General features: G+C 44.6%; 1 protein-coding gene across 2 annotated transcripts; it reads left to right on the plus strand.

Annotated features, from left to right (window-relative positions):
- The first annotated feature begins 8762 nt into the window (after nucleotides 1-8762).
- Nucleotides 8763-105833, plus strand: ZBTB43 (zinc finger and BTB domain containing 43). 2 transcript variants are annotated; one of them, XM_086924711.1, is made up of 3 exons: nucleotides 8763-8880; nucleotides 69639-69757; nucleotides 100189-105833. In XM_086924711.1, exon 3 carries the CDS (start codon nucleotides 100212-100214, stop codon nucleotides 101619-101621), a length of 1410 nt encoding a protein of 469 aa, XP_086780837.1. In that variant the 5' UTR covers nucleotides 8763-8880; nucleotides 69639-69757; nucleotides 100189-100211; the 3' UTR covers nucleotides 101622-105833. The 2 variants fall into 2 exon arrangements, with proteins under 2 accessions (XP_086780837.1, XP_086780838.1); XM_086924712.1 differs by lacking the exon at nucleotides 69639-69757.
- Nucleotides 105834-144179: the final 38346 nt, after the last annotated feature.

A 144179-nucleotide genomic window follows, 5' to 3' on the forward strand; every position in this document is an offset into this window, starting at 1 on the left:
CTTTTTACTCTAAGTTTTCTGCCTGGTGTTCCAACACTCCCTTTTTACAACTAGTTGGATTTCACTGTAGCCCTCCGTTCCTTGGATCTGTTGCTTCTTCTTGACTCTTTTCTCCCTCCTGGTGTTCAAGAAGAGTTTGGTGCCTTCGTGTTATCAAAAACACTATTTACATTCCCAATCAAGCATCACAAGATTACCAAAGAAGATATCCACCATGTGTCCCTTCCCTCCAAGTGTGTCCTGACAAAGGAGACACCTGTTACCTTTTCACATACATTATTTTATGTAGGGTGGGACTGAGGCTCCTGGAAGGAGTCACTCTTTCAATGGGCCCTACAAATGCGTTCATGACAGACCAACTTTATATTCAGTCCTGTACAACAAGCCAACAATGTTGTAGAGCATACTGTTGGCTAAGAAACATTATACAGCACCTAATCGAGTCAGGTTCGACTTTTCACAATAATGAAATGTGAATTTCTCAAAGACTGTATAAACTTTTTTCAATATGATGTTTCCACCCAAGGAATTTGCATGGACGTAGGAAAGCTGAGGGCATCTGCCAAGCATTGTGATCCCAAAATGTGTATTAAGTAATTTGGGAATGGTACACTACTAGTGACGCTTTATAACAAATTGGGTGTACACTGATGCATCCGATTTGTAACATCACTAGTACAAAGACAACCTTCAGTGCTCTGACACACATGACGTGTATTCCAGAGTAACAGGCTGGCCATCGTAAGAGGGACCACAATGCAGGACATCAACCTGAACTCAGACACAGAATTGAACTGATCTCTGATGCTCGCTCTGCAGTCATGGGCAATGTACTGATACGAAAGCATTCCAAGGACCAGTGGGGTCCTATAGCTTTTGCAAGTAGGGCACTGAAGAATGCTGAAAAACACTAGAATGAGGCATCATCCATAAAGTTCACATTCACTTATACCGATCTAGCCACAAATTCAGGGTAGTTACTGAGCACAAGCCTCTTGTTCTGCTGTTCTGTGAAATTTCTCAATAATCACTGCACAGACTAAGAAGTTAAAGACACACAAGTGATGGACGGAATGCGTAACAAACCAAACATTCCCCCCCCCCCCCCCCCGGTCAAGAGATCTAGGTTAAATCCATCTTTCCTTTGCTCACCAGGCCACTGCAGTTTAGAGCAAACAAAGAGATGATGAAAGGAGCACTGAAACTTTTCAGACACACATCCCCAATCACAGATCTGGGTTGAATCCGTCATCATTCATTAGCTCACTTTTCCACCCCAGTTAAGACATGGCCATATGCAAATCAGTCTTGACCCTGTGCCTCATAGGAACAGTCCAGCCCGAACTGCCAAGCCAGGTCTTCCCTGGACCGGAAACAAGAATCCTGGGACTGGTTTTGTGGTAACACCCCTCATCAGCCAGGCTAGCTTGAATCCAGTGACACAGCGAGCAAGGGACTCATGTCTGGGAATACCCGGCATACTTAGGGCAAGAAAGCAAAAGGCACACAAATGATGGATGGAATGCGGAACAAATTAAATACTCACCCCCAGTCAAGAGATCAAGAAGTTGGCCCTTCAATCTCAAAACTATAACCTTTCAATAGTATACTGACTGGGCTCTGACAATCCAGCTGACTATCCCTCGTGCTAACTAGAAGCCTGTAGTACCCACAATCAAGAGCAATCAGTAGGCACCAACAATTGTGTATCCCAGGTATCAAGAAGTGTGTGCCCAAAGGAAACCATGACAAAGAAACCTGCACAATCGTTAGCAGAGAAGGACTGTCTACAGTTGGTAGTGGCTGTAATAAAATTCAGTGGCTGTTAAAACCAAACTCATAGAAGACATTTCTATTCGGTATTTGTAACGAAGATGCTGAGACTGCGCTGTGGAGTGGGCATCGAGCTGATGATTCTCAGAGTCGGACCACTGCTGTGGTACTGGTACGATGATATAGTTGCTCTATTAGGTTCATGAGAACCTCGAGAAAACAAAAGCATGTCTCCATCAAAATGTGTGGTTACGCAGAAGTACGCATTAGTGGATGTGACCATGAGATGCTGCCACGTCTGCGAAGAGATTGAGGCAGGAACAAACCAACCCTCTGTGATAACAGAAGGTGGTTGCGTAATACCATTCTATAGAGTGAGGGAAGATTTTTGATGTCTGCCTGATGGCAGCAGCTGATAGAGTTCATAGGATGCCTGTTTGAAATATACTGTGGCAAAAACAGCCTCAACTACAGCAGTTGAACATATAAAGCCCAGGGTAGAGCAAGTGCTCTCTGCACACCAGTGGCCAACCATCCTCAGAACAGATAATGCCCCTCTGTTCCAGGCAACTGAGATTCAGGAATCCCTGAAGACATTAATGCTTTGATGTCTATAATATCACTCTGCTTAGATGGCCTCAGGCCAGGTTGGAGTCTATATGTAAACATTAAATAAGACACTCTGAATAGAAGAAGAACACGGTGAAAATGTAGATTGCACAATTCACAATCTTCTGAAGGTGTGGAAATACACCCAAAAGTGAGCACACTGGTGCAGGGTCACCCCCTCGTCCACGGGTCCGAAGACTAGCAAAAAGAGATCTGCACTGGAGTTGAAATAAATCAAGAAGTTTATTAATCACTCATGAGCGGGACCAAGTCAAGTCAAGTCAAGTCATAAAATTTATATAGCGCACTACATACCCAGAGGGTTTCAAGGCGCTTAGGAAGGGGAGGAGGATTATTTGTCAAAAATCCACGTTTTAAGCTGTTTTCTGAACGCTAGGTGATTCTGGGTGAGGCGAAGGTAAGCGGGGAGTGAGTTCCATGTTCTGGCAGCCAGGTATGAAAAGGATCTGCCTCCCATGGTGGTCTTGTTGATGCGAGGTACAGTGGCGAGGGCTTGGCTGGAAGAGCGAAGTTGGCGGGAGGGGGTGTAGAAGGACAGTCGAGAGTTGAGGCAATCTGGTCCGATGTCGTAGAGTGATTTGTGTGCGTGGGTAAGCAGACGGAAAGTAATCCTCTTATTGACGGGTAGCCAGTGGAGGTCTTTAAGGTGACCAGAGATGTGTTCGTTGCGTGGGATGTCTAATATGAGCCTGGCTGAGGCGTTTTGGATTCGTTGTAGTTTCTTCTGGAGTTTAGCGGTGGTACCTGCGTAGAGGGTGTTTCCGTAGTCCAGTCGGCTCGTGACCAGGGCATGGGTGACTGTTTTCCTTGTTTCGGTGGGGATCCAGCGAAATGTTTTTCTGAGCATGCGAAGAATGTTAAAGCAGGAAGAGGATACGGCGCTGACTTGTCTGTTCATAGAGAGTGAAGAATCCAGGATGACGCCAAGGTTCCGTGCGTGGTCTGTCGGGATGGGTGCATTTCCGAGGGCTTCCGGCCACCAGGAACACTCTCAAGTGTTGCAGGAGGAGGTATATTGAACTCACAAACCATCGTGGAGAAGTGTGGCTCAATGGTTAGAGCGGCAGACCATGTGCAGAGGTCTAGCCTGGGACCAGGGTTCAATTCCCCACCTCGGCGGGTCTTGGGCTCAAAATTCCACGGACCTGATAATTCTCGCCTCGGTGCCTATTCTAATCATAGAGCCCCACTCTGCAACTCTTGCTTAATCTCCACAACGCTAAGGATGCCTGGCCTTCACCCTGGGGGTGCCCAGGAGTGGACGCCTCACAGGGAAAGCCAGGACGGGTTCCACAGCTGTATTCGTACAAGCGCCTTGAGACACTTGCGGGTGAGTAGTGCGCTATACAAGTATCAATTTACATCGTCCTTATATGCAGCTTTGTTGCTATGTAAGCATATGGATAGAAATGGAAAGAACAAGTTTAGAAATAGCTATCAGCAAACAAGGGCAGATGGATGACCACTTGGTGAGCCGCTCATGGTGTGCTGCTAGAGGGGAGAACGACGTGGGATCCCAGCGCTCTGTAAGCGCTTTCTGAACTCTGTGGGTTGCTTTGCGGGGAACCAACTGCACTACACGCCGAGGGACTGCGAGGTCCTGCAGGCTCTGTGCCTCCCAGCTGCTGCCTCTTCCCTCGGCGTTCCCGCCCCCCTGCCTCCAGCGATTTAATCTCGCTTCTATTACCGCGGCGCGGGACATAGCCCGGGGCTAAGCCCGGGCAAAGGGTGGGACCTCTCGGCTCTCAAAGGCCGGATAAGGACGGGACGGGCCACTCCCTTTGGTTGTCACATTGTAGGCCTACCGTCAAGAAGGTAAATAACCCCCCTCAATCGCTCCGTCTCCCTACCTGTGGTCCTGTTCATATATCTCTTCCCTATATCCCTTATCCACCATGACCTCCAAGGGGGACCAGTCTGGTAGCGTAGTGGATTTTAGGCAAATGCCCTCCCTGTTAGATGAGTTAAATCTCTTATGTAAATCCAATTATGTTTCTTTGGAAACTCCCCCTTTGCCCAAAAACGCTAGTACACTACCAGACAAGCTTACACTTCTAGATGCCCCCATATTTTTTACCCAAACCGGCAGCCCGAACACCGTAAGTGTTGAACCCCCTCCCCCCCCAGGTCCCATCGATGAAATGTAAACATAACGGTGTCATTCAAGGTGGAAACAACCCCAAAACTCAAAAACTGTGCTTAAACACACCCTCCGCCAATTCCCCAGTGATCCCTACGACTGTTGAGAATTTAGAGGCTCTAACACCTCCTCCCCACTCCCATATACTACCCCTTATCGAACAATTGGTAAGCTCTATGATAGCACCGCTGCTTGAAAAAATTAACATGTTAGGGGATAGTCTCTCTAGAATAGAGAAAGCCATCAAATCAAACCCGCGGGTTGATATATGCAGTGACATATTTAACCACCCTAGGTCACCTCCTACTCACCCAGTCTCTAAACCCCCTGCGCAGGACAAAAGGCGTCAAACACAACCTGCTGACCTTAGTGTATCAGGGCAAAAAATAGCTAAATACCCCGCCAAAGTCTCCCTCCCCCAGACGACCGCACCTGGAGCAGGTCACAACAAAGTTAATTCTATCCACTTACCTCCGGAAGCGGCCCCATACGTGTGCATCCTTGCGGGTGTACCTGCTCTCCCACCTGGAAAAACTGAGAGACAATTTGATTTACTTAATAAAACCAAATTCTGGCTGTCCAAAAACAGGCCACTCCCTCGTAACTTATACGGAGCAATAAGGAGTGTCAGAAGGGTGGGATGGATGGGCTCCCTTCACAAAGATGTTGCTGGGGACTTGATACTTGTGAGATTCAGAGACAGAAATATTGTCCCTTACTTGAAAACTTGGCCGCCTCAAGTTAGAGACGGCCCAATATCCATATGGGACTTACACGACTTCTACCCCAAATTCCCCAGTTTTCCTCCTCTTCCGAAATCATACTCCATGTGGTAGGATTCATAAATCCGCATATGAACTCAATTGTTACTGTCTAAATCTTGGAGTGGAAAATTCTCTTATGATTGAGTCCCTATTTTACTGTATTTTGGTCACTTAAAGTGTTCTTATTATAATCATGGATTGTTAATTGTATGTTTTATGAACTTTTATGGTTTTGTATCGCAAAAACCGAATAAAGTATTTGAAAAAAAAAAAAAAAGACCACTTGGTCAGCAAATAGGGAGGGGGAGCAGGAATGCTTATGGCGGCAGACAACAGTCAACAGATAACATCTAAGACCAGGTGCACCAGCAGCTACAAACCCCCAGCACGTATATTGCTGAGCCATGTCGAAAGAGGTCAACTAAAATAAATGACACACGCAGGGTCAAAAGGCAAACAGCAGAGGACGAAAGAATTACGAAGGAAACTAAATGGACACCACAGTCAAAATGGCTGTTGCTTATGCTAATGTAAAATATTACGTTTTCAAAAGGTGCAGAGAAGTACACCACCCAATACCACATAGTGCTCGCCGCCCTCTGTAGTGATTGATCACACCATCCGGGGTGGGGCACCACACCAGTGCCATCTCCTTGCGTTCCTCTGAGTTTGGATCCAAAGATGAGCCAGTACAGAAGACAGAGAAACAAAGATATGGACAACCAGGGAGCTGGACATGAGTGATGGAGATGAAGTTCTGGTCAGGGAACTGTACCCCGGTGGAAGATGTTGAATATCATGCATCTGCTCTTCGTGGAACGTGACAGCAGTTAAAGGAACAATCATAGCTGGAGTTAAAGGACACAAACAAGTTGCAAACCATAGTTCAATGTTCAAATAGGGATCTATGTCCTCTGCAAGCCCTGAGCCAGAGGCAGGCTCGTAATGGGAATAATAATAATAATAATAATAATCCTGTATTTGTAAAGCGCACAGCTACCCGTAGTAGGTTTCCCCGGCGCTGGAGGCCGTCGGAAAGATTAAGCAAGCTATTGCCCAGAGTCACATGGTGACCCCTGCCGCCGGTGATCGAACCGTGATCCCCAGCGTCCGGCGTCAGTCGCCCTGGCCGCTGCGCCACACCTCTTCCATCTGGCAATGACCATTGGGAGCAAAGGACCTCTGTGCCAATAAGAGCATCACGACTGCCAGAAGGCAGGGTGGTAACACGGAGGCACCCGCCTCAGTGCCAACCCTGCCGCTGGAGCTGTAGAGAAGAGAAAAAGCAAGATGTCTTTGAGGCCACAGTCACACGGAAGACTGGAGAGTTTTCTCTATTTCACACTTTTAAGTGTGAACAGTCGTGAACCTTTTGATCACTTAGGGGTTTTCGTTACTACACACACACATATTCATTGGCATTCGGCTGAATGAGGATGGTGGCCTGAAGGGTTGGGGCCTACCCTGCACCGCAGGGTGGGCCTGCGTTACTCCCCTGACACAGTCTTTATCACAGTCTTTATCAGAAAGCAATCTGATTAATAGAGATGAAGTTGTATGTAATCCCCCTTTAGTGCCTCATTGTCTGCTTTGGTCTGTGCTGCCAAGTCAACTATTCTGTGCCTCTCGGTGTACGTAAAACCACAGCCCTTCTTCTAAATTCGTGCAATATCCCAGAATTTGGTTTTTTAAAAATCTAGGCACCACTCCCATTAAAACTCTCAAACGTTGAGAGTTTCGGACCAAATGGGGCTGTTATACAAATAGACTCAATCTTCTCTGTCTCTGAGATTTTCTTTTAAATTGTCATTTTAAGATTTTTTGCTTACGCCTGCCGTTGAATGCGACTAGATTTCACATTAGAAACATGTTACTAAATTCACATTTTGGAGGCAGGACTACGGATGAAAGGTTGTACCTGTTTAGCATGATATGCTAGTGATTCGCCACCATGGTCCCTGGTAAATTGCTAGTGATTCTTCCTAGTCCCTGCACCCTGATGAAATGCTAGTGATTTGCCACAGTGCCTGGTGAACTGCTAGTGATTCACCCCAGTCCCTGGTGAAATGCTAGTGATTCCCCTAGTCCCTGTGAAATTCGCCTCAATCCCTGGTGAAATGCTAGTGACTACCCTAATCCCTGGTGAAATGCTAGTGATTCACCATAGGCTCTGTTGAAATGTTACTGATTCGCCCAAGACGCTGGTGAAATGCTGCTGATTCCCCTAGTCCCTGATGAAATGCTAGTGATTCATCCAAGTCCCTGGTAAATGCTAGTTCTTTGCCCCAGTACCTGGTGAACTGCTGGTGATTCACCCCAGTCCTTGGTGAAATGCTATTGATTCCCGAGTCTCTGGTGAAATTCATCCTAATCCCTGATGAAATGCTAGTGAAACCCCTAGTCCCTGGAGAAATGCTAGTGAGTCACCATAGTCTCTGTTTAAATGGTACTGATTTGCCCCAGTCGCTGGTGAAATGTTAGTGATTCCCCCTTATTCCTAGTGAAATGCTAGTGATTCGCCCTAGTTCCTTGTGAAATGTTACTAATTCACCCTAGTTCCTAGTGAAAGGCTGGTGATTCATCATAGTATTTGGTGACATGCTAGTGATTCTCCCTAGTTCCTTGTGAAATGTTACTAATTTGCCTTAGGACCTAGTGAAATGCTAGTGATTCGCCCTAGTCCCTGGTGAAATGTTACTATTTCGCCCTAGTGAAATATTGGTGATTCGCCCTAGTGAAATGCTGGTGATTAACCATAGTCTCTGGTGAAATGCTAGTGATTTGCCCTAGTCCCTGGTGAAATGTTACTAATTCGCCCTAGTGAAATATTGGTGATTCACCCTAGTGAAATATTGGTGATTCGCCCTAGTGAAATGCTGGTGATTAACCATAGTCTCTGGTGAAATGCTAGTGATTCGCCCTAGTCCCTGGTGAAATGTTACTAATTCGCCCTAGTGAAATATTGGTAATTCGCCCTAGTGAAATATTGGTGATTCGCCCTAGTGAAAATATTGGTGATTCGCCCTAGTGAAATGCTAGTGATTCACCATTGTCTCTGTTAAGATGCTAGTGAGTCACCCCTGTTCCTGGTGAAATGCTAGTGATTTCCCAATCCCTGGTGAAATGCTAGTGACTCCCATAGTCTGTTGAAATGCTAGTGATTCACCATATTCCCATGTGAAATGCTAGTGATTCGCCCCAGTCCCTGGTGAAATATTGGTGATTCGTCCTAGTGCAATGGTAGTGATTCGCCCTGGTTCCTAATGAAATGCTAGTGATTCCCCGTAGGCTCTGGTGAAACGCTAGTGATTCGCCCCAGTCGCTGGTGATTCCCCTCAGCCCCCGCGCCTACCGGCCTCGCGCACCTGGGCCCGGGCTCTGCGCCTCCCTCGGGGGCGGGCGGGGGCCGGGCCGGAGAGCCGCCGCCGCGCAGGCCCGGAAGCTGGCACGGGAGCCGGGCAGCCGTCGCTTCCGGCAGCGGCGGGGCGGAGCGGGAGCGGGGCTGGCAGCGGCGGGCAGCAGACGGCGTCGGCGCCCAGCCGCGGCGGGCACGGGGAGCACGCGAGGCCGCAGGTGAGCGGGGAGGACCAGGCCCGGGGCACGGGGAGGGGGGCTGAGACCCGGGGAGGGGGCACCGGGGACAGGGGGGGCCCAGCCGGGGCTGAGCTGCAGGCTCCGGGGGCGGAGGCTCCGAGCGGGGGAGACGTGAGCAGGAGGAGGGCACAGTGGTCCCAGGGGAGGGCACAGGGGGTGATTGTGCCACGAAGCGCGGGGTGATGATGATGGTGGCAGTCAGGGGTGTGCGCTGTGAAGAGCGGGGTGGTGATGGCAGTGACAGTGAGAGGCAGGTAGTTGTGCCTGGGTGTGCACATAGAGGGTCCCAGGGGGAGACCAAGGTGGAGGCGCCAGGGGAGAGCTCAGGGGGGTGATGATGATGATGATGGTGGCAGTCAGGGGTGTGTGCAGTGAAGAGTGGGATGGTGACAGGCAGATTGTGGTCCCTGGGGGTGTGCACAGTGAAGGTCCCAGGGGGAGGCCAGCGGTGTGATGATGATGGTGGCAGTGAGGGGCGTGTGCAGTGAAGAGTGGAATGGTGATGGTAGTGACAGGGAGAGACCGGTAGTAGTGCCTGGGTGTGCACAGTGAGGGTCCCAGGGGGAGAGACCAAGGTGGGGGCGCCAGGGGAGAGCAGAGGGGGGGGTGATTATGCTAAGAGGGGGATGGTGGAAGCAGAGAGGGGTGATTGAGTGAGTGAGTGAGTTTGCTGTGACGAGTTGGATGCTGATGGTGACAGGGAGAGACAGGTAGTGGTACCTGGATGTGCACAGTGAGGGTCCCAGGGGGGGGGGGGGGGAGACCAAGGTGGAGGCGCCAGGGGAGAGGCGGGGGCTGTGAAGAGTGGGAAGATGATAGTGACAAGTAGAAGTAGCTAGTGATGCCTGCCTGGGTGTGCACGTGAGGGCACCAGGGGACAGCACAGGTGGGTGAGTGTGCTGTGAAAAGCGAGACGATGGTGACAGGTAATGGTGCCTGGGTGTGCACACTGGTGGCACCAGGGTAGAGTCAATGTCAGTAGACCGGTAACTCCGAGTATTGCGTCAGTGCAGGGGGGGGGGGGTGACGTTGTAGAGTGGAGCAGTCTTGGGTGGTGATGGTGTCAGGGGAGGGCCACGGCGGGAGAGCCAGAAAGTCGTGCATGGTCATAGAGTCAGGGGAGAGCCATGGAGCGTAGAGCCAGTCACTGGTGTTTGGGTGAGGATGGAGCTAGGGTAGAACCGACAATAATGATGAGGGAAGGTCGTGTGATGACGCCGGTGCAAAACCATGACCTGGTGCTTGGGAGCGTTTGGTGATGCCAAGGGAGAGTCCGATGAAGATGCCAGTGCAGAGTATTGTGATAGGGAGAGCTGCGAAGTGGTGCTTGTGAGTGCACCTTGATTCTTCCAGTGAAGAGCCTCAAAGAGTCATGGGAAGAGTCTGGGTATAGTGCCAATGCAGAGAAGGACTATTTCAAACACCAATGAAGGCGCTATAGAGGAGCTGTGTGCTGGTGCTAGGAACAGCTCCGTGATGGTGGCAGGTGCAAGCATGTGGCTGGCATGGCGGCAGGAAGCGTCACCAGGGACTCCACCGGGGAGGGCTGGGTAGTTTTAGGGATGCTAAACTAGCAAGCCCCAGGGGTAAAGGTGTCAGGGAGACACAACAAGAAGCCTGGGCAGTACCAATGGAAGTCTGCGATGGGATGGGAGCTCGGATGAATGGTTGTATTGTGGTGTGGTGAAGGCTGGGTAAGTGAGCAGATAGTACCCAGGGCCAGGTGACGCTCATTGCTGAGAGAGTCCAGAGTATGTACCAGGTTATTTATTCGAGCATGAATTATGGGCCACCAGTGCACAGGGATGACATTCGAGTGCCACTGAAGCAGTGGCTGTAAGCGTACCAGGATATCTTGTCTCATGGTGAACCACTAACTTTGGTGTTGGGACCACCTGCTTTATATAAACATCCTAGTGCTTGTGAATGTAACCCGTGATCTCAGAGCCTGTCAGACCCGTGCTGTGGTAATAGGAGCGGGTACCTGTGAGGCTGGGTCACCTCTGTGGTCTGGGCAGCCATATAGCCCAAACTATGGGAATCTGCGTAGCCCGAGCTGTTGGGTACCTCTGATATGAATTCTGGGTTTCTTGGTGGCCAGAGGTTTGGGATACAGTCTATTGAAGTCAAAGCTATGTATTTGTATGTGGTCTGTGCCATGGGTCATTTGCGTGAACTCAGGTGTGAATTCCTTTGTGTTTTGATCTGTAGATCTTTCTGGCTCTGGATTTGGTTACCTGCATGGTCAAACAAGGGGTATGTAGTGTGCTGTACCTATCTAAGAGTCTCTGACTGTGTTTACCCCTTTACAGCCTTTTCTCACGGTTTTGTGGCAATCCGTTGTTTAACATTGGCGTCCCGTGGCCTCCGGCAATACTGCGCTCCAGTGACATAGCCAGGGGTGTACTGTACAAAACTATTTTAGGGTTGCAATCAATGTGTTTAACACAATCACAGCATTTGCAACTGCAAAAGAGTGTTTTGGGATGTAGAAACCTCCTTGTGCATGTCAGAAAATGGTTTATGCGACTCATTTCCAATCACAATTAGGAGGGCAGCTGAAGGCGTCATTCACTGCTGGTTATAAGCTTCCCTTGCAGAAATCAGTGGGTTCAACTGCGGTCACAAACCATTGCTTAGACACCAAGACCTTAGACTGGGTGGTTTGTGGTTCTCAAAGGGAAAACTGCCTCTGTGGGAAGGGTTCCCCTTTCATGAATTGTGTTGGGTGACCTCAAGCGAGTAGGCTGTCGTCCAAGGAACCTCTGCATATTTCCACCCCTTTTCCCCAGAAGTCCTTCAAATCAAAAACTTTTTTGAAAAAGGAAGCACCTGTCCCTTTAAGCTGTTGTGTTTTTTAAAAAAAAAATTATTATAAAGGTTTTAGTTTGGGAATAAAGATCTTCTGTCCCCTGTGGATCCCCACTTCGTAATTGGCAGAAAATTTCAGGGAGTTGCAAATAGCGACCTTCATAATTAATATTTAATAGGCGGGTGATTTTTTTTTTACCTCTTCTGTGTACACAGTTTACATCTCTGTTTGGAAGTGAGTTGCTGTGCATTTTGCCCATCGGGCCCCTGGTTACTTCTTTACGGTGTTTTTAGTCTCCAATGAGTGATACGCTGGGTAATGAAGGCTTAAACCAAGAGATGGTAGAGGGTCGTGAATTCTATTTGAGTGTTACACAGTGCTCCTGTAACCAGATATACTTCTGTTTGTATACAGGAAATACAGGGCAGGTACAATGACGAATATCAAACCAAATGAGAAGTTTTTAACAATTTCTAAGTCCGAGATACCACTCCACGGGTGGTACCATCCGGGTAACAGTGAGGCCAAGTAATGGAGTTAAACTAAAGAGAAAGATCATAGGTTCTGGGCTGGCTTTGGAAACTTTAGTTTTTCCATGATGCTGTGTATTCGGACCACATTATTACATATTGTAATTCTGCTGTAACACTTTGATTTATGTCATAGGTTCTTAGCAGTCCTGTGTGCAAGGAGGCACAACACAGTGGTTTGTAAATACTCAAAAACTCACCATTGAAATTGAACTAGGATTCACAACCTCCAAACTGTTCTGGTTTTAAGATGCCAAAGAGCTAGATTTAAAGTCAGATTCAGTGTTCAGTTACAGACAACCAGTTTATTCCTGTATTTGGAATACAGACAGGTGTATGTACTCCAAAGGGGACAGTATACACTTCCTGAGTTGAGTCTCTGAGACCTCCTCATAGAGAACCCCATCCACACAACACAAGGGCTTCCAGCCATCTGTGTCCTTCATGTTCCTTTCCACCATCTGCGCCACCCTTGCCCGGCATGTTGTCCCCCCTCCCTCATGCTTTGGGATACTTCCCTCCTCTAGCCGCACCCTCTGAGGTGCTCCTACCACATGGTATCAAAAAAATATATATATTGATATTGCACGACTTTATTTTCTTTTAATCACTGATCCACAAACTCGGTAAATGGCGAAATAAAATACTGTGTCATTTTGTAGGCACCTACAGGCACGGCTTCATGGGACTTTAAGCAAGTCCCATTGCAGAAGATGTTGAACCATGCTGCTTGTTGTTAGAGCCCACTTGGAAAAAGGCCTTCTTTACCTTGTGACTATGAAAACAAATTTATTTGGAGGTGGGACGGCGGGATTTTTGATCTCTTATCTGATTACGCTAGATCTAAATCCCCACTTAGGTCGACTGAACCTTTGTTGCCTGTCATAGAGTAAAAGCAATCCACTACCAGGTTAAACAAACCAATAATTGGCACGACTCTGAAGAACCACTTACCACGAATAAGTTTAAAGTTTTATTATAAAGCCAAAGATAACTGGAGATACAAACATCTCAAAATAAGGTTCAAGAGATACACTGGCACCAATACAAACATGAATTCTCTAAACGATCTTAGGCGACAGAAGAATATCACCAAGACTAATTCAAAGATCAGCAAGTTTGCAAGAATAGACACAAGTTGTAACTTAAGCGTCATTTACAAAAGAAGAGAAATCCAGGTTAGACTGTCCCTACACTAGACTAAGTGACATCCCTACTTAGCAGAATCTTAACCTAAAAAGGTGTCAGCCGTGGTGACTTCCAAAGAAGTGCACTCACTTTCCCTTAGTCTCTGTTGTAAATCTGTGCATCGCAGTTGTGCCCTCTCTGCCTACCCATCCGCTCTCTGAGGGTCCTCAGGCCATCTGCTCTAACTCCACCCCAGGGTGCTGTCCCTAATACAAAATCACAATTACAGTTGAAAACGCCCCTCAGAGACGCCCCTCACGTACACTTCTCACGTGGTGTCGGTTCTGGCTTTTTCCATACTGATACTCCTCTGGGCTTCTTGTTAGCGTTGACCTTGCTTCTCAGGCTTCTTCTCGGCACGCCGGTACCCCCCAGGAAATTCCTGAAGCCTCCTCCAGGCCTGTGCCTGTCTCCCAGAACAGAGCTCTATTCATCACTCTCTTGATTGGAACCCCCTCACACCTGCAAACAGACACCCATGAATTGGGCCCCAAATTCCGACCTCCAGCTTATCTTCCAAGTCGTAAAACTTCGAACGTGGTCTGCAATTTATGCTTAACGAGACCCGATTTTAACTAGCACATGCAGATCAAAGAAACAACTTTATCTTTCCAGGCCTACTAAATTACTTGCAACAGGCCTGCACTCTGTGAACCTTTATTTCTTAGCCTAAAACAATTCTAACCTATTACACTCTGATTATATGAAACACTTCTATAAAACATAACTTTAAGGTATGATCAATAATATTCTGAATAATAGTAATCCATATTATGTGAAACTGTAAAGGCACGTTTTCGTTCTTCATACATTGCCATGAGGCCTGCACATTTCTACGTTTGGCAGCATTACATTCTCTTCTGCAACAGCCACATAACATGGAGTCTAACAGCATTCTAACTTCTCTAAACATTACTACATTAGCTTCACACTCTAAAATATGCATTCTATATTGATTAAACACTCGTGAGTATGTGCATTCTATATTTTCGACACTCTTATGTGCTTTAACTAAATTCGTGCATCTTACATGTAAATATGGTGTACTTATACATTTTACTCAAATTGCGCTCTCTCAGTTCCCCCCTTTGATGACCTTTAGGGGTCATCACCATCACAACACCATCATTGAAGGAATGATTTGAATCAAACAGAACTCGTTGCAATGCTCCCTCGCATTGTCCCCCTTTTTACCAGCAGTAGTAGGTTTCGGTGTTACCACAACCGTTGCTTCTTCTGTTGCTTTCGCTTCATTTTCATGTCCCACTATGTATGATACAGTAACTACTAAAACTATAAGAAAAATGACTCCCGCTAAAAGTGTACCTATTATGCATTTTGCTTTACGGTTCGGGTTGCCGGCCTCCATGATCTCAAGACAGTGTAGTTTTAGTTCCTTTTCCAACACAAAGTCTTATCTCTTTGTACCTTCAACAGTCTCTCTTTGCTTGTTCAGTCTTTTCGAACTACACCTGGAAGCTGACAATCCTTTTTGAAAATCAGTCCTTTGAACTATAGCAACAGACAACCCTAGCCCTTCTCCGTCAACTAAATGGAAGAGTCCCTAAATTTCTTCTTCTTCCACTTGGCGCTAGGTTATCTTCTCAATCTTGTTTATTTACAAAAGTCTTTAGGTGTCTACAATCACCCGGGTTCCAGCAGCTCTAATCACGTATTCTAACAGTTCTAAGCGAAGGATGGTCTCTTCGAGCCCTGATACCGTTGTGCCAAAAGTCGGAAATTCCACTCTGTTCAAAACCAGTTCTCTTATTTTGCTCAGATAAGGAGGATTGGGAATAGTGAGTGTCAGCAACCCTTCGGCTTCAACTCCAGGTACCAACAACGCCACTTCCAACGTTATGATTGGATCAGTGCTGGTCACTGTCACTTCCCTCACCCTCCCGGATCTCCGTGCACAAGACATCTGCTGCCAAGTAGGTCCACTCAGGAGTGGCGTATCTTCTGCAGGGCACACGCACCCTCCTTGATCTTCTTGGACCCTCCGCTTCTTGATTCTGTGCACCTTCGTCCAGGTCTGAGTCTTTGGATATAGGAGCAAGGGTTCTTCCTGGAGTTGACTTCAAGCTCGGCCTCTTCTTCCTTTCAGGCCAACTAGCCTCTCCACGCCTTGTTCTCCTATTTCTTGTCCTCACACTCGACTCTTGATCACTTGCGGCTTGATCAGTGTCTGATCCGTACTCACAGCAACTTTCTCCTTCTGTGGCCACGTCAGTTTCACTGTCGTCCTGTCCTTCTTCCACTTGGTCTGACACGCTCCCAGCTTCCTCCGAGACCCCCACAGCTTGGCTGGTCCCCTCTATTGATTCTTCGTCCACAGCTGGATTTTCATCCGAGAGAGGAGCTGTTTCTTCCAGGGGTGCTGGAACTCTTAGTGTATGGGAGGCGTGTATCCAGTTGGGCAGCCCTCCACACTTAACGGCAGTATTCTTGGTTAAGATTATCTGGTAGGGTCCGCGCCAACGCACGTCCAAGCAATTCTTCCTGACGTGCTTCTTGACCACGACCCAATCACCAGGGCACAGGTCGTGGCACAGGTCTTTGGACGATGGGATTTCAGCAGACCGCACCTGAAGAGACACAGAATGAATGACATCAGAAAGTCCCTTGCAATAATCCAGGATCAGATCATCTGTGATATTCAACAAAGCTGCAGTTGGAACTGATGGCAGTCTCATTGCCCTCCCCATTAGAACCTCATGTGGAGAGAGACCTGTTCTCCTGTCTGGTGTGCTACGTATACTCATGAGTACCAATGGCAGGGCATCAGGCCAGCTTAAGGATGTCGATGAACACACTTTGGCAATTCGGGATTTTATCGTCCCATTAATCTGCTCCACAATTCCCGAAGCCTCGGGTCGATAGCTACAGTGTAACTTCTGATCAATATTCAATGCAGAGCAAAGCATCTTCACAACTTCGCTGTTGAAATGTGTTCCCCTATCTGATTCCAAAGAGGCCGGCACCCCGAAGCGTGGTATTAACTCTCTAAGCAACAACTTTGCTACTGTGAGTGTGTCGCACCTGCGTGTAGGGTATGCTTCGACCCATCTGGAAAATATACAGACAACCACCAGAACATACCTGAGGCGGTTGCATTTTGGCATCTCAATAAAGTCTAGTTGCATCCGGTTGAAAGGACCACCAGACCTCCCAATGTGACTCAATGTAACTGGTGTCCTTTTCCCTACATTCAATTGTTGACATGTTACGCATCGCTGACACACTGCTTCTGCGGCTACTCTAAACTTGGGATTATACCAAGTCTGCCTAAATACCCGCAACATGGCATCTCTTCCTAGGTGTACTGGGCCGTGTATCTGTCTTGCCATTGGACTCACTAATTCATTTGGTAACACTGCCCTTCCATCTGCTGAAATCCACAAATCCATTTCACTTTTTACACAACCTGCAGTTTCCCATGTCTTTTTCTCAAAATCTGTTGCATTCTCTTGTATGCCTTTTAAATCATCCCAGGTGTCTACAGTTTCTAGCATCATTGTTAACTCTGTCTTTTCCTGTGTCCCACCCACTTCCACTTCCGTGAAAGAGTATCCTTGTTCTGCACAGTGACGTGCGACCTCGTCTGCGTATCTGTTTCCCTGGGATACAAAATCAGTACCTTTTGGTATGGGCTACACATTTAACAACGGCAATTGCTGCCGGGCCTTGTAATGCTTCTAACAATAGTCGTACAAATTCCCCATTTCGAATCGGTGAACCTGAGGAGGTCATGTAACCTCTTTGAGACCACAATTGCCCATAGTCATTAACTACCCCGAAACCATATTGGCTGTCGGTGTAAATGGTGACTCGAATTTTGCTACCTGCTAAACAGGCACGCGTCAATGCAATAATTTCAGCTATCTGAGCGGAGTGTACTCCTTCCAGGCAAGCGGCTTCCACAACTCCAGTAATGGTGCAAACAGCATAAGCTGCTCTCAACTGACCGATATTGTCTCTTACACATGAGCCATCAACAAAGAAAATTTCATCAGGGCCAGTCAACGGCTCATCCACAATATCTGGTCTCGGTTTGGTGCATAGTTCAGTCACATCAAGGCAATCGTGATCTTCACATTCCTCGTCTTCTATATCATTAGGGAGTGGCATCAAAGTAGCAGGATTCAAAACAGAGCACCTCTTAAGGGTCACGTTCTCCGCAGCAAGAATGACTTGCTCGTAGCGCGTGAGCCTATTATTAGTCAAGTGCTGTGTCTTGGTCCTGGTCATTAACAATTCAACAAAATGAGGTACATACACCACTAATTGGTGTCCCATCACTATGCTCTAACACCTCTCAATGCTGACACCTGTTGCAGCAACTGATTTGAGACATCCGGGCAACGCTGCGGCTACTGGGTCTAAGGTAGCCGAGAAATATGCTACTGGTCTACGGGCATTTCCATGAATTTGGGCTAGAACTGACAAAGCACAACCTTCTCTTTCGCAACAGTAAAGTAAGAATGGTTTTTCGTAATCCGGCATCCCCAAAGCAGGAGCACGACACAAGTCCTCTCTCAGCTGTAAAAATGCCATCAAACAATCCTTGTCCCATGGTACCGGATCACTCACCTCCTTGTGTGTCAGTTTTTGCAAGGGTTTTGCTTTCAGGGAAAAGTTAGCTATCCACTGTCGGCAATAACCAACCATACCTAAGAAGATCCTGACCTCTCTTTGTGTCGTGGGCGAATTTATTTTCATGATCGCCTCTATCCTGTCTGGTGACACCTTCGGTTTCCCTTTTTCAATTCGGTGACCCAAGTACTGTACTTCTGTCAGACAGTACTGTAATTTGCTCGGAGACACCTTGTGTCCATTCTCAGCTAAATGGTTCAGCAAGGTGATGGTGTCTATTTTACAAGCTTCCTCTGTTTCTGATGCAACAAGTAGGTCGTCTATGTACTGAACCAGAACCGAGTTCTGTGGTAGTACTAGACTTTCAAGATTTTTCTTCAGCAGCTGGTTAAAAATCGATGGGCTTTCTGTATACCCCTGTGGGATACGACACCATGTTAATACGCGATTTTCCAGCTTAAATGCGAAAAGAAACTGGCTCTCCTCATCTAATGGAATTGAAAAGAAGGCCTGGCAAAGGTCGATCACTGTGAACCACTCAGCTTGGAATGGTATCTGAAACAATATCACTGATGGATTCGGTACCACTGGACAACATGAAACAACTATGTTATTAATCTTTCGGAGGTCCTGAACTATTCTGAATTTCCCACTAGGTTTCTGCAAACCCATAATCGGGGAGTTGCATGGACTACCCACGATTTCCTTCAGTATTCCCTGCTTAATCATGGAGTCGATCACGGGCTTTATTCCTGCAATCGTCTCCGGAGTCAATTTGTATTGAGGCGCTCTTGGATATTCAACGTTTGGTTTTATCATGATTTTCACTGGTTCCACTCCTTTAATCAGTCCTATCTCTTCCCCAGTGAAATCCCACACTTCAGATGACACCGTATCTCTTAAGTCCCAAGGGAGCTCTTCCACCGTCAAGGTAAGATACAGTTCTATGCATACTTTTGAATTTGCAACCTTAAAGGTGGCATCATCGTCGTTAGTCTGTACCTCTACTCCCTGAGGCGTGCAGTATATTGTGCAATTTAATTTGCACAATAAGTCTCTTCCTAACAGACACACAGAGCTAGAATTGCATACTACAAACTGATGTTCATCACTGTATTTCCCTATTCTAACTAGTACTGGTTCTGTCAAAGGGCTAGTCATTCTCCTATTTGCGACTCCTACCACTTGAATGGTTTCTCCCGACATTGGTAGGTCCGGAACCACTGCTGAGTTGATCGAGTGGCCCCAGTATCCACCAAGAAGGTCGTAGGACACCCTGCCACTTCGGCCTCCACAAACGGTCCCCTTTGGTCCACCTCTAGAACTGCCCCGAGGGTACAGTCCTCCTCTCTACTCACCCGCTGTCCAGTTAAAGGATCAACATAGTAACACTCTTCTCCTCCTACAAAAAGAGGCATCTGTCTATAGGTCTTTCCCCCTGTCGCAATCTTGGGTGGTTGAGGGAACTGGGCTTGAGGAGCCAAGGTCCCCCCTTTGACCACCTTACCCTTGGGTATTGTCATCCCCTTTACTGGAATGGTCTGAACTTCTTCCTCCTCTATTTCCAGTTCTCCATTTTCAGGATTATAGGGACACTCGTGTTTCCAATGTCCCACCTGGTGACACTGGTGACACTTTTTCGTCTTTTTCACGGTAGCCAGGTCTACTCTAGGTCTCGGATTTTCCTCGTTGTCCCTATTCTGATTATTTGGTCTCCTTCCCATGGTCCCTGTTCCCTGTTGCTGCTGTCCACCCTTTCCAGCCGACTGCATCTGAACCAACATCAGCTTCTCCTTAAGTTTTTTTGCTTTTGAATCTATTTCATCACTGCAATACCTTGCATATCTCAAAATTTCATCTAATGGTTTGTTTTGCTAGCAAATTAAATGTTGCTGAATCATCAAACCAATATCGGGTCTCAATCCCAAAACGAATTTCGACACAAACTGTCCTATGTCTTTGGGATCCATTACGTCTAGTCCACTGTATTGTTTGAATGTTTTCAGCAACCGCTCATAATATTCATGGACTGTCTCCTTGGGTTCCTGCCTAGTTCGGTCTATTTTCACCCAATCTATATCCTGCGGTGGCACCTTCTCTTTCAGCCATGTCATTACCCTTTCATATTTCTCCATTACTCTTTCTGACGGTCCATTAGTATGAGCATCTCTCTCTGGTTCTGATGTGGGCCATTCGACACTTACCTTACATGCTGTCCACAAGTCTCCTGGGACTACAATATCAAATAGGGTGTTCAAATCAATCCACAGTACTTTAGAGATTTTTACAAACCTCTCTACCTGTTTGTACCACTCCACTGGATTTTCTCTCAGCTTAGGAAAGGAATTGGTAAATGCAGCTAAATCTCCCCTACTCCAGGGCACATGCACATAGCTCCCATTCGCTATTTCTCGTAAAGGGTATGCTTCCATCCTTTGTAGCCCTCCCTCCGGGGACATCACAATTGTGCTTCGCCTGGCAGTCCCTTTCTTGGACCACCTTTCTTCCCATTTATCCAGATCCCTCCATGTCCTTATTCCTGTGATCAGTTCCCTTATGTGTGTGTGTTTTTAATCCGATTGTCCTCCTCTCATCCAGGTCCTGATCTGAATAATGCAACCTATGGTTACCCTGTAATGCCTTTGTTCTCGACAAGTCTACCATATACTTGTCTGCCAATTCAGATAATTTCTCGTGTACTGCTCTCGCCTTCCGAGTAATATCCTTTGCTATAAACAGCACCTCGTCTTGCTCGTACATGTCAATCCTTTCCAAAGGCAACATGCCATCTATTATCTCATCCAAATCAGATTTTAAACTGGTTACATCGAGTCTTCTTGCCTTTATCTCAGCGTTCAGTGTGTTATCCCTAGAGAGTCCATTGACATCTCTCCCATCCCAGCTCCGAGCCCTACGCCTGGGCTCAGGCGAGTTATGGGGAGTCCTTCCATGTTCCCATCTCTCCATATCCCACGCAGTTCCATCCCCTCTTGGTGTGTGGTGAAACAATGCTCTATTCCCCACGGTCCCACTCTGTCCATTCTGCTTGGTCTCTCTAACTGCATGATAAGACCCTCCATTGTTCCCCATGCTTTCGCAATTCCCTTGCTGTCTAGTATCACTCAACACATGGTAAGACCCTTCGCAACTCCCCATGTTCCCGCGATCCCAGTGTTGTCTACTATCGCCAGGTGCATGGTGAGTGCACTTAAAGCTGTCTCTGTATTCTTGCGTCCTTCAGTCTCCCTCACTGTGAATGAGACGAGACGCCCTTCCACACTCTGCACTTCTATCTTCTTGCTCCTGTCCATTTCCATTATGGAAATGACGTGTAGCTCCTCTACTCTCCTGACTTTTGTCATCGCACTCCTGACCGCTTTCACTAGCCCCACAGTGAGACAATGTTCCATCACCTCGACTTCCCCATTCAGCTTCCGCTCCTGACCTGTTACTCTGAGTTCCCGTGTTAGCATCCCACTCTCTCAGGTCAGCCCTCAACTCCTTAAAGGACTTCGGCCGTGGTCCCCTTAGATCCATCGGTCCTCTCGGACCCCCCTGATCTATTATGGGATCCACTGCTGAATTTAATGGGGTGCTCCGATCTCTTGGTCCTGGCAACTGCCTTCGGGCATTGGTCATATTGTTCCTTCTTTCCATTTCTGCTCTCTCTCTGTCTAGTCCTACCTGTTCCTCCTCTCGTGCTTTCTCTGGGTCATAAATCGATACTATAGGGCCTATGGTAACAGGTACTTGAAGAGCGTCTGGCAATTGATAGGACTTAGCACGCTCCGTTTCTGGCACCTTTTGTACCACGAACCTTCCGACTACTCTCTGTACTGGACTAGGTTGAGGTGTTTCCTCACATTTGGTGGGTTCCCAGTCTGTTATAGGGAGTGGTCTATACTCCCCTATGCCAACCCTATTTTCCCTTGGGAGCTCAGCACCTTCCATCTCTCTATTGTACGGAGGCGGTCTATCCATTAGCAACCTATTTACCAGGCTATCCTCTGTCTCGCTCTCATCATCCTCTTCTGGTGTTCTTTTATCTCCTGTAACTTCTATCACTGGGTACAATTTATCTACTTCAATAGTCTGCACTCTCCATTTCTTGGCTTCCTCGTCCCATTTTGCATCCTGCACTGCTCTTACCGATCGTCTCACTCTTTCTTGACGCCTGTTCTGGTTCCTGTCATGCGCCGCCCTAATCCACGCATTAAGGGCTTCGAACTGTGTTGGTCTGGGCAGAGGTCTCATCGAGGACATAACTGCTTTTAACTGGTGCAACACTTCTAATCTAAACGTTCCGTATTTCGGAAAAGTCAGTTCCTCGTTCCCTTCTGTAATCTTACTCCAATTAGAAATCCACAGTATGGTATGCAACCCAACATTCGTAGCCATATAATGAGCTGGTGTACCCTCTGGCGGGGCCTCTTCACCGTCATAAGATTCTCTCCTTTCTCTCTTAAAGATCGCTCTCAAGCATTTCAAACACTTCATGATCAAAATCTACAATTTTCCTTAATTCCCTGCGTTTGTTTACTTCCTGATGACAATCCACCAATCCCAGCGCGATTCTTGCTGACTGGCCTATCACAGCGCGGCTTCACACCAACCGGCGTATCCCAGCGCGGCTCTCTCTGACGTCACTCGTCTCCCTCTCGCAGCAGTTCCCCTCCTTTCTCAGCTCGTCTCCCGGTCATGCATGCGTCCCATTCATACTCTGAAAAATGATTACTTCCGACCAAGCGATCACTTTTCTTGACTGTACGTCCACAGTCTAACTGTAATTGTCACCTTAACTGACGAAATGTCTTTCCGCGAACGTCCAGACAGTCGTCTTAACTGATAGGTTACTTACACATGATAACTTCCGACCAGCGTCCGTTACCCATACACTCACTCTTGCGTTCCCCCTATCTCGGTCCTGCGGGCGATCAATGGTACCTCATGACCCCCTTCACAATGGTCGACAATTACTCTGGATGTCCGATACACCCGAACCACTTAAGCTCTTCTCTGAACTTAAGATTTTCACCAGGTTGCGCGCGCTCACAACCCTGCCTCAATCACACTACAGGCATTCAACTCCGCATGACATTACAACACAAATACAACACAAAACACCTCAATCTAACAACGCATGACCCTTATTATACTCACTCTCGACCGACTCTGCTGCTTTCTCTCGCACCATCAGCACCTTCTTCGGCAGGTGATTCTTCTTCTGGTCATCTCTCGATCTCTAGGGGCCTCGGGATAATCTTAACCTCGTCTAGATCACCTTCCTCTAGAAGGCAACCATCCTAAACTGCTACCAACTGGGACGGCGGGATTTTTGATCTCTTATCTGATTACGCTAGATCTAAATCCCCACTTAGGTCGACTGAACCTTTGTTGCCTGTCATAGAGTAAAAGCAATCCACTACCAGGTTAAACAAATCAATAATTGGCACGACTCTGAAGAACCACTTACCACGAATAAGTTTAAAGTTTTATTATAAAGCCAAAGATAACTGGAGATACAAACATCTCAAAATAAGGTTCAAGAGATACACTGGCACCAATACAAACATGAATTCTCTAAGCGATCTTAGGCGACAGAAGAATATCACCAAGACTAATTCAAAGATCAGCAAGTTTGCAAGAATAGACACAAGTTGTAACTTAAGCGTCATTTACAAAAGAAGAGAAATCCAGGTTAGACTGTCCCTACACTAGACTAAGTGACATCCCTACTTAGCAGAATCTTAACCTAAAAAGGTGTCAGCCGTGGTGACTTCCAAAGAAGTGCACTCACTTTCCCTTAGTCCCTGTTGTAAATCTGTGCATCGCAGTTGTGCCCTCTCTGCCTACCCATCCGCTCTCTGAGGGTCCTCAGGCCATCTGCTCTAACTCCACCCCAGGGTGCTGTCCCTAATACAAAATCACAATTACAGTTGAAAACGCCCCTCAGAGACGCCCCTCACGTACACTTCTCACGTGGTGTTGGTTCTGGCTTTTTCCATGCTGATACTCCTCTGGGCTTCTTGTTAGCGTTGACCTTGCTTCTCAGGCTTCTTCTCGGCACGCCGGTAACCCCCAGGAAATTCCTGAAGCCTCCTCCAGGCCTGTGCCTGTCTCCCAGAACAGAGCTCTATTCATCACTCTCTTGATTGGAACCCCCTCACACCTGCAAACAGACACCCATGAATTGGGCCTCAAATTCCGACCTCCAGCTTATCTTCCAAGTCGTAAAACTTCGAACGTGGTCTGCAATTTATGCTTAACGAGACCCGATTTTAACTAGCACATGCAGATCAAAGAAACAACTTTATCTTTCCAGGCCTACTAAATTACTTGCAACAGGCCTGCACTCTGTGAACCTTTATTTCTTAGCCTAAAACAATTCTAACCTATTACACTCTGATTATATGAAACACTTCTATAAAACATAACTTTAAGGTATGATCAATAATATTCTGAATAATAGTAATCCATATTATGTGAAACTGTAAAGGCACGTTTTCGTTCTTCATACATTGCCATGAGGCCTGCACATTTCTACGTTTGGCAGCATTACATTCTCTTCTGCAACAGCCACATAACATGGAGTCTAACAGCATTCTAACTTTTCTAAACATTACTACATTAGCTTCACACTCTAAAATATGCATTCTATATTGATTAAACACTCGTGAGTATGTGCATTCTATATTTTCGACACTCTTATGTGCTTTAACTAAATTCATGCATCTTACATGTAAATATGGTGTACTTATACATTTTACTCAAATTGCGCTCTCTCAGAGGCATTACAACAAAGTGTAATGGCGCGGCTGTCATCACATAGTCCAAGTTGCCGCTCTGCGGAGGAGTACAAACACTTGATTTGATTCAAAATTATAACCAGCGTGACGATGCACACCCATACCTGTTATCGAGGACAGACAGTCATTTCTTCACCTCCCTTCCTCCAGATTTCGGGCCCTTTTAAATAGAAGAAAACAAGTTGAGGTCTTGCTCAACTTGTTCCATATTTATGGAATCCTCAAGAGGCCTCTGCAGTGCTAGAAATTCTGAAATCCCAGTGGGAACCAGTCTTGACTAAAACAAACCTAAATATGTAAAAGATCCTTTGTAACCCTGAAAACCAGACTTTGGTGCTAAAGCCTTTTCCACTCTGAAACCTACACTCTTAACCACCATTCTCTTTATCCTTAAGCAAATACATCAATTTATCTTGACTTGGGAAGACTGTCAAACTCTGACCTTTTTGTGCTGTAGTTACAGTCTGTGTGTAGGCAAGGCTTTGCCCATTCGCTTCCCAGCACTGAGAAACTCTGAGTAGACTCTAACATAACACATTGGAAGCAATTGCTCCTCTCTGCTCTTTCTGCCTTGGCTGCTATGTTATTAATGGAACAGGCCATACCAAGAGTGTGCAGTCTCTGCCACTTCCCTGGCTCAAATTAGTCCAAACTGATACTTATTAGATCTGCTGAGTTCAGCCAGACAGAATCACCCAACACTGACTGTCCTGGAAACCAAGCCACCTCACCAACACCCTTCTTTCATCTTTCATGCCATTGGTGATGCGGCTTCAATCCTTTCAGCATGGAGGGCACTCTTGGCTCAAATCTCAATGCTTACCAATCGACGTTCGCCCCTTGTAAAACACTCTGCTTTTCAAAAACTGCCAAACAAGTATTTTAAGGGTTTATTGTACTTATCCTATGTTTTAAGTTGGGTTGTGAGTTCAGTAACAGGTTTGATTAGGTTGTAGCTTAGCTTGGGTTTTTTGATATTTTCAGATTCAACTTCTGTCATCAGTGTATCCATGTAACACCTTGGTTACTTCATACCCATCTTAGATTTATGGAAGCCTTGGCTGTCTAAAGATTTTCACTGAAAATACCAAGTTGTCAGTAGCACGCCTTGTCGGAATTGGCCAAATAGAGAAAGATCCCGGGACGCCTTTGAATTAAAATCTTCTCTCAAATCCCTCCCTTTGTGTCGCAGTGCTGTCATATGTCCCGGTTAGGCCTTGAAGGAAACATGGCCATTTTATAAGAGCACAGGGCTTTCCTAAATTTGCCTTCACCTTTTACATCGTCGTTTGACACACATTTGCATTTGTGACACTTTGTGACACTTTGGGTCAGTTTCTTGGAAACACCGCCCTTGCTTATAAGGTCAACATCACAAGAACACTTTAGCATTGTCCTGACACTATGCACAAGGAAGGCGAGCACGTACGTTGTGCAAATGTGTTTATTATTTTATCTGTAGCACACAAACAATGGCAGCCTGATCACAATCTCAGCCCAAGGCAAGGATGCCTTTTTCAATAAATAAACATGTGTTTCTGGGTATAGTCAGAGGAGGGATCTTCTGCTGACATTGAGAGGTCTCTACAGGCTGACGCGTTTACTCAGCAGCTGACTAACCTCTCCCTGAGGGATGTCTAGCTCGTGACCAAGACTGGGTCCTACATTCTTACCCACCAGGTAATGCGCTTAGATCATCCACTGAGGGGATTCTTGGCAGAACATAACATACACCCTAGACACGCAGGTTAGTGTCCTCTTAGTAGGAGTATGCCAGAAGCAATAATTGTTATGTTATTTCATATGCTTGCATATATGCCTTGTTTCAGCACAATGGTGGACCGTTTGGTATTGTTCACTGTCTTGATACTTCTTGTAACTTCCATCTGCTTCTGTCTATTGATCATTGCAGCTCATGTATTCTATACAAGAATCACGTTGGTTCAATAACATTTGAAAACGTCCCTTTGTGTCATCTTTGTATCTTCCTCTGCACAAAAGAGAGCATGAGTGAAAGTTCCTGGGTCTGGCACCACGGTTCCCGAGGGAACAGGGTTGCCATGTTCCATAGTTTGCAAAAGTGTTTGCTCTCTGTCTAGGTTTAGGGAGGCTAACGGTGGCACTGTGAGCAAGCTGATCTATGCGATAAAGTATCCTGCGGGTTGCACAAAATCAGTCTGGCACCGTCCCAAATTTTATTCTGTGCACAATTGCGCAGTTCTTACTGATTATTGGAAACTACACAACTGTGCTGGTCCAGTAGAGAGTTGTGTAAGATGTGATGCTCCACATTGAACCAGCACAAGAATCACAAAAGTGATAAAGGATGAAGGAGTTCAGAACCACTTCATATCCCATTTTTACATGTACGCGTAAGAAAGAGTGCCTTAAACCATACCACCCTTGTACTTCAGTCAGATCAGTGGTGTCCTGGCACTTTTCTGTATTTGTGTTTACATAGAGAAAACCTTGCTGGCAAGTATCGGAGTGCAGAACATTAAGTGGCTGGGTGACAATACAAAATTGTTCGGATCAAGTGAGATTTTTACATCTAAAGCACATAATTAGATGTAATGAAGGTACAGATTTTAAGCCCAAGATGATTTAAGTGATCTGTTAAGAAAAGTTTTGGCCAATTTCCGATCCTGCAATAAAAAACAGGTTATTGTATTCCAGAATTATCGGCTTAGCCAATAGACCACATCTCTTATCATAGGAACTGAAAGATACATTCTTCTTCACAATTTATTTCTTCATTTCCTCCTAAATGTTTCTAGGCCCATCTCTCTTATAATGCCACTTTCACACTGTACACTTCTTTTCTTACTTTATACTTTTTATTTATTCCAATCACCTGTCTAAATGCAACCTGCAGTAATCATTCAAAATGTAAGAACACAAACATACCAGCTTCTCTTTAAAGCGCTCTACGGTCCTAATAGATTATGTCCATGCTATGGGAAATAAAGAGTTCTATACATTTAATAAGTATATATGGTGAATACTGTAGCTGGAAATCAGTGCCATGTAAGATAACTCAGCATGGGTTAATTTGGGGGGAATGGCTATGGGCCAGAAATAAAATATATAATTCTATACAAGAAGGCAAACAGGAAGTTTGAGTGTACAGCTATCACTAAAAACAAATCAAGTGATTTATTCAAAACAATAGCCAAACTGAACACTCCTAAGACACTACAGTTGGGTAAACCCTCGCTCCAAATTCATTAGATCTAGCTAACTGTTTTTCAGAAAATGTTGCTAAAGTCTGAACCACCACCCCAGAGGAAAACATGAACTCCTTTGATTTTTCAAAGTTAAAGAAAGGTGATGGAGCAGTACCATTCTTGAAGAATATATTGTATTTGGGCTCCTTTGAGTATCTATTCACTTGTAGTCATCTTCCTCTTCTACATATGACCACTGCCCAGCTTCTCAAATATGCTTCCTTCTTCAGTTAGGATAGACATGTGATTTTAAATCAACTGTAATCACCTCTCGTTTAAGGTAGGTGTTGGACCCCGAGGATACAGGAAAGTGATCCTCGTGTGACACCTGACCTTTCCAATAGAGTCAACGATAGCAAGTTAACCATTGGCTTAAGTGGAACAAATTGTTTGCCCGCCATGCCTCCTCAGAGTAGATTGGATCTAGTAGGAATGGTGCAGCCCAAGCTGCTAGGCCAGGTCCTCTCGGAACCGCAACAAAAGCAACTCAAGACTGGTTTTGCGTCTTGGGATCTCTTCAGTACGGTGCAGCTTGGTTCCAGTGGCACAATCAGCACGAGACGTAAGTCTGGCATACTGTTCACAGTTATGGCATCAAAATGAGATGGGTGAAAAATGATGGACTGCAATGGGGTTTGAGTAGTTATCAGTGGCTGAGTTGTATTCAAGCATTTCATCCATCACCTTGTGATTTTTATGGCTGGGGAAGGCCCTTGAGTTGTGCCCATAATGCTATGTTCAGTCTGTTAATGTGCATTTCTGGGGCTCCTACCCAGTGCACAAAGGGCAAGGAAGTGTGGCTCAATGGTTAGAGCAGGCAGACCTCGATGCAGAGCTCTGGCCAGGGACCAGGGTTCGATTCCCGCCTCGGCGGGTCTCGGGCTCATTAACCGGATATTCTCGCCTCAGTGCCTATTCTGATCATGGGTCCCACGCTGCAACTCTGGGCAATAGCTTGCTTAGTCTCCACAACGGCCCCCAGAACGCGAGGGATGCCTGGTCTGCACCACGGGGGTGCCCAGGAGTGGACACTTCACAGGGAAAGCCAGGAAGTGTTCCCTTGCGGTATTCGTACAAGCGCCGGGAAACCCACTGCGGGTAGCTGTGCGCTATACAAGTACAAAAACATTTACATTTACATTCTTCAGAGTGGAGTCAGTCAACTAAAAAAAGTATTTTTCATTTCTCACAGTCCCTCTCTTCTCTAAACACTGGAAAGAAATCACTCCACACTGCAAATACAACTCACCTGCCCTACGTAAAGAGAAGCATATGCAACAATCTTTGGAAACTGTTCTTTGAACGTCCTAGTTTGTAGCCCCCTCAGCCACTTGAGATCTGTAATTTTTCTAAAGTAGCAAGAGTCACCCAAATGACCCCTGTGTAACTGTTGCATCAGGTCAAAGAATGAGGAACTCTTGGGAGAAGCTCTCCCTAACCCAGACCTGAAAAGACTATTAGGATGATGTCTCATGATCTGCTCATAAGAATGATAATAAAATAATGCAATAAAGTTTAAACCCTGCATTTGCTTCATCGGAAGAGAGTTCACTCGGACTAGTTGAGGCTGCCTGGAGTTTTGCTGTAAGAATGTAAATCAGTCACTGTCCGTGTGCATGGGCACACCCATCTAAATGTGCATGTGGAATGTGCCCATTGCTCGTCCTGCAGTGACACATTGAGCAATGTGTGATCCTACGCAACTTTGTTTTGGATACACACTGCAACAATCCATCAGGGAAGATATTTGACTAACACCTACTACTACCGGAAATAGTTATTTATAGAGCTGGAATATTTCAGCAATAATCACTGTAGGCCTAAATTCAATCAATTCCTTGTGCACTTAAAAGTTACATGGATGCATGTTAGCAAGTTGTGAATCCTAAGTCACAGAATGTTTTTGAAGATTTGTATGACCCTGCTTGCGGTCCCTCGCTCCCACTCTCTGCTCAGCAAATTGTGGTTTAAGTGGTTAATCTCTGGACTTGATGATGTCCGTTGTCTCTCTCGATCTCCTTGCTTCTGTTCTTGGGAGGTTGGCAAAGGTTCAGAACCCAGCATCAAGGCGGCCAACGTCCACCTCATTCTCATTTTACTCTTCGGTATACCTCCTTCACTTGCCTCCCCTGTCCCCAGCAGAATTAGGTTCAAGGCTCTCTGCCTGGTCCAGCACACCTCTCAGTGCTGTAGTTCAGACAATCTTTAATCCCGATTTCTTCACTTTAGGGTTGCCTCATCAAAGATTGCTCGTCATGCCTAAAATCTGTCTTGCTTGTGTTGCAGGTTTCTCTTTTTCTTTCCTGATCACCAACGCATGGAAATCTCTTTCCACTTCCGCTCTATTTGACTAGTGACCATCTTGCTTGTTGCAAGCTTTTAAAACCTACCTTTTCTCTGTCTGATTCTGTTACAATCACTGCTAGGGTGCCCTTATTTGTTGCCCGTGCTCGCTATACGTGTTTTTTCATCATAATTATCATGCCAACAGAGTCTATTACTCCGATGAGGGACTTGAGACACTACTCTCCTACACAGGAAGAGACACTGGGTCAGTCAGAAGGAGAAAATGAAGGACAGGATGCACCGGGAACTTCTACCCTACTCCTGGCTCTGGTTCAGTCATCCATACGGCTTCTACTTTGGAAACGCTCTTTTTCACTGCAGTATTTTGAAATATTGAGCAGATACCAATGACTGTCATATTTTTTTTCACCTTTTCAAATGATCTGAAAAGTAATTTTCCAGACTGCACACTTCACTGGCTAGAGCACTGGTGTGTTCTCTAGAGCTCCTCGAGGCCCAGGACTTCTAGCTTCTACTTATTGATTTACATCTCTAGATGACCCACTCTGGTGCTTGATGTCTCTCAGTCACAGAGCAGAGACATCTGAGCCCACGGTGTTACTGTGCTTTGAGTACATCTTACCCTTATAGCATGACATATAGCAGCTCTGAATGGGCAATGCACTGGAAAATTCTGAAACGTATTAGATAAGGTACCCCCACGGCCAGCCCCCTTCCCCCAGGCTCATGGCACGCTGTCCTAGAAGAATAGCCACTTATAATTACAATCCAGTGCAAACAGATGTTTGTGTTGGGATCAGGTCTCTTGTAATCAGCCCCCTAGCCCTCAGAACAGTTATTCATTGATTCTGCAGATTGCTCTGTATTAAGCAGACACTTCCAGTTTGCTGAGCAGGCCTGTGGACTACTTCTGAGGGGTTCGTCAGCCCTATGCAGAAACATCTGCTGAGCTGAATTGTAAGTTGATGTTGAATGTTGTTCTTTATTGCTGGTGGTGAATTTCGTTCCTAAAGTCAACTCTTGATTGAATCATATACCATCTACAATGAGAAAGAGATATAACATCTACAATGAGAAACAGATATACCATCTACAATGAGAAAGAGATATAACATCTACAATGAGAAACAGATATAACATCTACAATGAGAAACAGATATAACATCTACAATGAGAAACAGATATAACATCTACAATGAGAAAAAGATATATAACATTAAAGTGAATCTTGATTGTAATAGCTCCCTGTATTAATATTCCCTATGTATCAGAATGTAGATGTGTCTTTTGTTGATGTTTTGGACATGTTGGTAACACCCAGTGTATTCATTTTGACTTGTGGAAGGAGTTGGGCACCCATACCTTTGATGAATATTCCCCAAATCTGTAGTACACACACAAACCATACACAAAGTATAGAGCACTAATTAGCATCTGCACAAACGCAGCATCATTGAGATGTCTTTCAACAACCAGCACAACACAGTTCGATGCACCCCGCTTGCACACAAAGGACTCAGGAAGTCGAGCAAGACTAAAGTATTTGGAATTTATGTAGAGTAAGTACAGTGATTCAATTCAATCCAGAGAGTGTGTAAATTTAGCCCTATGTCTTAATCCAAAAATGCTTCTTTGGGAATTGTTCAAAGATTTCAACATGAAGGCTTGGCTGTCTCCAAATTTAGACTTTCCATAATTAATGTTTCCATTTACATGTATGTTGTACTGATCTGAGCTTTGGGTCCACTTTAGACACTTGAAGGACCTAGAAAACTGGCAGAGATGTGGCTCATTCCAGTGCAGCGGCACTTCAGAATCCCTTCTTTTGAATTCACAACTCAGTTCAGCAGACTACGACTCTCTGTGTCCATGCATATCAGCCCACAACATCATTTTATAAGTGTTATGTTATCAATTTTTAGTACTGAAGCATACAACATACTTAAAAAAATAAGCACTGGCGAAGCTAGTAGGTCTGGTCGAGACAGGCTGATGTGATGGTTATTATTATAAAAATAAATTGCAGGCATATGTCACAAAAAGAAAAAAAATATATCATAGCCAAGCAAGTACAAGATCTACAATCTTACAATATCACGTAAACACTTTATAACTAGAACTTTAAAAAGCAGACGCAAAATAAATCCCATATAACCATGCAGCTGAAATGCAGGCTAAATAAATAGCCGGTATTTAATGTTAAAATTAGCAATAAATAAAGAGCACATTTTGAGCCAGTTTTGTCACTGTAGAAAAAGGAACTATTTTTAAGCAGATGTGCGCAAGGTTTGTGCTGTCACTGAAAGCAAAGAGTATAAGGGCCCTATGTATCAAAGTCCTCTAAATGTTGCGAATCCTACATATTCCTTAATTGCGAATCTCAAATTGTGATTCACAATTAAGGAATACCTCCCCATTCATTCCTATAGGCCATAGTAATGAATGGGAAGACATTTTCAATTTGCGATTCGCAATTAGCGAATCGCAAATTGAGAATGCAATTTCAAGGGTGCAGGGGTGTCAAAAGGAGACCCTGTGCACCCCTGAAATAAGCATGGGTGCACATGTGACGCACATACATGCCCTAAGGCTCCACATTGTACTTTGAAAAATACAAAAAAGTGCATTTTTCAAAGGAATCCCAAATTACCACCAACTTGAAGTTGGTGGTAATTTGCGATTCCTTAAGGCCAAATTGCACTTTTTTGGTGCTTCTTACATTGCATTTAAGGAATCGCAAATTTTGCAATTCCTTAAATGCAATGGCAAAATAAGGAATCGCAAATTTTGTGATTCCTTATTTTGCACGCAGATTTGTGTCATACATACCATTTAGCAAAATTGCAATCACAAACGCCGAAAGTCTGCGAATTTTGCCGTTTGCGACCACATTTCCGCTTGATTCATATGGCCCTAACGTTCCAGTGGTCATCAAAATTAGGTATTATCTTTTTAGAAAAACAATCTGGCGAGACAGTTAAAACTGTGAGAAAGGCCAGTCCTAAATATACCCCAATTTGCTTAAAAGGACTAAAGTAACAACATTACAATAAAAAGTCAGCCATGTTATGCCTTGTGCAGTAATTTGTCTGCTAAAAAACCTCCACGGATTCTTACCTTTCCATTGACTTAATCAGTTCAGTAATGATGTATCTTGTCTAAAGTTTCAGTTAATTAAAATAACAAACCAACTCCTTCCTTTCCTGCCAAGTGAGGATTAATTTCACATATTAGGCCTGGTACCCAAATGGTAAATAGAGGTGATTACAGTTTATTATTACATAACCTACACTTCTATTTAGATTTTAAGATACCAACGCATGCCCCTGTATATAAAGATTTATGCTTTCTAAGTTTGAACTCATTTCATCACTGTCCTTAATTTAGCTTTGTTACCCCAGTAAAAGGCTGAAAAAACGTGGCGACTGCACAGTATAGTGGTGGAACTTCAGATCTCCCAGGCTTGGAAGCCTGTTTAGAGAATGCTGCATGCATGTCAAAGCACTGTGCGTAAAATGATCTCAAATGGAGACACGCCCTCATCTGCCAATCCAATAGTTGGTCCCGAATAACTATGGGAAAATCTTTTCACATGGTGAGATCTATGCCAATCAGTGATAGGTCATTGCATCCATTCTACCATCAAAGCAAACCACATACAGTACTAATTTAGCGCTAAATTAGACCATCCATGCAATCCGATCTTGCTAGAGCACAGCTGTCATTGTTTTGATCATTGGGAAGCATCACCAGATTTTCCTATACATTTTTAGGTTTCTCCTGCATAGCACTTGTGCTGTGCTTGTGGAATCTAGTGTATTTAATATATCTTAAAAGGGGCTTACATCCCGCCCTTACTTTTCATTTGTTTCTGTGCTTGCCACTTACTTTGCCTCCGTTTCTATTTGGTGGGGCTGTTCTTTCCTTGTGTTTCTCCTATCTGTTTCCCTTGGCCCAAGTACTCTTTTTCACCCGCTCTGGTGGATGGAGCCTCTTTTATTAGGTTTGCCTGCACAGCTTATACTGTTTATCTTTTCCAAATCTTTTTTTTTTTTGAGGGGGGTTATCCGATGTCTTTTATTTAATGTCCTTGTGTCAGCACGCATTTCAAGCGTGCTTGTTTTTTTTTGTTTCTCCAACACCTTTAACTAATCTTCTCGTGGCAGCACACATTTTAAGCGTGTTTGTTGGCTTCATGTTTTTGGTTTGTCTGATGTCTTTTATTTAATGTCCTTTTGGCAGCACACATTTCAAGCTTGCTTGTTATAGCTGTATGCTTTCTTGTATTTCTCTGACACCTTTTAACTAATCTTCTTGTGGCAGCACACATTATAAGCATGTTTGTTGGCTTCATGTTTTTGGTTTATCCTCTTCCCTTTATATAATGATCCAATGGTTAGATGCATTTACTGTATTTTGGTCACAAAACTCCAGAATGTTGGATTTTATATTTTCAAGTATGAATGCGTGTGATTATACCAACTCACATTTGCGCTATGTTGCCCCATCAACTCAAGGACACCTCGGATGTTTAGTTATGGCTGCTTATGCATTGCCTAAATGTATTAAAGGGTTAAGATATGCTTCTTGATCGTTGTCTGCTGCATTTGAGTTTATTTATAACCTCCAACCTTTCGCTTATATTCCTGTGTTCGCCCTACTGAATATACGTATTTACTGTATGTTGCACGTCGTCAAAGGAGATTTTTATTTATGGTTGCAAATGTTTCTGGCAACACACATTTAGTCTATGTTGCCCGTTAAACTTACAGGCATAGCAGGTGTTTATTTATAGCTGCATATGCTTTGCTTAAAAGTATTAAATGTTTACGACATGGCCACTCTTTAAATCACCACCACAGCAAAACAGGCTTGTCTTATTTTTATTTATGGCTAGGCATGTAACAAAATTCCTGTCCTCTGCACTTAACCTAATCTCCCCATGCCTGCATCACTTACTGTATGTTTACCGTCTCCCTTCCACAAAGGTTTTAGCCTTTGAACGTATGTGCCAACAACTATTGATGGCCCAGTTGTTTTATATTATACTTGTAGACAACATTTACTCAACTTTATAACTTGCTTTATTTCGCCATTTGTATCCCATTTCCTAACAATTCGTAAACGTTATCCAAAATAAAACAATGTGGCTAAAACTACACAGCAAAATAAACTTTATGGAAAAAAACTATTTTATTACCAACAATATATCTGTATTATTATTGCTGAGAGCAGCAGTGGGAATTGTTTAACTTTTACAGCTGCACTGTTTACTATTGCATAAGTACCACCCGCACAAAACTGCTTACATCCGCAAAATTATCATTAAAAAAATTACATATGCCTCCATAATTAACTCCATCCACCAATTACCGCTGCACACAAGACTATTTTTACCAAGTTTACATTGCATGCTATTTCATATAGCGCCAACGCCACCTAGAAGTCTTTGAGCGCATTACATTACCACCAGTTACTACACCATTAGCTCAACATAAAATAATATAACAGGGAATGCCCCCATTTGGTGTAATTTGCCCAAATACATCCTGCCTGTCACTAATTTTTGAATGAAATTTTGTAAATGCCCAGGTTCTGTGGGACATGGGGCGACCCTATTACAGTTCACGTGTCACTACTTATTGTCATACCTGCTGCCTTCCACATAGTTGGCCCAACGTGGTAAGGAATCGACTGGAAGGAAGCTGCTTGTCGTTCTAGTTGTTTGTGAACTGCAGTCTCATGCCGTTGCATCACCCACCTTCTGCTTCTGAGTTCTCCTCGCTGTTCTCGGCATCCTTCACGGGCTCCTCACACTGGGTGGGTTCTCGTCTTGCTTCATCGGTGGCTGCTTCGGAGGATAACCTTCTTCTGATCCATGATGTTTCTTCGACGCTCCTGTAAAAACTAAGACAAAGAAACAAAGCATCAATTCACGCAAAATTCGAGTGGTAACGCGCTAGCCCGCTAGCATAGTTTAAACCCTGATTCCTGTTATTTACAACTTGATACTTATCTGACTTTGTAGTATGGCTGATCTGCCTTGGATGTTATCAAATTCTTCTGCTTCTGATCCTAAAAAGAAAACACTAAATACGAACTGTGTTTCCTTCATGACCTGCATATACGCCACTTTGAACTCTCTCAAGCTCACCTGATTTTGATTGGGCTTATTTTTGGTTTATAGATTTTTACCCTGATGATATGGCTAACCTATTGAGTGCACGAAGTAATGTACCATACATATATATATATATATATATATATATATATATATATATATATATATATATATATATATATATATATATATATATATATATATATATATTATTCAAATGTTCTTTTTATGTACTCTCTCCAGCCATGCTGTAAAGATTACATTTAGAGTACATAATTAATGCTTGAGGTATGATGTGATAATCCTTTTGTAAAGCGCTTTGATATCCTTTGGGATCTTGTTTGCGCTATATAAAACTTTATAAATAAATAAATAAATAACTGTTCATGAGATAGGTCAGGATGTGTCATTAGTAGTGTTTAACTCCTACAAATATGTATCTCCTTGTTTTTGTTAGATAAGTGGTATGACCAGTTGACCTCATTGTCTTCTACATTAGACAGAAGAAGGGGATTCACATGATATATTTATCAGCTTGAAATAAACCGCAATTACCTGATAGGGGTTATTTCTGATAAACCCTTTGTTCCTTCACACTGGGAGAGTCCAGACACTACTCCTGCAGTACAGTCATCCACGGACGTCTTCTCCTTTCTCTTCCCTTCATCCCTTTCGGTCGAGATTGACTTTAACCTCTGTTGGGTTGTCTTGAATGATATGGAAGTTGGGACCTAGCATCGTAACCTCCTCCCGCGGCAAAATCTAGGTGAGATTTCCAACACTTTCCCACATAAACTCACATTGCACAAATCCCATCCACACACAACATCCACTTCACCCAATGCCGCATTAAACATTTTTGATATTTTGTACACTAATTACAATACTGGGTGATGCTACCAAATCCGTCAATCAAACTCCTACACATCCCACCCATAAATGCTTCCTCCATAGCATATACAACATCAACCCTAAATCAGGTCTTAATGCTTTAACACATTTCACTTCTTAATACTTCAAAAACTATTTGCAAAGCCTTTCTCCTGCACATTACATAGTCAGAAAACGTTTGCGGCGGCATCTGGTTTTTGTGTGTCCTTACGCCTTTACTTAATCTCCCCGTTCCTATTCCATTTGATGAAATGTTCACCATCTTCCATCCGCATACGTCCCTTCCACCCCATGGGTAGGCATAACTTTTTAACACATTCCCAAGTTTACAGGTTTAATACACCTGGGAATGCATCAAAAAACATTTGATTTGCATTTTTAAAAAAAACACTTTAACGCCCAGTAAACACCTCCCTTGCGCTGATTATTGCACATCAACGATTTGCACTCCGTTGCATTAGCATACTTTTAAAGCCATTCAAAGCCACGCAAAGTGTCTTTGCAAGGCTTTGTGAATATAACTTCAAAATTTGCGTCATGCATTCACCACGTTGCGTAATACAAAAATAACAGTTTGAACAAGGGTTTTCCAATGTCGGTCCTGGAGAGCCAGATTCATGCCAGATTTTTAGCATATCCACATTTGGAGAAATGTAGTTATCTTGGCATGCATCCTGCTGTCCAGGACTGACACTGGAGAACCCTGGTCTAAACATCTGTGAAAACGTTGCAAACTTTATGTAATCCTTAACAAAACAGCTCATAACTTCTTCAGCAGGAAAATGTGTAATAAAAAACCCCATTATATATATATACTGCACAAGAAGTACACACAAGCAGCCTTTGAAAAAGAGGTTTTCCCTTGAAACGCGTCAGGCTCACAAATTGGAACATTGCTGCAGGCTGAATTTTAATCCTGGATGGGAGGTGAACCGAGTGTGCTCCTCTAAGCTCGTGGGCAATTGGTATGAAATATATATATATATATATATATATATATATATATATATATATATATATATATATATATATATATATATATATATATTCGGCAGAAGGACATCTCGGCAGCATCAACGACGAGGCAAACCCAGGTACTAGTGCTCAGAAGTTTATTTCGCTCTCCACCACACCGCCACTACGCGTTTCGGTCAAACAAGACCGTAATCACATGACACCATTATGGGGCGGGAGTGCTCCTTTTAAAGTGATAACGCCAACCATAGCATGAATTTTGCAGTAGACATAAAAGACATACTGTCTAAAATCAGTTGCATAAATGCAGATCCGCACATTATTCAAAGTTAATTCATGTCAAATCAGGTTCACAGAAGGTCAAGGGTAAATGCATTACACAACTGTAACGTGTGAATAAATAAGTACATAAATATTAATATAAATATATAAATATATAAATATATACAAATAGCATAAATATAGCAGCAAGAGGAAAAGCATTATACAAAACATATAAATAAATAGATCAATAAATATGTTTAAAATAGTTCATGCTTTCCACATATGCAAATAATACACCCTAGTATGTGGCTTTACACCACTAGTTTAACCTGAACCAAGATTATGCCCACCAGTTCCCTAGTGGGCCCTGAAAGGCTTCCTCTTTTCATATGTGCAAAAATCGCATAAGTGCAAAATTTGGCAAGATGAATGTTGGCATAAATTAAAAGTGAGTGCTACCCTGTGTGTATATCAATATCTAAAAGTGAATTAAGAATTACAATAATACAAGTTAAAAGTTGTATATATATTCGCATTTCTTTATAAACCAGTCATAAAAGTTTTCAAGTGTTTCTTTCACTTATGTTGCACAACTGCTCACGATCTATTTAAGTACTCATTTAGCGCTAAATTAAACCATCCACGCAGTCTGATCTTGCTAGAGCACAGGTGACATTGGTTTGATCATTGGGAGGCATCACCGGATTTTCTTATTCTTTTTTAATATGTTAACTGCAGGAACCTGCTCCTCACATCCTATCTATTTAAGCGTTCTCATGTGCCCCGTCCGTTGTTTATACCGGGTCAAGTCAGTTTTCCTCCAATAAAACAAACGCATTGCATTTAGTTTTGGGCTTGTGTTCCTTGAGAGATTATTTTCCAGAATATCTTTTTATTTTTGGAATCATTTAATGAAATAGACCCAGCCCATCTGTACATATGCTAAAACAGTTCTTAAAATTGATTAAGGTCTTGTATACCAAAGGCGTAGGCCTTTGCCTACTATATTTTTCCGTAAATGGAAGGTGCTTACCATTGATGTTTTTTATTCGCAGTCTAAGTGTCTCGTTTCAGTGCCTTGGGGCCTCCACAGCTTGACCATTGGTCTCCCCAGACTCTTATGCTGTCCAGTTGATGAACTGTAAGAGGACATTGAAGACATCTGTGTGAGCTAAAAAGACATCCTTCTCATTTCCTATCTCTCTTACCAGGTCTAATCTTTTACTTCACACCTTTCAAGAGACAGTTGATTCACTGAGTAATTTTTACTATTGTTTTGTTCCATTTATTAACAGTGATATTACTCACCAGTATATCCTCCAATCTGCTTGGTGTTGCCCAATGGTTAGAAAGTCATCTTTTAAGTGTCGGAGCACGGTGGCCGCTTTCCATCCTGCTAAGTATCTCCTACAGTGGCAGAAATGGGCCAAAATGACTTATGTACTGCACAATCACACGCCACCCTAGTCAGACTTTCGGGGATAGGCCCATGTACCCTACGTAGTATCTCTTAAGACACCTAATCTTACTTCTCTTCTTAACACTTCTAATGTCATTCCTAATCGAGAAAGAAATATCCCTAAAGTTGTTGACCTTAATGTTGAGCTGACAAAGCACGCTTGACATTGAAGGCACAACTGATCAAACTGCAGACACCCTTGTATGTCTCATTGCCCATGGAATTGAAGTTATGTAGATCTCTCTTGTTAACTGGCAGGAGTTCTTGAGCCAGAGGACAAGAACAGTACTGCCTAATTCCTTATGCAAGTAATATAAAAAATTTCTATAACCGTTCTCCCACCTCGCCTTGGAGGTCATTGCCTCTGGTTCATGAGGTGCCGCAAGCTTGTAACACATCTGTGGTTTTTCATGGCATTGCTATTACTGTCCCCTAATTTTTGTTAGTAGAGGAACCCTCGATCGACTCTATTTTACATCTCCAGAGGTAGAAAACAGAAATGTCTCTGTGTTAGGCATTGGGGGACATCCCCACCCTTCATCCAGACCTGTGAATTTCATTCACCTCTGGTTGCGTGGATTGTAGAGGGGGCTTTTGTAGATTACTTGAAGGATTCTAGGACATTTTAATGGGCGGCAGACACCAATTCCCTCTTTTTTTGTTTTGCTGCTCTTCTGTGCTGTTTTGGAAGAACAGCCTCGTGTTACTGAAATGGGCAAATCACTGCCTGGATGAACCCATATAGGCAGCAAAATATGGTCATCTGAGGACAGCCTCACTCACATATACTGAAATTCATCTAATAATTGGAGCAAGTTGGCTTAGGTTTATGACACCCTCATGTGCTCATCATTGCATCCAAGTTATTTGTCTAGTAGTGCCAGTTCTTGGCTGGTAGTTGGCAACCCTTCACCAAGTGGAATGATACAAACAACAGTCCTCTGGCACACGCGTCCTTACACATGCTACACTACAAAGATCTCTACCCAGGGGCGCAACGAATGCCCCTGCAACCCCTGTGGTGCAGGGGTGTGCCTATCCCTAAATTGTGCTCCTCAGACTTTCAGTCCCTGGTTCAAGCCCTTGTAATTCAGACCCTGGTTCAAGCCCTTGTAATAAGTCGCCTCGACTATTGCAATGGGCTTCTGATACAAGCCAATGAGGATGCCATCAATCGTTTGCAGGTGGTCCAGAATACGGCGGCAAGATTGATTCTGAATGCCCCCCCTAGAACATCTTCTGGACCCCTGTGAAAAAACTACACTGGCTCCCAATACGCCAACGGGTTAAATTCAAGATTTGCTGCACTGTACATAAATGCCTATTCGGAAATGGCCCCAAATATCTAGCCAAACTACTCCAGCCCTACAAACCGGAACGGGAGTTACGGTCAAGTAACCTACTCCTGCTCAAACCACCATTCATTAAAAAAGCCAGACAAGGCGGCCGAGCCCTCTCATCAGTGGGGCCTGCCCTGTGGAATAACTTGCCGCTCAGCTTAAGACAGATCTCCAATCACCTCACCTTTAGAAAAATGCTAAAAACAAATCTGTTTATGGAGACATAACTAAAGGACGCCCCTCTCTGCTGTCTGTACAGTACCTTGCCGCCTGTTGCTGTCAAAGCGCGGAGATAACCCTTTCGGGCTCGATTCTTGCGCTATAGAAATATATAAATATAATAAATATAAATATAGTGGGTCCCAATTCAGCCCAAGACCAATGAATATTTGTGAGATATGGGAAACTTAGGGGCTAGTGGCCTCTCATTATTCTGCTTGGGGGACCCACCACTTCGCGTTACGCCACTGTCTGACAGGATAAGACACATTTCGTTTTTTACATTAACCTTTAGAAACCAATATTAAACAAAATATTAAGCAAATCAATCTTCACTAACCAAAGGCATCCTTTCAATGAAGATCCCATACCTGAATGCAAACAGTTAAAGACATGGCTTTTCCCCTAGATATTCTTTCCACCTCTATGAAACGTTCAGCACTGGGCTGCCTTCAGGTAGCTAGGCGCTTTAGAAGTGCTATTTCATTCATTCAAATGGAGCCCAAACTCTGAAAGCTATATGGTGGCATAAAACAATTTAGAAATGCACTCTATTAATGCAAAAATAACATAATTTTTAAGGTGGGTAGTGCCTTGCACTTTGAAGTGACATTCACACACATGCATTGAAATGTCTTATAACTCCCCATTCCCAACCAGTACGTCTGTGCTCTTAACTTTTTCACATGCATATGTAGCAAGTAAATCTTGTCGGGAGGAGTCACTTGATGTACCGCCCGTTATTAAAACACCTGGTTCCAGACCAGCACCCTCCACTACATTGTTTCAGCCCAGCACAGACCAGGAGAACACAACCGAGGAGGTGGGAGCCAACAGGCACCTGTACACATGCATTTTACTCCAGTGTCAGTGATTGTAGATTAAAACCCAACAGTAACCTGGAGGAAACCATGACTAAGGGCTTAATTCTCAAAACCATTTCCAGCCATAAACCTGCTTTTACATACAAAAATGGTTTCACAAATACCTTTCATGTATCAACAAAAACTACGTATTACTCTTAAATCCATTTACTACTGCGTAATTGTATGCATGACTGTGTCCAGTTACACAGCAGTAAAAGGGTGACACAATCTTTGCATTTCTTACTATTGCATTTCATATCATTCATACATTAATTTATTTTGAGTGCATATTCCTCATTTATACATTTATTTTTCATTTAATGTTTGCTCAGCTATAACATTAAATTTGCTTTATTATAGTTGCTAGTGTATCGTGTATCCACATATATAAATTCATGTGATACGATTTTATAGAACTAGTTAAAGGGATAGCACGATTAATGTTGTTTCGTGCATTTGACATCATTCAATGTGAAACTTGTCCTTTTATTAATTAGAAATGTGTAATTTAGCTGGTATAGCAAGTACAAGGCAGAGAGAAATCTTTGACTTCTTGTGAGACTATTATCAAGCAAGCTGGAGCTATAAACACTCTTTATGAAGGCTGCAGGCGGGCACGTCGAAGCAGCCTGACCGTATTGGCTGGCTGTGATACCATAGCTACTGAGCACAGACACAAACAACAATATTCTTCATACAGGACAACACATTTGCTTTCCACTAAGGTATGTGGGAGAGAAGCCACCATAGAAACTTGTACAGGTCCTTTTGGTGCTAAGGCAGCTTAATTAGAGGTAAGAAATGAAGAACTGGAGAACAGATATTGGTTCAATAATTTTTATGCAGGGAAATTCTGAAACACCTACTATGATATACATTATATGCCCTACACTAGAATGTTGATTTCAATACAATTATGAAAAATATTCATAGATTCTTGAATATGTCTATTCATTGTGAAAAGAGTTGGAACTCTCTAACAGCATCAACTAATCCAATAAGTCTAACCCTTTCGATGCTTATGACTGAACGGTTCCGTCATCAGCGTCGGTTGGGCTGTGCTGATGACGGAACCGTTCCGTCATGACCACACCCGTTTTTCGAATCTTCAGCACAGCGCGAAAATTCGCACCGCGCTGAAGAGGCTAACAGGATTGATCAGAATCCACCTGGTTTTTTGTATCTAGTTGGTAAATTGGCATATCAAGCCTACACTTTCACCAGGAGTCTAGAAAACCTAACCTCTGGCTGTATTTTGCTTAGAATAGTAAAAAACACATCGTTTGGCGTCCATCTTGGGCCAATGTTTGAACAATCTTGAATGAATCACAATAAACTTTCCGATGTTGCTAATATTCTATTGTATACTTTGAGCAATTATACAGCGCATAGCTACCTGTAGGCATCCGAGTGTTGAAAAGTGCGGCACAGCGGGTTAAAGAATTTGACTATGGACCCTACTGGAATAGCCGCGTTTTCAGTTGTTTCTGAAATGAGAGTTCATCCTCTTCTGCTCGAAAGACAAAGGGCAGGTCATTCCACAACCTAGCCAAGTTATATGAAAATGCCCGCCCTCCATATTTTGCTTTTTTTTTAATACAAGGGATGCAAGGAGCTATCAATGAGCAAAAGATCAAAGGTCCTCTGTTTCGAAACGACCTATGTGCAATGCAAAGGGACTTAAATTGTATTCTCTCTGACGGAAAGCCAATGAAGAAGGAGAAAGGAGTGTTGGGCAGATTGATGGTTAAGGATGTTATGAAGCCATCGAGCAGCAGCGTTCTGCACCACCTGCAGCTTCTTTATGGTCACGTTGGGTGCTCCAAGATAAAGTGAATTGCCATTGTCCAAGTGAGAGAGGATGACGACATGGACAACCAATCGTTTTGCTATCGCCGGGAGAAGAGGAAGAATCTTCTACAACATCCTTAACATGTTAGAGCGCTTGGCTGCAAGTTTAGCAGCTTAACATTCAAAGTTGAGAGACTCTTCCAGTCGATTTGACGATTTTAGGGTCGAAGGAGAGTCTGGGCTGCTTGGCCAAACCAGGATCAGAGACGTCCTTGGGTTCTTACCCAGATACATGAGCTCTGTTTTGTCTCTGTTCAATTTGAGTCATCTCTTCATCCACTCAGCAAAGCTGTCCATGCAGGAGCCTAAAGATGGTGAAGCTGGATCATGGCCCTGCCCTATAGAGAAGATCATTTGCGTATCGTCCGCATATAATATCAAAGAGATTCCAAAAGGGAGGACGATACTAGCAAAGGGTCTCATGTAAAAATTAAAAAGAGTTGGACTCCTCGAACAGCGCTGTGGAACTCCGCATATTGGAGGTACAGTTCCCCTCAAAAATTCAAAAGGTTCCATCCTTCAAAAATGATTTGAGCACATCCAGGGCAGATCCAGCAACACCTGCACTCTGCAAACGCTCCACCAGTATGTTATGGTTTACGGTATTGAACACTGAACCTCCCTGATCGAGAAGCCCCTTTGTTTGTTCCACCACTGCCAGGAAGGATGTCTCTGTGCCATGAAGGGGCCTCAATCCAGTCTGGTTGGCATGTAGGATTTCATGCCTCTCTAAGAGTTCCGAGAGCACAGAGTTTGTGTGTCTTTCAAGTATTTTACTAAAACCAGGATATGGGCCGAAAGTTAGCCAAAGCCCTTCGATCTAGATTGTTTTTAGGTTGAGGCTTTCGTCGCACTTCGTAAGCAGTGGGCGGAGCCGAAATCTTATGTTTGTAGTATGGGGGCTTGAACACGCCCCTCTTCTCCATTGGCTGGCCTCGTAAATGCTGGCCAGCCATTGGAGGAGAGGAGCGTCACTCAGTTCAGGCCCCGCCTTGACACGATTCAGGGGAGTTTTGCTCTTTTTTTTAAGCCCCGCCCCTCATCTCATTAACCAAGGATTAGTTTGGCTCAGACCTAAACCAAATAAAAGCCCGAACTCCCCACAAAAAAGAGCCCAAAACAACCCCCGCCCACCTAACTTCGATCCATATGTGGGCTCAAACTCAGGAAATACCCAGCACTCACCGCAATCAAGCCCGAGGCCCGCGCATCAGAAGGCTCCTCCTGGAACTAATTGTGCGCCATTGAGACTGTGATTGACAAGAGAAAGCATTCTGGGAGTTGAAGGCAAGGAGTACAACGTAATGGGACGCGGCAACGAGCCAGGCTAGTAGGACAATTTAGCACAGTCTCAAGGAAAATTAATAACGCGTAGTTTTTGTATTGTGAAAAATGAATTGCAACCGAAATAATTGAAGCAAACATCCACTTTTACATTAGCATCAATACTTTGGACTTTTCTGTAAACCATTTTAATTTGCCAGCAAGTTCTTGTGACGTGTTTGGTGCAGTTACACCATTTGACAGTCTCTCTCTTATAAAAAGAAAATGTAAGATATGGTTAATATTCAGCCTCTTTGCTTTTATTCTATTATCTCATCGCGTTGTTGTTCTCGAAGTGTGGACAGCCATGGTTATCTCTGACTCACGCTGAGTGCTGGGGTCGCCAGCCACAATAGACCCTGGTAACGCGCTGCTTTGTAATCGTCTGCGATCTAGCTACGACCTGGGCCCGCTTGCCATTTACATTACACACGCATTTATAGTTTATTGCTGCCTAATGGAATCAAGATGAATTGTGGGTCCTGCCAGAAAGCTAATAGCCGTTAGAGCACTGGTCGTATAAAACGTGCGGTTGTTAGAACTATACGTCGAAGAGACGACTGAAACTGAATTGACTTGATGTGCCATTGTCTACTATTTCAGAAATAGGCTGAAGGCGGTTTGGCAATGCATGTTTTACGTGCTTACTAGGGATAAAGCATGCCGAGTGAGTAAACTGCCCACCTTGAAACGGGGGGGCTGTAGTCTGTCAAGCAATGACGTCACATGCATCACGCATACCTGCCTCCTGACGCTAGGCGCTATCTAATACATATATGCAAGCGTTTAAAGAAGAGGAAAGTGAGATTTAAAAACAAAAAATTATCGGGAGTATGTATTTCCTCTTTAACTTCTATTCAAGTAAAGCAATTTAAGGCGGAACTGCCCAAATAAACAAAGCCAGTTTTTTTTGTCTCACGAATCCGGAGTCGTCCGTCTGAATCCGATCTATTGGCATGGATGTACGTCATTACCACGCACACTTTTACAACGCGTTCCATTACAACGCGGTTGTAACAACTCAAGTTGTTACAACGACTTGCGTTGGGGGGGCGCAAATTAAAAAAATGTAATTTACTATTCCAACACCAGTCCCCGTGGATAGTAGGGAAGGTGTTGGGATAGTAAATTAACTGATTTACTATCCTTGAGCGCCACCCAGCGCAATTCGTTGTAACAACTTTCGTTGTTATGACCGCGTCGTAATGGTACGGCGTTGTAACGCTTGCGTTGTAAACGTTGCATACCATTGGCATGTATGCAAATGCTTCAGCAAAATAACCGTCAAAGATAAAGTGAATGGCCCCAGACCGAATAAAATGGAAGCAGTGTCTACTGACACATGGCGAAACCAATGTTCACTGTCGAAGCCTCTGAACCCAAGGCTGGTGGGTAATAAAGGCTCTAGGCTCACCCCCTCCAAGTGTGTTCAGCAAGGGGTTGGACCACTGTCTCCCCCGATGTCTTCACAAACTGGGCTTTTTTTTTTTTAATTAAGCAAAGCCGGTGTAAATAATTCACGTTTCGGAATGAAAATATAGAGTAGCAAGGAGGTCAAATGTTCCTTGTGGATCACCATCCCTGCATTTGTAGCCAATCAACAATGATTGCATTTAGTAACCTGCCTAATTAATAGTCATTATGCAGGTCATGTTGTTACGCTCTGCAAATGAGCAATTTGTAATGCAGCTTTTTTATTAGAAAGGTTGTATTGTAAATTGCATCACTTTGCACAAGCCAGTTGGAGTGCAATTTATACATACTCATTTACGAGCAGGAGTTAGTACATCAGCCTATCATTTTCCTATGCCTAATAATGGAAAATATGAGAAATACAATTGTGAAATGCAATGTACTTCAAAGATGTAAACAACCACTGTGTTTTCCTGATTCACCCAAAGCTCAAGCTATAAACATACCAGTACACACGTATGCTTTTTTAGGTTGAGGCTACCGTCGCACTGCGTAAGCAGTGGGCGGAGCCGAAATCTTATGTTTGTAGTATGGGGGCTTGAACACGCCCCTCTTCTCCATTGGCCTCGTAAATGCTGGCCAGCCATTGGAGGAGAGGAGCGTCACTCAGTTCAGGCCCCGCCTTGACACGATTCGGGGGCGTTTTGCTCTCTTTTTTTAAGCCCCGCCCCTCATCTCGTTAACCAAGAAGGATTAGTTTGGCTCAGACCTAAACCAAATAAAAGCCCGAACTCCCCACAAAAAAGAGCCCAAACCAACCCCCGCCCACCTAACTTAATAGACTTGCAAATAACCACTCGTTTGATTACTGAAAATGCAAATTGGAAATAGTTACCAGTATAAATGAATGTATCTCGCCATTAAGTTGCATAATTATATTTTTTTCTGTCTTGCTTTTACTAATCGTTCCCATTCATCGACTCGCGTTCGGGAAAATTGCTTGTATTCATCGGAAAGTGGAAAGACCCCATACAACAGTTTCCACATCTAACATGGCCGTCCTCTTGGCCCTTTTAAGCATACGATAAGGAGCATATTCGGTCTAGTTTCATTCATTGTTGATGACGTCTTTAGCTTTCTTCGCGCGATGCTAAGACTCAGGTACTGATCTCGCGATAGTTCCAAGACAAGGATTCTCTAATTCACCAAATGGATTTTGTATCTCTGGGCCAGGTAGTTTGTGTCACTTAGGGTTTGGGATCACCCCAGAGAGCCCATTGTCTCCCTCAAAGACGCCAGCCTCCCCAAGTCTCGCACCAGGAGTCTCCCTAAACATTGGGAATGTCTTATAGCCACAGCTGCAGACTTGGGAGCTTCGAGTCTCGGCGTCGACTCAACATCCTGTGATTCTGGGCAACTCACCTAATCTACAAGCAAAATAATTGGTGCTCATGCAAAAACGCTCCAATGCCCTTGGACTGAGTTCGCTCAACATAATTTTTTTTTTTTAAACATTCTTCACATTTACTCTTTACAAAATGATGTCACTGTCATAAGGGTTATTTTACTGCAGATTTTGCCAAATCACTCAATTCACTGGTAACGGTGCCTGGCTAATTCGACATGTTTTGATTTTTTTTTTGTATAATGGTTTTTAGGAAAAGATTACAAGTTTCTCTCCTAGCGACCCACCAAAACGTTGCATATATGATACAATTAACAGATAGCATAGGTCATAGGACTAAGGGTTGTGCCCGGCATTATCTTTGCAAAAAAAAAACAAAACTAATGTCTATAAATAGATGCTTCAATAACCTTATTTTGTTGCGAGGTACGATAAAAAAGAACGCAGCAAAATTATGTTTAGAATTTACCTTCCAGCAAATCCGTTCACATTTGATGTTAAAATAAAAGTTTGCTGCTGACATCTACTTTTATCTGAGGGTAACAAATTGAATTTTCACAAAACTAATTTAGCCTTTCGACTTTTAAGGTGAGTTAATTCTCTTCCATTAAATTGAGTGCTATTTCTTAGGGCAATTGCCGAGCAGGAAGAAGTGGATACCAGAAGCCTGCAAAGGGCTAAAGATGCGCGCACGGTGTGTGTATATACGGTAATATATACGGTAATCCGATTACACGTCACATCACACATCTCTCGAAATAAGGCCCAAGTAATCCCGCTCTACTGGCAGTAAACAAGTGAAAGACATTGAGGAGACCCGATTCATCACAATTTTATTACGTTTTATTAAGTTCTGCTTTTTCAGCTCAATTCAGCCATTTCCTTGTCTCCACACCCTGAAAAAGTCCCACAGTTATTAAAAATACCATGCAACGTAGCGCTGCATGAAAATACTGGGTGCTGCGCCGAGCAATCGGGAGAGAATTGTGCACCGTTGTACTTACTAATATTATTTTAAAATGCAGTGTTAGCGGAACACTAAAGAAATATGCCACGTCACCAAGGGCAGAGAGTAGTGTCTTCCATCAGATTTAAACTCGAGGCGCTCCCTCTAGGGCAAATGTTTGCAAAAGGGGGAGTGACACATAAGGCGGAAATTACACCTTGTGCATGCAAAGGTCACTGAGATTCAGCGGGTTCTCTGTCTGTCCCAGGCTTCATGTCAGGCCAGACAAGCCCATGTAGGCACAGCATCAATGCCATGCCAGCATTTCTTCATTCCACATCCATCACTTCTGGTTCTTCATTCTGCATCCCTCACTCCTAGCTCCTCATTCCGCATCCCTCATTCCTTGGTCCTCATTGCCCATCCCTCACTCCTAGTTCCTCATTCCACATCCCTCACTTCTGGTTCCTCAATCCGCATCCCTCACTTCTGGTTCTTCATACCACATCCATCATTCTTTGGTCCTCATTCCGCATCCCTCACTCCTAGGTCCTCATTCCGCATCCCTCATTCCTTGGTCTTCATTCCACATCCCTCACTCCTAGTTCCTCATGCCGCATCCCTCACTTTTGGTTCTTCATTCCACTTCCCTCATTCTTTGGTCCTCATTCCGCATCCCTCACTCCTAGTTCCTCATTCCGCATCCCTCACTCCTAGTTCCTCATTCCGCATCCCTCACTCCTAGGTACTCATTCCGCATCCCACACTCCTAGGTACTCATTCCGCATCCCTCACTCCTAGGTACTCATTCCGCATCCCTCACTCCTAGGTAATCATTCCGCATCCCTCACTCCTAGGTCCTCATTCCGCATCCCTCACTTCTAGTTCCTCATTCCGCATCCCTCATTCCTTGGTCTTCATTACACATCCCTCACTCCTAGTTCCTCATTTCGCATCCCTCACTTCTGGTTCTTCATTCCACTTCCCTTATTCTTTGGTCCTCATTCCGCATCCCTCACTCCTAGTTCCTCATTCCGCTTCCCTCATTCCTTGGTCTTCATTCCACTTCCCTCATTCTTTGGTCCTCATTCCGCATCCCTCACTCCTAGTTCCTCATTCCGCATCCCTCACTCCTAGTTCCTCATTCCGCATCCCTCACTCCTAGTTCCTCATTCCGCATCCCTCACTCCTGGTTCCTCATTCTGCATCCCTCACTTCTGGTTCCTCATTCTGCATCCCTCACTCCTAGTTCCTCATTCTGCATCCCTCACTCCTAGTTCCTCATTCCGCATCCCTCACTCCTAGTTCCTCATGCCGCATCCCTCATTCCTAGGTCCTCATTCCGCATCCCTCACTCCTAGTTCCTCATTCCGCATCCCTCACTCGTAGTTCCTCATTCTGCATCCCTCTTACCTTGGTCTTCATTCCAAATCCCGCACTCCTAGTTTCTTTTGCTTCCATCCTCCTTGGGGTGAGACTGCCTGTTTTTTTTAGGTCAATTTGCCCTGTCGGTGGGGCAGGCGGCTGCAAACTCACAAAGCACCTGGAAATACGTTTCTGTATCTGGGGGGAGCTGCCCTTGTTATTTCTTGCCTCTGTTCCCTGCTGCTGTTCGTTTTTTTCTTGCCTCTGTGTGGCTCAGTGTGTGCGTGACTCTGTGTCAGGGTGGCTCTGTCTGTGTGAGGGTGGCTCTGTCTGTGTGTGTGGATGGCTCTGTCTGTATGAGTGGGTGGCTCTGTGTGTGGGTGGCTCTGTATGTGTGTGTGGGTGGCTTTGTGTGTGGTTCTGTGTGTGGGTGCAAATGCAATAGGTCTCGCATTTGCGAGAGATTAAGCTATTGGCATTGTAAATGACAATGCCATTTATTTATATGTTTTAAAAAAAACATAAATAAAAAATGTCATGAGCAATGCCAATAGCTCTAACTTTAACAATGCCGAGACCATTGCATTGTAAATGCTTGTTTCTTCTTGTGGAGGAGTGTGGCTCAATGGTTAGAGCGGCAGACCCTGATGCAGAGTTCTGGCCAGGGACAAGGGTTCGATTCCCGCCTTGGCGGGGTCTCGGGCTCAATTTCCTCAGACCTGTTAATTCTCGCCTCGGTGCCTATTCTAATCACGGGCCCCACGCTGCAACTCTGGGCAATAGCTTGCTTAGCCTCCACACCGGCCCCAAGAGCGCTAAAGATGCCTGGCTTCACCCTGGGGGTGCCCAGGAGTGGACACTTCACAGGGAAAGCCAGGAGGGGTACCACAGCGGTATGAGTATCAGCGCCAGGAAGCCGAATAGGCGACACCGCAAAGCGACGCCTGGTGACAGTGCGCTCTATAAGTACCATAACATTTACATTTACATTTACATTCTTCTAAAAGTGCTTTGACCATCGCATGTTTCCATGCCAGTAGAGCAATGTCCGAGGCCAAATAAAGAGAAAACGTTTCAAGTAGAGCGGGACCAATTACCTGGCTAAAATACATGGGGGGAGGGGGACAGGATCCTCAGGAGAGCCTGACTTCTGCGCAGTAAGTCTGAGAGGATATCTAGCATCAGAGGAGGAAAAGCAGACAATTTATTGTGTTGCTAGGGGAGAGATATTCCTTGGAACCCACAATGTTAACTTGATGAGCAGGTTGAAACGTGTCCTAAATGGTTTGGATGTTTAAATGAAAAAAGTAAGCCAAATCATTGCACCTTTTAGATGTGGCCTCTAAAGTGGGGCCAGATGTAGCTGGTCCTAAAAGAGTTTTCACCACGCAAAAAATTTTGCTTCGAGAATTAGCTGCAAGGTTTATTTCCTTCTTATAAAAGGTCGCTTGGGTCTTTTTAATTGCTGCATGATACACTCTAGTCGTTTCCCTGTATCTCAATTTTGATTCCATTCCATAATTTCTTCTCCAGAGCGGCCACATCAGTTGTAGTATTGGGATCTTCACTCAGTTCAAATGGGAACTTCTTCTCTACTGTGGGTTTGTCAGGCTCTTGACTAGTAACAGGTCTTCCCCTGTTTCAATTTCAGTTTTGAATCTCGATTTGAATTGGCTATATAATTGCGGCAAAACTTTTCAGCGCTCCTGACGAGCTCAGCTCGTCATGAGACACAGTGGCGCTGTGCTCATAACGAGCTGAACTCGTCATAACGGCTGCGCAAGGCCCACGCGGGGATAATTCCCCTGCTGGGCGTTCCATTGAGTGGGCGGAGTTGTGACGAGCTCAGCTCGCCATGAGCACAGCGCCACCATGCAGCATGACGAGCCGAGCTAGTCACAAGCACCGCGCGTGGCCCCCATCCGCCCCCCTGCGGGGGAATTAGCCCTGCGGCGAAGTGGTTAAAGGGTAGAATTCAGGGCACCTTTATGTACATCTCCCAGTAAGGGTATGTCGCATAAAAGACGCAACAAATAAATCAAGTCCACTTTCAAAATTCATTAGTGTACAGTTACACAATCAATAAATAGCAATTAACTGAAATAAGACAGATGTACCGCTTCCCGTACACGACAACCCAATATATTGCAGATTGTAAGGATATGCAGTTTTTTTTGTCGGAGATCTTCAATAGACAATGGACAGCAGTTATTTTCATATATTTTCTTGGCATGTACTATAAGCCCCTGAGGAAGCTCCTTTGTGTGTGAAACGCTTTGGATGGTGTTTATTAAGATATTATGAATAAAGAACCTTTTAATGTGTCATTGCCTGGAAATACTGCTATTCAGTGATTGTGAAACTCTACACTAAAGAATTTTGAGAGTGAACTTGATTTATTTGGTACCTCTCTTATTCAATATATATTTTCTAATTTGAGTTGTTAGACATCAAACACCTAGAGGTGGGCAATAACTTGATTATTGTAAGGAGACTAAATGGTAGTGTGGTGCATTAGTCCTTAACTGTCTAGGTGTTGTAACTATTTCCCCAGTAAGGGGTTTCTCTGAGACCGGGTTGAAGCAACTTTTGTTTTAAATGCACATGCTGCAAATCCCTTTGAATTTTTTTATTCAGGGGTGGAGTTTGATTCTGTAGACTGTAAAAGTTTTTATTTGCACATATAAAGCTGTTGCCACGCCTGCAGAATATGAATCTTTTTGTCATCTAGCAATCCTGAGATCAATCAATCGGGTTTGTAAAGCGCGTAACTCACCCTTGAAGGTCTCAAAGCGCTGGGGGCGGTGGGGGGAGCGGCTCCGGATCAGTCAAATCAGTCGAAGAGCCAGGTCTTGAGGTCCTTACTGAGTGTGTGCAGGGTCGGGATGGTCTAATGTTCATCCGGAGCTCCTTCCAGGTTTTGCCTGCGATGTAGGAGAAAGCTCTCCCGCCGGTTCAGTTTCTGCGGATGCGGGGGGTCTCTGCCAGGGCGAGGTCGGCAGAGCGGTGGTTCCTCTTGGGTACGTGGAAGGATACTCTCTCATTGAGGTATTTGGGTCCGATGTTGTTGATGGATATGTAGGCGTGGGTGAGGAATTTGAAGGTGACCCTTCTCTCGACGGGGAGCCAGTGGAGGTCTCGTAGGTTATGGGTCATGTGCTCGTGGTCCATTTCAAAGTCTTATGGAGGATGCAAAGGCAGTTAAAAATAGTGGTGGCGACGGCGTTGATCTGGCGGTTCATGACGAGGGAGGAGTCAAGGATGATGCAGAGGTTCTGAGCATGGTCTGTATGGGTGGGTGGGCTCCCGAGGGCGAAGGGCCACCAGGTGTTGTCCCAGGCAGAGTTGCAGGGTCCAAGGATGAGTACCTCCGTCTTCTCTGAGTTAAGTTTCAGGCAGCTGTCTTTCATCCACGTTGCCACGTTCTTCATTCCTTCCTGGTAGCAGAGTCTGGAGTCTTCAGGTTCTCTGTGAGTGAGAGGATGAGCTGGGTTTCATCGCCGTAGGGTACAATGCTGAGCCCATGCTGTCTGACGATGGCGGCGAGTGGGGCTGGGTGATGATCCCTGGGTTACTCCCCAGTTGATTTCCGTGGGTTTGGAGTGGAAGGGAGGGAGTCGAATCTGCCGAGGAGGAAGGATTGGATCAAGTCGAGGGTGGCTCCTTGTATTCCTGCGTCGTGAAATCTGGCTGCGAGCGTGCAATATGAAACTGTGTCGAAGGCTGCGGAGAGGTCTTGGAGGATGAGGGCTGCAGTGTGTCCCTGGTCCAGTAGCAGGCAGATGTCGTCAGTGCCGGCGAGAAGGGCAGTCTCAGTGCTGTGGTTGCTGCGGAATCCAGACAGGGAGGCATCCAGGATGGAGTTCTCTTCGATGAAGGCGATCAACTGGGCGTTTACGAGTCTCTCTGTGACTTTGGCCACAAAGGGGAGGAGAGATATGGACTGATTGAATTAATAGTCTGTGGAGCAATTGTCTGCCTTCAGGATGATGCATTTGTTGTGCTGGACAAGAAACCAATACTCAAGTCTCTGCTGTCTGTGAAATATATTGTCAAAGTTGCGATAATTCAGTCATAGGAAAAGCACCGATAAAGCGAGATGAAAACGTTCATTTGGAATTGCTCGCAAAATCGCTCAGTTGGAAGCGGTCTATACTTGCACACCCCTCCTCCCAAGACAAAGAATGCTAACTATGTGTGTTCTGCTTGGTATGGTGCCACCCATATAGGAGTGCATTAAAGGGAGAACACTTTTGCAAGTACATATAGTATATTCATGGCACACCCTCGTTGGCGGTAATGCCGGAGGTGTTAAAACAAAATAAAGAATGAACATGGAGCTGTAGTGGATGCTCATTTTAGGATGAGATTGCTCAGCAATTTTGAATTGGTGTATTCGATTGTTCTTAGTAACTTTCAGGGGGAAGTTGTGGGTCTGGTCAAGATTGCCATTGCTTCATAATGTGTATGGGACTCGGAGTACTAAATGATTTACCTAGAGGCAGAATAGGTGGCACCATATCAGATGTTCAGCGTTCTGCTCTATGTCTCTGTTCTCTATCTCCATGGAAGAGTGACGGAGTCGAAAACTAATTCATCTGACTAATTCATCTGACCCTGATTTACAATTGGAATTGACATTACGGAAGACAAAGCTGCGGATGGGTGGCTACCCTAGAGTGGTAGTTCAGGAAAAGATCCCTGACAAGCAAATCTTTGACCTATCTTACATTTCATATTTTCCAGGTCTTGAGGTAGAAATTAGATACTGTAATGCTGTCAACACTTCCTGGTGCAAAGAAAATAGAAATGTGTTTATCGATTGCATCAAAAAGCATAATGTAGCTGATTGTGCTAAAATGCTTTCAAACTAGCCCAGTACGTTCTCTCCCTATTCTGGTGTTACTCTAAGAAGAGTACAATCGTGTTAAAATGATTGGCCCTATTTTGGGGGCTGGTGAGCTTGTTGTGACTCCAGCTGTGCACCTGGTACCAGTCAAAAGAAGTAAAGAGCTGGATGTGGTGCAAGCATCACCCTCTGGTGCTATGTCAACGATGGCTGCTTCTGCAGTCTCATGTACACTATTGATAGAAACTACATCAGTTGGAATGGTGCAGATGCAAGAAATCGCATTGTCTGAAGAGGAGCCTGATGCATATCAGTTCTACTTGAAATTCTAGAGATTCCAAAGTCACAGAGAGACTCGTAAACACCCAGCTGACCCTCCTTCATCGAAGAGAACTCCATCCTAGACTCCCTCCAGTCCAGATTCCGCAGGAACCACAGTACAGAGACCGCCCTCCTCGCCGTCACGGATGACATCTGCATGCTACTCGACCAGGGAAACACTGCGGCCCTCATCCTACTAGACCTCTTCACAGCCTTCGACACCGTCCCACACCACACACTCACAGCCACGCTCCACGACGCAGGAGTAAGAGGAACCGCCCTCAACTGGTTCCAATCCTTCCTCTCTGGCAGAACCCAGAGGATCAGACTCCATCCCTCCCTCTCCGAACCAACAGAGATCAACTGCAGAGTACCCCAAGGATCGTCGCTCTGCCCCACGCTCTTCAACATCTACATGGCCCCCCTCGCCGCCATTGTCAGACGGCATGGGCTCAGCATAGTCTCATAAGCCGACAACACCCAGCTCATCTTCTCCCTCACGAAGAACCCTGAAGACACCAGACTCTGCTTCCAGGAAGGAAAGAAGGACGTTGCGCGCTGGATGAAAGACAGCTGCTTGAAGCTCAACTTGGAGAAGACCGAGGTCCTCATCCTAGGAGCCTCCAACTCGGCCTGGGACAACACCTGGTGGCCCTCTTCTCTCAGGAGTCCACCGACCTCTACAGACCATGCAAAGAACCTCTGCGTCATCCTGGATTCCTCCCTCACTATGACCCGCCAGATCAACTCCGTCGCCTCCACCAGCTTCAACTGCCTTTGCATCCTCCGAAAGACCTTCAAATGAACACCTCCCGAATGCAGAAAGACCATCACCCACGCACTCATAACAAGCAGACTGGACTACAGCAACGCCCTCTACGCCGTAATCAACAGAACCCTGCTACACAAGGTCCAAACCATCCAAAACGCTGCAGCAAGACTCGTCCTAGGGACACCACGACATGAACACATGACCCAACACCTACGAGACCTCTACTGGCTCACCGTCGTAAAGAGAGTGACCTTCAAACTTCTCACCCTTGCCTACAAAGCCCTCCACAACACCGGACACAAATACCTCAACGAAAGAGTCTCCTTCCACATACCCAACAGGAACCTCCGCTCCACCAACCTCGCCCTAGCAGAGACACCCCCGCATCCGCAGAAAAAGAGCTGGCGGACGAGCCTTCTCCTACATCGCAGCCAAGACCTGGAACGATCTCCCAGCAAACATCAGACGCTCCCCGAACTTGCACACCTTCAGGAAGAGCCTCAAGATCTGGCTCTTCAGCTGAACTGGAGCTTGTCACCCTTCTCCCCCTTCCCCCCCCCCCCCGCCCACCCAGCGCCTTGGGACCCTCACGTTGGGTAGCGCGCTTTATAAGCCCCTGATTGATTGATTGACTGACTGATTGATTGATTGACTGATTGATTGATTGATTGATTGACCATCACTCCAGTTAGCTAACACTACAGATAGCTCCTTGCTTGTTGCTGGTTCCTTGACAAATACATCGTTTTGCCTTGGTCCTATATTTGGATTTCTCCTGCCGTAGCATCACTCCTTTTGATCCTATTGATAGTCCTAAGTTTAAATCTAGTGCATGAGCACAACTTTCCTGAAAGTTGGACACCCTCTCCTGTGGCTTAGGAGTTGCAAAAGCATTCTTCTTCACTATGAGCTAAAAGGGTCTACCTTGCTGTGTACATAGGAACCCTAAGTTTGATGGTGTTATTTTGGAAAATGTTCCTTATCCCTACAGAATTGGTCTAGATTCCATATGTTTTAAGGGTCTCATTAGATGGCATCATCACTCTAGGTCCTTTTGCAAGTTTATAGGACCTTAATGCTGTTAAACAACTGGTGACTGACTTGAACTACATGCTTCATTGAACAATGAAGATTCGAATCTCGATGCGTAAAGTCATCAGGAGCAGTTTTGTTTTCATTATCGTCATCACTACATTTATCGAGCTATTAGCCCAAGGGAAGTATATAGCTTTGCACACTGGAAGCATTGTGGGACACCCCAACTAACAGTGCAAAATGTTTTCAGAAAATGTTTTCTAACTTTAACAGTGACCACAGATCTTGCCTCTCTGCATTTTGTTATTTTCAAGAGCCTGTAACACTGAAAAAGATTGTGATTACTAGTTATGAATATTCTATTTACCACAGTTCATTGGTTCATTTTTAGAAATGTTATGCATATTGGAAGGAAAATATTCATGAAAAAAGTATTTGAGGAACTAGATTTTTACAAATTTTGTGAAATGAATCTTGTCCTAATACATAATTTCTACCATTATATTTAAAAAAAAGACTGTGCAGCAAACGACTTGCGTGAGCCTTGCGTCCCTATAAGTTTTAAGAACACCCTCAATTGCTAAAATTAATTTGACACACTTTGCAGATTGCAACTAGAGTGGAAAGACCACTGATAATAATCTGAATGCAATGGATTGGAATGGAACATCCTAATTTAATAAAATTGTTTTTGATTTTATAGGCGTATGGCCAACAGATACTGATACGTAGAGGTCTCTGCGTATCTGTAGCTGCTGGTAGTAGACCAGACCCTAGGTAGCAAAACATTCTCCTCCTAGGATCATAACTACTTCTAGTGCAGGGACATTGTGCTAAAGACAGCTGTCCCAATCTAATTTGAGTGGTGAAAAGAAGCACATTTCAAAGTTTATTGAAGATACGGATTTAACTGATTTTATTTTGGGACTGCATTCAGTGAAAAATAAAAGAATTCTATCTATACGGATTTATTCTGTTATAAAGGAGAGCAGTCCTGCTCGGAAAGATAAACTGCAGAAAAAAATAGATTAGGAAACCTCATAAGGAAATAATGCAACCCACTTTGAAGTTCCAGGACGACGGCTTTGACACTCTTTCTAAATGATTATATATACGATCACCTCCTCCGCCTTACATCTTTTCAGGAATGATTTGAATTAAACAAGGGCAAGCTCAAGTGCATGCATTAACACATTGGATTTGAGAACTACAAACACTTCAATCAAATAAGGTGCCAGGGGTGCTCATAAATTACCCCCCTCCAACCCTCCTCACTTACTCACAATCTCACGTCCATGAGAATAATGAAAGAAGCAGCATACAATCTCTTTCTTACCTATCGAACGGATTGAGGGCACTCCCTTTTCTGTTGCTGAAGATACACATATGTGGCTCATACATGGAGTCATTTCTCTGCCTTTCATTTTTGACTCTGTCTATAGCTACTGGTCCATTAGCTAGTAGACCAGACCCTTGGTAGCAAAACATGTTCCTCCTATGACCATAACTACTTTTTTTTTTTTTTTTTTTTAAGTTTGAAGTTTATTAAGGAATGAGATTAGCAAGGCAGTACAGTAGTACAGGAAGAAACAATCATAAGTTATAAAAACACAACTTTTTCTCTTACATTACAGTGGAATTATTCATGAAAAATAACGTAAAGAAAACAATGTATATTGAAGAGATGCAAGAATATTGAGGAGAAGGGAAAATCATTAGAAGTAAAAATCGTAGAAATAACAATAAGAAAACATAATGTGCATCGATATATTCATATATAATTAAGACTAAACATTCAAGGTGGTTTTTGAACTTCGACATTGCGTAATGGAGAAGTGGGAGGTGGTCTGGAGAACTGGGATAGGTATTCGGTAAGGGGTATCCATAGTAGGTCACGTTGAATTGCTAGGGAAATAGGGGATACAAAATTTGTGTCTAGACGATGGTTAAAACACACTGCGTTCCACCATGCAGTGAAGGAAACATCATTAGCCTGTTTCCAATGTGATGTAATATGATGAAAGGCTATGGCAATCAGGAGGTCCAGTAGTTTGAGTTTGAGGTGAGATCCAGGAAGATCAGGGGAAAGGGAACCCAGAAAAATATGAAGGATGGAAAAGGGATGAGTGATATTGAAAAGTTTTTGGATTTGAGACCAAACTAAATGCCAGAAACGGAGAATGGGAGGGCATTCAAAGAGCATGTGTTTCAGATCAGCTATAGGACAAGAACATGACCAACAGGTGGAGGGAGTGTCTGATGAGAAAGATGACAAAATAGAGGGAGTGTATAATGTACGATTGTATATAAAAAATAAGGTTTGGGTAGTATTAGCAGCTCTAGATGTTTTGTGAATTTTAGACCAAATCTTATCCCAAAAAATAGGGAGCCACTCTTGAGACAAGTCTTTTTCCCAAGCCAGCTCTACCTTAGATTTAGAGCGTTCAGTCGACGATTGTAGATTTTTATATAGAAAAGAAGCAGAGGGAGATTGGTCAAGGGCATTAGAGATGGAAAGATGAGGTATAGGAATAGAGTTGGTGGAGGGAAGATCGGAGAGATATTGGAGAAGGGAAGGAATCAGCGATAAATATTGTTTACGAGAAGAGGAAGGTAGTGAAAATTGTTCTTGAAGAAGGTGAAAGGGGAGAGGATCGGTATCAGAAAGAAGTTGAGAAATCCATTTTAAACCACGAGAGTGCCAAGATTTCCAATAGAGAGAGCGGTTGCGAATTTGAAGATGTTTGTTATGCCAAATAGGTTGAGTGTGAAGAGAAGAAGTAGAAGGATAAGAAGATAATAAGTAGGGCTGGAGAAGGGAGCGAGTGCGAGAAATTATAGGGGACCGAAGAGAAGAAACATTAGAGGAAAAGGAAAGAACTTCATTGAAGTCATAGGGATGGAGGAAGGATGATTCTAGCGTAAGCCATAGTGGAGGATAGTACGGAAGATCTGAAGTGAGCCAGCGTAGAGCTTGTTTTAAAGAAAAGGCATTATGATACGCTTTAAAATTGGGGAATTTGACCCCACCCATAGATTTGTCTCTCTTCAAAACTGAAAGAGCTATTCGAGATCTTTTTCCTTTCCATAAAAATTTCAACAAAATATAATCTATGGACTTGAAGTAATGATTTGGGATATGAATAGGAGTCATAGAAATGGTGTATAAAACCAAAGGCGCCAGCATCATTTTTATGGAGTCCAATCGTCCCCACCAAGAAAGAAAGAGAGGATTCCAACGTGTGGTAGAATTGGTGATCTTAGTAGAAAGAGAATCAAAGTTAAATTTGAGGGTATCAGAAAGGCGAGGGGCGAACCAGACACCCAAATATTTAATCTTAGAAGGTTGCCAGGAGAAACCAGAGGTGTCGAATAGATGTTTGAGACATAATGGGTTCAGGGGGAGTATTTCACATTTGTCCGTATTTAGTTTATAACCAGATACAATGGAGAAAGCAGATACTTGATTGAGGAAGGAAGGTAGAGTTGTTTGAGGGTCGGAGCAGTAAAATAAAATATCATCCGCGTAGACCGATAATTTGATCTGTTGTTGGGGGCCATATTGAAAACCAGAAATGTGCTCATCTCGTCTAATTTTAGTTAAGAAGGGTTCTAAAGCTAGGATAAATAAAAGAGGAGATAGAGGACATCCTTGACGAACCCCTCTTCGAAGAGGAAAATAATCAGAAGTAATACCGTTGGCAAAGATGGAGGCATGGGGGCTGGAATAAAGTAAAGAAATGAGAGAAATGAATTTAGGTGGAAAACCAAACCAACGAAGAGCTTGAAACATAAAATCCCATCCTATTCTATCAAAGGCCTTTTCGGCATCGAGAGAGATGGCAGCCAAAGGAGATGGAAGAGAGGACGCTTTATTTAAAATGTTAAAGAAAACACGAGAATTGTCGGACGATAAGCGACCTTTAACGAAACCGGATTGTTCCGGACCGATAAGTTCTGGTAATAGAGGATCGAGTCTAAGGGCTATAATTTTGGCGAAGATTTTATAATCAGTGTTTACCAGAGAGATTGGACGATAATTTTTACATAACGTATGATCTTTATCTGGCTTGGGTATGAGACAAATTAACGCTTCCTGAAAAGATCCCTGAGAAGATCCAGATTGGACAAAGGACTGAAATAATAGTAAAAGCTTAGGGAGGAGAAGGGAAGAGAAGTGATTGTAAAACTCAATAGTAAAACCGTCTGGCCCTGGAGCTTTGCCTTTTCGGAGAATGGAAACCGCATGCGAGATTTCAGAGGGGGAAATATCCAGCTCCAAGGATTGAAAATCTACATGAGAAGATTGAGGGGAGGGGATATCCTGGAAATATGATAAAAGGTCATCAGGGGCAGGGCTAGACTCAGGAGTGTATAAAGTTTGGTAAAATGAGACAAACTGAGCTAATATATCATTGTCTTTGAACAGAGAAACACCGGCTGAATCCAGCAAGGACTCAATCTTTGTTCTTTCTTTGCGTATTTTTAGGTAGTTAGCTAGAAGTTTGCCCATTTTGTTTTGACCTCCATAATAGCGGGAGTTACATTTAAGAAGAGAGTTGGAAGCTGCGTTAGTAGTAAATCTATTGAATTCAATTTTGGCAGAGATAAGTTCACGAAGTGAAGATTCAGAGGTAGAATTATAATATGTATATTCTAGTTTCTTTATTTTATCCAAAATTTGAGTTGACTTGAGAATCGACTGTTTTTTCTTTTGAGAGACAAAATTAATGATAAATCCTCTAGCAGCTGCTTTGAAAGAGTCCCAAACATTGACAAAGGAAGACTCAGGGAGGTGATTTAGTGTAAAAAATTCAGAGGCAAACTCTATAAATTTAGTGGTGAAAATGGGGTCTAAAAGTAGAGAATTATTGAATCTCCAACGTCCCGAATGAGGGGAGAAGGGAATGAGGTCAATATCAACAAAAACGGGGGCATGGTCTGAAATTAGAATGGAACCTATTTCTGAATGAGTGACTAGTTGTGCTAGGGATTTACTGAGAAACAAATAATCTATACGAGATTGAGAATGATGGGTGGGGGAATAAAACGTGTATTCTTTAAGGTCAGGGTTACATAATCTCCAAATGTCTACTAGAGCATAGTTTTGAATCGAGGCACTAAACTGGGAATGCATCTTGGAAGGGATAAATTTTACTTTGGAATTTCTATCAAGGAAAGGGTCTAGGACTTGGTTGCAATCACCACCGAAAATAACATATTGTTCATTAAGAGTAACTAATTTATCAGAAATAGCAGGCCAAAACAATTTATCAACACCTGTAGGAGCGTAAACATTAAAGATAACAATAGGTATTTTATCAATAAGGAGCTTAGTAATAACCCAACGTCCACTATCATCATGTTCTTGAGTAACAACAGAAACATTTAACTTCTTATGACATAAAATAACAGTACCATTTTTCTTACCTAAAGCAGGAGAATGGAAAACATGTCCTACCCAGCATCTTTTAAGTTTAGTAGCTTCTGCATCAGAAAGGTGGGATTCTTGTATTAGAGCTACATCGGCCTTGAGCCTAGCCAGGTGGGTGAGGACGCGCTGACGTTTAATGGGGTTATTTAACCCTTTAACATTCCAAGTAACTACTCGGAATTTACAAGATTAGTAAAATGATATGAGGTAAGATATAGTAAGAGATAAGTGAAAATGTGAAGTAGGGTAAAGTAAAAATGCGAAAAAATATGAGATAGAAGAGAAAAAGAGCAAGAGAATAAAGATGATAAAGTAGAGGAATAAAGAGAAAGAATTGAGGAAGGAAAGAGAAGAAAGAAGTAATAGAAAAGAGATAGCGATGAGGACAGAGAGAAGCAACATCGTAACTAACAACGAATAAATCAAGAGAGTTGAGGGATGACGACGCCAGAAGAGGACGACATCAACAACGGAAACTCACATCGTCGAACACCGTAGGAACCAGCGAAGGAACAAATGAATGGAAGCACGGATACACCGGGATGGAGAGACATAAGGTTGGGATCTGTGAAGAGATAAAAATTGGAAAGAACATTAGGCGTACATATGAAGAATGAGAGAAGAAGAGTACCGGAGAAATTGAACAACGAGGGCAGAATGTAGAAATATAGGAGGCAATCAGTAAAATACAAACATTAGAAACAAGAAACGACAAGGGACTTGAAGGGAGACAAGTCTAGAGAGCAAGGTAAAACAAAGATGATTAAACAGGTCTTGCAGTGTCCATGTTAACAGTCTCATGACGACGAAGAAATTCCTCCAGGACGAGTGGATCTTCGAAAGTGGTTGTTCTGTCTTTGTAGGTCACCTTGAAGAGACATGGATGAAGCAGTCCATAACGAGCGCCAAGATCTCTCAAACGCGGTCTTAAATCAAGGAATTGCTTTCGACGATCAGCTGTGACTTTAGCAACGTCTTGAGATAAGTATAGCCTGCGACCCTCCCACATAATTTGTTTTTTAGTCTTTGCTGCTGATAATACTTGGAGAAGATCTGTGTATTGGAGGAACAGCATGATGACTCCTCTGGGCTTGGTGGAGACTTTAGGGCCGAGACGGTGCGCACGTTGAATATTAAGAGAGGTGGAAGAAGGAAGGTCCAAAATTTTTGGCAAAAATGTTTGGAAGAAAGCTGTCGGATCGGATCCTTCTGTAAGTTCCGGAAGATTATAAAGGCGGAGGTTATTCCTTCTATTACGATTTTCCAACTCTTCCGACTGTCGTTTCAAGATTGAGATATCCTTTTCCAAAAGTGTAATTTTTGCACAGGAGGTTTGAAGAGATTCTGTAGATTGTTCCACCAGTAAAACCCTTGATTCCAGAGTAGACCATTTGTCGTGAAGGAATTGTAAAGTTTTAGTCGTTTCAGCCATGAAGGGTTTGAGTGCACGAAGTTCCTCCAGAATAAGATCCATTGACGCAGAATGCGCCGAGGAATCCGGAGATGGAGGGTCTTTTTTCAGACGTTTGATTGAAGCAGGTTGAAGAGGCTTATTAGGTGTAGCCGATTTAGGAATTGCGCCTTGAGCTGTGGACGGTTTGACAGGAACAGAGTCATCCATGACGTGAGACGCAGAGTCAGAGTCTGAGGAAAGCTGTGGTTTAGCTTTGGGGGCTGTAAGCTTAAGTTGTCGAAGCTTCCCCATAAATAACGGGAAAAAGAAGTGTATTAAGACAATGTTCTTCCACAAAAGTTTTTATATTGCCTTCTCAAAGAAATAAGGAAGATTATATAGGAAAAATATCACCTCATGTCAAGGAAAGCGCATAATGAAATGGTGGCTGAACTGCAGAGTCAATGTAGAGCAATGCGACAGAATATTGTGGAAAGGAAGTTCACATACACGAGGAACTAGCATTCAGTTAGGAGAGAAGAAAATACCTCATCGTTTTCTGTCACAGAGCTAGTAAATACACTTTACAAATGAGGTGGTAAAGTGGTGAAGAGGAGGCAAGAAAAGCAAGAGTCCGGTGCTTGTAATAACCGCGTTGCATTCATGGCAGTGAAAAAGCGGCGTTTTGAGGAAAGGAGCGTTGCGCACTTAGAGTGGCGAAAATGGCGGCCGCTGACGAGCGAAGCGCGTCGCAGATGTTATAATCTGACACCGCCGGTTACGAGGAGAGCAGATTAGTTCCCCCTGCTCACCTCATGTTCCGGCGGCGGATTCCAGCGACAGCGCTCGCATTTGGTCAGGAAACGCGGAGAAAATCGCCGGGTCCGGTGGACGGCTGACGGAGCTCCGAGATCAGTCCGCCATCTTGTACGGCGTTCAAGCCACGCCCCGACCATAACTACTTTTAGTGCAGGGACGTTGTGCCAAAGGTGGCTGTCCCATTCTAATTTGAGTGGTGCAAAGAATCCTATTTCAAAGTTTAGTGAAGATCTGGATTTAACTGATTTTATTTTGGGACTGCATTCAGTGAAAAATAAAAGAATTGTATCTATACTGATTTTATACTGTTCTAAGGAAGACCCCCCTCGCTTACTCAAGATCTCACACCCATGAGGATAATGAAAGAAGCATCATACAATCTCTTTCTTACCTATCGAACGGAGAGAGGGCACTCCCTTTTCTGTTGCTGAAGATACACATATGTGGCTCATAGATGGAGTTATTTTTCTGCTTTTCCTTTTTGACTACCAGAAACATTTACCTGTTGGATGGTATGAAAGGCTGCATAACACATTTCTACATCACATATGGAAATTTCCTTTCAAGTACCATTTCTTAACAAAAGACAATCCTGTTTTCATTACCATATCTTCGGTCACTAATCTTCTAAAATGCTCATTCCTCTGTGATACTTGAGATCCTTTTAAGTCAACGCTTACTCGAAAATTTCTCAAAATGCTTGATTCTTTCATTCCTTTTATCAGATACTTTTAAGTAACAACTCCTATACAATTCGAACACTGAATCCTGTTGTGGATTGATACCGGGTTCCGTCTAGATTTTGATTGTTTAAAAAAAAAAGTAAAATGTTACTGTTATTACATTCTATTCTTTCCAGAGAAACTATTTTTGGAAGTGGTTCAAGTTAATATGATAAATATGCTTTTTGATAAATAGAGCTTATTGCTGCTTTCACTAGGAAATAGGTACCTTTTACCTCAATGGCGGAAATGTTTGCTCTCTAAGTGGCCCACCATTCCACATCCAATATTTAGCAACAGTTGCAAACCCCATTTCCCACAGATTTTGCTGATTTACTGCACAATGTGTTGCATGTGTCGAACACAACTGGCATCACCCATGTTTTTAAAACTATTGGCTCTGGCTTACTGATTGGCTTTAATGCTATTTTTTTGTTCATCCCTTCCTTTTTTAGTTATTGTTTTCAAACCTCTTTGTTCGAATATCAACTACTGTTCCCATTGTGGGACACCACACAATTTGTATTTTTTTCCTGCTGAAGAAATAAAAAGTCCACATGAATGAAAATGCCCAACTTAATACCAATGCCATCAAACTATTTCATATGAAATTGGACAAGTGCTTGCTGAGTTGAAAGTGAACTGAGCTTTATGATTTCATAAAAGTTTAAGACTTCTGAGATTTTGGAGAATTTGTTAAATTATGACCCCGAGTGGGTATCAACAATTGTGCACCACTGTCCGAAATTACCTTCCTATCATGTTTGTAAAATTAATAAAGTAAATATACGAAAGCAAAAGTTTAAATGAAAAATGTAAATGTTCAAAAAATGTGAGGAAATTTGAAATCGGAGGCTAAAAATGTGGTTGTTATCCTTAGCTTGAATGGTCGGAGTAGAGCACATACAGCTAATGCAATCTAGCGTGGAAGTTTAAGGGCCTCAAATGACTGGTTTGTGCCAACAAAGAGAGAGCATGCTTTAGGATAAAAAAAGGATTAGGTGATATGTTCAATTCTAGAGTATTACTTCTTCTTTTAGAAATAAAAACAAATTGTGAATTTTTGGACCTTCCCATTCATATTTTAGATCAGAGAAATTACTTAGGACGGTCCTGTTTCCAGTAGTGGTGGACACAAGGTTAAGAGCCGCTGTCTCATGAGCCTATCTCCAAAACTTTAACCCTTAGACCACTTTTGCACTCTTCTTATTTAGATCTATTTTGGGTAGAAACTTTGGGGATTGTTCCTTTTAAAACGGATTCATTTTTAGAAGTAATAATTTAGTTTTAGAAGTGTTTCTTTTGAAGTTTGAAGACAAGAGCTTTAAGCTTGAGCCTTAGTGTTGTTGGCTTGTTCTGGAAACCCTGCTTCCAGGCTGCAGCTCGCTGCTGAGGTCTGCAGTGTGCAGCATCCATGACTCTGCATGCCCTGTGGCTGCTCTCAGTCCAGGTGACTGATGCTGAGGTCTATGCCTTGCTCTTAACAGTGGAAAACCCAACAGATGCATTGGCAGTCACTGTTACTGTAGAAATCGGCAGAAAAGACTACCAAATAATGGATAAAATCTAAACAGCCTCCTAGTAATAGTGAATTGTGATGTAATTCCAAACATGCACTACAGATTATGTTTCTATTTATTATTGTATAATAGGATTCTGTAATCCCTGTATAAACAGTAGCCACTCATGTCTTTATAATCAGCGACATGTGATGCACCGAGTCTCCGATTATAACGAAAATTTGTCAGAATTCGACTAATATAAGGTTATTACAGTCCAGTTCTGACATCACAATTTCTACTGCCAGACCGAGCAGCTGAAGTAAAAGGCAGGTCAGGTCACGGAGCATAACTAAAGCAGCTGTCTAAAGTGGCAAATGGAAAATTGCTTTTCTTTCTTCTGCTCTAGTTTAGTAGCTACAATGACGAGCAGATAGAGAAAAGCAAGACTCTTTCTGCATGTTTCTACACGTTCAGAGCTACTGCAGCTTTCTTTTTACTGACTTTTATTGAACTGTTTCTAATATCTGTTTGCATCAAATATCTAACAGGTTTTGATGTGTTACATTTTGTATTAAAGGTTTTATTGTTATTCTTCATGTTTGCAAACATGTCACTCTTTCATATGAAAGAGCTACACAGCTATTAAGTGGTTTGTTTGAAAGGTGATGGTGTGACCATGTATTATACAGGATAAAGTACCCCTTTTAGTTCCTCTAGATGTTTATGGAACTCCTTGGTGACTTACAATAATCTTATAATGTATGACAGGGGGTACTTTATCTCTTATACTTATTCCATTCTTCTCATGATGATGTCACGATTATGTGACGTTACAATGCGTTCATTTACATCGCAGTACGTTACATCACTGTTCGTTACGACTTGCTCTAGAGGCGCTGGACTTAGGAATAGTATGATTTACTCTTCCAACTCCAGTGTGTGTAACAGTAGGGAAGGTGTTGAAATAGTAAATCATACTATTGCTTAGTGTAGATCGCCATACAGCTCAAGTTGTTGTAACGACTTGCGTTGTAATGACCGCGATGTAAATGTATTGCGGTGTAAGGACCGCGCTGTAAAGGCCATTGGCCAATGCCATCCTATGCCTAATACTTGCCCCAATGGTCACTCTTGGCACCATGATGCACACCTCTGATGTAGTGTTTGCACCAACATAATGGGCATGATCTCTATATATTGCAGGCATAATTGGCACAGAGGTGTCAAGCTGCTGTATAATTGTTGAATTGTGATATTGTTGGAGGTACTTGCACCGAACAGCTGCTTGGGAGGTGGGGGTGGGCTGGGGGGGATCATATCTGCCTTTTCCTACCATTGGGGCAAGTGTTTCAGCGGTTGCAATGATTAGGTAAAATCTTTGTGGGGACCCATAAAGTTATTGTGTATTCAGTACGTTTCTCAAGCGTGCCCCTCGACTCTCCCCTATTCTCGTCCCTAACCATAAACCTAGGAGGCTGAAAAATCCAGAGTCGTCATTTTATCAAGTCTTGTGAGATACCAGGGGAAGACAGGATTTGCAATTTGTGGTTGAACCAGTCTAATATCGGCGTCTGCGATTTATTTCACTAGTTAAGTGCTTGCTTTAAAAAGAAGTCTTGCTAGATGTAATAATCAACATTTTGCTATTAAAGTATCGTTTTGTAAACTGTAGGATAAATGACTCTATGCACATCCTATAAATGTTATGTGGCTGCTTTTTCTAATTCAGCCATATACATCGACCACTGCTTGTAAACCTGGTTCAGCAGATTACATATCTTATTTAAAAATGTAACTTTTCTGAAGTGACTGAATGAGTATTGGGTGTGCAAGCCACTAATGCCCAACGGAGATGTGCTCCATGTACACTTATAACTCAATAACATTGCATAGTACAATCATCCTTTTATGTTGTGACACTCCTCGTGGTAACATTGAGCGAAGTGTCGGCTGCAGCTTTCTCAGTGGTTCTGTTTCTGGTTTTAGATTTGCTGTGGTTGTTGCCCTTGAGTGAAGTTCGGTGAACTTGTCAGTTCTTGGGCTGCACTAAACGCCCAATGGAAATGGTAACCCAGGAGGAGGCGCACACAGAGACCGCCCATTAGGTGACGTATGATATAATTTGATAAAATGGGTTTACCGTATCTTTCTTCTTGGACTACATCTTCGAATATAGAGTTAACAAATTGTAATATTCACTTCTTGGACTGTAATATTAACTACCTGGACTTATAAATGTAGAGGGTTCTGATTCGTGTCCAGCTTTATTATAAAATACTTTTAACTGTGAGGAGAGAGGGCTGTTTTATTTTCTGGTTGTAAAAGGTCTAATGTGAACTTACATTGGGCTTAGATCCCGCCCATTGCTCCCATTGGCTGGCCTTATTTTCAATTTCATTTGCTTGCTCCTTTATTAATGGCTTAACTTCCTCTTCTTGTGTTTGTCATAGCCTCTTTATGATTGTCTGATTGGCTGATTTGTATCCTTCCACTCCTCACCTTTGGAGAACTACTTTTTTCGTTTTCATTCAGCACTCGATGATAGCTGATGTCTTTTCTAGCTCTCTCCTTTGTGTACTGCTGCCCGCCCTTCAATACCCACTCCCCCCACACTGCTCCACACCTCTCCCAGCTTGTCTGTAAAAGTACAGCAACAGGAATATTTTACTGGGATATGGCAGAAGGGCAGATTTTATACATTATTTTTGCCTTTTCTGCTGCAGTCCACAAATAACATGAAAGTACAAGCTTAGTAATGCAAAGGTGTTAGTGGCAGTGGAGGTAGGGCTATCTACTCCACTGAGGAGCTGGTGTCAGAGAGAGAAGGTGTACTGAGCATAACACTTCCAGAAGCCCATAAATCTGCTCCCTGGGATAATGCAGGAGACCAAATGGCTGAATCCCGTAGTAGATAAATTAGGCCTTGCAAGTGTTTTATTTTACAGTCTGACACCACCTTATTCTTTTTACGCTCTGGTCAGAGTTAGCGGAGTGAAAAGTATTTGTAAATAAACTATGCCATTTATGATTATCAAAACCATTGAATTCATTGTACAGTTTTGACAAACCCTGTTTGTTTTTCCTCCTGTATTTTGAAAAGTGTTTGTTTTACTTTTAATCAGTACTTTACAGACGGATATTGGCAAAGCTAACAGCTATTCCCACGTGGTAGATGGGAAGACCTATTGGATTTGCCAATGCTTGTTTCTAACCATGTGCCCTTCTGTGTGCTAACTTTGGACGTTCGGACATTGTACTGCCCTTGTCTACTATGACTTCGCGTGAGTTTTGCTCTGAACGTCTGTATCTGTAGTCTTAAAAACAGATTCTCAACTTAAACACTGCAGGATATCTAGCCGTGAATGAAGTCTTCTTTATTGGAAACTTGTGAAAATATTTTAAGCAGATTGGACAAGGGTGATGTAGCGGGGTGTCTTCTGGCCCCTCTCTTCAGGCTTTACTGTTCTGACCCAGGGGGAAGGGGTCCCCCAGGAGGGTTAAAGTGTGCTGGGCCCCGGGAGATGGAGTCCCTGGGGACGAAAGTTGGCTCAGGGAGGTGGCCCAATGCACAACACTTCCCCATCAATTATTAAGAAAATTAAAGATGTGCCGACCCCGGCGGGGGCTTGGTATCCCAAGAGAAATTCCTCAAAAAACAGCAGAGAGCTATGCTCCCGTTTTTCTTTTTTTTCTTCTTTCAATGGACCAAACTTTCCAGGTTTGTTTCTCATGCCTTTTTGGCCAAATCTTAACAATTGTGGCCTTGTTTTGCTGAAATCCAAGTCCCCTCCCTCGGTTGATTTGCAGGAGGTATAAGGGGCCCTGGTAATGCCCATCCCAGTACCAGCTCTCAGCTGTAGCCAAAGGCCTTAGTCCATCCTTGCAGGGCATCGGGATGCTTCTGCTTCCAGCTGGCCATTTGTCCGCCGCCATTGACTCCCAGTTCCAGGGGCTTCTCACTGTATTTTCTTTGAGCAGGAGTTTTAAGTGGGCGTGGAAAGTTTTAGGGACCAAGTACCCTTGGCAAAACCTAGGATGCCACGTCACCCTTTTACCCCGGTCTCAATTCTCCTTCAGAGCATTCTGGGATAATCCAAAATGGCGATATCAAGTTTTCTCTGGTAAGAGCTCCTCTGAGGGCCACAACTCCCACCCTAGCTGACACAGCTGCCTGATCCATTTCCCCCAAAACTCCAAAGGCCAGACACTCCAGAGGTTATTCCAAAGCTCTAATCTCCCTCCTTTGTTCCAATGGACCTGGTAGGTACAGTGGAACACGTTAATGATCAGATGCACATTTTCTCCTCACCCCTTCCTTACCAAGGAACTGAGTCAATCACTCTTGATTGCCCTGTTGTGTGGGTAGGCCTTTGATGCTTCTGCTGGGATGTAGAGTGAATAACGTGGTCCACTACCGGGAACAAAATCTTGGAACCTAATTGAGCTGAGCCAAAGAAATATGACGATTCCTGAAACGCCATAAGATGTGGATGTGTTTTATTGTATTGGGGACTGTGAATTTGAGTGTGTTTTACCCCAGGTTGGTACCTTGCTGGAGCCTGTAGGCCTAAGTGGAACGAAACAGTACTTAGGGCAGGGGGAATCAACAGAGCACACCGGCCAGGGGAGGCTTACCTGCTGGGCGCCACTTCGCTCCTGGGGCCCTGACGCTGTGGTCTCGCCGCTATACTCCATCGCGTCAGCTGGAGACTACAGCTCCCAGAGGGCTTTGCGACCACTTCCGGCCACTTCCTGCCGCAGCGCGCCCAGAGGCGCTATTAAACCAGGGCTCTCCCTCCGCGTCGCGGGACGCGCGCGGGCGGCACCGGGCGGAGCCCGGGCAGAGGGCGGGCCGTCTGTGGCCGTCCGGGGACGACAGAGGACGGGACGGGCATCCCCCCTTCGATTTGCACTTCGGAAATGGGTAAGCGCAAATTGCAAACATCCAGTAATGGGGGTACAGTTAAAGCTAAAATTGCGCGAAAAGCTACAGCATCATCTAACATTATGGCATTCTTGACATCAGCTGTGGGCAAATTGAACCAAGAAATTGCTGACAAAGAACGGGAACTGGGTTTGGACCCTATATCTTTGGATAGCCAACCATCGCCCACAGTAAATAGACTACCTATTCCACTGGATCCGGTAATACTGATTGAAAATGCACACACTACTAGGCAACAAGATACAGTCAACACGCCGGAACAAGAGGACCAAGTGAACCGCAATCAAGCCCTTGAGCAACCCACACATGATTGTATTCAGGAGCCTGAACCTCAGACCACTAAGCGCCCTAAACGGATCCTTTATAAATCAAAGGCTCAAGGCGCACTGTCACGAAAGCAACAAGGAACCCCATTGAGTGCCCTTGAAATCTCAATTAAGGACATGGTGGAGAAGGTTCTTGTAGATAAGCTTGAAGGGGTACTCATACAAATCTCCACTGACATTATAGATACACTTAAGGAATGTGTTACTGAAATATTGGGGAAATGTGATAGGATTAATGAATACATAACTTTTGAGAAAGAATCTCGGGTCCCTTTACCAAAAACCACATCACGGCCATTTTCTAATCAACAGAGGCAACCCCAATCCCCTATGGAGCAGGGGAATATTGTACCAACATGCCCTCTGATTCCATCTGCCCCACCACTAGAGTCTAAAGGCTGTGGCACTAGGCAAATAGATAGTGAAAATACAACTAAGGCACATCTGATACATAAATCATGCCCATCTCAAGCTAATCCTATGGCACCCCTTTTAGATGAGTACAATTCAGCAAGGCCTAGGAGACCGCGCCCCAGACCGCCAGTTCACCTTCCTCCGGAAGCTACACCCTATGTCGCTGTTCTGGTGAATATACCTGTATTAAAACCAGGTGAATTTGAGTCAAATGGTACACAGCTGGCCAATATTAAGACATGGTGTGATGCAAATTGTACTGGCCCGAATAATATCTCACAGTGCATTCAAACAGGTAGACGGGTTGATTGGGTGGGATACTCAGAATTTTTTTTTTCTGGTGACTGTATGATTGTCAACTTCAATAGACCCCATGAGGCCTCCCGTTTATTTTGGGATGCTACAGAGGTCAAAGAAGACAGGATTAGAGCGGTACCCCTAGGTTTTTTCTACCCCCCACCCGCACCAAATAAGATGCTTCCAGGAAGGGTTACCCGCAACGTTACTCCAACTAATATCTCCTGTCCCAGCTCTTGGGCCACGCAAACAACTGGCATGCTACCAAAAACTCATAATCAGGGAAGTGAAGCAAGAAGTAGTCTGGTGCTTACAAATAGGTTTTCTGCTCTTTCAAATCTAGAGGAAAACGATTGACTGACTTCTTGTGATAATACTTGTAGCCATCTATTGCCCACACTGCCTACTAGAAACGAAAAGGGTAATGTAGTTAAAATAATGAGCTGGAATATCGCAGGACTACGCTCGAAAAGGGATGACACAAGATGGCTGGAATTATTAAAAGAATATGATGTGGTAGCTTTACAGGAAACGTGGGATATGGATTGTGATTTTTGGTTAGATGGGTACACATCCTATTTTTTAGCTGCACAGACATCGAGCTCAGGCCGTAATAAAGGAGGGTTGCAGTTTTTAATATCTGTTAAAATGAATGGAACAGCAAAGGTACTACACACACCGTCACTATGACTAATAAATCTAAATGTGTTTATATCAATTTTTATAATGCCACCCAGAATACAGGTGCTAACGAAAATATTAATTCTCTGAATGAGTTCATGTGTAATTTTAAAGAGAGTCAAACCACTCCAGTATATTTCACCCTGATGGGAGATTTTAATGTACCCACTTGTGGGACACCCCCGCGCCGCACGGCCACCAGCTGCTGCGTGTGCACCTTGCCTGCCCTCTGCCTCGCTGCTGCCTCGTTTGCCGGTTGCCGGCTGCCTCCGCTGCGGGGATTGTTTTTGCCTGGTTTTGTCGATTATTTGTGCCTGTTTTTGTTTAACTTCATTTTTCCCTTGTTTTGTCGAATATTTGTGCCTGTTTAGCTTAATTTCATTTTGCCCGTGTTTTGGCTTTCCTTCCTTGTTGTCCGCCTACCTCGCCGCCCTCCGCCCTCCCTTCCCGCCACCGCCGCTTGTCCCCGCCCCTTTTTTCTCTTCTGTAACCCTCCCCGCTCCCGCCTCCCAGCTGCTCCGCCCACCCGCGCACTTGGCCTTAAATGGCGACCGTGCGACGCTGCGGGAGTGTGACCCACTTGTGGGACACCCCCGCGCCGCATGGCCACCAGCTGCTGCGTGTGCCCCTTGCCTGCCCTCTGCCTCGCTGCTGCCTCGTTTGCCGGTTGCCGGCTGCCTCCGCTGCGGGGATTGTTTTTGCCTGGTTTTGTCGATTATTTGTGCCTGTTTTTGTTTAACTTCATTTTTCCCTTGTTTTGTCGAATATTTGTGCCTGTTTAGCTTAATTTCATTTTGCCCGTGTTTTGGCTTTCCTTCCTTGTTGTCCGCCTACCTCGCCGCCCTCCGCCCTCCCTTCCCGCCACCGCCGCTTGTCCCTGCCCCTTTTTTCTCTTCTGTAACCCTCCCCGCTCCCGCCTCCCAGCTGCTCCGCCCACCCGCGCACTTCGCCTTAAATGGCGACCGTGCGAACGCGCAGCGGTCACGCGCAGCGGGCGCGCCGATTGTGCGCCGGAGGCGCGCCAAAGGTAAGCCCGTCTGCGCCCGTCCGCGACCGGATCGCGACCAGCGCCAGGACCCCTGGACCTCGAAGACCCCGACCGACCCGCAGGACGTACTCAGCCGCCACCCTCAGCGCTCTCAACACCGGCCGACGCCCAGAGTGCCACCAAGCCACACCACGACGCACCCACGGACCCTTCAGCTGCCACGCCTGCAAGTTCTCCTGCATCCGGACCTGCCTCGCACCAACACCCGCCAAGTCAAACACCAGCAGCACCCACCTCAAGTGCATCCTGCTCAACACCCGCTCCGTCCACAGACACGCCATCGAACTCTGGAACCTCCTAGACGCCACAGCCCCTGACGTTGCCTTCCTCACGGAGACCTGGATGAACACCTCTTCAGCTCCCGACATCGCCATCGCTATCCCAGAGGGCTACAAGATCGTCCGGAGGGACCGAAATGCCAACCAGATGGGAGGAGGCATCGCCATCGTCCACAGGAGCACCATCCGTCTCACGACCAGCACCGACAACACCCTGACCAGCGCCGAACACCTGCATTTCCAGATCCACACCAACCCGAACACCACCCTCAGAGGCACCCTGATCTACCGACCCCCTGGACCACGCACACAATTCAGCGAGGACATCGCCGACTTCGTCAGCCCGCCTGCCCTCCCCTCCGCTGACTACATCCTCCTGGGAGACCTCAACTTCCATCTAGAGAACAACAACGACCGCAACACCAGCACCCTGCTCGACAACCTCGCCAACCTGGGACTCCAGCAACTGGTGTCCACCCCCACCCACCTCGCCGGACACACACTCAACGCAGTCTTCTCTTCCAGCACAGACATCGACTTCAGCCACACCACTGAGCTTCAATGGACGGACCACAGCTGCGTCCACTTCACCTTCAAGAGAACGACGACCCACCACCACCAGCAACAGGCCGCCCGCAGAAGCTGGAACAAGATCACAGCACACCAGCTCGCCACCTCCCTGAGCCAGCACCCTCCTGCCAGCTCAGCGAACCCCAGCCAGGCCGCCGACAACCTCACGAAGTGGATCAGCAACTGCGCGGACGAACTCGCCCCACTGAGGACCCCGCCTAGCAGACCCTGCAGCAAGAAGGCCCCATGGTTCACCGATGAACTCAAGAGCTCCAAGAAGAACTGCCGAGCCCTCGAGAAAGTCTGGAGAAGGGAACCGACACCGGACAACAGGATCTCCTTCAAACTTGCCACCCGGAAACACCACCAGCTGATCCGCGCCGCCAAGAAAACAGCATTCAAGGACCGGTTGGACAACAACGCACACAACTGCAAGGAACTCTTCAACATCGTGAAAGAGCTTTCCAACCCCAGCGCAGGAAACAACGACATCACCCCATCGCAAGACCTCTGCAACTCCCTCGCTTCATACTTTCACAACAAGATCGCGGACATACACAACAGCTTCAACAACCAACCAACGCACACCATGACCGAACAACCACCCCCCACCACCACCCTCCACGCCTGGACCCCGATCAGCACCGAAGACACCATCCGCACGATGAACTCCATCCACTCCGGATCACCGACCGACCCCTGCCCTCACCACGTCTTCAACAAGGCCAACGCTGTCATCGCACCCCACCTGCGAGACATCATCAACACATCCTTCGACACCGCCACCTTCCCTGAGAGCTGGAAGCACGCCGAACTCAGCGCTCTACTCAAGAAACCCACAGCGGACCCCACCGAACTCAAGAACTACCGCCCCATCTCGCTCCTCCCGTTTCCAGCCAAAGTCATCGAGAAGACCGTCAACAAGCAGATGGCCGCCTTCCTCGAGACGAACGGATCCCTCGACCCCTCACAGTCCGGCTTCCGAGCCAACCACAGCACCGAGACCGCCCTCATCGCCGCCACCGATGACATCCGAGCCCTGATGGACAATGGAGAAACAGCGGCCCTCATCCTCCTAGACCTCTCCGCGGCATTCGACACGGTCTGCCACCGCACCCTAGTACGGCGCCTCAGCAACATCGGAATCCAGGACAAGGCGCTGGAATGGATCATCTCCTTCCTCGACGGAAGAACACAGAGAGTCCGCCTACCACCGTACAAGTCAGAGGCCTCCGAAGTCATCTGCGGCGTCCCCCAAGGATCATCTCTGAGCCCCACCCTCTTCAACGTCTACATGAGCCCCCTCGCGGCCATCGTACGCAAACACAACCTCAGCATAATCTCCTACGCCAACGACACCCAGCTGATCCTCTCCCTGACCAACGACCCCGCCGCCGCCAGAGCCAACCTGCACGAAGGGATGAAAGAGGTAGCCGAGTGGATGACGACCAGCCGCCTGAAACTGAACTCGGACAAGACGGAGGTCCTCATCCTGGGCTCCTCACCCTCCGCCTGGGACGACTCCTGGTGGCCTCCCGCCCTGGGCACCGCACCCAAACCGACAGACCATGCACGAAACCTGGGCTTCATCCTGGACTCCTCCCTCTCCATGACCAGGCAAGTCAACAACGTCTCCTCGGCGTGCTTCAACATCCTACGCATGCTACGGAAGATCTTCTGGTGGATCCCCACCGAGACCAGGAAGACCGTCACCCAGGCCCTCGTCACCAGCCGACTGGACTACGGCAACGCCCTCTACGCCGGTACCACCGCCAAGCTCCAGAAGAGACTCCAGCGGATCCAGAACGCCTCAGCCAGACTCATCCTCGACATCCCACGAACCAGCCACATCTCCGGACATCTGAGAGACCTTCACTGGCTCCCCGTCAACAAAAGAATCACCTTCCGCCTCCTCACCCACGCACACAAAGCCCTACACGACCAAGGCCCGAGCTACCTCAACAGCCGAGTCAACTTCTACGCTCCCAAACGCCACCTCCGATCAGCCAACCACGCCCTCGCCGCCGTCCCCCGCATCCGAAGAGCGACTACAGGAGGAAGGTCCTTCTCCTACCTGGCCGCCAAGACCTGGAACTCCCTCCCGACCGACCTGCGCCTGACCCAAGACCACCTCTCCTTCAGGAAGAAGCTGAAGACCTGGCTGTTCGAGCAGTAGCGGCACCCCCCACCTCCCCCCAGCGCCTTGAGACCCTACGGGTATGTAGCGCGCTTTATAAGTGTCACTGATTGATTGATTGATTTATGTCAACAGAATTGCCAGTTAAGAGATACTGTAAATATAGATATGTTGCCACTCCCACACTTCGAACACTCTGTAAAAGGGGCTGCTCTAGAAGAACTTCTTCTAGAGAATGAATTATTTGAACCAGAGTTCTTCGATAGTAATAAAAGGGTCCCAACCTACAGTGCCAGGGATAGCAATACCATCATCGATTATATGTTAATTTCTCCGGCTATGTTACATAATGTTATTTTTTATAATGCTATACACACCACATTTAGTGATCATAATCCGGTTGTGTTGAAAGTAGAAGATAACAACCTGTTTTTATTTAACAAAAACACTAAAGCAGAAATTTTTGCAGACCTAATTCCACTAGAGGTAAATATCCCTGAGAAAGATTGGCTGGATCACTTCCAAAGGATTTATGGCAGTAATCTTAATCTTGGACTAATAGACCCAATACCGATTGACATACAAGACACTCTACCAAGTTTTACAATTAAAGAGGTACAGAAGGCAATTGAGGATACAGCAGCACAGAAGGCCCCTGGCCCAGATGGCGTACCTGCCGATATGTTTAAAGCAAATTCGGCCATGTGGTCAGTTGTACTCACAAATGTCTTTAATGTAGTCAGTATAGATAAGACAAGACCCCCAACTACATGGTCACAATCTATCATTATCCCCATATTTAAGAAGGGCCAAAGGGGGGACCCAAGATGCTACAGGCCCATTTCTTTGCTAGATTCTTCAGTTAAAATCCTAGGTAAGGTAAACCTAGAAAGAATCTCAGCTTGGGCCACTAATAAAGATATTTTGTGCGAGGCTCAGTATGGCTTTCGATCTGCCAGAGGCACAGAAGACCAATGCCTAAATTTACATCTTACACTGAGCAAATATACAGTAGCATCAAGGGGGATGATGTATCTGGCTTTCATGGACTTGTCCACAGCTTTTGTCCTAGTTAATAGGTCAAAGCTGTGGACAATACTCCTTGACAAGGGACTGGATCGAGCACTTGTGAATTTTCTGGCGCAACTTCACAGTGATCTAAGGGCAACTATCCGTATGTCCCAAGAGGGAAACTGTACCGCATTTTTTAAATCTGGAAGGGGGGTGCGCCAAGGGTGCATCTTGGCCGCCATGCTCTTCTCTCTTTATATTAACTCATTGGGAGAGTCTCTGGAAGCGGCTTCTATTGATGTACCGCGCATGGGTGGTTCCATGATGCCGGTCCTATTATATGCCGATGATACGGTATTGTTGTCAAGGACCCCTAATGGTCTACAACTTCTACTAAATGCATTTGGGGCTTTTATGCAAGATCTAGATCTAGTAATTAATACAGAAAAGTCACATGTTATGGCAGTGGGCAATCGCAAGAATAACATCAAAACCCTCTCCTGTAATGGCTCCGTGCTCTCTAAAGTCAAAGTATTCACCTATCTAGGAGTCGTGTTTGATGAGAAAGGGACATGGGCACCACAAATCCAGAATAAAGCAGAGGCAGTAAAAAGATCTTCTGCCGCTATTCTGGGTTTCGCAAAACGACTTGGTGGCAAACCAGCCGAGGCTATCTTGTCTATCTATAGAGCTAAATCCCTGGCAATAGCCAGGTACGGGGCCTCTATATAGGGTTTTAAAAACTTGTCCCGAATCCAAAGAGCGGAGAATATCTTTTTACGATCCCTTATGGGTCTTCCGCAATCTACCCCTGCTTTTTCAATCCAAATGGAACTGGGGATGGGGTATATTGAAGACACGTTGTCCTTGGCCCCACTCTTGTCATGGATTAAAACATGGCTTAACTCCAACTTAACCCTAAATCATAAGATCATCAGAGACTGTATGGGGCGGGACAGAGTGGCTGAGATCGAGTGGCTAACGTATATCAAAGCAACAGCAGGATATCTGGGCCGCCCTGATCTATATACCAAACCAGAAGGTCTAAAAAAAGAAGACATTAGCTGGGTCAAGTCCCACTTTATAAAGAAAAGGGAGGCAGAAAGAGAGTCACGTGAAATAATGAAGCCAACTGTAAGGTCTCACTATATGACAATTACAACTTTAGCTATCCAACCATATCTGATGATAGTAAATAAACCATACCACCTGTGGCTCCTTACGAAATTTCGCTTCAATCAAGCTCACTTTCTGCTGGGTGAATACGTAAAGTGGTGTAGGCCCCACGAGAATGCTCCCTGCAGTTGTGATGATTTCTCTGATCAGGATTTATTGCATTTTCTGTTTTTTTGCCCTTTTTATAAAAGCGCTAGGGAGAAGTTTATTAAGCCTATATTGAAAGACCAAGGGTTTATGCAAGCTAAACCGGCTTTATTGTTCCTGCAGCTTATGGAATCACCATTAATAATGTTCGGGGTAGCTAATATCCTGACAATGTCTATTCGGTCCAGACAAAAAAGACTTCGACCACCACTAGCCTGATAGTATGGGGATTGGTATTTTGACCGAAATGTTCCTAGGCTATTACCATCTGACCTAGTTCTGTGAAAAAGTCTGCTTACCTTGCCAGGTTATGGTTGTAAATTGACTGTAAATAGAATTGTAAATAGAATTGTAAATAGACTGGTAGTAAATTCATTGTACAAACTATGTAAATCTTCTGAAAAATCTGAAACAATCTATAGTGATTGTAAAAATTATGTAGCTGTATATAATCTTTGTACAGTTATCTTGATCACCATTGAAGATGTGTACATAATGAATTCCTGTTTTTAAAGATTTTTATAATTTCTTCTTGTTTTTTACTGTTGTGATCAGAAATGGATGTATAGCATACTTTTATGATTTTAAAATAAGCGAATAAAGTGTATTTGACTCTGACTCTGACTCTTCTTAGGGCAGGTTTTGCCAATATGTATAATACAGTGAGAACACCACAGATTTTCTACAGACCTACACTTTAATGCCCGCTCATTTTATAAGGTCTGTCTGTAGCAATCCTTGCAGAGTCCTTTCTGCAACAGGCTACCTGTGCGGAGATACTGTCATATGGTTATTACGTTTCCATAGATTGTGTTAAGTTAGCATGTGCTTATTAAATGTTTACACGCCATATTTTCTTTCTGCTTCGGTTTGCACACGACACCTAATTGTTATTTCAGCTTTTAACCTAGACGAAAGATGTGATTTATTTCAGAATAATATATTATTGTACTGGTATCAGTCGTGCCTGGAACACTTGGTACAACTGTCTGCACACTGAGAACTGCACACTCTAACACAAGGTTACTGTAGGCCTGATCCTCGCACTACGTTAGTCATAACACAAATAATGTTTGTGCCAACTTTGGGCTTTACGTGAGTTCAAGATACAGTTACAAGGAATGAGAAAACACACTTGATGCTGGACATGCTGAGAGCTGGTAGCTGTTGATGTGATCTCCTCCTACTGAGAATTTGAGGTATGGGTTCGCCCAGCTAAAGCCCAGATGAGACCTTCTTAGATATAATATAATATGCTAATTAGGGTGCGCGAAATATAGGTGATACAGAATTCTATAGATTTTTGCATCATAATATGTTATCACAATTTGCTTACTATGGATTAGTGACTATGCTGCTGACTCTGATTTTTATAATATGTATGTTGATATTATACAAGATACTGCGTTTGAGAATGTTGCATTGAAAAAATAAACATTTCAAACTTGCACGTGTTCTCATTGCCTCCCAGTTTCGGTTTGGAATGATAATATAACGAAAGAGTGTTCATGTGTTCCACGATACCTGAGGTATTCTAAGTTCATGTTCTGGATTGTCTAAGACATCGGGGAGTATTCACTTCCGATGAGATACTGTAGCTAGCCTGGTAAGGGGATTTCTGAAACATAGGTGAGTTGTGGGTCACCCTGACTCACCCAGGTTCTAGGTCTCTGAGCACAGTTCTGTGAGAGAACGGAAACCCTGCGACAATACCAGGCTGCACACGATGATAGTTTCAAACTTGCAGTCCACGCACTTATGTACTCATGTACATCCATCCCAGTGCCTCTTACCTTAGCTCTGCAGCAGCAACCTTGTCATAAAAGTAGACACTGGTGCTTAATATGCTTAGTCTAATTAGTGTGAATTTACTGTTAGTGAGACTCAGGTTGTGAGATTCACTCACAATAAAAGTTCAAAAACCTGGTAATCATTTGCAAAAAATCCCAGTAGACTAAACGGGTATAACCCATTTGCTAGAATGCCTAAGCATGTTGGAGAAGAGTTGATTAGATTACTCAAGCTGCTTTATGATGAAGGGCGGATAAAAGACGAGGAGCCATACTTATGATTGTCTCCCATTGTTAAAGCACAGAAGAGAAACAATGAGTTGATAATCTGTATAGACCCCAGGAGTCTTAAGAGAGAAGTATGGGTCAATGGTTATCCTCGGCCCAACTCGGTTGACATGGTTACCACTTTGTCAGGGCTGAAGATTTTTCAAAATTTGATGTTTGTTTGACCTACCATCAGGTTTAATTTGTGGAATAATCTAATGTCACTGCTTTTCTGACTCCTGGTGACATTTTTCAATTTTGGGCGGGGATCAGCTGTAGCCGTGTTTCAATGACTCTTGGATGGAGTACAGACGGGTCACAGTGGTGTGTTGGTGTTCCAAGATAACATCTTGGCTTTGGAAAATAGTACATGGAACAGATGTGTAGGATAGATGCTGTACATCAAAAGAAGGAGTCTAATTGTGCGTGGATAAGTGTGTGCTTGGAGGGCATGCATTGGAATTTCTCAGTCATGTGGTTTCTAGGAAAGGAAGTGCTCCACGACCCGATTTACTGAAAGCACCAAATTCATCCAATACTCTGTAACTGTTGCTGCAACATTACACAAGCTGTTAAAAAAATCTGTTTGTTTGGTGTGTGGAACAATATTATGCTTTCAATTATATGAAGGAGCGTATTCAGTGCTTGCATACCTGGAAAGATGCCTTTCGTCTCTGTTCAATCGAGAAATGTTGGGGTTGGTGCTGTATTGTCTCAAGGAAGAGGGATTAAGAGCATGCAGTGGTGTTTGCATCTCGCATTCTGAGACCACAATAACGTCTTAATTCTGTAATCCGGTGAGAGATGCTTCCATGAACATTAGTGGTGAAAGATTCAGGCCATATGCGTGGGGTATCACATATTTGTTGCACTGTTATCATAAGACACTTATTCCAGTTTTAAGTGGTATTACTGGTAATATAAGTAAGGCTGCAGCCAGGTTAGTTGAGCTAAGTGCCAAACTGCTCTAGCATCACTTTAATGTTTAATGTGTTCCCTTGGAAGGAACATGGAAGCAGATTTTGTATCTTATCTTCCAGGGTCTGTTTATGTGCTTGATGAAGTAGCGGAAGAAAAAGATAGTGATTGTGCTGTGGCAAGTGTTTGTTGGAATAGGTGCAAGTGCCTCGGTGAGGAGTGGAGAAAAGCTTTTTTCCACTGATGGAGTTCTGTTGAATGTAAAGCACAATGTGAGGAAAGACTAGCACTGAGAAAGCAATCTGCAAGTTAATGCAAAGCTGTATAGTAAAGTCCAAACCGCGTTGTCGGTGGAGGATGGTTTATTATTTTGAGACGGTAAGCTGATTCCTCCGTTGGAACACATCTCTTCAAGACGCACAATAAGAAAAGGATGTGAGAGTTGTACTGATTGCTTGTTGTGGACAGGGATGTAGAAACATGGGTTGGTAAATTCATTACTTGTGTGCAGAATGCTAAAGGTCTTAAATTCAGAGTCCTACCCATGTTCGAGATTGGATGTCCTGGAAAGGTGTGCGATAAGCTCTGCATTGATTTTGTAGACTATTTAACATGCTTCCTGCTGAGCAGAGGTTTACGGTAGTGCTAGTCAATTAGTTGTCTTAGTGGTTGGAAGTTAGATTTGTGCGTGAACCCAATACTACAAATCTATTTTTTCTCACCAATGTTTGCCAGAAAGAGTTTCCCATCAGAATTAGTATCAGGCCAGTCAGGGCAATTTACTTCGAATGAAAACGGAAAACTCTGGGATGTGGCAAGAGTTGAGCGCAAAAGGACTAGTCTGTGTCAAACCAGGCAGTGATTTGGTCTAGCGAATGAACAGACTTGTGGGTGAATGTGCCAGAGGCTTGAATGAGAAGGATGCTGTTCATCCTAATTTGTGGGCATACCCCATCACCTCAAATTGTGTCACTAGCTTAACTCATTTCTGTGCATTGAGAGGCAGGTTGTCTCAGAATTCGCTACTACCATCTGGTCCATCACTTTACTCAACCAATCTTGGTTGATTAGAGTGATCTCTACTCAACCACCACTCTTGGTTGAGTAGAGTGATGGAAGCGCCCGTTGCCAGTTCTGGGAAGTTGTCCGGAGAGAAGTGGAGAGAGGGAAGCACAGTTGGGGAGACTGCAGCGGTTGGAAGCGGCTACAATTTTATTTTGTTTTTGTTCCCAATAAATTATTTTATTATTCTACATCACGTCTGTGTCCTTCCACCTCATAATGCTGGTGTGAATGAGGGCCCTCGGCGTTCTCTCAGGACCTCTGACTTCAGCGCTGTATGATAACACGCCTGGGAGCCTCCTCCCCTGGATAATATTGCTTAGAGTGCTGAAGGGTCATTGATGGGGAATTACAAGTTACTTACCAGTAACACTGCCTTGAATACCTTTATTAAATTATTACCCATCCACCTCCTCCCTGATAGAGACGTGAGGAAGAAGAGTTATTTATAGTCTTTAGATGAAGGGATCTTCTCCAGACCAGCACTTTTAAATGTGTCCAGCAGCTCCTGTGTTGCATTGTGGGATATCAATAAAACTCCTTGGCCGCCTTAAAGCATCAGTGCAGCGTTTCCTCTGTGTGAAGCTATTATTCCGTATCAGCAGTTTCGTTAAATGATTGCTCCTTTAAAAGAGCAATCCTGATCATGAAGATATTGTTCAGTAAGCCTTCTACTTATGCTTTAACAACCTACCTTGAATTTGCAATAGATTTATACGATTTAGTTCAACTATAAAAGGATTAAAAAAATATTGTTTCCTTTAGTGGATGAGAATTATTTTTTATAATTGTATTTTTTTTCTTTTCGAAGTGTTCCAGAACCTGCATGTAGTTGTGGGTCTGAATTGTGTATAAATATGCATATGAAGGAGAACTAGTGTCACTGTTAAGTAACATATGTCAGGAGTGGAAACATCCAGGGATGTGAGAACAACAGATCAAGAAGTTACAACTGCTTATCACTCAACAATGTTGTTTTGAAATATAGCCGCCTTTAAACTTCCATTCTATGTGTTGAGCATCTTTTTCCTCAGACCCCAGCCTGGCAATGCCTGGAAGGGCATTAGCAATTTGCTGATTTGCCACTTATTCCTTGTGACAGGCTTGCCCAAGTTCCTCATTTGAAGTCACTTGAAAGCAAACTTTAAATTTTTCTGGATTAGGCCTAATTCAAAACCAAATGGTTCCTTGTAATTATTCAACTTTTTCCAACATCAAAACTTAATCCGTAGGTGGTGGGTATCAGAATTGTGATTGTCCATTTTCTCCACCTACCTTTGTTTCACCTCAAACTACAGGCAGGGTTCCCATCTAAACAGTGTGGCTGGACTCGGGGCCTATGAGCCGAGGTGGCCCACCTGCAGCAGATTGAAGCCCCCTGTCAGCCTTTACTTTCTTGTTGAAGATGAAGCGTCTCCTCTTAATTATTTTCTTCTTATTGAAATGAAATGTTTTATGAAACTAGGGCAAGCTCCAGAGACATTTCTTGTGACTAAAGACGATAATATGTGAGAATTATGAGTTCAATTCACAAAGAAGACGTACATCTTTGGATCCCTACACATATGCCTGCAAATCTGGAAGATATTTGATGTGTGCAGTGGTGCAGAGAGCTGAAAGACATTCGCAAGGGAAATGTATAATGTTCTTAACTTTTGTGGTGTTTGTCTGTTTTCCTTAGCTTTATTTTTGTCGGTTTTTTTCCTTCATATTTTTCCATTCTGTTGAGCTTGCAGGAAAAAAGTAGACGTTCTACGCATATTTCCACACTTTGTACCCCACCTTGCCGGGTTCATTAAAGTGTATTGTATTCTGTTGCTACCTTTATATATCGCTTATTACCGCTATATGGGGCGCAGAATCACTTGCCTACATGGGTAGCATGAAACACTGTGTATGGTGTGTGCTTGGAAGGATGTTGTCATTGTGATCCAATGTGGAGACTCTTTCCATGTCATGCATGATGACCACCGAGGTGCCGTCATCGTGTCATGGAATGTAGCAGTATTGTGGATGTTGACGTCTGAGGGATAAACACAGATTTATACCTTTCAGGAAGCTGCCACCTTTGAACATCTGTACAGGTCCCTTAAGGTATTTCATATGATACAGACTGGATGTTTACTGCATTCGGCGGTCCAATCTGAGATGTTGTGTAGTCTTTACCTTATGAAACAACAGCGGTCCCATGCAAGCAAATCAATACGAGACAATGAATATAGACGAGATCAGTACTATATTTAGAGCGGCATTAATTAATGTCCTGATGATGGTCCCCATGATTTAAGAGTGGGACCGAAACGCCGTCGACCTGTTGTGCACCTTATACAAAAACTTATGATTTATATGTTGTGTATATGTAATGGTGCCCTTGTGATTTTTCTGTACATTGAATTCTTACAGAAAACCTCTGCTTTTGCCTTAAAAGCCCTGTTGTTGTTCTTTGTCACCTTCTGTATTTGACCTGACTGTGTTAGGGTACAGGCTTGTGCCCCACACTGGTGATTTGTTGAAGGTTATCCTTTTATATATGTAAAACTTTCAAATTGAGTAAAAATTGAAGACCTCTGTCCGGCTGGACATTTGGCTCTAAATATAGTACTGATCTCGTCTATATTCATTGTCTCGTATTGATTTGCTTGCATGGGACCGCTGTTGTTTCATAAAGTATGCTCCCCGAAGTCCTATGCTGACTTAATTGGGGCCCCTTGTTGTTCCTAAACACGTGTAGTCTTTACCTGGCATGGTTGGAGGGAGAGAGAAGTGGAGTGATCTGTCGGGATGGATATTTTTATCATCCCATATCTAAGTGTCATTGTGGAAGCAGAGACGCGGTGAGAGTGTATAGATATTTGGGGCCTGCTGTGTTGGACTGTATACAGTACACCAAACTGCTCAGCAATGTGTAAGACATCATCCATGCCTGTGCAAATGGTGATGTCTGTATTTTTTGGTGGTACAGTGCTGGTGATGGACAGCCCTCGTTGCAGATATGTCTTATATGAATTTAAGAGGTATAAGTTACAGTTTGCTGCTGACCACTACATTTTATGGTCTTAGTATTATTGTGGGCCATAGCTGTTAAAAATATGCAAGTGCATAGCAATATAATGCCACAGCGAACCATTGGGCAGCCCTTCTTTGCTTACCTGCATACCAAAAGCAGTTTGCAGGTTGAGTTGTTTCCAATGTTCGGGTTGCAAGCTGAGGATTGTGCTTGAGGTGACGACTGCCTTTCTGGGCTTTGTTGCTGGGGTGTGCGATGGTGCAGTTATAGGAAATAATCATGTTTTCATCAGAAGTGTATATGCTGCTGGGTGTTTCTAATGCTCGCTGGTAGCGAGTTCCAGGGCATGATGGCCTATACTGAGAAAGCTGTGCCTCCTACGGATTGCTAATGATAAGGTGGCATGAGAGGTGATGCAAGCCTGGTATACAGTGTTTTGTTTGGTTTGTGTTGCTTGAATGTAACTTGTGTGGTTTAGCTCCCTTTTCCTGGATAGGTTTCAGGGACTGCCGAGTGACATGAATATTTCCCTTTTAGCTATAGATATCCAGTGTAGTGATTGCAGGACAGGAATCATGTGTTCTCTTGGGTTACAGTGAAGAGGAAGCCTTTCGGCTGCAATTTTGGTGAGTTGTGTTTTTAGTATGAAGAATGTAGTTGCCCCAAGGTATATGTTGTTGGCATAGTCAATCTTGGTGATTACGAGTGTGGGGATGACTTGTAATTTGTTAGTATGCATGGTATGGTAATGTGACATGTTTTCATTATGTAGAAGGCACTCTTTGTGACGTTGTTAAACGTGTGGCTTCAAAGATAGGTATGAATCCATGGCTACGGCTAGGTTTCAATCTTCTCTTGTTGTTGGAGGTGCTTCGGGTTCTTAAGGCCATTTGGTGGCAGGCTGGTACTTTGCCATTGTCCTCAGTTCATTATCACTGTATTTACAGTATTGAGTTTTAGCTGGTTATCAATCATCTTTGTGCTCATGGTAAAAAAGCACTCATCAATTTTGGAATTGTAGAGGTCGCAGGGGCTATCCTTTTTTGTAATGATTTGGGTCCCATCTCCAGAGTTGTAACAGGTGAGGGTTGAATGATTTAATCAAGTTTGGTAAGGTGGTTAGACAGATGTTGAATAAAAAGGCGATATGATAGACTCCTGAGGAACCCCTCGGTATCGTGTGTGAGGAGGTGATGTGAAAGGTGGTAGGAAGACTACACATTGTCTGTCTGTGGGATAAGAAGCAATCTACTTTAGAACTTGTTCACAAACTCTGACATCGTGGAGTTTTTGTAGTAACGCGTGGTGATGGACAGTGTCAAATGCAGCTGTTAAATCGAGAGGCAAAAAAGGCAGCTACTCCGTTTTTGCCCATTGTGAGTTGTAGATCATCCCTTATTGATTTGACTCTGCGCCTCTGCCTGCTCTTACGCTGGATTCTTGGTCTTGCATTAAGTCATTAGGTTCTGAGAGTTCAGTAAACACTGCTGTCTCAAATCAGTAAATGTTCTGAAGAAAGATCCATTTTATAGGGGCTTTTGTTTGCTGGGTCGGATAGGTTGAGGTTTTTCTTTGAGGAGGGGTCTAATGTAGGAGGTTTTCAGCTCAGTTGGGAATAAACCTAGTTCCAGGGACTTCTCGTGTAAGCATCTGGCTACCTCCCATGCATAGGTTGAGTAGAGGATACCTATAAAGATTTGTGATGGTGCTGGGCTTGAAGGAGAAACGGATGGTCCGGCAGTAATGATAATATCGAACAAACCTTTTTGTGACCGGGTATTGAAAGTATTCATTGATGAATGAATATTGATGTTTCCTTCTATGGTAGTTAGTCATGTGTTGTGGTCACAGAAGTACTTGTGATAACGGTGGTTCTGTGTTTTGGCACTCTAGATTGAGGAAGTCTGTTAGAATTTTATGGAGTCCTTTAGAATAGCAGTCTGCTTCAGTTACGCATGAGGAGTCGGAGTAGGGTTTTTTTGTGGTTTGGATAACTGTTCTGTAATCACTGTTATAGTGTTGTAGTGCGCTTTTGTCTGTTTCATGTCTTGAATTTCCTCTATTTTCGTTGTAGTGTGTTTAGTGGTATTTTCAATCTTTTGGTGTTTGGCCGGAGTGGTCGCTCCCAGTGCTCCCTGGAGTGTCCTGGTATCGTTATAGCAGCGCTTTTGTGGATTTTACCTCCTCTGTGCCTCTTATAGCTCTGCCTGGCTGCCGCTTTGCATATAACGCGCTCTGGCTTGTATTTGTACTTTTCAGCTGCAGTGTTAGCGCGTTCTCCCCAAGCGCTCTGTTGTGCTCCCCCCTCCTCCATTTTGTTGGTTGTTGTTCTCTTGGTCAGCCCGCCCCGCCTCCCAGCTGAGTCGCCCTTGCCCCTCCCCCTCCACTATCCATATATGACAGTAGTTCCCGCGCGCAGCGTTCACGCGCAGCGACCGCGCCCAACCCGCGCCGAAGGTGCGCCAAAGGTAAGCCCGTCTACGCCCGTCCGCGTCTGGACCGCGCCCAGCGCCAGACCCCCTGCCCCTCGCGCTGCCCAGCCCTCCTGCATTACCTACAATGCCGCCACCCTCCTAGCCCTTAACCCCGGTCGCGCCCCCAACTGCGTCCAAGCCGCCCCTGGACAAACCCATGGACCTTTCTCCTGCTACTCCTGCAAATTCAGCGGCACCGACAACATCTCCGCTACGACCACACCACTGACTCCCAACCCCAACCACCTACAATGCATCCTTCTCAACACCCGTTCAGTCCACAGGCACGCCATTGACCTTTGGAATCTACTAGACACCACCTCCCCGGACGTGGCCTTCCTAACGGAAACATGGATGAACGCTTCCTCCGCCCCAGACATCACCATTGCCATCCCTGAAGACTATAAGATCACTCGCAAAGACCGTACCAGCCACACAGGAGGAGGAATCGCTATCGTCCACAAGAAATCAATCCGCATCTCAACCAGCTCTGACGCCAACCTCGCCAACTCCGAACACCTTCACTTCCAGATCCACATCGACCCCAAAACAACACTCAGAGGCACCCTCCTCTACAGACCACCAGGACCCCGCGCAAAATTCAGTGAAGACATCATGGACTTCATCACTCCACACGCACTCCCCTCCAAAGAATACATCCTTCTGGGAGACCTCAACTTTCACCTTGAAAAGATCAACGACCGCAACACCACCACCCTCCTGGACAACCTCGCCAACCTCGGACTTAAACAACTGGTCACTTCCCCCACCCACATCGCAGGTCACACACTCGACCCCATCTTCACCTCCAGCAATCATGTCTCCTTCAGCCACACTACGGATCTCCTCTGGACTGACCACAGCTGCGTTCACTTCACCTACAACAAGCCCAAACCCACCAACCACCTCCAACCGACTCTGCACAGAAACTGGAACAAAATCACCACCGACCAGATCTCCTCATCGCTCCTTCTAAACACCCCAGCCCACTCCTCGGACCCAAACCTAGCCGCCGCCAACTTCACCCTATGGTTATCCAACACCGCCGACACCTTAGCACCACTGAAAAAACGTCAAAGCAAACCTGGCAACAAGAAGGCCTCATGGTTCAACGATGATCTTAAGAAGTCCAAGAAACTCTGCCGCTCCCTTGAAAAAGCGTGGAAAAAAGACCCAACCACCAGCACCAAGGACGCCTTCAAAAACGCCACCCGCACTCACCACCAACTAATCCGAAAGGCCAAGAAAACAGCATTCAAGGATCGACTTGACAACAACGCCCACAACAGCAAGGAACTTTTCAACATCGTCAAGGAGTTTTCCAACCCCTCGGCCAACTCCAACGACATCACCCCCTCTCAAGCCCTCTGCGACTCCCTAGCCCAGGGTTCTTCAATCTGTGGGGCGCGCCCCCCTTGGGGGGCGCGGCGCCATCCCAGGGGGGGCGCGGGCTCCACTTCGATCTTCCCATTGTGCCCGTTTCTTTGTCTGGGTGATTCTCCCAGGAGGGGGCCAATTCACGGAGTCGACACCTTCGGCTGCGTGCGAGGCAGGGGTCTCCTCTGCTAAAAACGAAAGCAAACAAACAGACACGCTTTCAGTTTTAGCAGAGGAGACCCCTTGCCTCCCACTGCAGCTGAAGCTGTCAGCTCTGTGAATTAACCCCCGCCTGGGAGAGTTAGCTCTTCCCAGAAGGGAGAGACGGTTTTGCAGAGGTTTTGAGGCACGGGCAGGGTGTGCTCTGGTCCAGGGCCCCAGCCTTTCAAGGGGGGTGGGAGTGAGGGGGAGTTGGGGGGGCGGGAGTCCTTCAGTTATTTTGGGAAGGGAGGGAGAGGTTGCAATCCGGGTTTGGCCATGAATCAGGACAGTGGGCTCTGGTCTGCGGTCCTCAACTCATGAGGATCTTTGTGTGGGCACCCGGTGTTCAGGGATGTTGGTCTGCAGATTCGAATTTGAATCATAAAAGGTGTGAGGGTGGAGTGGTGGATGTATGGGTGGGGGGTGGATGGATGAGTGAGGGGATGGATGGTGAGTGAAGGGGTGAATGGATGGTGGGAGAGAGGATGGATGCATGAGTGGAGGGATGGATGGGAGTGGATGATGTGTGTATGGTTGGAAGGGTAGATGGATGGGTGGAGGGGTGGATGGATCAGTGAAATGGTGGATGGATCGATGGGGAGGTGGATGGTGGACGAGTCGGTGGGTGGATGGATGAGAGAGGTGATGGATGGATTGATGTATTGATGGGTGAAGGGATGAATGAATGGATGGATGAGTGAAGGGGTGGATGTGGGGATGGATGGGTGATTGAGGAGGGTGGATGGACGGGGGGATGGATGGAGGAGTGAAGGGCTGGATGAGTGGTCAATGGATGGATTCATGAGTGGGTGAGTGGATGGATGAGTGGGTGGATGGGTGAAGGGTGGATGGAGGGATGGGTGGCTGGGTGAGGGGGGAATGGAGAGAGAGGGGGAGGATGGATGGATGGATGAGTGATGATATGGATGGATGATTGGCAGAGTGGATGGGCAGGTGTGTGCATGGATGGGTGAGGAGAGGAGCATGGAGATGGATGGGTCAGAGAGTGCATGCATGAGTGGGGGGAGGGTGGAGAGCGGGATGGATGGGTAGATGGATGAGTTGGGGGTTGAGTGGGTGGACGGATGAGTGACTGGGTGGATGGATGAGTGGGTGGGGGGATGGGTGAGAGGGTGGGTGGTTGGATGGCTGAGTGGATGGATGGATGGATGGGTGGAGGAGTGGATGGATGGGTGGAAGAGTGGATGGATGAGTGGAGGAGTGGGTGGAGGAGTGGATGGATGAGTGGGAGGATAGCTTGAGTGAATGGTTGGATGGATGAGTGGGTGGATGGATGGGTGGAAGAGTGGATGGATTGGTGAGGGGATAGATTGGGTGAAGGGATGGATGGATGATGGATGGATGGGTGAGGGGGTGGATGGAGGGATGAAGAGGTGAGATGATGGATGGAAGGTGCATGGGTTTGCAAGTGGTTGAAGGGGTTTGGATGTGGATGGGGCTCAGATGGAGGGACGGAATGAATGGTGGGGGAGTTGGTGGATGACAAGGTGTACATGATGGATGGGGAGGGTTGTGATGACTTCCTCTGCTTTCTTGGTGCCATGAGAGCTGTGGTTCAGAGTGGAAGGTATTTGAATTGTTTGGCTGCTCCCTTGCCTATGTGTTACTGTTCTGTATTCTAGGAGCATATTGGCACCAGAAATCCAAAGGTTGGTCAACCTCTCTTTGGACACAGGATGTGTCCCTTTAGAGTGGAAGAGAGCCCAAGTGCGACCTATCCGCAAGAATACCGCCACTGCATGGGCTGACATGACCAATTTGAGACCTATTTCCCTCTTGCCATTCTTGGGAAAGCTCATAGAAAAGCATGCCAACAAGCACCTGTCCAATCACCTGGAACATACTGGTGCACTTGATCCATCTCAGTCGGGCTTTAGACCAAAATACAGCACGGAAACAGCATTGCTGTCAATTACCGATGATCTACGCATGCTCCAGGACAAAGGAACATCAGCTGTCCTGGTGCTGCTAGATCTATCGGCAGCTTTTGATACCATCTCTCATGAAATTTTGGTTGAGCGCCTGACTGAGACTGGACTAGGGGGCACGGCACTGGCTTGGCTAAAGAGCTTTGTTCTGGATCGAACCCAATGTGTCACCATGGGAGATTTTCGATCCAAGGAGACCAGGATTACTAAGGGGGTGCCACAGGGCTCTTGTCTGAGCCCCACATTATTCAACATCTATGTGGCCCCCCTGGCGAACATCCTGAGAGCCTTTGGCTTTCGCCCAGTGTCATATGCTGATGATACTCAGCTGCTCTTTCCCTTTGACCATCTAACTCCAGAGGTATTACACTCTTTCTCTGAGGGGATGAGAGCAGTTTCCCAATGGATGTCTTTGAACAAGTTGCAGTGCAACGTCTCAAAGACAGAGGTTATGCTCTTTGGTGAGGCTAAAATCTGCTGGGCTCCTGACTGGTGGCCTTTAGACCTTGGCCCAGTCCCTGAGCCTAAGCAGATAGTTAAGAACTTAGGGGTCCGTCTGGAACAAGAACTCAGCCTGAAGCAGCATGTTACCAACATTGTAGGGTCCTGCTTTCGAACTATAGGGCTACTACGCCGAGTTTTTCCTCTGCTTCCAGACACTATCAGAAAGACCCTGGTCCAGGCGCTGGTTATTAGTCGTCTCGACTATTGTAATGGCCTCCTGTTGTCAGCCAATGAGGAGGATTTGGACAGGTTGCAGGTTGTGCAGAACACTGCAGCTAGGCTGGTGGTAAATGCTCCTCCCAGAACACCATCAAAACCTCTTCTTGCTAGGCTTCATTGGCTCTCCATCCGGCAGAGAGTCACCTTTAAGATCTGTTGCACGGTACATAAAGGTCTTCATGGCTTGGGTCCCTCTTATCTCGCAGACAAGTTTGTGCCGTATGTCCCTTCCCGTGCTCTACGGTCCAGTGATCAATTGCTTCTTGTGGTTCCTAGGATCAAGCGGGCAAGGCAAGGGGGTAAGGCTCTGTCGGTAAGAGGACCAAAGATTTGGAACGGCCTCCCCCTCCAGCTTAGGCAGCTTGAAAATCATCTGGCCTTCAGGAAAAAGTTGAAGACGTTTCTGTTTCAGGTCTAGCTTTACAGGTTTCAGAATTGGATTACAGTTATATAACTGGTAGGTTTGGCAGTCATATAGCGCGGAGATACTCCCCTGGGAGTCTATTCTAGCGCTCTATAAACACGCAAAATAAATAAAAATAAAACAAAATATGTGTGCTCATGTGTGGGATCTATGCATCATGCGTATGACATTTTGCGTGACGTCCAGCTGCTACTTGAATGCGGGGCCCCCATGGGCAAGGTCGGGTTCCATGTTTTGGGTTCCGCTTGGTGAAGCACCCATGGTGTGTTCCCTATAGTGGGTTCATCACGGCGGTCCTCCCTTTGGTTCACTTGTGCATGGTGCTTTACATCCTACAATGTATTTGTTTATTTGTTGGGGAGTTTGTGAGATTGGGTTCTCAACACTTGCGGTGTTGAAGACTAGGTACCGTTTAGAACTGGATGTGGAGCACAGCCCGAGGATGGCAGTGGCAGGGATTCACTCACAGATTGAGAGTCTAGGTGTGGCTGGGCACCGGCACACCCGTCACATTCATGTTGGTGGTGTTGTTGTTGATCTGTGTCCCGTGTAAGGCAGGGCATCCTAGTGGGGAGAATTTGCGCACATTTTGTCTTGGAGGATTGTGTTTTGAGCTGTCTGGTACGCCTCTGTCAATTCGTCACACCCACTCACAGGCCTGCAGTTTGCTAGGCACTCTTGTTGTGTTGAGCATTGTTTGCCGGTTATGGCCCGTGGTGTGCGCGTGGCAGTCGATCATGTGGTGTGCCGGATTCCCGAGGTTTCTGTCGGGTGGTGGGGGGGCCCAACATCTGGGGGAATTCAGCTGGGGGGGCTCAACCTGGAAAAGTTTGAAGACCTCTGCCCTAGCCTCATTCTTCCACAACAAGATTGCAGACATCCACAACAGCTTCGACAACCAACCCGGAGCCCAACCCACCCAACCACATGCTGAACACTCTCCCCCCGCGAACACCCTTAACGACTGGAACCCAATCTCCACTGAGGACACCATCCGCCTAATGAACTCCATCCACTCAGGATCCCCCACAGACCCATGCCCTCACCACATCTTCAACAAAGCAGACTCCGTCTTCGCACCGCACCTCCGAGACGTCATCAACTGCTCATTCAACTCCGCCACCTTTCCGGAAAACTGGAAACACGCTGAACTCACCGCCCTTCTGAAAAAACCCACAGCGGACCCCACCGAACTCAAAAATTACCGCCCCATCTCGCTCCTTCCATTCCCGGCCAAAGTAATCGAGAAAGCTGTCAACAACCAGCTCGCCGCTTTCCTCGAAGCCAACAAATCCCTCGACTCCTCACAATCTGGCTTCCGAGCAAAACACAGCACTGAGACCGCCCTCATCGCAGCAACAGACGACATTCGAACTCTACTGGACAATGGAGACACAGTCGCCCTCATCCTCCTCGACCTCTCTGCAGCATTCGACACAGTCTGCCACAGCACCCTTTTACAACGCCTCAGCAACATCGGAATACATGGAAAAGCACTTGAATGGATCACTTCGTTCCTCACCGGAAGAACCCAGAGAGTCCGCCTACCACCATTCAAGTCCGAGGCCACCAAAGTCATCTGTGGCGTACCACAAGGATCCTCTCTCAGCCCCACCCTCTTCAACGTATAAATGAGCCCCCTCGCGACCATCGCCCGCCAACACAACCTCAACATCTCTTACGCGGATGACACTCAACTGATCCTGTCTCTCACCAAGGACCCCAGCACCGCCAAAACTAACCTACACGAAGAAATGAAAGAAGTTGCTGAATGGATGAAACACAGCCGTCTGAAACTGAACTCAGATAAAACAGAAGTCCTCATCCTAGGTACATCCCCCTCTGCATGGGACGACTCTTGGTGGCCGGAAGCCCTTGGAAAAGCACCCATCCCGACAGACCACGCATGGAACCTAGGCGTTATCCTGGATTCTTCACTTTCAATGAACAGACAAGTCAGCGCCGTTTCCTCATCTTGCTTCAACATTCTTCGCATGCTCAAAAAAACATTTCGATGGATCCCCACCGAAACCAGGAAAACAGTCACCCATGCTCTGGTCACGAGCCGACTGGACTACGGAAACACCCTCTACGCAGGCACTACCGCTAAACTCCAAAAGAAACTCCAACGAATCCAAAACGCCTCAGCCAGAATCATATTAGACATCCCACGCAACGAACACATCTCTGGTCACCTGAAAGACCTCCACTGGCTTCCCGTCAATAAGAGGATCACTTTCCGACTGCTAACCCACGCACACAAATCACTCTACGACATCGGACCAAAATGCCTCAACTCAAGACTGTCCTTCTACACCCCCCCCCGCCAACTACGTTCCTCCAGCCAAGCCCTCGCCACTGTACCACGTATCAACAAGACCACCATGGGAGGCAGATCCTTCTCTTACCTGGCTGCTAAAACATGGAACTCACTCCCCACTCACCTTCGCCTTACCCAGAACCACCTAGCCTTCAGAAAGCAACTTAAAACGTGGATATTTGACAAGTAATCCTCCCCCCCCCTCCTGAGCGCCTTGAGACCCTCTGGGTATGTAGTGCGCTATATAAATTCTCTGACTTGACTTGACTTGACATTAACCTTTGTGGTGGTCTTTTTGTGGTCAACTCTGGAAGTATAGCTTTAGGAATCAAGACAAGGTAAGGAAAACTATAGCAAATGTTTGTGTACACCAACAAAGGTTAGACTCTTCTGTTGTTTATCTGATAGAATTGTATTTCTCCAGCCCCCCTTTCCTCCCCTCCATTGCACTGCACTGATAAAACAGGAATTGGCAAGGGCTATGCGTCTGGTGTTGGCCGCCAGCTGCTTGACTTTGTGAATGGTTATTTTGTTGAGTCATGATTTTTGCAAATTGTTATTTTTGGGGAAACTACTAGCTCTCAATCTAAAAAGAGACATTGATTAACGCAAAAAAAATGTTTGTTTCAGAACGCACACATTGCCATTCTGATCCCTGGCACTGAAAGAAACTACTTTGTGCATGATTGTACCACTTTTTAAAGGGCATTATTCCATCACTCACATTTTAAGTTGCCTGTGGCTGAAGTGAGCTGACGCTTTGCCCAATGTTGTATCCTGTAGTAGGAGGCAAAAAATGTGAATGACACAGTAATAGGCCAATGGATGAAGAGAGCTAGCTGAAAGACTCTATGAGTAAAATATACATACAATTTTAGTAAAATCAAAAGGTCCTGGCTAATGGCAAACCTAAAAAAATATGTTGCAGACTTGGATGCTAATTGATAACTTTTTCTATCTCTAAATAGGCCTTGCACATCAGAATAAACCTTGTGACTTGATCCCTAGAGCTCCTGGGTTTGTCTATTCCATAGCCCCAGCCCAGCCATAGGGATATCTTGTGGACATTGTTTGCTGCTTCCCCACTCGGGATGTGGACAGATCTCAGTCTCCCGACAAAGCGGCCATTGATTTCTTTTGGCTGCTTTATTGCATAAATTGTTAAATTACATTAGGTACCCTAAATTGAACCCAAGGAGTTAATAACATGATGTAGACGCACTTGAAAATACTACAATTTTCCCTCTCCCAAACTTAAAGTAGCTCACAGCTCTCCAATCAGTATTAAGTTGTTTTCCCCTGTTAGTATTTCAGTGGACCTGTTTGTCGTAGGTAACCGATGTTCAGTTTTAAAACGCAGACATTTTGCTTGTAGTGCAAAAAAAAGACAGGCTATTTAAAAAAATAACATGGTACTGTTAAAAGTTATTGACATAGAAAAGAAATCGTCCGCAATTCTTAGTTACATGAAAGGGCACCCGAACCAGCAGCTTGAAGTTAGTTCAGAAGTAGCTGAAGGTATGTGTTAAACATTACATTTTACATTAAAGAAATGGGAAAGATAAATTAGGACCATTGTATTTTAATCCAGTGGGGCATTTTGTTGATTTCCTCAGGGGTTCTCTCTTTCTCAAATTCTGTTTACTCTCGGTTTCAAACTTTGATAGACTACATTGGACATCACCAATTGCACTTTCATTTCTATGATAATGGTGCTCAGATGGACCAAAAGGTGCTCACTAGCCATATTCAATCTTGAATAAGTCAGAGTTGGCTCCTGCTGAAAATACTGTGATAATTTTCATTCACACCCGGACGAGACTGAATAGATTTCTAGCCGAGGTCACCTCCTTCTCCATCATGTATTCAACACTCGCACCAAAATCCAGAGATCAAGAGCCTAGAATTAGACTAAGATTAGATGCTGTCCTTTGGGGGAGCTTAAGTAGACCACTCCAAGTAGAATTCTAGAATTCACGGTGCCTGCCTGTGCAGAATCATTGTTCTCATTCCGTGCCAACTGAGAAACGTTCTTGTTGACGCTATCGTGAAATCCCTGTTAGATTGCAGCCATTCTCTGTACTTGGGCATTGCCAACAATAGACCAACACAACTTCTTCAAGCACATAAAATGAGGATTAGACCACTCCTTGGTTTGAGTGAAGTAGATCACATCGCAGAGGCTACATATTGCTTACACTGGATATTGGTAGGAGCTAGAATTAGTTTTAAGGCACTTTCCGTCATGCAAAGTTTAGCACTCGCTCTTTACTGGACAATATCTTAGCTTATCAACGCACAATGGTCTTAAGAGTTAATATCTTTCATGCATGCATTGCTTATTCAGACGAGTACCTATAGACAATTCCACTGTTTTGTGGAATGATGTATGCTGAACTGTTTTGGAAACCCAATTATTAGGATTTCCTGTTGCCAGAGTCATGCTTTCTAAAGTCCAAATATTTTCCCACATGAGTGTTAAAGATGAATACATTTATATACAGACAATGTATAATATCGTGATGTTTTCTACTAATTTCAGTATCACACTGAAATAGTTTCAGTACTAAAAGTGAAATATTCAACATAGCGTATTTGGTCTTTGAAGGTAAATATTTTTTTTACAAAGATCTTTAAAAGTACTTGTAACCTCTATGTTTTTGTGGCACTTAGTTTCTATGCACAGCTTTATGAGTAAACACACACAAACATACAAACACACCCTTTCTGTAGAGGGAAGTATTCAAAACATCTAAGTAAAATCTTAGAAATATTTCAAAAACCTTAAGTAAATAACACTGTGCACTGTGAAAATGATTGTTGAAATGTCTGTTGTGCAGTGATACCTATCTTTTTATAATTCAATTGACATATGTAAAAACAAGTTTAGAATCCCCATTCACCAACAAACATAATACTAATTTTATTTTGGTTAAAGTATTAAAAAGACAATCACCGAAAAATGGATAATGTAGTTATTTCTTTCTTTTGCAGGGTTGCGCATAATTGGTGATGAAATGGAGCCTGGAACAAGCTCTTTCCGAGTGGATTTTCCTGATTTTTCAAACACCATTTTGCAAAAGTTAAATCAGCAACGCCAGCTGGGGCAGCTGTGTGACATTTCCATTGTGGTGCAAGGCCAGCTTTTCCGAGCACACAAGGCTGTTCTTGCAGCAAGTTCTCCTTACTTCTGTGACCAGGTCCTTTTGAAGAATAGTAGGCGAGTTGTCCTGCCAAATGTCATGAACCCGAGGGTGTTTGAAAACATTCTTTTGTCGACATATACTGGACGCCTGGTGCTTCCTGCACCAGAGATTGTGAGCTATTTAACAGCTGCAAGCTTTCTTCAGATGTGGCATGTGGTCGATAAGTGTACGCAACTTTTGGAGGGCAACCCATTGGTGCTTTGCCAGAAATCGAACCCGAGTAATCATCAGTCACCAAGCAGCAGTAATTATAATTGTCTTGGAGAAAGCTGTGAGCCGAGTGCTGCAGGACAATCCAATTTTCAAAGTCCAACTCAAAAGGAGCCGAGGGATGTTGACCATGAAGACGAGAGCCCTAAAGATGATGAACTCTCATCTCAGATAACCGAGCAGGAGTATCTTCCGAGCAATTCTTCAACAGAGCATGATCGGCTTAGCACAGAAATGACAAGTCAGGACGGTGAGGAGGGGGCGAGTGATAGCACAGATTATCAGTACAGTAGGCTTATCTACAGCAAGCCGAGCATTATGTCACATAAACAGTGGATTCATGTCAAACCTGAAAGGTTTGACCCTAACTGTGAAGGCGTTGAAGTGCAAACTGCTTACGAGGAGCAACAGGCCTCTGAGTCTATGAACACCTCTCAGACTGAGACTGCGGTACCATCTGCAGGTGCTGCCGATGTTTCTGTTACAGGTAGTAATAAAAAGGGCGACCAACGTGGAGAGCACTTTTATGATGAGCAAGTGGATTTCTATGGTGCTTCTATGGAAGAATTCACCAACGATAGAACAGAGGGACCTCATGACCCTGCCGGACAGGATAACTTGGCTACAGCAGGATTTGGTGATAACCTTGAAATGGAAATGGGCTCTAAAGAGGAAACCTCACATTCTGGATTCACATCAGTTGTTTACAAACTTTATCCTTGCCAATGTGGTAAAAGTTTTACTCACAAGAGTCAGAGGGATCGGCATATGAGTATGCACCTCGGCCTCCGGCCATACGGCTGTGGGATCTGTGGTAAAAAGTTCAAAATGAAACATCACCTTGTGGGCCACATGAAGATCCACACTGGTATAAAGCCATATGAGTGCAACATATGTGGAAAAAGGTTTATGTGGCGGGACAGTTTCCATCGGCATGTGACTTCATGCACAAAGGCATACCAGGCTACGAAAATTGAGCCAACTACTACTGAAAAAGAAGTCTTTGACTGAGTACCCAAGATAGAAGCAATTTGTATGTTGTTTTATGTGTACGAAAACAATTGAAAAAGTGTGATAGTGTTTGGTACTCTCTCTTGTTAGCAAAGGAAGTTTTAGGTTCAATATTTCTCCTTGTTTAATTTAATTATTTAGGTATATTTGAAATGAATTCACAAATCTGCCATAAACTGAAGCCTCCTATTTAAATTTTTAATGACTGACTTATTTTTGCATAAACTGAAGAAGGTGAAACGGTGTAGTTACTTTTTGTCTGCATAGCTGCTGGCAGATAAGGTAATGTGGGTGAAAATGCTCTGTGTCAAAGAAGACATATTGATGTTTCTAATCCAGTTGGGTTTTGTACCATAAACATAAGACTTGCAAATAGGAATTAGGTGGCTAGGCAGATTGCAGTATGTGCTACATAGATGATCAATATTCTTCATCTTCAGTAGCATCCTTTTACTGTGTCAGACATGACAGACTCCTAACCCCCTCCCCCCCCCCACCTTGGAACCACAAGGTAACATAGACCTAGTTAGCAATTTTCTTATTTTGTGTGTTTCTATGTACAAACTATTTAAATATCTGTATCAAGCACTTTATCCAAAGAATATGTAATACTTCCTTTCTTATGAAAAACCGAATTTGCTAGTTACTAGGTCAGATAGCCCTATGGTGTCCTGTATCCTGACTTTCATGCACCACCTCTTCCATTGTCCTCTCACTGGAGTCAAATTATCTTTTCCATTGTCAATTTTCTTAAACATATTTCAAAGTTGTTTTGTTATGTCCTGTAGACTCTTCTGAGATTTCTTTGGACATAAGTCTTAGGCTTCAGCTGTGAAGGTTTTGAGGCATTTTGTTTTAAGTTTTGAAATGCGTTTTTTGACCCTGCATTCTTGTAGTCTTAAAAATGCAACCATGATTTTAAACTTAACATTATATAAATGTCCCTTATAGAATTTAAACAGATAATGTTAACATTTCAATGAGGCGAGAGCATAATACCCATTAGCAGATGTATCAGATAATTAGATATTGTTCAATGTCTTGCATTTTTCCATTAGGCCCTTAATGCTAAATATTATCTTTACCACAAGATCCTAAACTCATTCTTTCTCCTCTTTACGCAGTTTTCTAAGAGTTTATAATCAAGGGACTTGCCCCTAATATCCTTCTAACCATTTTCTAATTCTCAACTCTTCCTGATGTATTGTATTTACTATTAGGTGGCATGTAAATATTGATCAACAAATTAAACTTTAGTTTAAAAAAAAGTATATTGTCAAGACGAGATGTAGCAGTCCTTAGGTGTGTTCAAAGGAGCTGTTTATTTCAGTTCTCCTTACTGTTGACTTAACCTAAAGATTATAAATATAATTTTATCAATCAAATAACATACCTTCCTCTAGTCTCTAAATTTAATAGCTCCCTTTGAGGTGAAAGGTACACATTTAAATTTAGCAATCTATCCCTGGTTCATTGTGTATCTGTTCTATCATCTTGCATTTTAATTTTAGGATTTTTCCACAATTTGTTACCCATAGGTTATTCCAGTGGTGCAATAACCTCTGGGTGGGTGTTATGATGATGGAGGTTGTTGGTATTATTGGGTGATAACAATCTGGTTGCTGTTCAAAAGTCGCTCTTTTTATTGGCCATCTTATTTTATTTAAACATTAGTAATATTTGAAATATAGCCATTTTGTTGTTGTAGTATACCCTAAATCCCCAAAACTAAATACATATAAATTGAGCTAGGCATATTATTCTCTCTGTATTTCTATTGCCAAAGGACAATTATGGATTGAATCAAAATGTAACCTCTTGTGAAAGGAATGCCTGTAGAAAGTGTGCATTTTGTTTCTCAATTTTGCTTAAGTCTGAAATGTTATTAATGTCTAAAATAAGACTAATTATCTAACTATATGTGTAGCTTATATACTGGGTATTGGTAGTAAATTGTTTCAATCTGGCAACTATACTTTTCTGTATTACAAAAATGTAAATTACAGAAGCCTTTGGATATTTCACAGAGTCTGCAAAGATTTAGGTCTACATTATAACTTACTTGGCAATTAGGTGGGAATTCCTATACCCTGGAGTTACTGGTACAATGGAGAGCAGTACTTTGTATACTTAGAATTCCCTCCTGGTCACAAGTTTGGAAACTGAAAATGTAGAATAACCACAGAACCCGGCGTTTCCTCCCCTTTTCCATCAAATCCCAAACACTTTCCCCTTTGCCATTTCACCAGGTATTTCCTGGTGATCGATTGGTGCCATATATCTGGGAAATGTGGGTATTCCTACACAAGTTAGAACTTTAATTAGGGCAGAAAAACCTGCTTCTGCCAAAATCAGAATCACCAACCACAGTGTGATAACCACCATAGTTCCTCACTTTCATCATTGTCTTCAATAGGCCTTTTAAGAAATATTCCTTCGAAGTGTTGATGCAAATTTTAATGCGTTATGTCAATTACTTCTTTTACAGGGCATAACAATTAACACAGGTTAGGCTCTGGCAGCCGGTAGTAAACTTTTCGATTGCCCAGGGCCACAATTAGTCTTTTCATGAATGTATTTTCTCTAGTAGGTATTGGATCCTAGCTCATTAGAGAGACCAGACTTGATATATACTTGTTTTCTAATTGTTGAAATGTTAAAGACCTCTAGCTTGCAGTTAATAGAGCTGCTGTTTAACGTTTCTTGGGTTACTTAAGTCATATGATCATTATGCTGGTATTTATCTCAACATATATGTTGAGAATGTAATTTTCTGTCAACTGGTGCTAAATACATAAATGTAGGGCTTGCTTTTGGGTATGTACTCAGTGCTTGTCTGCAGACAGTCACAGACCGTATTGCGATAAGTGGTCAATTTACTGCTTAAACACAGTCTATGTCCCGGAGAACCTCTAACCTATTGATGCAGAACCTGAAGTTCTAAATGCTACAGAAAGGGCCGTTTACGTGTTCTGCTATTGTAACTCAGAACTCCCGTTCCTCCATGCACTGCAATGTGCTGATGAGACTCAGACATCCATCGGCTCCAATGTTGTGTGAAAGTCTCCCATCTTGAGCGACAGTAAGAGAGGTATAGGACCTGTAAATTTGTACTCCTAAATTAGGAACATGTTTTCCAAGAGACAAAATTGGTATGCACTTATGCATGGGTCGATCTAAAGTTTTGACTTGTTTTAAAATTTTAGTCAAGCAACACAATTTCAGTTTTTGTGGAGTATTATTATCTTTCCTTAAGCAGGAAACATGAGACTTGTTGCCAAAACTACAGCTTAAGTATTCTTTGCTGGTCAAGTTATGGCTGTACTACAATAAGTGTGACGTGTATCACAAGATAGAATTGTGTTACTGTATGGCCCATTTTGAATTGGGTACTTTATGTTACATTGTGCAGGTTGGCCTAATTCAGTAATACTCAGATTTGCAATTTTATGTGAAAAGTAATGTATCCTTGTATGTACTGCTTAAAAACCTTACACTATTTGCAGATAGTAGCACTTAAATGTACGTCATTGCTAAAGTTGATTTGTTAATGGTAAGATTGTAAACACATTTTGATGCGTTCTCCTGTGCATGGCAGTGCAGCGCTAGAACCATCCTCCTGTGCCTGGACCAAGCAGTGCAGGAATAAAACCTTTCCATGGTGGTCGATCAGTCGCTAGGGCACACTTCTAAGACTCTTGAGTATTGGCAAGTCATCTCAGCTGCATTGTTACCATTCGTCTGTGCCCGGATCAGTCACCGGGGCAGTACTGGATTGTCGTCATTATGGGTCAGTCACCAAGACTAGTAGTATTCAGTGCATGGATTATTTTCCTGGGCAGCACTGTGTAACGCTTGTATGTGCATCAGCAGTCTCCATGGCAGCACAAGTCCCATTGTTTGGCGGCTGGTTATCACCCGCTTGGACCAGTTTTAAGAGACTTAACAGAAACCAGAGAAACAGCATGCATTAAATGTTTGGCTAGATTCTAGCAGCTTAAGCCAGAACTATCAACTCAGTTTGTTTACTTGCAGCCGGCAGGGTTGTCCCTAATAATCCATAGTTTAATTGGTTTCTTGGCAGTAAAAGGAGGACCAGTTGCCAGTTCCAAATGAAGTCTGTGGCAAAAGAGTTTATGGAGGTGTATAAATTGGAAGTTTCAAAATTTAAAACGTCCGTCTTGCAAAAAATAAATCTGCCTCGACAGCAAATTTGTGTAGATAATAAGCACTTTTTTTAAATGGTTTGTTTCTCTTTGCCCCCATCATGTCTCTCGTCCCCGATTTTGTCTTTTAAATGAGCTTTCTAAATCCTTCAACTTTTTCTTTATCAACAATGTGAAAGCCATTTAAGCAGAAACAAACATGAGGGTGCAAGTGCACTTCTAGGAATATGGGTCTGGGATCAATTTTAAACAATAGGAAAAAAGTTTGAGAAGATTGGCCTTACATCTGTGGCTAGGCTTATTTTTTTTAAAAAACTTACTGCTACCTGTCCGAAATAGGACCATCTACTGGAAGAATTCCTTAGCTCATAGACCTTTGAGGATCCAAACCTGATGAAGCGATTCCATTTGGATGTAGTCTGTTAGCACTCAAAACCTCTCATAGCTGTTTTTAACGACTCTTTCACGAGGCCCAATGTTCTGGCCAATTTTTGTCTTATTGCTATATATTTTTTTTTTAGGCAGCATAAGTATTGGAAAGCGGGGTGAAGAACAAGCTGCAGCAATGTGTCAAGGAACAGGAGATTTTGGACCTAATCGGCCCGATTTAAGACCAAAGACATTTAACTGAAGCCAACTTGGATGTAGGCAGGGTACATATCCTCCATTGATTAGGAGGCAAGCTTATCCAGCCTCTCCTGTTTGATTTAACTGTTTTTGACATTATGAACTTTATTATCCTTAAGTCATCACAATTTTGATAGGTCACCTCCAAACGTCTACCGCACGTAAACACTATAGTGTGACGCCCACTTCCTGTGCCAACTGGCAACGGAAGATTTGGTGATCATTTATAGGCAGAACATCTCCGTAAGCAGCTCATATTCTCACAATGAAAAATCTAAAAGCTAACCCTTATTGAATTTCATGCCGGGACGACCTAGCACACTATAAGTTACTTTCACAGACATTCTTCCTTTTCATATTACTGTCTCTACACCACCACGGTTGGGCTTCTTTGCACCAGGCACAATTCACCTTCTCACCATTTGAGCCTTGGCTGGGCAGGGTTTCTAGTAAGCAGACAAGAGAACACCCCAATGATATTTTCATTCCCCTACCATAAACTACAAAGTGAATCAGACATTCTGCTGCAGCAGTGATCACCTGGTGAGTCTCATATCTCACCCATAGGTCCAGAGTTTTCTGTACTTGGTTCTTCTAGTCCTGCCTAAGAATATTTGATCAGGCTCTAACTGCTGCTGCTGAAGGACGGCAGGACTCTTTAACCTCCCACTGCTGTACTGTGAAGGTTTAGCTTTTAAAGAAACCGGTTTTTGAAATTACATCAGTCTTCCTTTATTTCAGACCCTATAAAGATAATACAGATTGATTCCACCTGGTCACAAACTAAGAACAAATTGCTCAAGTTGTGTTGCTGGCCTTAGAATAAAAATGTAATGTTTCTGAGATAGCTTTTTCAGTAGTGCTATGTTATTTTGGGTACAAAAACATCCACAATGAATCCTGCATGAGCAAATTTTGCTTTCAGGGGTTTGAAGGAAACTCTGAAAGGATCCTAATTTTTTGTCCAATTTTGCTGTCAAGAGAACCTTTGAATGAGAAATGCATATGCTTCTGCCAGCAATGGAACCTCAACCACAGGTACATTTCCATTTGAACTAGTAACTTTATTTTCATTTAGAAATATCTGTCCCCATTGTCAGGAATACAAAAGAGCTGAAAAACATGTTTCCAAATGCCGCCGTCGATTGTGGTACTCATTGGTGTTGGAAAGGTCTTCTGAGTGAGGGCGCTGTCCTCAGTGTTCCATCACAAAACTCATAAGGATTGTGAAAAATCCAAGTGTCGCACAAAGAGCAAGTGTGGCAAATGAGCCACACCCATTTGGCAATAGCATGTAAAGGGATAGTACCTAACCGGTGGCTCATTGTGGCGCACACTGTCTGACATACATGACTAAAGTATGGTGTGGTAGCACACTGTCATTTACAGACAGCACATTCTCCATTGAAATAGCCTCTACATTTGCAAAGAGATACACTTTTACTTATAAAACTGTATAGCGCACAAATTATAATTCGAGTTTCAGCGAATATTTGTCATTTGCACATCGCCAAGTAAAGTGTCTTGATTTGTTTTGATCTTTTTAAAATCTTTGTTTCCATCACACTTAAGAATTGAATAAAAAACACTTCAAGGTGTGCTTTCCTATTTGCTGATATAGTTCGAAATGTTTGCACAGTTAAAATACGTTCTGTTTTGTGTTAGAAAAAATGACATCTGCAGCCTTTCGTTTCACACCAGCAAGACACTCGCAAAGCTCATTTTAAAAAATACTCATTTACAGTCCGAGAAAAACAAGTAAATACAAATTTCCCTGTTAAATGGATAGGCAGCAATTTGTTTGAGACATAGTCTAATAATTTGATCTGTGTCTTTGGATGCACAGCAAATGTTAAACGATAAAAACAAAATTTATAAGCATCTATACTGCTCATTCACTTTCAGAAATCCAGCATGGTTATTTTGGGGTGCTGCAGCATCCCTCACGCCCCCCCCCAACTACTTCCAGCGTCTGTGCTGGTATTCATAGTAGGTGTCAGTCTTATCCATCTCCATCTGTGTATCATCTCTGACGTCTGATTACAACTAATCGGATGTTTTAATACATAGGAATAGTGGTAAGGACTGTACAGAATGTAAAGCTAGTGGTGAGGCAGCGGTGGGCAAATACTGGGCTTTGCGTCAATATTTTGTAAAGCAGAATGCACACTTTCCATTGTACCACTGCCTTAAGCAAGCTTCTGATAGGTGGATAATATGCACTATTATATATATAATTCTTAAAGACCAGCAATTGACAACTTTCCACCACTGTCTGCCTATTTACCTGGTTCTGACCAGATTAAATGGACACAATTCTGCAATTCCACATTTCTGTGCAAGTTCAGAACAAGCATAGAATTCTAGCTAGTTGGTGGATTTCATGTGTTATGTAGATTATACATTGGTATTAGTGGCATTATAAGATAATCAGTTAAATATTCAACAAAATGTGTTTTTGCATTTTTGCCCAGCTGCGACCAAGGTTATTGTTCAGAGTTTGCTCACTGCACTGTATGTGAAAGTGACTTGTACGTTTACCCAGTGTTTACTTCTAAGCATCTGAGATTAAGTTAACGTTTATTGAGTAGGTTTAGAATTGACCACAGGCCTTACAGAAAATGCCTGTAGGTTCAATTGCTTCTATTGCAGCCCAATGCACAGGAGAACGTACTGTTTTTGAAAGGTATTGTGTAAATATGCACACCAAAATGTGTTACTGGGGTTATTAAATGGAGGTTTATTGACAGTGAATCTGAATTAAAGAAAATGGTTCTTCATTTCATTTTAAATATCCACTTGGTAACTAATTGGACCTGTTCATTAAATTGAGATGTATTATGTGAAAATAAGTCCTTTTGCCACATTCATGTATTGTATTTTTACTACTATTGACTTAGAAACTGAAAATCTAATCTTTTTATAGTATGTTCTAGGTATTTTGAATTTACTGAATTTGCCATCAGAGTTTTTAATGCTGTCATATGCTTTGTCATGAGCTCTGCTGGCACTTATGGTTCATTTTCCTGGTAAATGTCAACAGTGTGCTTCTGAGAAGTGTTACCACTTCATAAAACTTCTCTGGACTTTCCTTTAGCTCAGTTGTTACTGTTCTTTGGACAGCTGCAATTTTTTGTTGGCTCACCATTAGAAATGAAACTGCATATGACTTTATCTTTCAGTCCCAACCTCAAATAGGAAATGTTGTTTTACTGTATGTATAGATTATGTATTAATATATTTTAACATAAATGGAAACCTAATTTGCACAAACTTCATTTTGTTCTACTCATCCTCGTTAACTCTATAATATAATTATATTTTTATATGTAAATAAATTGTGTATGACTCTTTATTGTGTTTCTTATACACTGTAAAATGCCTAGATCCTCCCCAGTAATATGTACAGTAAAATCAATTAGGAGCTGTCAGGGAAATCAACTGCTAACAGTGCTTTTAAGTTTTCCCTCAGGTACCCCATCACTGCCTTTGCTGCTCCTGGTTCCATGGTTTAAAGAAATCAGCAACAGGAATGAAAAGGCTATGAACTACCTCTTTTCTGTATGTAGAATTTACTACTATCCCTACTTTTAGACCAACAACAGCCATTAGGAGGCTGTTGCAGGGCCATGGGTGAGAAAAGAGGTCAATGTTATGTCATCTGGTTCAAAAGGTCTGTGATGTCACTCTGATGCCATGCCATGTTGGTGAATTTGTCAGTGAACAGGAACACACCCATCAGCACCTTCTTTGCCAAAATATATTCTGCTTGTGCACCAATATTAAGTGAGTTCAGAAATCTTAATACAGGTGACCTACATTTAAAGACCTGGCTGTATATTGCACGCACCTTAACCCACCACCACATATACCCCTCTTCTGCAACATTCAAATCAGCAGACATTTGAAACTCCTGTATCCAAGCACTCTTAATACGAAGTCTTCATTAACCCATCATTACTTCTTGGTTCAAATTATGCTAATACATGGTTTTAAAACTAGATCATGTTTTCCAAAGAGGAGTATTCTAGAATCATTTTCCGAATATCACCTCACCAGAAAAATAATGTGTGTAGGGTTTGGCACAATGGTCAGATCTTGCCATGCATTGGCTTCCAGCCTTAGCTGACATGCTCAAAGTATTGCTCAATCATTATGGAAAGAAACCTCAGCATCGTTTGAGGTACCAGGTTACAATTCAATTACTTTGGACATTACATTCCTCACAGTAAGATATAGAACTGAATTCTCTAGTATAGGTGCAGACGAGCCAGATACATACAAGTAATTTCTACAGAAGTTACATTTGTTATTAAAATTAGTTTATTTCAGCCCTAAATGGCCCTTCAAAAAACCCAATATATGCAAACTGTATATAATTTATATACTCTACCATATATATTATACTTTCAGTTCAAATCACCTTATGAGGGAGGACCATGTGCCCCCCACATCGATAGATAAGTTATATTGGAACAGTCAAACACAATAATCTACACATGAATACATTAATAAACCTTGTTATAAACTCAAAAAAGAAAATGCAATGTTACTTTAGAAATACTATCTTGGCTATCACCAATTAACAATTTGGGACACCTACAAGACTCCACCAAGCGAACGGGACCCTACTGGGTCCAGGCTGTGTAGACCCACGACCTACCCCATTTCCTTAATGTCTATTGCCTTGAATACAGACTTCCGTCTTGGGATGGTTGACCGTAACTATCAAATAGGCAGGTAACTCTCCATCCCTCTGTGGGTTTTGCGATAGTGGTCTTATAAAAGATAGAGGGAGGTTCTTTATCTGCTCCCCAAATTCCTCGTGGGTAGATAGGATTACTATTCACTGATATACTTGTTGTAAAGGGCAAGCAAGGTTCAGTTAGGCAATGTGGAATTGGGGAGCTTACTAAACTTGAAAGTCGGTTGGCACATCAATCATCGACTAAGGCAATATCAGGATTATAGTGTTAGAAAAAAACAAGCTTCCATCCACCTCCTGATATACGTTGAAATGGAATGAAGAGTTGCAAACTGAGGTACTTGACGATTCATAGACAAAGAAATGGATTAGTTTGGCATTCTTTACTGTATATACTGGATAGTGAAATCATATATAAAGTGATGCTTAAAGGCAATTTTGTGCCCGTTAGGATTAAGGAAATGTTTAGTGGATGGATAAATGTTGGAGGGAATGTGATGCCTTGTCACCTTTTGGCATATGTGGTTGACTCGCAGCCAAGATGTAATACTTTGAAAGAGGTTTCGTGGCAAGTCTGGGATAATAAAGGTATTCAGTTAATAGATGACCCCCTGATAGCCTTTCCATGTAATGTTCACGAAGAAAATGTGTTTCCTTCTCTTGCAAGCAGATTCCTAACAATTGTTCAGAAATGGGAAGGAGGTCATCTGCCAACTATTTCAATGTGGTGGGCAAAAATTTGACACATATGCACAAAGGCAAAAATTGGCTTCTAAAGATTTTGGGGCAGATTTATGTTAACTGGCGCATCCCGAGGGATGCGCCAGTTAACATGCGCCACAGTGCGCCACAGCTCCGCCACCCATGGTGCGCCGCATTTATGATGCGGCGCACCATGGGTCAAAAACGGCACAGATGCGTGACGCATCTGTGCCGTTAATGTGGCGCATTGCTGGAGTTGCGTCGCAAGCGCGACGCAGCTCCAGCAATGCTCTGGGGGGCCTATTCTTTCAATGCTGCCTCAAGCCTTACGCCTGCTTCAAGCAGGCGCAGGGTTTTGACGCAGCATTGCCCTGAAAGTGACTGAGTGAAATCTCATAGATTTCACTCAGCCACTTTCAGGAGGCGTTCCTGCGCAGGAACGCCCCCCCCTGCACAGGATCGCCTCCTCATGGCGCAGTGCTGTACAACGTGACGCATCTCCTAGATGCGTCACGTTGTAAATAGGGCGCAGGGATGCGCCACGTTTCCGTGCTGTTGCGTCACGCAACGGCGCCGTAAACGTGGCGCAAGCCCTTCATAAATCTGCCCCAAAATGTTTAAATTTGAGGAAGCAATAAGCTTTCCATGCATCTTAATCGACTTTGAGGTGGATGGGTTGAAGCGTCTGCCAACAAGAATGTTGATGGTGCTGGTGTTCATTTGTAAATAGAAACACCTTTACCTTTTCAAATGATCACAGACAAAATCTGTGCTTTTTAAGACAAGCCTCTAAGGAAGTGCATTAGGCCATCAACAATGAAAGTTGCTGAATAAAACACAAACTAGAAAACTGGTGAAAAATGGATCGTCAATTAGACTCCAGTAGATATGCTAGCCAACAATATATACATCACAGCCATACTCAGTCCAAAAAAAGGAAGTTTTCATTGCTAAACTAAAGGAACCAAAAACTTAGAAGAATGTGTAAAAGACTCAACAATTTACAGATGGTCCCAAAGTCAGCTTACCTATCCTATTTACACATCATTTTAAGCAGAGGTGAAGAAATTTAGCCATTCAGAGACCTATCCTAAAATGCAAAAATATCTCCGCAATCTGCACAAGAGCAGAAAACTAAATAAAATGCACCCCCCTGGTCTCACTAACAATCCCAATAATGCAAAAAATGTATCCAGGCCTTCGTAGATAAAAGCCACTATGAAGACAACATTTAACATTCATTCTTCATCAGACTCCAAAAGTTGCTCTGAAACCCCTCAACACTGTCAACTCATCCCTTAGTCAAGGAACTTTTGAGATGGTTTCAAGATAGCACAGATCCTTCATTTGCTGAAGAAACAACCCTGTACCTGGATGATCTCCAATTTCAGCCCTATCACCTATTTACCATTTATAGAAAAATTATTAAAAAAGCAGTCCCCCATCTAGATACAGCAAATTCAATCATTTACAGGACTAGCAATCCAGTTTCATGTGGACTTTAATGTCAGAAATGACTTTGCAAACGCGTTTTGTATTTAATTTTAGTTTAAAAATACAACTTTGATTATACCATTTATGAATTGAAGGTGCCTCTTGTCCTCATTTTAGTTTTTGTTTTACTTTTCTTTTCATTACTTGCATCTCCATTGCGTGACTCCCTTTGTTGGAATTGAGGCTCTCCCAGCATAGTTGATTCTAGGCAGTCCAGTTGTTATTTGACCGACCAAGCATGTGCGGGGGATCCTCGCAGATTTAAAAGGCGGCCTGGATTGCACCCATGCAGCAGGTATGTCAACAGCATTCCAAAGGCAATCCCATCAGCAACTAGGTGAGCCAGAGGCAGCCCTGCGGCCACTTTATCTTCTGCTTCCACACATTGAAATTGAAATTGTGTGTGTCTTATAAAGCGCACTTCTACCCGCACCGCAGGCCTCGTAGCGCTATAGACCGCTAGGGAACCCGTCCTGGCTTTCCCTGTGAGATAGTCCCTCCTGGGAGTCTCCAAGGTGAAACCAGGCATTCCCGGTGTTTGTGAGGGGCCGTTGTGGAGATGAGGCAAGCTAATGCCCAGAGTTGCCGAGTGTGATCTCTGGTTGGAGTAGGCACCGATGCGAGAATTATCGAGTCCGCTGATCCTGGTCCAAGACCCTGCCGCGTCGGGAATCGAACCCTGGTCCCGGGCCGTTCTCTGCTCTCGGGTCTGCCGCCTCTAACCAGTGAGCCACACCACTGGTTACCACCAAAGTCAACTCCACCTGATCATATTCTGTCACAGGTACTAGTCTCTCAGAGATTCTTACTACCTAGCAACCTCTAAATACGCCTCCTTTAATCACTTTAGAATTGCAACAGTTAACACACATTCCCTTTCCAATCAGACCACGATGGTTCATGATCTAATATTTATCCATAAGCTAAATATCCTTTTTGTGACTCAGTTCACTCTTAAGCCTTCGCAAGATCCCTCACTAGCTTTGGCTATTTTATTTGTCTTTAATTGAGCTCGTATTAACAGAGTAGACGAGAAACAAAGATGTGGTGTCATTTTTTTCACAGAGGCGGTGTATTTCTCTGTACTTCCCTTCCCTTTTTTAACAGACTTAGAAGTACGAACCATCAAAGTCTTTCCACAGCTGCAACAATCTTTTATATTTATGCTGATATAATGGGCCATTGATTATCCTCAATCTTTTACTAACCGTGAGGAAATGTGGTTTATGATATAGTAGTATTGTGCGACCTCTCCATGTAATAAACTCGCAGGCTTCTCTTGGTTCCAGTTAGGCTCGTTTGTAAACCCTACGCTCAACCCTGGATATCTGTGGCTTTGACTAGTACGGCTTTAACAAAGGAAACATTTAGAAGTACCAAAACAATAGAAGACAAAAAAAACACAACACAAAGGAAATCTGACACCAATTTATAAAAATAGATCTTATTTTTAGACCTCAAAACAAACAAAAACCACTGGAGGGTTCTGGAGATATGATATTTTTGTTGTAAATCATGAATCACAGCCTTTCATTTAAAATACAAACCAGCATTGGCAACTACTGCAGTCATCAGTTACTTTGAAAACTTTTTATAAAGTTGTGTTCGGGTACTCCAGCCCACTTTGAGTGACCAACTCTGTCGGTGAGCAAATCAGAGGGGCCTCTAAACCTTAGTAGGACCGTTACCTTGCAGTCAAAGCAGTCTCCAGTCCAGTTCAAGGCTGTATCGGCAAACCCCTATAGACTTCAATAGAGCGGTCCTGATGCAAGGGATACAGGGTGCTGAAGATGCTGATCCAATCCATGGGAGTCTTCCAGGGGCCGCCCCTCGGTCCACAAACATGGTGGGGTGACTTTGGCCACAGCAGTCAATGTCCAGGTGGAGTCCAGCCCAAAACCATTTACCATTGGTCTCCGGTCACAGCAAAACCAGCAGTTCCCTTTCACTATGATTAGTGTCTGTTTGGTGCTACCAAAATGCACATTGACTCTCCCAGGTCCAGCATACTCGAGTGCAACGTTTGATTATCAGGGTTCGGTTTCACTGGTTGCACTTTAGCAGTCAGCAGCGAACAAGCAAGTGGCCCTGGTGCTGTAACTGGAATAATAATAATAATACGGACACTTGTAAAGCGCAACAGCTACTTCAAACAGAGGTGTCCCGGCTCTGAAGAGGGCAGTGGTGCAGCAGAAGATGGACACAAAAAAACAGGTCTCCTTGCCCTAGTCCGCCGCAAAGAGCCAGGTTTTAACCATTTTCCTGAAAAGGGTCTCAGTTTCTATGGTGCGGAAGTTACTGGGCAGTGAATTCCACAGTTTTGCTGCTCCAAGCGTAAAAGATCTGCCCCCCATGCGTGACTTCTTGAAACGGGGAATACACAGTATAAATTGTGAATTGGACCTCAAGGATCTAGACTGCTTATATCCACGTAATCTTTGTTTTAGATAGGGCCTTTTCCACGCATGGCTCAGAATCCCAGTGTCGGGGCCTTAAATTCTATTATGTTGGCTACTGGGAGCCAGTGAAATGCTTTTAGATGTGGAGAGACACGCTCACAAAAAGGTACTCGCCTGATCAGCCTCGCAGCCGCATTTTTCACCATCTGTAGGCGCTAGATCAAATACTTTGAATGACCCAGATAGAGGCCATATGCATAGTCCACCCTAGATGTCACTAGGGCAAATACTATGTCATCCAAGTCATCCAAACAACGCTTGGAGTTCACCTCTTCTGACGGGGGCTATAGGACGACTTTCCTCAAGCTGGGCACCACAAGCAAAGTCTCCTTTTTGCTGGCTCAAGGATCAGCAGGAGCAGTCCAGTCTTTGGTACAATCTCTCTTTGCTGGTTCCAGGGAACATTGGACAGTCCTTCTTTGGTCCTCTCTCCAGTGCAGATGTGATCAGAGGTCTGGCTGCCACTTTTATGCCCACAACTTGCCACAAGGGATCTTGTGACTACTAGCCAATGGGTTACAAGGTCCCCTACAGCCTGATGGCTACTTCCTGCAATGTGTGGCATCTGGCTATCCCTGAGTGCAATGTTCTGCCCACTCCCAAAAAGGACGAACCCTTTTCTCTGTGTGTAGAGCTCAGTAGCCCACCATGGAGGTGTGGCTACCTGAGGGCTACAGGCTCACGGAAAAATTGGTTTGGCAATGGTTTCTTCCTCTCGGTCCCCAGCCCCAAATTGCCTACCAGAACAAAAGAGAAGCCCCTCTCGTTTCTCTCTACCATGTGTCCTTCAAAGGCAGCATCCCCTTTTGTGCTCACACCCTGTTTGGATTCCTGCCAGGGAGAGGAAACACCTCTTCCAACGGTAGGTTTATTCTATCCTTTCCTCGGAGTCGTTCACATTTCTCCGCAGGACGGAAAAAGGCTGTCTCATGACCAGCAACCGTAAATGACCATGAGAAAACCCGACAACAGAGTGGCAGGTTTCTTTTACTCAAATGTTACAATAAATTTGACTAGGGCTTCAAGTTGAGTTTAATGCAACAATTCTTTTGAAAACTTGAAGCACCAACTTTAGTAGTCCCTCTCAGAAGTTAGCACAGCTGAGCAGTCGGTGTGTAACCCTGTACTTGCTAATGCAATTCCTAGCGTTTCCAGAGTAAAAACAAAAGTGTGGGGGCTTTTACTGTTAGGATATACAAAAGCATATGTCCTACGTTTAAAAAAAGAGCCTCCTGCCTTAGGGCTTGGCAATCCTATCTTAGGGGTGACTGGTTTATATTAAAAAGGAAGGTCAGACAACCAGCCACCTCCTATCACACTATCGGGGATTGACATGCTAGCCAACATATATGGAAAGGAGCCACATCTACATACAGACCGCACTGAGAAAAGAGATGACTCTCACACCACAGCTGGGACTACTAAACATCTGGGCGGTGACTGACTTTACTGAAATTGAACAACAGTTAGTGACGCTAGGGTACACACTTGTCAAGAGGGAACTGGCGAGAAGGTGTGGGGGGGGGGGAGAAACTCCACCATCAACTCCGGTGTGGGCGAAAAATTAGACAAGTGTATGATAGCGGAGAAGGAAGTATTTATAACCCGCGGGTGCCTCAAAAAATGGGACAGGAAATGGTCTAAATGGAATGTCTATCACTGACACATATGCATATCCCAAATGGTGGAGTTAGAAATGCGCAGAATTGAGAACAATTGTATTCGATTAATGTATATGCTTTGCTGACCCCACCATAATATACAAATGTTTGAGTAACTGTAAAAAAAAAAGAAAAGGGCGGTCTGGACTTAGGGGCCGATTACAAGCTGTACGATGTTACCAGGGTCCCGCCGTGGCGGTGAGACCAAGTACTCCACCAAGCAGCCGGCCTCCCCGCCTACCGTATTATGAGTTTCACGCGGGCCTGGTGGTGTCACTGCGGCAGAGTACTGATGGCGGTACGTTACGATGCAGGAAACAAGCCAGAATGCAATGCTGGGTGCACTGCAGACTGCTTGGCACACCCACAACGTGGCTCCAGTCAGTCGGCCGTATATTGTGCATGATGAGTGAGCTGTGTAACACAGCGCGAACCCGAACCCAAGGTATTGTAGCACTTTACATGTGCACCACTGGTAGTACACAGGCGCACAATCACCCTTGGCACAATTTAATACACATTTACTGCCTTTCTGCTGACTCCTGCATGGCAGTGTCCCCGTCAGGTAAAGGTCAGCAGAATGGCTGTTCAGAAACCGCCTGGCGGGGAAAATGTTGAGACCGCCTCCACGGCCACCTCTGCCTCTCCCGCCACGGGAGCAGAAATATCGGCGGAGGTGGCGGTCTTGAGACGATGTTCCTGCTCACTTCCCGATCAGGCGGTAAGACCGGCAGGGAAGTGGGTGGGAAGAACGCTGAAAACCTGATGGCGAGACTCTCCCCTCGTCATCGTAATAAGCCCCTTCGTTCTTAGTTTAAATGTCAAAGTCCATTTAGCATTTTAAAACTGCTCTACCAGTCTGCGGTGGCAGCTTGGAAGACATGTTTTACTTTGCCACTCTCATGGTGGCACAAAACGTGCTGCAGCCCATGAGGGACACTTCAACCTACAGGCCCTGGGTACCCCTGGTCCCAGATACCAGAGACTTTTAAGTAAGTTAGTTTATGCCAGTTGAGTGTAAGCCAATTAAACATACACATTTGAGGGTCAGTGCACTGGCACTGAGGTCTGGTTAGCAGGGCTCAGTGCACTCTGATTCAAAACACCAGTACCTAATTGTCAAAAAGTGGGGGTAACCTGCAAAAAGCCAATTCCTCACACAAACGATTTCACTTAAGTACTAACTACCCACTTTACAGGCAGTTCCTCATGTTCGTGGTTAATTGTAGCATTTACTTAGATTGTTTAGACAATCCACACACTAACCATCTATCTGATCTTGTGTCTTCCCGCTCCTTGTGTCATTCCATTCAGGCCGACACCCACCTACATTGGAGGTCATGCTCTTGACCTGATCATTGCCGCTTGATCTAAACCAATCAAATCTCATAAAACATACAACTTCATGATGTCGGGTCCCTCAAATTCATTAGTCTGGTGGCGCCAGCTAAAAAACTGGCAACATAAAAACAAATGTGCGGACCTAAAATTAACTGTAAATATAATAAGGCAGGTTTAACCTGAGTAAAATACTCAATATTACAAATCCTATTTTTTCGCTCTATTACACCCCCAAAAAGATTTCTAAATGGGGGATATGAAAAGGAACTCAATGTCCCCGAATTGCAGTATTTTGGGCGGATTTAAATCACATGTTTAATTCATGTAATTCTTTAAGCAATTTAAAACAGGAAATCTCTCATTTCTTTAAGGAGGTACTAGGGGCTGATTATTCACTCTCCCCTCTCCTGTCTTTGATCGAACTTGGGGTAGACCCCAAACTACAGGGGAAGCCAGGAGAAAAACGTGTTTTTATTGGCATGGCGATATTACGCTTATCCCTGGCTTCGGCTTGGCTGGATCCAACTCCCCCTGGTTTTCACCAATGGCTTTCTCGTTTATTGGCAAATTATAATTTTGAGAAAGCTATCCATGCAAAAAGGGGATTGCGGGCTCGATCTAAAGACCTTAAAATTTGGGCACCGCTGACTAGATGGCTTGAGAAGCATTAGTAAAACTTTAAAGTGTGTTCTTTAGAATGCTGTATTTTTTTCTTTTTCTTTTCTTCAAAATTAAAATCCATTAGAATGAGGCCAACTCCTTATGGATGGGGAGGGTGGGGTCAAGACTGGAAGGGGTGGAGTGTAGGATAAACTAATAAAATGTGCATAATTCTTATACTTTTTTGCCTTTTTCTTATATTTTTTTCTTTTTTATGTTTTTCATTAATGAATTGTACTAATTGTATAATTATGCACTAATAAAAATGTTTTTTTAAAGAAAAGAAAATGTAATATTAATGTATACATTTACTTGAAACCTAATATAGTGTATAATATTTTAAGATAACTATATAAAATAATTAATTTAATATATCTAATTAATTAGAAATATAATTTTTAAGAACTATTCTTGAAAAAAATCCACTTTCAGTAAAGTGTTTACACTCATTTACTATGTATGAATATTAACAAATGTTATGTATAGATTTATTAACCATGTAAACTTTTAAAACAGTTTTTAAGACATTGCTTGTTTACTCTTGAACTTCAACATATTGGTTACTTGTAATTTGTAAAAAATAAATTACATAACTAGCACCCTGTCTGCTGTAAACTTGTGTATCAGTTATCTAATTAGGAGCTCTCTTGGTGAAAGTTACCTTACTACCACTCATAATGGAAAATATTAATATTTACAAGATTCAAATGAATATGTGATATCTATTTTTAGTACAACATGGAGTGAGTGAAAGTATCAATAATGAACTGCATTCTTGATATATAGAAGGTGCCTCTGAATCTTTAGTAAATATTAATGGGACAGAGGCTAAAAGACGATGCCAACTTTGTGGTGTTGAACGAGAGTACATGTACCTAGCAGTACTTCTAGATGTGAATAGCGGCAGCCACATTTGTCTAAATATGTTCCCCAGAACACAGCCCTTTGCCATAAATGTACAAACTGAGCCATAATGTCAGAGCCACCATTCGAGTCTGTCATACGGTTCCTGCTTTCTCAGTAAGACTATGCATGTGGGTCGAATAAGCATCAAAACTATGTGGGACTGGGTCCGCACATACCATCATAATATGTTGACCTAATTCTATTACAGGACCGGAGGCTTCAGATTATGCTTCTCAAACTTTACTGCATCAACACAGCAGCCAATGAAAATATATTATTTTCTCAAATAAACAATAAATTACTACATTTCCCATGAACACCATGGTTATAGGCACGCCCCCACAGTCCATAAGAACCCCTTGCGTGCACATCACTTTCTCTTTCTTTGCTGCTCAAGCCAGAGTTAAGTGCACCTCCCCTTGGGTCCCCTCACTCTGCTTGTGTTTGGGTTCTTCCCTGTGGGGTTAATATTGCTTATTGTCCCGTTTAAGGGCATTTGATTGCTTGGGGCGAGTCGCTCCATATAGTGTGTTTTTATGCTGTATTTACTGTACTTGCTTAAATGATTAGGTGTTTGCTCTTACGCGCTATTGGTGAGTCTAGCGAGCGCTACAGCACTTAGCTCTTTTGTTGTTGTGAACCACGTTCTTCTGCCACCGATCGGGTTCTGCCCGCTTGACCTCGCGCTTCAGGAGCGCTGTTTACTACGGTCCTTGGCCGGCAGGGGGGCCGCCGCGCTGTTCACAGAGCCCGGTACCGGCAGCCTAGAGGCTCGCAGAGGCTTCCCTTGTCAGCCCTGACGCTCAGGCCGGGTGGCTCTCGGGCGACGCCTCGGCTTTCTAAGAACGCATTTTTCGCGCGTTCAGCATTCCGGCAGGACCTCCTGTGTGAGCGCCTGCCTAATAGATCGGCTGGCTGTATAAAACATTGGCCCAGAGTGCGCACACGCTCCAGGAATTAAAAGGGCTAGGGTCTTTGATCCTTCTGACTACAGCATTGCTGAGGGGGTTTGGGAAACGTTTCCAATTTACTTATCTGTGTGCTTGGGCTGACCCCCCCATTACCCCCATTACACCCAGTGTTTTATTCTAGACTGCTCTGCAGTGTGTGTGCCTTCAACATGGAAGGTTGGGTGAGATATCCAGATGAGGAGTACAATGATGGGGAGGAAATTATGGATGGACAGCAGGAGGCTGTCCTTGAGGACAATATTGTAGAGGCATTGGATGCCTCGGTCCAGGCTTCAGTAAATAAGGCTATGGAGACGAAAGTCCCACAGACGGTGCAGCAGGCACTTGCGGTGGCTCTACGACCCATTCGCAAACAACTGGAAGGTTTTGCTAAACGTCACGGTTATGGAGGGAAGAAGAAGCAGAAGCAGGCAGCCACTTCTTCCGCGGCAGGCTCAGCAGACAACACTCAATGGCCGCACGCTCAATCATTGGCCTCTCTTGCGCCGAAAGAGTCATATGATTCCCAGTATGTTGGTGGCAAGGCCAAGGCTAAACGCCCTATCCCTGTGGACACTGACACTACCACTACTAATACGGACACAGGGACCGATACGGATACCTCGGAGGAGCTCCCTCCTCCCCCTAAGAAAGCCAGAGTAGATCCTAAGCCGGCAGAGGATAGGATTAAGACATTCAACTTTGACCCTTCAGAGATAGTCCACCCCGGTCTTCGGATTGGATCCCGCCACCGGCGGTCTCTGAGTATTTGCACGAGAACCTCCGGAAGGGCTTTGGTAGAGAAGTTCGAAACCGCTTGCGGTCAGAATGTCCGCGCCCTGAGATCCCGGACGGAGTTGCAGACACTCCCGAGATTGACGCGAGTATGCTTACCTTCTTGAGGAAGTTCTCTAAGGACCCCAAAAGGGGATTAGACAGATCTTGGCGGGGCTGCCAGGACAAGATGTTAGACGTCGTGGGGCCCTTGGCAAAAATTTTGGAAATGGCCCTGAAGGCCAAGGAGGGTCAGGGAACAGTGGATCCGGATATCTTGGCGGGCTGGGCTCAGCGCGCCATTTGCCTGGTGGGCAACGCCAACTGCGCGATCTCATCGGAGAGGCGCAAATCCCTATTACTCCGGATGGACAGCAATCTGACGGAGCTGGCAGATGCGGAGCCGGGACCTCTGGCCGGAGGTTTCCTATTTGGTGATAGGTTTGTTAAGGACGTCACAAAGTATGTCGGTACTTTTACTGCCCTGGACAAAGCTCAAAGTGGAATAAAACGAGCCCTTACACAGGGGGTTTTCACCAGGACCGGACGAGGCGGGGGTCGCTCGTCAGGCCGAGGTTACCAGCAAGACTCCCAGCGTGGAGATTGCGGCCGTGGGGAGTGGGACTCCACCCGTGGTGGCACTTTCTACCCGTCCAAGAGGAGATTCAACCGGGGACGTTTCCAGTCGGAAAACAATAGAGCCAACTTCAAATCACACCAGAATACCGGTGAGTGTCGCAAATGTTTCCCTTCTTCCATTGGGGGGGCGCACGCAGCATTGCATGGCGCAGTGGCGAGCTTTGACGCAGGATGCGTGGGTGCTACAGACAGTTCAGGGATTTCACCTAGAGTTCTACTTCCGCCCAGCGCAGGCGTTTCCCCCTCCACCTCTCCATTTTTCCCTACAAGAGCGCAGTTTTATAAGCGAAGAGGTGGAAGATTTACTGAGGAAAGGGGCGATCTCTCGTTGCAGGGAGGGTCCTCGAACTTTCCTCAGCAACGTCTTCCTTGTCCAGAAGAAAGGGGGCGGCAACAGGTTGGTGCTAAACCTCAGGGAGTTCAACCAATACTTGACGTACAACCATTTCAAAATGGAGGGTATTCACCTCTTGGCAGACTTGCTGCAAGAAGGAGATTGGTTTGTACGCCTAGACCTCAAAGATGCATATCTGTCTATACCAATTTTCCCTCCTCATCGCAGGTTTCTACAATTCATGTGGGACAACCAGTGTTACGAATACTCGGCTCTTCCCTTCGGTCTTTCCTCGGCTCCATGGTGCTTCACAAAGGTGATGAAGCCGGTGGTAGCATTCCTCAGGGAACGAGGGATACGACTGATTATATATCTAGACAACATCTTGATCATGGCGCAAGACCAGGTCAAACTGCTGCGACACCTGACCATGACTACATCCTTGCTCCAAGGCTTGGGATTTGTAATCAATTTGAAAAAATCGGTGATGGTTCCGACACAAGCTGTAGACTTCTTGGGATTCATGAACGATTCTCAGACCGCGCCACTACGGCTACCTCAGGCCAAGTTGCGGGACTTGAAACAGGAGATAAGGAAGTTGTTAGACAGGCAAGTGGTGACTCTCAGGACGCTGGCCAGAGTTGTGGGTATACTGGCATCGTCCATCCAGGCCATATTTCCAGGGCCGTTGCATTACAGAGCACTCCAACGTCTCAAGATCCAACACCTGCAAAGAGGCCTTTCATACACCGATTCGGTTCCTCTATCAGAGGAGGTGCGGACAGAGCTACAATGGTGGCTCAGTCACGTGGACGCCTGGAACGGCAGGGCGATCTTCGGATCCCAACCAGAGGTAGTGATCGAGTCAGACGCCAGCAGGTGGGGCTGGGGCGCGCGCTGTGGAGAAGTTTCTACAGGCGGCAGATGGTCGGCTCAAGAGCTCGAGATGCACATAAACTGTTTAGAACTGCTGGCGGGATCGTTTGCGATTCGCACGTTATCCCCGAGGCAGACATCTTGTTGCATCCTCCTCCGCTTGGACAATGTGTCGGCGGTGAGGTATATCAACAAGTTGGGCGGCACGAGATCATCCATGCTTGTTTAGATAGCCAAGGACTTTTGGCACTACTGCCTCCAGAATCAAATTTCAGTGGTGGCAGAATACATTCCTGGCCAGGCCAATCAGGTAGCGGACTGGAATTCCAGACACTTGAGGGACTACAGCGATTGGAAGCTGCTCCCTCGTGTCTTTCAATGGCTTCAGGAGACGTGGGGACCGTTTCAGACGGACCTGTTTGCCTCCAGGCTTACGTTTCAGCTTCACCGGTTCTTCAGCTGGAGACCGGATCCGTTGGCGACGGCGACGGACGCCTTTCTTCAGGATTGGTCCCAGGGGACTCAATATGCCTTTCCCCCCTTCCTGTTGATTCCCAGGGTGATGACACAGGTGATCAGGCAGAAGGCGGAAATAGTCATGGTGACGCCGTGGTGGACGTCACAAGCTTGGTTTCCCAAGCTTCTGCAGTGGAGCTGCGACAGTCCGAGGATGCTCCCGGACTCGAGTTGGTTATTGCAGGGCCCTCAACAGGAACAACATCCGTTACTGGTACAGGGCAGGCTATCGCTGATGGCATGGAGGCTTTCAGGGAACAGTGGCAGTTGCCGGGAATTTCGGGAAAGGCTGGCGAGTTCATCAGACAGGCATGGGCGCCTTCCACCAGGAAGCGTTATTCCTCGGCCTGGAAGAGCTGGGTGGATTGGTGCATGGGACGACATCTGGATCCCGTGGGGGCAGAGTTGTCCCACATTTTGAACTTTCTAACAGAAAAGGCAGACGGCGGTCTAGCGTACAGGTCAGTGAATAATTTCCGTTCGGCAATTTCAGCGGGGCATAGGCAGATTGACGGGAAGCCGGTAGGTATGCATCCGATGTTATGCAAACTGTTGAAGGGCATCAGGGTTGCCAACCCACCCAAACCCAAGTATTCCGGGTTGTGGGATGTATCCTTGGTTCTGGATTTGTTCAACAAGTGGCCGGTCAATGCTCTTCTTTCTAGGAAGCAATTGTCGGCGAAATTGGCTATGTTACTGTGTTTATCATCTTGCAGACGGCTTCTGATGTGAGAGCACTCGACGTTACAGGTAGAGTGTTTTCCCCGGAAGGGGTTTCTTTTCATATTACAGGTCGCACAAAAACTTTATCGAGACATATTTCATACAATGCTTTTCCTGCAAATGAAAAATTATGTGTGGTTCAATGCTTAAAATGTTACGAGGAATGTACTAAGGCCTTGCGGCCGCAGGGTTGTAATCAATTGTTAATTGCTATTCAAAAACCCTTTAAGCCAGTGGTAGCAGCCACAATAGCGAGATGGCTTCGTGATGTGATGAAAGAAGCTGGTGTAGATACACAGCTATTTGGTGCTCATTCTGTGAGAGGCGCTATGGCGTCCAAATCATATGGTTTAGGTTCCAGTATTCAAGATATCATGCGTTGTGCAGATTGGTCGTCTGAATCGACATTTAAAACCTTTTATTATAAGCCGGTGGGTGACATTACTTCTGTTGTATTTACTCAGCGTTAAACCAAGCATAATCTGAAGCCTCCGGTCCTGTAATAGAATCAAAAATTTGCTAGCATTCGCGACAAGAATTTTCAATTCTATTAAGGACACGGAGGCGAGGATTATCCCACCCGGCTTAATGTATTGTATATCATACGCTTACCCACCCATTTTTTCAGTGATTACGGTGGTGTTATTTCCTTTATTTCAGGAGCTGAGAAAAAGTCGGACTGACAGACGATTGACGTCAAGATGACAATCTCAAGTTCTTCTTCCACGTTGGAGGATTTGTTTGGTTCACGTTATGGACTTATCGCCTCAAAGAAAGAGGAAGTGATGTGCACGCAAGGGGTTCTTATGGACTGTGGGGGCGTGCCTATAACCATGGTGTTCATGGGAAATGTAGTAATTTATTGTTTATTTGAGAAAATAATATATTTTCATTGGCTGCTGTGTTGATGCAGTAAAGTTTGAGAAGCATAATCCTTGCCTCCGTGTCCTTAATAGAATTGAAAATTCTTGTCGCGAATGCTAGCAAATTTTTGATTCTTGGCCCCTAAACTGACAGGGCACCGCATGGTGTTTGCAACCTCAGAGCATGACAACCCTAATTTCTGCAAGGTAATCATGGAAAAAAATCTTGCCCAAAGAGGTACACAAGAAATACACAAGTGGTGTTTCAAATATTTGAGGCAACTGGAGTCTTGTGTAAAATCTATGTGCTGCAATGATTAATAGAATGAAGCAAACCAATGTCACCAGCATGACAAGAACGGTGAACAGGATGAATAATTCAACTATTGTACAGTTGTATTAGATTATATGAAGACATATAATTGTACTCCTATCCAGCTTTGCCTGTACTAATCTGCCAGATCCCCAGAGTGGTCTAACTCCCCCTTTACCTGTGTGCGTGTATCATCTGACAGCCAGGTCTGGTGTAGAGCAGGTCACCATCCTTCTCAAGATAGGGATAGAATCCAGCTCGGCTAGAATTCAGGCACAGATTCACCATGACAATCCTTTTAAAATGCTCCTTTGCCTAAGCAAGGGCTCATGCAGAGTATATATTAAACTAATTCATTGCACATTCAGTGCCTTAGCTCTGGACCGGCCGCATCTTGTTTATTCTACCTACCCAGGGCTGTCGCCTAAAGACAAAAATCCATAACATAGTTTGCACAGAGTACCTTGGGCCTTGCACAGACTGTTCTAAGAGACGATAATGTACCTACGAGAAATGTACATGTAAGTAATTATTTCCTGAGTATGTAGATGTGCAAGCAAAATGTGTTACAAAGGTCACTGTAAAAAGATGTCAATTTTCAACATGAATATGTAAAATTGAAGTGTTTGTGGCCATGGCATATGCAACTACATGACACCCACCATTTGTATGTAAGGTGGCTAAATATTTAGGCTATATATAAAAATACATCCTCAAACCAACACAAAATATATAATACAACTTAAGCCATAACACTATATGTATCACTTTATTAATAAAGAAAGCCACATTGCTAAAAAGACAATACAAATATGCAATTCATTTCTGCATTAAAAAAATAGTGTTTTAAAAAGATACCTAATTAAAAAGTGCTCTAACTTCATGATTGTGGAAAAGTTTTGAGTCAATAAGAACACTATTTTTCCCAACATCCACAGACAATGTTTCCATTGGCACCCTAGACCATTTTCAAAGAACAAACATGGTCATATCCAACCCACATAGCTGCAGCTGAAGGTGAGGCAGCCAGCAGTCTTCCGGATGATGAGGAGCAGGTTTCAAATCCATGGGTGGCTCATAAAATGCATTCTGTAACAAAGGTAATCTCCGAGGACATCCGGGCCAGTGGATTCTTAAAGGATCCATAAGCAACTCTACATTCGTAGATTGGACCAGTTGTTTAACCAGGCATATATCCATTGCCCACTCAAAGATGCACAATATGCAGCATAAAACGGGCTATGCGCAATGTAACCATATAGGTCGAATGGACAGAAAGCAATTCTTCAGTTTCTGAAGCAAGGGTGTACCAAAATACAGTACCATTCCATCCCGACACAGCAGCACATGTGCAAGTGACATTGTCATTTGACCGCAAGGTGGAAAATCTATTGCAGAGAAGATAATAGAACCAACATGTCAACAAACAGAAATAGAATGAACGTCAAACTTCTGAACATGCTGGTAAAAACGGTGTGTATAAAAGATGGAATTACCCAGAAGCTAGTGTGGAACACTGACAAACCAAGACCGAATCGTTTTAAATCAATGTACTACTCCCGTGCAGGCAGCACCAAGGTCAAAGTAATTTGCAGAGGCGAAGAATAATGTAAAAAAATATTTTTCTTTTTATTAGGTTTTTTTCCTTTTTTTTTTCTCAAGGTGCACAAGACAGCCAACGCGTTTCGCTCCCCAGCTTTGGGAGGTTCGTCAGGGTAGGATCAAGTGAACTAGAACCTGTATAAGTCTTAGTCTCGGATAACAATGGCACCGTCCATTGTAGTGTTGCTTGACAGGCGTTGTGCGTAGATACGTAGTTCAAACGAAATCCAGTTAAACAGAGATAATAGTCGGAGAGAAATTTTGTAGAAGTGACTGAGTAATCCACGTGTGTGTCCAAAATACGTCAGGGGGGGCCGTAAGTCACTACAATCAAAATAATATGTAGAAACTGTATAGGTCACATGTATTACATATTCATATTGGCCAATATAGATGCCGTCATGATGATAAGCAGTCCTTGATAAGCTGCAGTGTGTATTGAGTCTCACATGTAGATGACAACCGGACAGTGCCCCGTGAAAAACGCCGACGTCTTGTGCACCTTGAGAAAAAAAAGGAAAAAAAACTAATAAAAAGAAAAATATTTTTTTACATTATTCTTCGCCTCTGCAAATTACTTTGACCTTGGTGCTGCCTCCACGTGTCTTAAAACTTTCTTCTGGGAACCCAATGGGACCTAACCACAGCAGGTCTCAGAGGTTGAACAGCACAAGAGATTTAATATTGTATGGGACTTCTTGAAGTTTGAGGTGCTTTTTCAGTTGGTCTGCTGTGGAAACATTATTTTTCTTTTCAATGTACTACTCCCGCAGTATAAGATGCATTAAATGTGCTGTGCACAAGTTCTCCAAAATGTTGTGGGAGGTTGGTGCATAGTAGCAATTGTATTTCAGCAGAAGAACTTGCAACTCGGAGATCAAATGTCTCTCTTGCAGCTATTAACAAAACTTCTTTCTGAAACAATAAGGCTGCCAGTAGGTTTAAACCAACAAAGTTCACAGCTGAAATAGCAATTCGAAGACAAATTTTCACTCCTCTATCTGTGCAAGCTGGTGCAAATAAAACTCTGCCACAGCTGGTCACAATCCAGATAACAGTAACCACATACGGACTCCCGGTTTCATCCTACAGCAACCTTGGTCATTCAACCCCAAATATCTTCCATTCAAAGCAATCTAAATGTTGGACGAATTACAACAGCTGGTGAACCTTTGAGTTAACAGGTTAACTCCGCCTTAGACCCATTACAATCCCTATTTAGTGTCAACTCCGTACAGACTAATGAACGGCTGAAAGTGTGTTTGTACCACTTAGACATACCTTGGATTCCCCATTTCTACGCCTGTACTTGAAAGGTAGGACCCATTTCTCGCCTCAGACCTACCAGCTTGTGAAGTGAAAGGTTGCTATCTGTAGAGATATAAAGCCATGTATTATCCAATATGCCAATGGTTTTTCAGCCACAGTGAAATGCAACTTCTATAAATGCTCTATGTGTAACATGGTGTATGTCCTATCTTTCTTAGGTCAAATAATAGGGAAAAATGAAGTTGGTAGTGTTCAAATGCCACCATGGCACAGGATCACTGCATAGAGTTTCCAATACCAGCTAAATAACATATGGATCAAAACTGGCACTGTCCATGTTGTAAGAGTGACATATCACTCTATATTATGTCAGTAGCTACAGACACAATGTTACTCGGAGAATAAATTCTATTGGATAGTGCTGTCATACCATGGTCTACGACTGCTAATGCTTTTTCCAAATTAATTCTGTCAACTTCATATATCAGTTCAGCAGCTTCCTGCTCTAGAACTTTCTGAAAGCTCGTTGTATACTGCATATAAGAAACGTATTGTAACGAGGTCAGGAAGGGAGGCCGGGAGGACTGGTGGACCCCTGATTGTATTTCCCCTTCTACTCAACAGACTGAAACAGCGAGGGATGAGTGGGAGCTTCAGCAGGACGCGAGCGAAGAAGCGTCCCCGGGTTTCTTTAAGTGGGCGTGTAGTAACGAAGAGGAGTTCCCGCCTACTGATGACGTCTACTCTCCCGGATGGATGAATTCGGGGGAAGTCCTCTACACGGCGTGTGACGACACCGGAAGAGCGAGGACCGGACCAGGCGAGGAGAGGAAAACGGAGACGCGAGACGAGGACGGAGGAAACGAAGGAATCGACTGTGGAGGAAAGCCAGGAGGCCAACGATCCTACGTTCCGCCGTGCCATACTCCCGAGGGAGGAGTATGGCTTAGCCAGGTACGGCGGCGTTTGGCGGGCTGGTTGGGGAGGAAGGGTGCCCCTGTAAATAGTGCAGATAGCATAAAGCATTCTTTAGTGTGTGTCCGTCTTCCGCAATTCTCCAACCCCCTCTTTCCGCTACCCGTTCCCCGTACCTTTTTCCTTACCCCTATACCGCACAACTCTCCTCCCTCTAAAGAGCACGTTAGAGAATACGGGTGCCCCTGCACAAACACCGGGTTCCCTTGGGTGTTCACGGATAAGAAACCAGTGGCTAACGGCCTCCCTCTGTCCTTCTTCTCTTTCCATAATCGGAGCCCTGAGACCTTACTGCAGTGAGAGACGACCCCAGAGGAAGACCAGTACCCAGGGACCAAAAAGGCAGCGAAGACCACCACCACGGATAACTCAGTATTTGCGAGGGAGAGACTAACTTACAGAACACGTCGAACTATCAAAATAAAGCCCAGTTTGAAAAGGTATACTAGTCAGCCTCTTACTGCTGCAGCACCCGTTCCTATCCCTGAGACTGTCCCTAGCACCCCTCCCACGCCTACAGTGGTGTCAGAAGTGGGATCCTGTCCCTCAGTGACAGAGGTGGCCATGGAACAAGTGGTGCAGCAGCTCATAGAAGGACAGCAGAAATTGGAGTGGGCCATCGGTCAACAGATGTCAGCAGCCGATGCCGACCGCGACATGTTTAAAAACACCATAGCAGCCCAAATTGAGGGTCTCCAAAAAGTAGTACAGAACCCCGGAGTACCTGTTCCACTGGAAAGACGGAGTTTTGGTCCCCATCCTTCAGGAATGCAGTTACAAAAATACGTGCCAGGAGAAGACCCCGACGCCTTTCTTCTCAATTTTGAGCGGGCAGCTAGAGCATGTGGGTGGCCTGAGGAGAAATGGCCTTTCTTCCTAGCACCCTTGTTGTCTGGTGAGGCACAAGCAGCTTACCAAGTGGCCAACCATGTGGGGGTAACACCATATGCAACAATTAAGGCGGTGATCTTAGATCATTTAGGACTTGATACCGAAGCCTACAGACTGCGTTTCAGAAAAGAGAAAGGGATCGCTGGCGAACACCCTAAGACTTTATATCTGCGACTAAAGATGGCCGCTGATAAGTGGCTAAAACCCGAGAGTAGGAGAAAGGAGGAAGTGATGTCCAGCATATACCTGGAGCAATTTATGGAGGCGTTGCCTTATGGTACACAGCGGTGGCTCAGACAGCATTCAGGCCTCACCGCTGAACAGGCCATTGAGATGGCTTCGAACTATAATAGAGCCATGCCCCGTACTTTTCCCTGGGAAACGGACAAAGGTCCCAAAGGAACCCCAGGAATAGTGAAACAAGAGAAAAAACCGAAACAAGAACCAGAGACATTGAAGATACGCCCCATGAGATTTGAGACCCCACCCACACGAGGACCGCAGTGTTTTGAGTGTGGGGAGTGGGGGCATATGGCCAGAATGTGTCCCCGGAAAAGGCCAACAGAAGAACCTATGGAGGTCGGATACATCCCGAAGGCCGTGATGTACACTGCAGAGATGGGACCGTCATTTTACGTAAGGGTACAAGTGAACAGTAAATGTGTAAAAGCCCTTTTAGATTCTGGCTGTAAACAGTCGGTTGTTAAGAAGCAGTTAGTTCGACCCTCCCAGATAGGCTCCAACATGGTGGTGCACATTAGATGTGTACACAGCGACGTGAAACCCTACCCTGTGGCTCAACTGTCCATAAGACCCCTGGGAGGGAACCCCTGTACAGTAAAGGTGCGAGTGGTGGATACTTTGCCTGAAGACCTCATCTTAGGGGTGGATAATCCTGATTTTCTGAGTCTCTTCAAGAAAAAGATAGAACAGACCAGAGGGATATACTTAACTACAGAACCTTGGGAGTTAGACCGGGGCTTCAAATTCGCTCAAAGCAATGATCCAACCCTTCTGAATGCGTGGGAGGCAGCTCACCTGGGGGAGACCACACAGAGACAAGGATACCCCAGATTCCGAATTATAAATGACCTGTTGTACAGGGAGGGAAAAGCAGACGAACCTCCTCAACTGGTTGTTCCAAACGACTTTAGAGAACAGATACTGTTCTATGCCCACACACATTTAACAGCAGGACATAGTGGAGCTGAGAAAACTCTTCAGAATATCACCAGACTGTTCTTTTGGCCTGGTATTTATAAAGCAGCAGAGGTCTATTGTCGGCAATGCGAGGTATGCCAAAAGAAAAATATGTACCGACCACCTGCAGTACCCCTTCAACCACTTCCCATCATTGGCAACCCCTTTGAGAGGGTGGGGATGGATCTCATCGGCCCCCTCCCTCGTACAACGAGGGGACATACCTACGCTCTAGTTGTTGTGGACTACAACACCAGGTTCCCAGAAGCTTTTGCCCTCAGCGCTCCTACAACCAGAAATGTGGCGGATAAGTTAATCGAACTATTCTCAAGAGTAGGATTCCCCAGGGAAATACTTACGGATCAGGGAACACCTTTTGTTTCTAAAATGATGGCTGAGGTATGCAAGACCCTAGAGCTAAGGCATATACGGACCTCAGCTTACCATCCCCAGACGGATGGGTTAGTTGAAAGGTACAATCGTACACTTAAAACAACCCTCAAAAAAATGTTAACAGCAGAGAACAAGGACTGGGACAAGTTATTGCCTCTGGCTCTCTATGTCCTAAGAGCTCAGGTACAGAGCAGTTTAGGGTATTCTCCATTTGAGTTGTTATACGGGCGTCAGCCAAGGTCCCTCTTGGAAATAACAAAGGAAGCCTGGGAGAAGGAGGAGATGGCAGAACAAAGATCTCTGCTGGAGTACACGAACCAGTTGAAATCCAGGCTAGGGAAGCTAAGGGACCTCGCTTACTCCAACTTGGAGAAATCCCAAGAGAGTCAGAGATACCAATATGACAAGGGCAAGAAATGGAGGGTCCTGAACAAGGGTGATTGGGCATTGGTACTTCTTCCATCGTCCACTCAAAAATTCAGAAGCGAATGGAAAGGGCCATACGAAGTGGTAGAGACTATAGGAAAAACAACCTACCGCCTACAAGTCTCCCCAGGAAGACAACAAACCTTTCATATCAATATCCTGAAGAAATGGATAGGGTCCCCCCCCCAAATCAGCAAACCTAACGTTGCCAACAGCAGACGAAGGCAGTACTCTGGAGATGCTCCCCATCAATCCAGAATTGTCAACATCCGAAAAAGGAGAACTACTACATAGACTACAAAAGTTCTCCCCCATATTTTCGGATGTACCCGGCCGAACACATCTAGCAGAACACTGCATAGACACTGAACCAGGCAAGGTAGTCAAACAGAGAGCCTACCGTATTCCGGCGGCACGAAGAGTTGATGTGAAAAAGGAAGTCAGGGACATGCTTCAACTAGGAGTCATCAGACCCTCAAGAAGCAACTGGGCCTCACCCATAGTGATGGTACCGAAACCGGATGGGTCCACCCGGTTTTGTATGGACTTTCGCGCTCTAAACGCTATATCCTCTTTCGATGCGTTTCCGATTCCCAGAGTGGATGAGTTGATAGAGAGGATAGGAGAAGCCAGGTACATCACAACTCTAGATTTAACCAAGGGTTATTGGCAGGTTCCACTAAGAGAAAAGGACCGACATAAAACTGCCTTTGCCACCGACGATGGGTTGTTCGAGTTCACCGTACTACCTTTTGGACTCCATGGAGCCCCAGCAACTTTCCAGAGACTAATGAACACGGTGTTGGCTCCACACACTGAGTATAGTTCAGTGTATCTAGATGATATTGTCATCTTCAGCAAGACCTGGAAGGAACACCTAGAACACTTAGAACGTATACTACTGGACTTACAAACCGCCGGGTTACACGTTAACTCAAAAAAATCAAGGGCGGCTTTTCCCAGGGTCAAGTATCTGGGGTTCATGTTGGGAGAGGGGGTCATCGCCCCTCAGGAGGAAAAGATAAGAGCTATCACGAGTACGTCTTTTCCATCGTCAAAGAAGGAACTCCGGGCCTTTCTTGGGCTGATAGGATATTACCGGCGGTTCATCATGAATTTTGCTGTGATTGCCGCCCCTTTAACAGATCTCTTGAAAAACAACGCCAAGAACAGCATAGGGAAGTGGCCGTCCCAGGAAGCCACCTCAGCCTTTGAAGTGCTAAAGAGGGCCATTACCTCAAGTCCTGTGTTAATACCACCTGACTTTGAGAAAACTTTCTCCCTGTCTACAGACGCCTCCGATGTTGGCATAGGGGCAGTTCTGTCACAAACGGGCGATGATGGATTGGAACATCCCATCCTCTTCATAAGCAGGAAACTCCACCCCAGGGAATGTAAATACCCAACAGTCGAAAAGGAGTGTCTGGCGATTAGCTGGGCGGTGGACAAGTTGAGATATTACTTGGAGGGTAAACCATTCACTCTCTTCTCAGACCACGCACCCCTGCAATGGATGCAGAAAAACATGACTCAGAATTCCAGGGTGTTACGATGGTTTTTGTTTCTCCAACCCTTTTCGTTCAGGATTGTGCACAAAAAGGGGACAGACAATGGCAACGCTGACTATCTGTCGAGGGCGCCCATTCTCCCCGATCGGGAGAATCCAGGGGGGGAGGAGTGTAACGAGGTCAGGAAGGGAGGCCGGGAGGACTGGTGGACCCCTGATTGTATTTCCCCTTCTACTCAACAGACTGAAACAGCGAGGGATGAGTGGGAGCTTCAGCAGGACGCGAGCGAAGAAGCGTCTCCGGGTTCCTTTAAGTGGGCGTGTAGTAACGAAGAGGAGTTCCCGCCTACTGATGACGTCTACTCTCCCGGATGGATGAATTCGGGGGAAGTCCTCTACACGGCGTGTGACGACACCGGAAGAGCGAGGACCGGACCAGGCGAGGAGAGGAAAACGGAGACGCGAGACGAGGACGGAGGAAACGAAGGAATCGACTGTGGAGGAAAGCCAGGAGGCCAACGATCCTACGTTCCGCCGTGCCATACTCCCGAGGGAGGAGTATGGCTTAGCCAGGTACGGCGGCGTTTGGCGGGCTGGTTGGGGAGGAAGGGTGCCCCTGTAAATAGTGCAGATAGCATAAAGCATTCTTAAGTGTGTGTCCGGCTTCCGCAATTCTCCAACCCCCTCTTTCCGCTACCCGTTCCCCGTACCTTTTTCCTTACCCCTATACCGCACAACTCTCCTCCCTCTCCAGAGCACGTTAGAGAATACGGGTGCCCCTGCACAAACACCGGGTTCCCTTGGGTGTTCACGGATAAGAAACCAGTGGCTAACGGCCTCCCTCTGTCCTTCTTCTCTTTCCATAATCGGAGCCCTGAGACCTTACTGCAGTGAGAGACGACCCCGGAGGAAGACCAGTACCCAGGGACCAAAAAGGCAGCGAAGACCACCACCACGGATAACTCAGTATTTGCGAGGGAGAGACTAACTTACAGAACACGTCGAACTATCAAAATAAAGCCCAGTTTGAAAAGGTATACTAGTCAGCCTCTTACTGCTGCAGCACCCGTTCCTATCCCTGAGACTGTCCCTAGCACCCCTCCCACGCCTACACGTATATGGCTTGGTTTTCTAGGACCTAACAAAAATTCCTATAAATCCTTGTCATCTTAAAGGAGAGACAAGTGTGTTTTTACTGCATCTAACGTGGAATGTGGTAACCAATTAAGGCATAATAACTTCCCCATGTTATAAGTTGGTACTGACACTGAGCGTTGTGTCTGCACATAATGATGGTCAGGGCTGTTTATTGTAAAGCCCTTTTTGTTGTTCACAAAATGTGCATGACACCCATTAGTGTTAATGGCCACACTAACCACTCCTCACTGGAATGTGAAAATGTACTTGTACCATTCTTAAGCATGTTGTTGAGCTCTTCCTCAGTGTGGCTTGTAAATTGTTGCCAATTGTCTAAATGTGCAAACTTGGGAATGTTTGGTGTGTGCAATTCTTTTATCTTGGAGAGGCCCTGAAAAGATGTGTGTTGCACTGTTTTGTTCAAGAATATTATCTGTCTTGGTATTAGACATGCTGTAAACAAAGCCTGATTACCTTGAACTTGCCAGTCTTTTGTTTCCCAGACAGATTTTAAGTCAATAATGTCTTTCTAAAAGCTAATCCCTTGTATTGACAGCTGGGAATTAAAAGAAGCTGAATATATACATTTGGTATTCGTTAACATATTTTTCTTTGCCTGGGAAGGAATGAGTTTATAATAATAAGACCCTGGGTCTACTGGATTGTTGCTGGAAATATTTGCTAAATTCTTGCCTTATATTTTTGAACTGCCAACAGGTGGTGTAGGGCAATGTTCCCATTGTGTATAATTAAAGTCTGCATGTGGAGTAGTGGCTCTGTGTAAGAAGTGGTGCTCATAGATGTAAAAACAATACATTTCATCATAATTATATATCCCACTATCCATACCTTCCTTCTCAAATTCAGAATAATGTTCTAGCTCAGCGAGCATGGACTTAATAGTATGTAAGTCCCAATCATCAGAGATGGTGCCAGGAGTAATAACATCTAGAAGTGTCACTTTAAAAATATAAGGGATTTGTAATATTTCTGTTGGTCAAACATATCAAAATGTACTTCATCTCAAACAATTCCATCAAGTAATGGAACAGCTGAAATGTTCACAAGGGAGTGGTCTCTTCGCACGCTGGGGCATAAAATTAACAAAAGAATGGCGGAGCGCAGCGTTAAGCCCAAATTGTGAATGCTGCACTCCTCCATTCTGAAAGCAAAGGGATGCGCCGTATGTACAATGATATAGCACACCCCTGGATTTCCCTAGTGCTAGCGCTAAATTCAGTTGTCTAGCGCCAGTACAGGCACGCTTGCACCACAGTGCAAGTGTGTCTGCGTTGAGGGAATGATTGTTTATGTGCAGGAAGGCACAGCTTCCTGCACATAAACAATAACTAATGGTGATTTGTAACTCCTCTGTGTGTTGCATTGTGCAGCACACATAGAGGTTGCAAATCATCATTTTTTTAATGATTGTTAATGTGCAGGAAGGTGTACCTTCATTCATGGCAATTTGCTAGTTTTATGTGTGCTGTACAATGCAGCACACATCAAAACAGCAAAATCGAGGAGAAATTAATAATTTCGCCTCGTTTCGCCACATTTAGAGCACGTTATTTTTGGTCTAATTTTGGCACTGCCCTATATTTACGCCACCCTTGTAAATGAGGCAGCATCAAAATCAATGGCTTTTGCAGCGGAACACCCAGTGCAACACTCATTGCCTGACACTTTCACACTAAGTGTAGCGTGAAAGTGGACCTTTAAATAAGGCGGTACACAAGTTCTCCAAAATGTTGTGGGAGGTTGGTATGTAGTAGCAATTGTATTTCAGCAGAAGAACTTGCAACTTGGAGACCAAATGTGTCTCTTCAAATGTTAACAAAACATTCTGAAACAATAAGGCTTTCAGATGGATTAAACCATCAAAGTTCACAGCAGAAATAGCAATTCAAGGCCAAATTTTCACTTCCCTATCTGTGCAGGCTGGTGAAAATAAAACATTGCCACAACAGATCACAATCTGGAAAACAGTAACCACATAGGGCACTCCAGATTTCATTCCACAGCTTTTTAAAACATACTACTAGTGTGTGTCTGTTGATGATGTGACTACTTGTCTCTTTTAAAATACTGCCTTTTTAAATAAATTACTGCGATTTGCACTCATACCTATTTTGCACTCACCGGTACTCGAACTCGGTGCCAGAATCCACCACTCCTTCCCCAGCAGCCATTAGTGGGCTGTTTGAGTGGAGTGAGTTGCGAGTGGCAGACACTCACTTCCGGCATGCCGTGCTCCTCTGCCATCCTGGGTGAGGAGATGGTCTAGTCTGCCAAAATTGGACAGTAGCCCGATTGAAAAGGGGCCGATGGCGCGGAAGCGAGGTCGATTTTAGACACAGCTTGCAACTGATTTGTGTGAGACAGTCTGGCTGCTGGAAGCTCAGTGTAATTTTAAATCTGTGTGTTTTATCAAGATAGCTTTTTAAAACTGACTACTAGCGTGTCTGTTGATAATGTGACTACTTGCCTCTTTAAAATACTGCCTTTTAAAAAACATTACTGCATATTTGCACTATTACCTATTTTGCACTCACCGGTATTTGAACTCGGTGCCATAATCCGCCAGCCCCTCCCCTGTCTACCACAGCCAGTCGTGGGCTGTTTGAGTGGAGGGAGTTGCGAGTGGCATACACTCACTTACGGTGTGCCGTGCTCCTTCACAATCTTGAGTGAGGAGACGGTCTAGTCTGCCGAAATTGGACAGTAGCCCGATTGAAAAGGGGCCGATGGCGAGGAAGTGCAGCAGACGCTTGCAGCGGGCATGATGGTGGTGCCCCAAAAGCACGCCAAAGGCAAGACCGTCTGCACCCGTCCACGCCCGTGCGTCGCCAGACATGCTGCCAATTTTGCCGAAGCAAATCCAAATCTAGCCCGTGGTACAAGGACGAACTGGCTAACATGCTCAAGGCCTGCAAGAGACTGGAGCATATTTGGAGAAGGGACTTTGACCCCATCTCAAATGATAACTACTGGGCAGCTATCAGGAGTTACCACAGGGCCATTCAACTTGCACGTGTGACATTCTATGCCAAGCAACTTTGCGAGAGCGACAATCCAGCAAAGAGTATCTTTTCTATACTCTCTAACCTTAAATCTCAGCAGAATGCTGCAGGACCTACAATCAGCAGTATGAGGAACTTGCCACCTTCTTTGTTAGGAAGGTAGAAAATATCTATAGGTCTTTCCCAATGGCACAAGTCAGCCTGCAGGAGGCACCTTGTCATCACAATACCAGCATTCCAGACACCTTCCCGCCGATCCCTGCAGATCAGCTGCAAGCACTGTGCGGCAAATTAAGTCAGGTTCCCCAACTGATCCTCTCAAACCAGACCAATTCAGGCAAGGGCTATCGGTGATTATATCCCCTCTGTGCTAGGTGATAAACAAGTCTCTTGCCATGGCGGTCGTGCCTAGAGCCTGGAAACAGGCCAGGGTGATGCCCCTGCTCAAGAAACCCACTCTGAACCCGGCTAAACCTGAAAATTATCGCCCTATCTCTCTGCTGCAGTGGGTAGTGAAGATCACAGAGGCATATGTCAACTCCCTCCTCACGGACTTCCTGACCACTAACAACACTCTCAACCCCTCCCAAAATGGCTTCCGTCCAGGCCACAGCACGAAGTCTGCTCTCCTGGCTGTGACTGAACATCTTTGGACAGCACTGGGTGCTGGGCGCACGTCGGCACTGATATTTTTGAATCTCAGTGCAGCGTTTGAAGCGGTATCCCATGCCATTCTGTTACAACGCCAGGAGGAGGCTGGAATTGTAGGCTCAGCCTTGGAGTGGCTCACCTCGTTCCTTACTGAGAGGTTATTCGAGGTGTCAGCACCCCCTTTTATCTCGGGTATTCATTCCATCAAACAAAGGGTTCCGCAGGGCTCATCCCTGAGCCCTCTGCTATTCAAAATGTATGTCCAACCCCTGGCAGCGGTAGCCAAGAGCAGAGGGCTGACCATGGTCACCTATGCCGACGACACACAGTTGGTGGTGGCGCTCTCAAAGGACTCTAAGCAGGACACCCTTAAGTTCCAGAGCGACCTTGCAGCAGTCACCGAGTGGATGACCAGCAAATGGCTCCAGCTGAATGTCAGCAAATCGGAGGTGCTGCTGGTGGGGAAGCTGGTGGGGAAGGACCATGTCAGTGAAGCGAACTCTGGTGGCCCGAGAGCCTCGGTAGCGTCCCTCCTCCAAAGCAGATAGTTTAGAATCTGGGGGTATGGGTGGACTCAGCCCTCAGCTTCCAAGTACAAACGAAAAAGGAGGCAGGGACCTGCTTTGGGCAATGGAGTGGGCTCAGACCCCTACTGGGCTTTTTGATGCACCTACACAGCAGGTCATTATTCAGGCCTCAATAATGTCGAGATTGGACTATGCCCGCTCGTTGTATTTGGTGTCTAATAAGGCAGAAATTCTTAGGTTACAGAGAGCACAAAACGTGGCTTCAAGAACCCTTCTCGGTCTGCACAGAACGTGCTCTATGACAGACGCCATTCACCGACTCCACTGGTTGCCTCTGGCCAGTCAATTGAGTTCAAGGCTCTCTGCATAGCCTTTAAGGCTCTGAAAACATGCCACCCCTGGTATACTGGCCAACCTACTTGTTCCATACGTACCCCCACGCCAACTTCATTCCCTGGGGCATCACCTGGTGGTGGTCCCCGGGTAAGGAGGGCTCGTGCTGGGGGTCGTTCTTTCTGTAGCAGGGCGGCTATCCTCTGGAACTCGCTGCCCGCTCACATCCGCGGCATTAACAACTACCTGGAATTTAGGAAGGCAATTAAAACACACCTCTTTCCTGCACTATAGGCCTGCTCTCTCTGCTCCCTTTGAACTTGTCTATTGCTCTGCTGTCAGCGCCGGGACACCTGACAGCAGAGCTGGGGCAGATGTTGCGCTTTACAAGTTGTGGTAACATAACATAACAATCTAAATGTGCACCTTTAAACAAGGTGGCATTAATCTACATTATGTGGCCTAATGCTGCCTTGTAAATAAGGCAAAGGGTTAATCATCACATTACATTACAAAAAGTGACGTCCCTGTGACGATAAGCCCTTGTAAATAGGCCCCTCTGTGTGATGATGAATGAGGCTTCAATACCTCAACTACAGGTTCTGAGAGATCGTGTTCACTTAAAAGTATAATGAACACACTTACAAAGCTGATCCAAATTGAAAGAAAAAGCAATGCCAGTGTAATCCAAATATAAATCCACGGTGGAACATTATATATTGTTTTGAGCCTAATTATGTTTGCATGGTTTGCATTTGACGTGTCTGACTGGTCTGGAGAAAAATCATCCAAATTCATGAAATAGCCAGAAGCAGTTTCTTCAAAAACAGGGACATCCTGCTGTATTATTGTAATTGTAATTGGCTGCAATAGTGGAAAATAGTAAAGAACTTAGGTGCTGACATTTGTTGGTGGATTTTGTGTAGTTGTGTAAGCTTGAATTTTGTTAGTTGATGTGACTGGAAGTAGCATAACTTCAATATCAGATGTCCAGCCGGGGTGTAGCAATTTCAACGGTCGTTAAAGCTTGTAACAGGCTGTCCTGTATGGTAGTGAGAGGAGGTGTATAACTACTCAGGATGCCTCATGGCCTACTATTTATGACCTGCCCATATGGTGTGGTTTGATCAGATCTATTGACACAAACCTTTTGTTTTTACAACCAACAAAAGGTGGCAAAAGTACAGTTCTTGTACCTTCAACCACCAGTACAGACACAGGTGCTCTGCATGATATGCCAAATTCCTTTTTAACCACAACCTTCTCTCTGACCCGATCCCCGATCTTTGGAATCCAGCCAGGAGTTGCTGGTTGCAGTCTCACATCCCCAGTGGCTAGACATTTCTTCAATTGATTGCTGTTGTCCTCACAGAGGCCATTTAGTTCCTGTAAGACGGCCAAACAGTCCCTAATATCAAAAGGCGTTTCTGCCACCACTGGAACAGGATTGTCTAGGTCAGGTACACACATCGGGACCCCAAACAGGACCTCATAGGGAGTGCAACCACTAGGGACAGCTAGCAACTGTGAAAATCGGTGGGGCACAGCGCTTTGTAAAACTCACCAATATGTTGCCTTTCTCATCTCCCGACAATGAGCAGGAAGGAAGGTGGTTTACTTCCTGCATATGAAACCAACCAATAGGATTGTTGCAGCGGCTAACCAGGCATTCATTTTGAAGCTGGAGGCCTATGCCTACAATCCCTCGGCTGTTTTACAGCACTGAGGTTGCAGGCTTTGATGTGCCCATGACAGGTTGGCCAGCTGTAGACAGCCGGCCAATCTGTCATGTGCACTGAGCAGTCATCCTGCAATACTCAAGAATCTGCAATACTCAGGAATCTGTCTGCAGGCAGACTGCACCATAACGCTTGCGCTAGCACAGCCAGCGGCAAACAGAATAATAAAATGGTAATGACCATTGTATTATTCAGTGTGTACCTGCTATGCTCGCAGCTGGAGTGCAACTTCTCCACCTTAATGGAGGAGCTGCCACTGCCAACCACCCAAGGATCTTTTTGGCAGATTATTTAAAGCTCTCTGAACCCCATATAGGTGATGCGCCCAACTATGACCTGAACCTAATAGTCTAGCTGTTGAAGTCTGCTTTAAGTCACAGTTCTTCCTTTCCAAAACATAATTTCCCTCTGGATGCTATGGGGAGGAGTAATGCACAGTTACATCCAATGTTTCCATGGTATCCAGGTAAGCCTTGGAGGTAATCACATGTAATCGGTCTGAAAGGAATGTAGCTAATGCATCTGTCCTGATGTAAATCTTTAAGAACAATTTGAGTGTCAGTCGATTGCTGTGGCCATACCCATAAGAATCGAACACAGGAATACATTGCCCGTCGTATGTATTTAAAACAGCCATCACTGGATAACGGCCTGAAGTGGTCAAAATAAATAAAGGCAAAATACTTGTTCGAAATTAAGAGAGGGTTCTGCTGACAGATGCCACATTTAAGGACATAGTCTTTAGTCTGTTTGTATAGACATGGCCATCAGTATCGCTGCTGTAGCAGTGAAACTGTAGACGCCACCCCTGTGTGAGCAGAACCCAACCCCTCTTATGCCGCTAAAATTAATTCTGGCCTGCAGTCCAAATTTGGTATTACTCCCACTCCTGTAGGATGAGCAAATGGTATATTCTGTGCACTCAGTAGGTATGAATATTTTGCTGGATATGACTTAGGTAATGGAGTGTCACTGCGTGAAGCTGTGACAGCCATCATTATGTCCCATTTATTCACGTACTGGAAGGAGTCACTGCATTGACGACAGCAGTTTCCACTGCTGCCTTTGTGGCTTCATCACGCATTGAATATCCTGCAACCTGAATTCCAACATGTTGATGGCTCAGTCTGTGAATAGCATGAGCTTGTGGAAAATTCTCTTTGAGATTTGTCACTTCTCCCCAGAGCATTTTATGCTGATATTACACCCTTTTGAGACTCTGAATCCATTTTGGCTCCATTAATGTAAGTACTCATTGTAAGACTCGACACAGTAACATGAACCATACACTTTAAGTGTGGGGAACTGAGGAAATAGAAATTTTTAGGTAGCCAATGTGTCCCCCACTCGCACCCTATCCAAACACACGTGTCCCCTGTATGTCATGTAATTCCTTTTCCGTGCCTGCTAGAAAGACGCATATGCATTTGCGTCCAACGTTAACATGTCAGTTATACAGTCCCCCAAGAAAATCACGTTAAATAGGCTTCTAGGCCTATGGTGCCAACGTCTTTACATGGTACACTTTTGATTCTCGCACACGTTTTCTTCATGTTTTCTGGCCCAGTTGAGCCAGACCCTTAATCGAGACTCCGAGTTCTTTTCTGCCTCTGAAAGCTGCAGTTTAGGTATGCATCCCTGATCTCTGCCTTACTTCCTGCTCAGACGAGCGGTGCCCGGCTTGGCCTGGTCTGCTTGCCAAGACGATGTTTTACCTACAAGTTATCTGCTCAGCCTCCTCGAAAACACATTCCAGTCTAGTGAAATAGGTAAACATATTCACGGCTGCAGGGCAAAGGGCCCTGCCTTCCTGTCTCCATGCAAGTAATTTACTGCTCCCGTTACCATGGTAGGCCCATGACCCCCGCACTTCACATGAAGATGCATATGCACGCACTAGCATTCAGTGATGAACGGCCTCTGCCCGAGAGACCTTTTACTTCAGACACTACATCCTCCAAACATAAGATATCAGATATGCTTTAAGTGCAGGTCGTTCTGACACCCCAGACATTAGTCTCCTCTACTAGTGCTAAAGTCAAAGCCCCCAGCTCTCCCCGGTTACACATCATGCTCAGTTGCGCGCGCATGTATGCCACAAGTTTCTGCTGATTCTGCAAACTTTCTCTAAAGCATCCACCCACATGTGACGTTTCTTGTAACGTTTCTCTGACAT

This window comes from Lissotriton vulgaris, chromosome 5 (genome assembly GCF_964263255.1).
Source record: "Lissotriton vulgaris chromosome 5, aLisVul1.2, whole genome shotgun sequence".
Lineage (NCBI taxonomy): Eukaryota > Metazoa > Chordata > Amphibia > Caudata > Salamandridae > Lissotriton > Lissotriton vulgaris.

What these genes read in the sequence shown, in the direction of transcription:
- ZBTB43 (XM_086924711.1), top strand. Translation starts at nt 100,212, where the DNA reads ATGGAGCCTGGAACAAGCTCTTTCCGAGTGGATTTTCCTGATTTTTCA.